Source organism: Clarias gariepinus, chromosome 8, assembly GCF_024256425.1.
Source record: "Clarias gariepinus isolate MV-2021 ecotype Netherlands chromosome 8, CGAR_prim_01v2, whole genome shotgun sequence".
In the NCBI taxonomy this organism is placed as follows: Eukaryota; Metazoa; Chordata; class Actinopteri; order Siluriformes; family Clariidae; genus Clarias; species Clarias gariepinus.
Window position 1 is genome coordinate 370,386 of NC_071107.1, and position 110,815 is coordinate 481,200.

General features: G+C 39.7%; 3 protein-coding genes across 4 annotated transcripts; 1 reads left to right on the top strand and 2 right to left on the bottom strand.

Annotated features, from left to right (window-relative positions):
- Nucleotides 1-25,763: 25,763 nt before the first annotated feature.
- On the bottom strand, nt 25,764-56,298 carry papss1 (3'-phosphoadenosine 5'-phosphosulfate synthase 1). 2 transcript variants are annotated; one of them, XM_053501371.1, is made up of 12 exons: nt 56,100-56,298; nt 52,105-52,219; nt 51,519-51,754; nt 50,562-50,700; nt 48,225-48,343; nt 46,744-46,857; nt 44,435-44,546; nt 41,084-41,289; nt 37,611-37,746; nt 36,915-37,183; nt 35,511-35,740; nt 25,764-27,408 (listed from the first exon to the last, which is right to left on the bottom strand). In XM_053501371.1, exons 1-12 carry the CDS (start codon nt 56,160-56,162, stop codon nt 27,270-27,272), a joined length of 1,878 nt encoding a protein of 625 aa, XP_053357346.1. In that variant the 5' UTR covers nt 56,163-56,298; the 3' UTR covers nt 25,764-27,269. The 2 variants fall into 2 exon arrangements, with proteins under 2 accessions (XP_053357346.1, XP_053357347.1); XM_053501372.1 differs by lacking the exon at nt 56,100-56,298 and adding an exon at nt 54,340-54,490.
- Nucleotides 56,299-59,495: 3,197 nt separating this feature from the next.
- On the top strand, nt 59,496-75,914 carry pkd2 (polycystic kidney disease 2). The gene is made up of 15 exons (XM_053501370.1): nt 59,496-60,618; nt 61,835-61,948; nt 63,546-63,679; nt 63,770-64,020; nt 65,038-65,262; nt 66,001-66,229; nt 66,546-66,716; nt 66,831-67,012; nt 67,926-68,046; nt 69,294-69,392; nt 69,510-69,631; nt 69,725-69,842; nt 71,996-72,159; nt 72,397-72,544; nt 73,177-75,914. Exons 1-15 carry the CDS (start codon nt 60,216-60,218, stop codon nt 73,402-73,404), a joined length of 2,709 nt encoding a protein of 902 aa, XP_053357345.1. The 5' UTR covers nt 59,496-60,215; the 3' UTR covers nt 73,405-75,914.
- A 1,787-nt stretch (nt 75,915-77,701) lies between these two features.
- On the bottom strand, nt 77,702-90,920 carry LOC128529009 (broad substrate specificity ATP-binding cassette transporter ABCG2-like). Its single transcript, XM_053502295.1, has 15 exons — nt 90,702-90,920; nt 89,933-89,992; nt 89,330-89,444; nt 88,974-89,126; nt 88,669-88,826; nt 87,859-88,010; nt 87,327-87,428; nt 85,350-85,600; nt 83,748-83,830; nt 81,948-82,037; nt 81,700-81,824; nt 81,401-81,555; nt 80,206-80,295; nt 79,088-79,173; nt 77,702-78,138 (listed from the first exon to the last, which is right to left on the bottom strand). Exons 1-15 carry the CDS (start codon nt 90,908-90,910, stop codon nt 77,988-77,990), a joined length of 1,980 nt encoding a protein of 659 aa, XP_053358270.1. The 5' UTR covers nt 90,911-90,920; the 3' UTR covers nt 77,702-77,987.
- Between the last annotated feature and the right edge of the window lie 19,895 nt (nt 90,921-110,815).

Below are 110,815 nucleotides of genomic sequence, written 5' to 3' on the forward strand. Positions count from 1 at the left end.
TCAGTCATTTGTCCCTTATGTCAAAACGATGATGTCATCCAGCATTTTGTTATCCAATATTTTGCTTAATACAAACATCGCCGTAGGTCAGCATTTGCATGTTACCCGTTATCTACAAGAAAAACTACTACACAGTGCCAGTGGAGCGGTGGTGTGAAGCACTAAACAAACAAACACCATGTGTCCCATCTGTTGGCATCAGTCGGAAAACGAGATGCCACGGACGCCCTCGAGGCGAGATTACGCACGCTTTCAAGCCTTTTTAAAGCCGTCGCTGTGGATTAAAAGTCTGCGAACTCTTTTAAGTAACTGTGCTCGTCGTCTTTGATGTGATCCGTGTTATTGCAAATCTTCTCACCCGTATTGGACCGAACTGGTTCTTGTTAATGGATCACAAAGTTTGACGGCAACTTTCTCCAAACAAGCCGGTCACACACACACACACACACACACACACACACACACACACACACACACACACACACAAACACACACTCAGCATCAGTGTGTGTGTCCAGAGAACAGCCAAGACTGGATTTTGAAGCACATACTACAGTCAGAGTGGGAATGGACCCCATGACAGACAAAGACAGGGATAAGCACTTGTGTATATTTGGGATTCTTCAGTACCGATACAGGTTTGGGAATGTCTCTGATACCTTATATATTGACTCTCATTGCTCCTAAACTACATGAAATACTTGATATATCAAGAATAGGAGCATTGCCCTACAGTACATGTAATCTATTAAAGCATCTTAAACAATAAATGTACAAGGAGTTTATCGCTAGCAAGCAAACACTGCAGGTGAGGAAAACATTTCGACACAACAGCTTTGATCTAGTATGTTGTTCAGTATGGTGTCGATCAGCCATGATCGACGATGTAGTGAATATTCTTACAGCTCTGGAGAAGCTTTTCTCCCCTCATCTCTTGTCCACGGCAGTATAATGTAGCGCGTTATGTAGCTAGCTTATGCTTCATTTAAAAACAACCAACTAACAATATAAAGAACAAGTTGCAGTGGAAGTGTGAGAACATGCATGTACGCGACATTTATGGCCATTTTTATTTAAACCAGTCGAAATACATGCATGCATACTGTACATACATATATAAATAGAACGGTCCATGGTGCAATGAGTAATATAAAGTAGGTTGCTCATTGTATCAGTACCAGTATCAACACGTACAAAAACAAACTATAAAAAAAATTACATTATCAGCCTAAAGTGTCTGGACAGATCTAATGTAACACAGATCTGGTTTTGTAGGGCTGTCTGAACACATCAATCTGACATTTTTCAGCTCAGATTGGAGTCACTTTCATACGCAGTCTTAGATCGGATATAATGTACTGTATAGCCAATACATGGTCATGTGACCCGAATGAGAACAGGCAGATCGGTACCGTATGCATGCGACTTTTTGCCTTTGTGCCTGCGTAGGGCTCTAACTGACGTCAGTCAGCACCGACAGCGCAGGGATTTCAAAGAAGTGCTATGAAGAAAACCTGCTAATGCAAGGTGTCTGGGTTTCATTCGTCTTCAGGATCTGAACAAATACAGCCAGCTAACTGCTTACTGCGCTCCAGAGCAGAAACCTAACCATGTTTTTGCTAAATATTTATCATACTTTTTATAGATATTTTGTGCTTTTGCATTTGTTTGAAATCAACGAGCGGTTAAACACATATATATATATATAAATTTAAAACAAGATGGGGCAAAGGAAAGATGTATTGAGGTGCGCCTGCGAGCCGTTTTGGAGTCAGATAAAAGTCACATGTAATTATGAACATGACCCATTACCCATACAATAAACAGTAGTAATATGGACCCAGCCTAAGCAAACCTACAGCCCATATTTACAATGATGTCTCATGCAAACCTGTCAGGAATTTTAACAAGTTACTTCACTGCAGTGTCATGGGAATAAAACCAGGACCCCTAACCCCACCCCTGATCCAGTCCTCACAATTCACTTTGTTACTGAAAAAAGTCAAAGGATGATGAGGAAGTGATTCAGAAAGTGACTTCTTCTTTTAAAGCCCTCATTCTCATCTCTCTGTCACCCTCCCCATCCTTCTTTCCTTCTTACACACACACACACACACACACACACACACACACACACAGAATCCCTTCATCTCTGAAGTCAGTTTTAGTCACGGGCTGACTTCCAGTTATTTCCAATAACGTATGCTTGGTGGTCCGTTGCCATGAACACACCCGTTGCTGACTTTGAAGTGACTCGAAGAAGCACACGCAGTTCAAAATACAACTTTACTTTTTTTCTTCTTTCACGATTTCCGTGGCCCGACATGTGCGACCCATTTCCACCCATATGAAGCAGGTGATTTGACACGTGTATCACAGCAGGCCATGAGACCAAGACGAGAAGACTCAGGAAACTGGCTGAAGCATTCTGAGTACTTCGCTTGAAATGAGTTCATGGTTCTGATTAAGCATGCTGGTCCGATTCCAAGGTTGATGACCAGTCCTGTAATTTATTTTCCACAAATGAGAGAAAACAGACTTGTGGCTAAACCTTTTGCTTGACTTCAGTAACTCATTTTTCCATAAAAGCCCTGATAAGAATCAATGGCATTTAGATATGGGCAAATGCAAAAGAGCATTGTTTTAACTCTTGCCAAGCATAAAATAATAGCTGAAATTCGGGGCGTTATTTGCAATTCATAAACAAAAACATACATGTTTCAAAGAGAAGGTTTGTATTATTAACATTTCCTGCTAAGCCATTTCCTCCATGAAATATTTTCTCTTTGTTTATTTCTCCTAAGCTACAAAAAAAAAAAAAAAATCCAACACCAGACAAGTGTAATGAATTCTGTGAATGATTTGAACTTAATGTGAAGCACTCTATAGAAAAGCGTAATCGAACCCAATGACAAAATCTGAAGTCGTGTCCCAGCGCACATGGACAGTGTGTGGCTCTTGGCTTTTATAAACCATCCCATTGACATGCCTTCGCACATAGGAAGTGGGAATGAAAAGACCATTGTTCTTTTGACATGTCAGAAACTACATACAATCTGGGGCGCAGCCATTGTGGTCTTCCATTGTTAGCGCATTAATTCGAGTACGCCAGCTGGCTGAGAAGGACTTTCTGGTCTCTGTTCACTGTACCTCAGAGACTGGACTGGGAGGAGAGGATGCGCCAGGAAAGGACTTGCACCTCATGGCCTTTAATTGGTCTTGCCCTCTCATTTCCTTGAGAGATGGATCACGTACAAGTCAAGCAGCAGTCGAGACATGAATGCCCCAAGTGACGAACCTTCTGAATGACTCAGATCATCTGAGCGATAACACTGACCTCTCTTGAGACAAGCAGTGACCACATGAAAGGAGGTTCGGGGGCCATCATAGTTCCCTGAAGGCGTTGTCTCGATCCAGACTCACACTCCCGGATGGATCTAGGCTTTGTTCCTGCACCTCCCATTCACTCAACAGAACTAAGATACAAGAGTGGGTGTTGGACATCTATTCATCATGGTTCAAGCAGCTTTGTGAGGTCGCTTATCCGTAAGGTGCGGTTTTCCATGGCAAATTTCTGCAGTCAGTCATCCTGGAAATGCTGTTTATTTTTCTTCATCACACATCATCGCATCATCACTTGAGAATCTTAATGAGATTACAGCTGGAAGGTCAATGGTGTTTCACCTGAAGAAAAACTTTGAATTCTTTAGAAGAATAAAAAAGGCTACCTTTTGCATTGCCTGTGGAATAACATTGCTATCACTAGTTTCAGAAGATGCTATCACTGCCTGTTTAGTGATGCAAATATTCATACATGTATCTACAGTATATCTAAATGTAAAGTGGCCTGAAGTGGGCTGTGACTAAACCTAACATTTAACCTCAAATTTAATATAAACCGTACCACTATACTGCTTGAAATACTGTGGTTATAATGTAGAGGTGGAAACACCAGCTTTGAATGCATGGTGTGTGAGTTCCTTCACTGGTTCCTCAAACAGTTCCTCAACCTCCGCTACATCACTCGGATGTCTAGGACAGTGATATTTTGTCTGCAAAGACTTACATTCGCTCACATGTCTATCCAAAGCTACGGCTGAGCTGTTGACCTTCACCACTTACCCACCCCCCAAAAAATCCCTACACGCATCTTAACTTGTTCAGCATTATAATACGTCTTGCTCTGACAGTCTGTTTGATTTATGCTTAAGCTCTCTTTTACTCTAATGATAAATGCGATTTTCACATAATAACTCCCCTGAACCCACCATGTTGTCGGTGATAAAGCATGGTAATGCATCCCCTGTGGTATGTTAATGGCATGTTTAAAATGTAACAGCATGCCATGCAGGGAAGTACAAGTGTATTTTTTGTTGTTGTGGGGGTATCATTTTAAATTGTTGATAGAGTTTGACAGTCATGAGATTTTAATAGGAGACAGGCCTTAAAGATGGATGAAGTTTTTAGTAAATGAATGTTCACACATCAGCGTTCACATCCACTTCACTACATTGTGCCTCTCCAGATGTTTGTACTTGAACTATGCTTCACATTTATTAAACACTTGGCCTTGGTATCTGGTCACTGATTTTGTTTTATCTCCTCAGGAATGGAGAAGAGCATCAGTGGTTTTGTTTGCAATCTCTCACGCTGCTACTCTCTACTTGATGACAAGTCACAGTTTAAACTATTCCAGTTGTGCTACAGTCAACCTCCAAGGGATTAAAACCACAAACAGGCTCTGGCCTTGATTCTTGGGAAATAAAATTAGTCTTCAAGAGCACTTTGGATGGCTAAGTCATCTTTGCTTCTCAAAGAGGTTCTTCTTGATACCTCATTACCATACTCTGTTTGAGGTTGTCGGGGCTCCACGTGGAAACTTCATGGCTTCCCTGAGATGGACCACCTTTAATTAAGAGCGTTTCTAGAAAATTCCTCATAGACAATGGGTTCTATGAGTTAACAGTATTGTTAGGAGCTTGCCATGATCTTCCTGTGTCTGCCTGGATTTCCTCTGGTTTTCCCATGAAAACATACTAGAAGGTTGATTGCATGCTATAAATTACCTCTTGGTATCTTATCCAGGGTGTATTCCTGCCTCATGCCTAGTGTTCCATTATAACCTGATATATATATTATTATCAAAATATTGCTTGATTAATTTTGAAGGAGACATAGTTACATAAGCATTATAATTATTTGTTTAAACTTGAGAAGCTTGAAGTAAAAACTGCAGGGTCATATATAGAACTTCCAAATACAATCGTATTGAGCACCAAAAGGTCTATCGATGTGCTGAAGCAATAAAGGCTACTCCATCTGGTCCAGAGATAACACAGGGAAATTTAAATGATGGTTTCAGGAGAAATGTGTCACAACACATCGTGCATCACACCCTGTTGCGTATAGAGTTGTGTAGCTGAAGACTGATCAGAGTGTCCATGTAGAGAATCCCTACAATGTCTTTAGGTTTGCTTTAAATGGACCTTGGAACAATGAAAGAATGTCACCTTTTACATCATACACAGAGCCAGATGGGAAAGTGGTCACACCAGGATGGAATGTGGGAAGCAGGCAAGCCGGTATAAGACGTGTGGTGCTCTGGCCAGTGTTCTTCTGGCAATCTCTCAATACAGACTACGGCAATCACTTACCATCTACCTAAACATTATTTCAGACCAAGTGCACCCTTGCATGGCAACAGCATTACCTCATGGCAGTGGGTTTTTGCATCAGGATAATGTGCTCTGCCACAAATCACACATAGTATAGTAATGGTTTTAAGGACAAGACAAGGAGCACAAACGGAGGATTTGGCCGGTAAAATAATTAATCAAATTGAGTATCTGTGTGATGTGTACAGCGGCTCCACCTAGCATCTTACAGGACTTAAAGGATCTGCTGCTAATGACTCAGTGGCAGATACCACAAGGCACCTTTAGAGGTCTTGTGGAGTTTATGCTTAGAGCTGTTCTATTCTTATATGGAGGACTAAAATTAATATTAAGAACAGTCTTATACAGTCATGTTCAAAGGTTAGAACCCGGGTTCTAACCGGGTCTGAGATGTAGCTCTTGTGTTTTTGTTTCCCTGAGCATTGCACAGTCTGATCTTGGGGGGAATGTGCTGGGAAGTCTATTTCTTGGATGACTTGAATGCTTTTCACTTGTCTTAATTGTTGTCTTAGGAGATAGAATGTTAAATTCCATAAAGTTTGGGAATGTTCTATATCTCTTTACAGATTGATGTGCAGTAACAGTTGCTTCTTTAAGACCATTGCTTTTTCCTCTTGGCATTGTGTTAACACACACTTTAAACCTGCAAATCTTCTGCTTTTATGGAGGTCTGCACACCTACTGATGATCAGTTAATTATGGGCTGATGATTAGAAGCACCTGGTTGCAACTTCTCCTTTTAAATCCTGTGGAAGCATTAAAGGGTACCCATATTTTTCGGGCTTCATACTTGTTAAATAAGCAATGCCACAGTGAAAATACTTACATTTTGTTGTTGTTTATCTGAGGTTAGATTTGCCTATTACTGAGAACTTAGGTTTAGATTATTTTTATTCATAAGAACACATCAAAAATAAAACTGAGGGTACTAACTTTTACACATGACTGTAAATTAACCAGAGAATTTTAGCTTTACAGCATTTGGCTGACAAACTTATCCAGAGTGACTTGATATGTTTACAATCTATACAACCTGAGCAGTTGAGGGTTAAGGAACTTGCCGAAGCATGAGCAGCAGGTTGGCAGAATTGAGATTTGAGCTCAGAACCTTTCAATCAGAAGTCCAGTGTTTTATGGCCTGAACTATTACTACTTAGTCGTTAAGTAACTTAATAATCTAAACTGTCTTTTAATACACATCGTAGGTTAACCACAACCGTAGGCCATTTAAATAACTTGGGACAATTTGCAGTCAGCCAACACCACAAAGAAGTCGCTTTTAGATCCCAGGACCCAAATCAAGCCATTGTATGAACATGATGTTATAAAAATAGAAATGATGGAGGTTAATTCAAACCCACAGTAAGGACTGTGATGAATGGCTGATAATTGAGTGTGCTGGAAGTTGAATATTCAAAAGAGTCTTAAACTTTCCTTATAGCCTATAATTTGGGTTAACCAAGCAGATTCTTCATAGTATAAATGATGTTTATATAAAACCTTCAGCTTTTTTTTTTTTTTTTTAAATTGGCAATTTTTGTCATTTTCATTGAACCCAAAACATACACCATTTACCTTGACAGAAAGCAAGGGTGCTACGTAAGCACATTTTTTTAAGAACCCCAAACGTGGGCCAGGATAAAATGTTAGATGTGGCGCTGCGAGTGTCAGTTAATATTGGAGAGCTCAAAACTTTTGTGCAAATGTTGATTGGTGAAGAATGAAGAGATAGAAGTTTCAGTATGCACAGTGCAGAGTTCCTACACAAAATATGTAAAGGCATGACAGGCCACCTCAGCTGCTCTGCCAGGATTTAAAAACCTTTCGCATCTAATAATAAAATCTAATAATATTAAATAAATTAACATGATTTTATTACTTCTTAATCACAATTTTTACATGAGCCACTGGTTGTAAATGCATAAATTTTATTAATGTAATGATAATTATTAATTCATCATTATGACAGCATTATCTGGAATTTTCTCCAGGAACAATAATCAATCAATCTATCTATCTATCTATCTATCTATCTATCTATCTATCTATCTATCTATCTATCTATCATTAGTTAATAAGAGTAACCATTAGACAGAACCTTTCACTTTAGTAAAGCCATGTGTTTTAAAAACCTTCCCTCATCTGGCCGTAAACGCTTTGCCGATCTTATTCGATCCAAGTCCCAGATCAGGTACTCCTTTGTTTAATCCTGGCTAAGCGGTTGCAGCAGTGACATCATTATTTTTATGTGATCACTCACTGTCAAAGCTGGTGTGCCACACTGGATTGAATAGCTACAACACAATGCCCCATTGTCCCCAAAGCTGTGATGTAGACACAGTGGGAAAAGCGCAGGGTGAGAGTCCCGTATATTGATTTCCAGTGTCGGTTTCAGCCACCGTCCCTTCACCTAGATGAAACCTCAAGACAATGGAGGCACTTCACAGATCGAATGTATGAAGCAGAAAGTGCAAAGAAAAGCAGTTTTAAAGAGAAAAAAAAACCATGAAAAACAAAGAGAGATGACCCATCTCAGACACATGGGTCAGAAGTTCACAGATTGTGTTCTCGGTGATGAGAGGCATTAGCAGATGCCTCAGGCTACATGTTGTTCAGAAATGGAGAAAGACGTCTAAGCTACAGCCAGCTTCTGCAAGGTGCTGACATGCTGTTTAGGTGATAGCTGAATCCAAAAAGACCTCTGGGTATTACTGGATGAACTGGCAATAAATTTCATATGTACCACGTTTCAGTGCACCATGGGCATTGCCCCAGTGTTTCATGATCTTCTGTAACCAGGTCAGGTATGAGTTTCCTTAGGAATGCTCAGTAAAGCTGGGAATATTTGAGGTTTGAAGGACTGGAAATATGTTCCAATCCGCCGTGCAATAACCTATCACAGGAGCATCAGTCACACGACCAGACACTTGCGTCTCGATGAGTAAGCCTGCATTCAAGAGGACCTGAATCTTTTAACAGACACTGAAACAATTATCTAGCTACTCACAGAACTTGGCAAGAGACGCATACAATGGAATCTGACTTTCCTACAGGGTGGATTTGTGTGTGCAGTACATGTAGTGATGAATAATTGCTTTAAATGTAATAAAAGAAAAAAAAAAAACGTTTGGTTGACTCATTTAACTAACACACACATGAATCAAAGTAAAAGTGGCGTTGTTTTTAAAGCATCTAAACAAACATCAAAGGCAACTTTTCCAGAAACAGGTTCTGGTTCGACGTAGAATAAATGCTCCATTACAGTGTTCTTTGGAAAGTCCATGAAAGTGTGAAGACTGGGCTTAATCTTTGTCCAGGAATGCAGCCTCGGAGATTCTGATGTGACTGATAACCAAACGCTTCAAGCAACTGCAGCTATATGTTGCATAAGAAACCGATGGAACACCTTCGGAATGATGTAATAATTTGTTCTCCACACAGTCATAATGAAAGTATCGATACCTTAGAGACATCCGAGTTTGTCGCAAGAACGCCGAAACACTTCAGGAATGCGGTATCACATGTTCCATCTAAAATCCGTGTAAAAAAAAAAAAAAAAAAAAGCAAGAAAGTGGCGCAACAGAGATTATTGCAAAAAATAAAAAACAGCCATGTTTTGACATTTCCATTCCTTTGTTATTGTGACTCCATAAGGTTTGAGGTGTTTAGTTAAACCTTGAAAAATCTAATTTGTCTCCATTCACTCAGAAAGCCGACTTTAAAGGACTTTCAAACTGCAGAGTGCACAGGCCCAGATATGTTTTCAATTTTGTCACAGATGAGTTGAAACCTAAGCAATTTGTCCGTCAGAACAGTGACAATGAAGATCAGAAGGCTGGGTTATGCATGTTTCTAGGGAAACTGTTTCTTTCTTCAAGATTTAACAGGCATCAGGGTTGATCCAGAGTGCAGTATAAATCATAAGTGGAGAAAATGAACAAAAATAAATAAATAAATAAATGCATGATGTCATGGCATGGTTACAAAGTTGTCTTAAACAGCTCCAGTTTAGATTGTCAGTGTTATTCATTTACAGTGTAAATTCCACATCCATAGACCAAAGCTGGTGGAAGCTCAGTTTGGTTACTGGATGGCATGTGAAGGATACAAATTGGCTGTTTTGGTGTGTAACCTCAGTTCATTGAAGAAATAAAAGAGACCACAAATCCCATGCTGCATTTCAGCTCTTCAGCTTGTTGCAGTCAAAGCCAATATGACAGAGCGGTGTGTGACCTTGATCTTTCACTGAGATGATATTTCACTTTGGGCATTTTTTTCAGACACAGGCCAAATAGGATCAAGTAGAGCTTTTAGGCAATGTATTAGTGTCTATATGCATCATTCATTCATTAATTCATTCACTTTTTATGGCGGAGGAGGGGGAAGGGGGTAAGAAAAGGGGGGCAGAGCCTAGCTTTGGGCATGAGGAGGGGTACAACCTGGACGAGTTTTTTAAAGAATAAGGCATTATCTATACCACTTAATCCTGTATACAGTGTCACAGGGGGCCTGGAGCCTATCCCAGGAGACTTAGGGCACAAGGTCGGGTACACCCTGAACAGGGTGCCAATTCATTGCAGGGATCACACAACCACACTCATTTACACACTGTAGGGGGGAGCATCTATTAGCCTAGTACTGCATGTCTTTGGACTGTGAGAGAAAACCAACCAAACACGGGAGGAACATGCAAACGCCATGCACCTGGACCCTGGAGGTGAGTGGTCACAGTGCTAACCACTAAGCCACTGTGCCGCCTTATATACAGAGTAATTGAACTTTATTTATCAACTTGCTCTGGTGTTTTGTATCAACGCCCACCGATGTCACGTGTCCCAGGGCGCCAATGCAACAATCTCCTTAGGGCCCCAACAAACCCAAAAGATCAACAAGTTGTCAAGAAGTTTTCTGTGTTTGCCTTTTGAATCATACTTTTTTTAAGCTGTAATTTCAGTCTGATTTTCAATTTACCTAGCTTTGTGCACTGGTGCGGTGTCATGTTGGAACAGGAAGAGGCCGTCCTCAAACTGTTCCAAAGATGGGGGCATGAAATTGTCCAAAATGTTTTGGTATGCTGAAGCATTAGGAGTTCCTTTCATTGGAAGAAAGGGGCCGAGACCCACTCCTGAAAACCAACCCCACACCAGTTCCAACATGACGCCGCACCAGTGCACAAAGCAAGGTCCATAAAGACATGGATGAGCCTGCACAAAGTCCTATTCATATCATATAAATTATAAACCCTATGCATTAAGAATTGGATGTTACTCAAGTTCCTATGCATGTGAAGGCAGGCAATCCAATACCTTTGGCTATATAGTGTAACTCCACCCTACTAAGTCTATTTGTTCTCCAGCCCATTTAAAGCCAAAACATAAACAGTTTCACAGCATAATGAGATAAAACATGTTTTTTTTTTTCATTCAAGTAATGTTAACATTTGTTCAACTGCTAATTTTGCTTTTACATGATCGTTTTTATTTGATGTTGGCCCTCTGCTTCGAGCAACCACATATGCTATAAAAGAATAAATCTCAAAGCTGCCACAACTTGGCAGGACATGTGACAAACTGGTACGAACCAGTACTTCCTTGGTTTTTCATTCTAATAATTAAATCTATGTCTAAGGTATGGGTTCGCAACCATGTTGGGCCACTTTAAATGCAGGTTGGGGTTGCAGGACGTTTTGAACAACTGTTCGATCTGAAAACGATTTAATATCAGATTTGCCATAAATCACTAATATTTTATAGGCCATAATTTCCCAGTAATAATTTTAGCTCTTAAATAGGTTCACTGACAAATAAAAAAAGAGTAAGATTTCCTGGTCTGAGATTGTGGTTTTTTTATAGAATTCTCAACAACACATACTTTTATTTTCTGCCTTCAGCACGTCTAAACTATTAACACCTCTGACCTCGTTGCGGGCACGAAAACGAAGAGAAAATAACAGTACAAAATGACATGAAAGACCGGCAATCTTAGCACAATTAAAACCATATGCACCAGAAGGTGCGCTATCACAGAGACGAGCGTTAGCAAGCTAACACACAGGGTTTATATTCACTCTAATGCGATCCATCTGGAGCCGCATCTCGGCTGGTTCTTCACACCGAAGACTGATTAGGTATAAATGGACACAGGTAGATCTGGAGCCTGACACAAACACATTCCTGCGGAGATCTCGCCCACGATGCTGGAGCTGCATACGCCCGGACTTAGCTCTCATTAATACCAGAACCACGAGCTTCTGGAGGGATAAAAAGCCTAGGCAAGGATTAAAAAAAAAATCGAAGAGATGTGTAAGACGGACGGATTTGCATAGCAGATGTTTCACTTCACGGAGGTCTGAAAGCATCTTCAGGAGATCGCTTAATTGCAGCGTCGACCCCACCAACAAACAAAGCAGCATTACCCAAACAACAGCTCTGGATCGGAACGAAGGTTTAGATAACGAATACCACACAGCGGTAGGAGATGTGAAAGTCAGCAAAGGCAGTTTGTCTTCGTCCACTTTTTTCTTCCTTCGGAGGCCTGGTTCTGATGCACGGCCACATTTGTTCTGGTGGTTTGCGTCTCAGACACATAGCGAAAGTCTTGGAAATGTCTCGGATGTCACGATGACCGCACGTCCCATCGGGGCCGTTAGAGGGGACACACGAAGCACAGGGACGATGTTCCTGCTGTGCACTCGCTCTGTCGGGAGACCTCGGCAGGAATTTCGCCAGCAGAAAGCGAACAAAGTGTCTGTGGTTAAGCAGGGAAGTCCAACATTCCCAGCTTCATAAAAGGCAGAGAAAGACAGAGAGGAGGCAAGAAACACAAAGACAGGGTGAAAATGAGAAAGAAAAAGACAGAGATTCCCCCGGGGCAGTGGCATCACTCATTCTTCGAACTTTCTAAAAGTTTTCCACAAATGAAACACTTCATTATAATCTTTGTGGTTAAGAAAAGTTTACCAGAAAGAAAAATCAAAGCAGGTACAGTACGCTCCAAGCCATGTAACACAAAATTAAAACAGTGAGGGGTGTACTTTTGGATTGTATAGATAACAAAAATTTTGTTTTTTATTATTATAATTATTCATTTAGAATTTTTGAAAAACTTTCTCCTGCTAGTGCACAGCCTCCGTCTGCTCTAGAGTCGCTCTGTTCGTGAGCAGTTACCTCCGTCTGTCTGTCAAGGTAGCACAGCCCGTAATGCATACGACAGCCGAACTCAACCGCAGACCAGACTCTGAGTGATACCGAGCGTCTGGACAGAGTGCCTTTGTTAGCAGAGGCCAGAGCTGTCTGGACGCGCGTCTCTCACCGTCCTGCACTCAACGCTCACTTCTTACACGCGCGCACACTCCACTGAAACAGAGTGCACTGTGGACGGATGTGCGAGCGCTTCACTTTTCCTTAATATATCACAGATTAATGCTAAAAGCTGTTTGTCGATGCCACATGAAGCGAATTACCAGATTTTATACAAATCATTTTCCTGGAGTTTGGGTTCCATTAAAATGAGCCAAGGTCAGCGTTTTAGGCTGAATCAAATCCCAGATCGACGTTCCCACCGGGAGTATCTTTTTAAAAAATGTAAAAATGTTATTTAAATCCTACTGTATTTCAAATTCTATTGTCTCACATAGACGTACTGATGGAAAAGCCAGATTGCGGAATAGAAAGTGAGCAACTTTTGGACGCGAGCAGAAACGTTCGGTTTTAGATCTCAGCATGTTTATCCATTTAAACCCCGGGGTTTAACCAGTTGAACCCAACGATTTATAAAAGATGCGAACGATTGTCTTAAAAGGTCTTTTGAGAAAGTAGAAAAGACGTCTTACATGTTGTGGTTATAGACCAGATGTCAAACTAAATATAGCTGAGAAAGGACGTGGATTAAGTGAACAGTGAAAGTCTTTTAATTGGAGAATTCATTCCCAGGCTCAGCTGATTCAATCATGTACAGTGGTGGGCAAAAATATTGGGACAAATATGAAATTCAATATTTTAATGGCATTCTGATTTTTTTTAATAACAATAATCAAGATAATAAGAATAGTATCTGGCTGGGCATAGAGTCAGAATAAAAAAAAAATTCAGCAGTACATTCACATTTTTCACATTTACGACACTTGGCAACTTATACTTTTATCTCATTATCCATCTGTGCAGCTGTGGGTTAAGGGCCTTACTCAAGGGCCCTACAGTGGCATTTAGTCGTGAGTTGTCCAATTCCTTAACCACTGAGCTACCCCTCGCTACCTGGTCTCTCCGCATCCTGCTGTATATTTGTTCCATCAATTAACTAAAGTGGATGATTGTAATTAGCACAACTTTTCATCCAGATAGGCTAATTAGTGACATCACCTGTTTTGTTCCTCGGATGGGATGCTAGTCCATCTTAAAGCACCATACACACATTCACACCTAGCCATTTAAAATCACTAATTTACCTTCCTGCATGTTTTTAAGGTGGAGGAACACAGAGAAACCTAAAACCAATTTCAGGATCGTAACTGGGACACTGGAGCTGTGAAGCCGCAGAACTTTTTCCTACATCTGGTACCAAGTCAAAGACAAGCACATGTCCACTTTAGCACCTTTATTCCCTAGAGTGCACAGCGAGGACACTTTGATTAAGAATTGGAGATTTTTAAAAAAGTTTTTACAACTTCCTTTAAAGAAGTAACCAGAGATTGAAAAATATCCGGTAAATGCACGTCAGGCATGGCCTTGAAATAATTATGTAATGAAACTATAGGTTCATGAGGCACCACTCGTCATGTACATGTGCTTTATCGAGAGCCTCAGAACGAGATGTGCCTCAGAGTGCGTGAGAAGAGCTGGTGTGCTTTTGAAAAGGCCGACTGCTGGTCCTCAGTATATACAGTATAAGTTTTCAATTATAGGATCTCATTAAAAAATGAATTATTCATGTCTGATTTTTGACTGTTCCATTTAAAACTGATGTGTAGCGTTCCTCCCGTGTTCCTGCCCTTTAAATCTTATTATATGACTTAAATACAACAACAGACGCGAGAATAAGCGCATGTATTTAAGGAAAAGGTTGAAACCTCAGTCAAAAGCGAATGTTCTATTACTAATAAATGGAAAATATTCTTGGCACATCTTTGATCATTTGAACAACAACAAATCCACGGCGCTGGCACCCGCACGCCTGATCATTAGGCCCTCGCTAAGAGCATGGGCATGTCGAGCACATCTGGAGTCGCCGTGTGAGAGTGAGAGTGGAACGTGATCATTTTATTGGGTTCTAATCAAGAGTAATTAAAACCCTGAGATATGGACCTTGCTTATTTGCTTTGCATAAAAAAAATGTCTCGGTTTGAAATTGAAAAGCTTTTTTTTTTTTTTTAAATAAAAACAACTGTGTAAACCCCACTGTAAGGCAGCACTGCTGAACTCCTGATTCTGATCCATTAGAAGGTGCTGATTAATTAGACATCAGACTTCAATAGAAATAACAGGAGGCCATATTAACGCACTCGTTCGGAAATGTCGTCATTCATACAGTAACTGCTTATTTACAGAGACTTGTATGGACTCTTTCTATAATCTAAAGCTAATACTGAACAGATTAAAAATGTGTTGTTTAAAAGGAAAAAAGGGGAAAGTGTTTAGACGGGGGAAGTTCTCTCTAAGGAGAGGTTTATTTAACATTCATGTAAGCAGCCTTCAGTTTTTTTGGCATTGGTGCTTTCTCAAAGCCTCGTGACTCCCACAGAACTATTCTCAATCAGTTTGCAAAACTTCTTGCTTCATTTGAGGGGGAAAAAAATTACTTGTTTTTCTTAAAAAAACAGCAAAATAGGAGTTATCTCATTCTGCTCCGAAACTGTTCCTACGTAATCTGCCTGTCCCGCGTGCTTGTCCGAGCTTGCTTACGTTTGTTTAACTTCTAATTTTTCTTCCTTGATGTTGGCCTTCTGGGACGAGCCAGGTCTTTTGTGTTAAATCTCCTGGAGTGAGAAAAAAAAAACAGGGATGTTCAACAAAACATTAAATGTAACTATAAATAGTTAAAAAAAAAAAAAAACATGACGTGTCATTTCTAAATAAATTCTTGTGGTGCAAGAGGAATAAAACACATTGCCTACACATTAGTAAGACTCTGGACTCGGTTTGGCCCTGAAGCTTGCGCGAAAGTATTTATTAGCGGTATATTAAGAGGGAAAGTGGCACTAAAAGCCACAGATCATCTTCTCGCCCAGAGAGTGCTCTTGGTTTAAATCCTGGATCACCTGCGAGAGCTTCGGGGTGGCTTTAAAAGGAAAGCAGAAAGAGGATCCTAATGCAATACTCATGGAAGAAAAATCTTTATGAGGAACCTGGAGAAGATCCAGTCTACCTCAGTCAAGATGTCAGTGATCTATGTGTGTGTGTGTGTGTGTGTGTGTGTGTGTGTGTGTGTGTGTGTGGCTTTAATAAAGATTTTAATTTACTAGATGACAAGTTTTTGAGGCCTTGTCATGTCTGTAGAAATGTTTTATGTCTTTCGAGTTCGCATGAGGCACTACACACACACACACACACACACACACACACACTGCTCTGTCCTCATTGTTAAAGAAAATAAGGAAAGGATTTATCGGTTATTGCTCACGTGTTAATTAACTCCTCAACTGAAATCAACAGAATACACACAAAAAAAGCCTTCACTACAAAAACTCCATTCATTCATTCATTCATTCATTCATTCATTCATTCCTTCTTTCAGGGAAGCGTTCACCCTGATTTAACAGAGCTAAATGAATCATACTTGTTTTAAATCCCTAATTGCTTCCGTTTTTTTTTCCCCCCTTGTGTGTAAAAATGAACAAATCCTCCTCATTCACCTCTCAGGTGTTCTCCGTCTGTTTATTTTTATTTATTTCAGGATGAAAGGACGGAGAAAGGAGGAGGGGGAAAGGAAAAAAAAGCACCCTGCTTCTATTTCACCCGATTCGTTTACACATCCGGCTTCATTCACCGAGCTGAAAGAGGGAAGTACAATGGCTGCAAAGTGCATTGTTGATGAAAACCATAAAGGAGGCATTTAATTGGGCTATTTATCCTGCGCTTAGCTCCTGTGCTGTGCCCTCTCTTGTTTGCGGAGTGTGTTTCACACACACACACACACACACACACACACACACACACACACACACACACACACACACACACACACACAAGCTTCTCTTGTTGCACTTGGTTGTCTCCTGTGCAGTGTACAGGCTCGTATAATTACCTCAATTCACCATCAAAGCCAGAACAATGTCCAAGACAAATACAATCAAGGCATCGAATAGCGCTCTGTCTGATGATGTATGGGAATTCGAGATCGCCAACCAGGTGCCAGCCAGGTGCTCTGCCAAGAACCAGGCCTAAAAAACATATCAGTAAATATTACTATGAATCACGTCATGCTAGGAGTGAAATGGAGACACCACAGCCATATTGTGTGTGTGTGTGTGTGTGTGTGTGTGTGTATACGTTTGTGAACGTTCACGCCAAGACAGAACATCAGCATGCGGCGTCAGGGTCAGTTTTGGAATTAAGAACAAAGTTGCACTTTTATTCTCGATGTCTCATCACTCGGAGGACATGGATTTGTCTCCCAGTGATGCGTTATTACATTCGTCAAACATGCAACACACTCCGTACACAATCCAGAGCCGAAACTTATTAACCCAGAGTGACTTTACTGTGTTCGTGTCGTGCTTCTTACTCTTTCTAGGCCTCTGTTTGATATAAGAAGCCAATTTCGAAACAGAATTCTGCATTTTCATTTCCTGAATGTCAGCAAAACTGGACACGCAATCATTTCCCACCACAATCTTCATATCTACCTGCAAAGAATTTCAGCTCTTTAACATGAGACGAGTGACTGCAGGATGCGAGCACAGATTGCATTTTTAATACTATAATAAGGTAAGATCACACAGCGGAGAGTGCTGTTGTGCTGAATATCAACTGCAGTCACAGGGGCGGCCTCACGAGGTTTACTTTATATTTCCACTTATTCACTTTACAATATCAGCTCCGTTAACTTACACGTTCCAGAGTTGAATCCCAACAAGCGTTAAATGGAGATCTAGTGCGCGATGTAGGGTGCACAATCCCTTTACCCAGACACAGAGTAGTGCCCTTAAACAGGGGTTAGAGAGGGATTTGGGATTCATCCTCGTGTAAGACGTTTGGTGGCATTGTAGCTCAAGTTAGCCGCGAACACGGACGGTTCAGATGCGAATCAGAAGGACTCGATTAGTGCGGAGACGGCGTGTTGTTTAAGACGCCATAACGTTATCAGATGTGTGTTCTTACTGAAAGTGCTTCTGTGACTGGGTGTGAATGTGGGTTTAGTCAGACAGCTGCTCTCTCCTCAGTACTGCGGACCGTACAGACCTACTCTCACCCACGCTGAGACACACAGTTAGTGTCATTAACCACTGGACAACACCTGGGACACGCCCACTCATACACAGAGTTACACCTCACAGTGCTGTTACTGTCTGTTATCAGCACTCGTGATATACTCAATGGGGGCAAGCCTTTGACAACATGTGGTTTAAACAGACTAATCAAGAACTTAACATGGAACAGGTGAACACATTAGATCAACACTGACAAAACAGAAACAAAATTAAAAAAAAAAGTAAATAAAGTCACATGATATGGAAGGCAGCACCTATTTTGTTGGGGATTTTACGACAAAAAAAGTAATATTATGAAGAACATTTAAGTTTATGCACTAAATTAGTTTTATGCACTAAAAAACTTCCTTCCCTTAAATATTTTGATGAATAAACTGTAGGTGTGTGTATTTCAGGGACTGGACTACTTTTAAAAGGCCAGAATAAGTGTTTATTTATAACGAGTGTATCCTCTAATTTAATTTAGTATTTGTCTTGCCTAATTGCATTAAAGGGGAGATATGATGCAAAATTCACATTTTTAGTTCTGGTTAGACATTCCAATGAGATTTTGGTCCATTTTACATTTTCTTATTAGCGTGTGAGATGAAGTTCGGGATAGGAAAATATGGATTGGGGGTATTTCAGAAACACTTTGGAGCTCTGAGAGCTTTGTTGACTTGTTAAGGGAATGGAACTAGTCATGTTTCAGGAAAAACAGTAAATAAAAATAATTAATCATGATCATATCTCTGTATTTTTTATGTACCTGAGAGTATGACCTTGGGGTCTGTGTGCATGGAGTTTGCATGTTCTCACTGTGCTTGGTGGGTTTCCTCTGGGTATCCTGGTTTCCTCCCACAGTCCAAACACATGTGGATTCCGCCGTAGTGTACAGTGTGAATGTTGACCAGAGGTTCTACCACAGTCACAAAAATGGGAGTAAATTCCATGGAAAGCACCTTTGGCCTCGACGGGCCTTAGTGGGGCTACAGGAGTTCCTTGTTGGATCAAATTGAGTTTATGAATTAATAGACTCTTATGCCTTTTTCATCCTGAAACACACGGACAGACAAAAATGGTTATAGTGAGCTGCTGCTCTCTTAATATTTTTTGCACTATTCTGTGTAAACTCTGCAGACTGATATGCCATATAAATAAATAAAGATAAAAATGATGGGATCCTTCAATTAACATTTAGTTGCACAACCCTTTGAGACAATCCCTGCATCGAGCAGCTTTCAATCACCTCCTGCACCTGTGTGTCAGCAGGTCGTCTGGGCCACTCATCCAGGGCGAACTGCTCCAGCTGCCGCAGGTTTGAAGGTTTCCTTCTCCAGCCTGCTTGTTTCACCATTTGGATCAGGGCTCATAGAAGGCAACTCGCCAAATGTCCACGGGAACGACTGCAGTGAGCGCCGAGACACCTCGGCTGGGATCACCATTCAGAGACGTACAGCCTTCTTTAAAACGTTTCTCTGTTCGAATGTTTTCCTGCCACTCAGAGTCGCATCACCGTACTGTGTGTGAAGTATTCTGTCAATCACTTTTACACTTTCATTCACCAGAAATTTCATCACAAGTCCCAGTTTGATTTGAACAGCCTGTCTACATTTAACTCTTCGATTATTTCTGTAAGCCTTGTGGTTTGTCTTTCTTTAATGGAAGGGGGACCAACTTATTCATCCATGTGTGTACTGCATAAAGACTTTAAACAGAGCTCAGGATTCAAAATGTAATAATATTCCTTTAAATCGAGCAGCCTGGAACCCTGCGTTACTTTGGCAAGGCTGGATTACACTAGAATGATATTCCTAAAAAATAAAATAAAATAAACACACACGGCACAGTGTGAACCCCATCTCCATTTCTCTCTTCATTTCCACTAAAGCTCACCGTAGCAAAGGGCTTATAAACTTTTCAAGCAAGGCTTCGGGTTTCAGTGCTCACAAACTCATTACATCCACTTAATAGGTAACAATATATCGAAAGAGTGCCTTACCGAATATTTCCTTTGGCTTCCGCACTACATAAACACCAGCTCTGCCAATAGCGCTCTTACTATCTGGCTAATTGTGCATTAAGTGTTTATGCGTTCACCACGGCATGATATGGTCACCATGTTTATAAGCCAGTGTGTGTGTGTGTGTGTGTGTGTGTGTGTGTGTTTATGTTTGAAGACTCTCCTTGAGGGTGGTCCACCATCACAGCCCCAGAGCAAATAAACTACAAGATTAGTGCATACTGTTTCTCCGCAGGCCTACAGATAGCATCACTGTTTCCCATTTCCGGGATAAGAAGATAAAAGGTGTGTTTGCTAACGCTGATGTAATGGTCACGGCCACGCACACTGCCAGATTTGAATTTGTCATTATGTCAATGTGCTACAGGGCTCCCTTTCGTCTTTCGAACTGGCTTATAGTGTCAGTGGTGTATTTGTCTTGTCATGATGGCTTGATATTCATCTGAGAAAGTGCTAACAGCTTTTAGTATGTGCGTGCATGTGTGTGTGTGTGTGTGTGTGTGTGTGTGTGTGTGTGCATAAGAGAGCATTAATTCCTATATTATTTTAGCTAGTGCATTAATCTAAGAGAGGATTCATTCATTCATTCATTCTTAGTAATCTTTTTATTCTGGTGGATCCAGAGTCTATCCCAGAAAAACTGAGAATGAGGCAGGAGTATGACGTTTGTCCATCGCAGAGAACCAAGCATACGCATTGATGGGTAGAATACGTCTTAAAGCTGTTCTACCCAACAACATGATTTGGGACGTGAGTGAAGTCTCGAGAACATGAGCAAAAACAAACAATCCTGGTACTCATTCACTCTCTATCTTGTACAGGGTTGTAGGGACGTCTCATATTATGGTCAATTTGGGAACTAGGAATTAGGAACAATTTGCCAAAGACTCAGCTGTATGGACATCTACATTTAGGCATTTGGCAGACGCTCTTATCCAAAAAATCTCATTATACATTTGAACAGTTTAGGGCCTTGCTCAAGGGCCCAACAGGGGCAACTTGGTGGTTGTGGGGTTTGAACCTGGAATCTTCCGAACCGTAGTCCAATGCCTTAAGCACTGAGCTACCCCTGGCATCTAGAGGAAGTTCATTCCACTCCTAGGAGCCAAAACAGAAAAAAGTCTAGATGCACTTATTCCTCGTTCTCTGAGAGATGGTGGGACCAGCCGAGCAGTGCTGGAGGATCGAAGGGAACATGGTGCGATTCTGGTAGAACACTGGACCTACAAGATGCACCAAGGTGTTGCCACAAAGCCCCTTCAAGTACGTACCGCACTTCCTGTGCACTTGCTGTGCCTTTTTCACCAACTATATCATAGCATCACACTCTATTTTAAAGATTAAATCTCAACCTTTGGTGTTTTATTTCTTCTTTTTCCTTCTAGAAAGTTCTACATAGAACCCTTTCTCTTTTCTCTTTTATAAACGTCCTAGTAGAAGCCCTGTAGGAACCCAGGACCCTTTACCAAGAAATGTACCACAATATCATGTAATCATATTGATGAGGGTTAATCGCTACCCATCATCCTCTCTTGTGATGCTCTCTACACCACCCACGCTCGTATGTCAAAAATAATAGATTTAATAATTTGACCTGTTGTTATTTCGAAAGGTAGAAATACGATCTTCCTGCTGACTGAATCCGATCCTTCGAGCTGAACAATTAAGGACGTTGCACAATAATTCTTTCTTGGTAAGTCTGTATATTCTGAAGGAGCTTGAGGCACTAAAACTTCAGTACCCTTGTCAGAGAAGATCACTCACTAAAACACCTCATTCCTTTGCCATCTAATATCATAAACATGCTTAAACCTTTCAAATGTATATCTACTCCTGAATATTAACGAAGCATCAAAATTAATTAACGTTCACTCAGACGATGAGTTCGAACCTGCAAATGAAACACTGCCTGAGCCATTGACGCAGAAGATGTCAAAAGCAATCCATACAAGACAAGACACATCCATCCAGCAATGGTTACGTAAGATTTTGTGACCAAGACTTGGCTGGACTAGCACATAATCACTTCATCTTGCTTCTAGAGTTTTCCTAACATGCCTACTTTCAGGCCTAGCATGCACCTACGTAATCCAGTTAATCAAGCCCATTAAGACTGTCAAAAGTGACAGGTGTAAAGATTGCATCTCAACTCTCCAGGGTAGAACATCCCCAGGAACAAGCAGAGCTGCAGAGGCAGAAAGATGCGCCAAGTAATCCCACCCTGTTTCAGGTTGGAACCTCACCCATCCCTAGCACAAATCCACAAAAGGGCCCTTGTGTCAGGCATCTAGGTAGGTGGCATTGTGCTGAAACACTGGCACCATGTGATGCCGCACAGAAAGTGAGCAACTACACCCTGAAGGACCAAATCAGGAGGGGGAAAGGGGTAATTGTCAGTTCTGCCAACCCTCGGGCTCAAGAGGAATCTTACGTCTTGAGTCCTGGGCTTGTCACAAACCAGATGGGACTCTTTGATGTGAGACGTCCTAGCTACTGCATTTGATGTATGATACCCTTATATCTGTGTGATCCCTTTATATCAGGCCTCTCTCTATCTATCTCTCTCGCTGGCGTCGCATCTCAGTCTGATATGCAACACCTATGAAAGTGACTAAAGACAAGGGCTGTACTTGTTGGGGATTATGACAATTTGGGAGGTCGGTCTCAAGTAACTCTCTCTTTTTTTGTTTTGGAGATGTATTGGGGCAAATTCTTACAAGACGAAGAGGGGGTGACATCAGGAATAGATACGATTTCTCAAGTGAAGAAGAAGAGGACAAAAACACTGCATGAGTAACCACTGAGCCAGCAAATCACAATATCCCAGCCTACCCTGCACCTACCCCAGTCGGCCAGGCGGTATGGGCTTAATTTAGGGCTGCAAAAAGATGACAGGTCACTCTGTCTTCTTTCAAAGCTTCGACTCTGCGTATAATTCGATGGACACCGCAGTATTGTCTTTTTACAGACGAGAGCCGCGTTTTAATGGAAGCCTTTGAATAAAAGTGAAACCAGATGGGAGAAATAGAAGTTAAAAGCAGATCAAGCAGGTCATGCACTTTTAAACTAAACCCATCACAGAGGCAGATGAGGTCATTCGATATACCACACAGGGTTTGTGGTCCATGTCGTGGCTGCACAGTGGAGACATGCTGACAATTCTTATTTAACACGGGCAACACCTAAACGATATGACGTTTTAAAACGGAAGGCATCTCACTTCTTGTGTATAGAAATGGCCTGTTTTGTCCCACAAGTGCAAAAGTGAGAGAGTGATATCGTCTTCCAAGCTCGATTAAATGATTAACTAGAAAATCTGAAAATCTAACAAAAATCCTGTCTTGAAGTCGACTGATAGAGTTACAGATGGTGTCTGTCTGGGCCGGCACGGGCGCGCTATCTGTAAACGTTGCAACAGCTCCTTAGGTTAATGCCCTGGCCTACTGATCAGAGGGATGAACTTGAGTGTAAGCTGCTCTGAATTCAAAAATAAAAAAGCAGATACATTTAGCAAATTGAAACGTTCAATCAAGATACAGGTAAGGTTAATGAAAATTAACGTAAGTGGTAATGAGGGGTCATTTCAATAAGAAGCATTACAGTATACTGATACTGATAACATGGGGCAGTGGCAGCTCAGAGAGTTACCCAGCAGGTGGTCAGCAGGTCGAGCTCCAGCTCCACCAGGTTGGGCCCTTGAACAAGGCCCTTAAGACTATCTGCTCCAAGGGAGCGGTACCATGGCTAAACCTGCACTCAGCTATGAAAGAATTTTACTGAGCAATTATGTATATGTGACAAATAAAGTCTTGTTACTTTAACTTTTAACTTATACTGACTCGGTCTCAGTGAAAAACGCAATTTCACTCCAAAAGACACCGGTGCTTTGAATATGACCTTTCTGCAGAATTCGATAAAACAAAACAAAAGAAAAATATTGTGCATTATTAGGGAAACAGATCCAAGGCGCATCCAGCGGCAAAACGATATCAGCTGTTATCTTCAAACCAAATATTTGCACAGCCATTAAATCCTTGTTATCATTTATTTAACAAATCCACATCAGACCAGGAAACACAGTCACATCCACTTCACCTTACTGCTTTTATTTTGCATTTTCAGAGCAGATGTGAGGACAGAGCGACGTGATTAAGCCTGACACGCGAGGAGCGCGAGAGATCAAAATGGATCATACAAATAAATCCGAACGCGTTTCAGGGTCAACAAAGCTGTGGCTAATAACCAGGAGAAGGTGAAACGTAGATCACATCAGAAACGATCAAGCGTGACAAGCAAGCTGTAGGTGGAGGTTCTTTATGGTGAACTGCTTCAGCACGAGCTTGTCCCGCTTCATTTCGAGTCTCCCTGTAAATGCAGCCACTTACATTTTTATTGCCGCATTTAAAATGCCTAGAGACAGAGAAGATCTGATTGAAGACAGACAGACACCAGGAGTGAACTTACTGCTCTTAAAGTTTTTTCCCATCCTAGATCGAAGCTATTAGACCCATAAAGAAGAGGAAAAACGAATCCTAGGATTAGTTCTGGATGCTACAACCTTCTGAGTATCTTATTTCACTGCTCTGTTTATGGAAGGCAAATGTATGATTGTGATTTAGGACTGAAAAATATCAGATTTTTATCAGAGAAACAAAAAAGAAGAAGAAAAATGTGCATTGCTCCTGGGTTTGGACGTTACATTGGAGAGCGATATTCAAAAGAAAGTCGAGTCATGAAAGGACAGGGAATGATCTCCATGCATTTCACTTTCACAAGGTTCGAGACCGCACCTGGGAACCATCTGCTTCAAAACGTGTGTGTGTGTGGCAGTGTTGTCTCTGTCTAATATAAAGTGCCGGACCTGTGCATCGACAGCTGCTGAACACAAGATTGGAAAGAAAAAAGTGTCACACGGATGAAGTGGTTTTCACAGCAGTGTACACGCTAGCTGTCACTCAAACTGAAGAGGTTTATATGAATAAATTACTGCTTACATGAAGGGAAAAAATAACCTAGGGCTAAACGAATAATAATGAAAAACAAATTGCAATAATTTTGACATTATGATTGTAGCATGGAATTTTTAAATGTACTATTTTGTTTTTTAAATGTTTTTATTGCTGAAGAGGTTACAGTTCGCCAAAGTACACATTGACTGGCCTAAAGAGAAATGGGGCAATGTTTTGTGGACTGATGAAAGCAAGACTTTTTGGGTCTAGAGGCCGCAGACAATTTGTCAGACCCCCAAACACTGAATTCAAGCCACAGTACACTGTTAAGACAGTGAAGCATGGAGGCACAAGCATCTAAGGTGTACAGTTATTACAATTAATACAGAGTGGGCCATAAGTTTCCATAAATAGGAAAAATAAATATTAAATATTCTATATAATTTAAATAATTTTTTAAAATGTCACAAATAAAATATTTTTAACTTTTTTTTGTTTCAAATACCCTAAAAAGATGAGTTTGACAAAAGTGCAACAAATTAAAATCATACTCATGGCCGGGTGAGGAAGCGGTCACATGGTTGCAACAAAATGTTAAAGAAAACACGCGTAGTATATATGAATAAATAGTTTTATTTAAAACATTTATTTTTCCCATGTATGAAAACTTATGGCCCACCCTGTAGATTATAATAAAAGTATTACATTACACCTGGCTTGGAATGCTTTATTAGAGATGATACTGTATAGTAACAAAAGACAATGCTGAAAAAAGTAAGAAATGTTAAAATCAACAGGTTATAAAGTAATGATTATGTCACGTACATACCGGATCGATTCAGGAAAAAAAAAAAAGACAAAAAAATATATAGGCTAAAACAGTAACAATAAAACGTTTATAGAAACCATTAATCTCAGTTAAAACATTGGACAATGTGTGTGTGTGCGCGTGTGTGCATGAGTGTATAAGTGTATGTGTGTGTGTGTGTGTGCAAATGATTAATTTTACATCACTACAATCAGTAATCAGTAGTTTGACTATCCTGACTGTTTTAAATCTGGAGAAACACAATATTTTTGTTTTTTCAAAATGTTTAAAAGATATTTTAAATAATTTTCCAAATTGTAGCTAAAACTTAATAAGCAAACAATTGTATAGCATGTCTGTAAGCTGTAGGTTTAAGTTTTGCCTTTGTTGGGATAAAAACACCCAAGCGTGAAGCTCCTTGGTGTGGAAGAAAAACAGAAAAAGCTTTAAACATTTTGACATTTTAAAATGTTAAGGAAACCGTTTTTTGACCTGATGCGTTTGATTGAGGACACGCCATCACCGATGCCATTCTCGTCTTCTTGTACAGCGCTGCAGTGCTACATGGCCTGATCTTAGTGTATGAGGTCACGCTAACGAGCAGAGGACAGGAAGTACTTTGGGACTGATTACGGCAAGTGAAGCGAAACAAGCTGCAAAAACTTCCAACGCAAATAGAAACAGCTCGACAAACTCATGATCTCATGGTGTTTAAACAGCATCACTGATCTGGAGTGTGAGGACGCAGAGGAGGGACGCACCGAGACGCTTGCTCTCTGGGGGTCTACACTGTGGTATCGATGCGTCCCTATCTCAGATAAAGAGTATTACATCACTAGAAGACGATTAATCCAAGATCATATCGTATCGTTCTTACATCTTGACCAGCTGAGAGAAAAAATCTGTTACTCGAATGGAACTAATAAACCTGTTAACGTGTGTTTTATGACGATATTAAATTATGGATGAGCCGTATGATTTGCAGCACAACATTTGCACTTTGATAAACAATACTTGTAACCGTTTAACAGTTTAATGTTAACTTAATGCATTATTTCCCCCAAAATTTGATGAAACCCTTCACATGAAACCATTTAAAACTCTTTTAAAAATGTGACAATTTTTTCATGGAGTTAATAAATTAGGCAAAAAAAAAACAAAAAAAAAACAACAACAACATACAATTCATCTAAGAACGGTAAAAAATAAAAGAAGAACAGTAACATATAGAACCAGAAATGTGTTTTATGAGCAAAAAAAAAAAATAATAATAATAATATTCAGTACACCACTTCCATATCTAAAGCTGGACGGGGTCGAGTGGTTCCCCCGCGGGTTACCGGCTTCTTTTTCCTTCTTCAGACTGTAACAGAACCACCGTCGGCCCTCGTCTCTGCTGCCAGGTGCTGACTTACGCCTTCTCCAGGGATTTATAATACTCTTTGAGGACAGTCCAGGCTTTAGGGGACATGAAGCCGTCCGGCGGGTTCTCGCCCTCCCGTGCCATCCTCCTCATGCGCGTGCCCGAAATGAAGTCGTAATCCTGGTGGCTGCAGGGAACGAGAGCTCGATTAGAAACACGGAGGAGAAACAGGAACAGCATGATGAAGACTGAACGAGACGACGAGGAAAATATTTTCATATTGAGTAAATGAATAACTGTCCTGACGCTGTGATTAAAATCTTTCTCCTTCAGCAAAATCATCCTCGGGAATGCTTTTTACATTAACGTTCCCTTGAAACATGCTGTTTTGTTGGGGGGGTGGGTGGGCAATAATAAGCAATCGGAGTGGAATGATGCAACCCAACATTAAAGTGGAGTTACTTTCATTCTTATTTTTGTTCTTTTTAAAACAGCAAATATCAGCATTTAAAGAAAAACTAAATAATTATATGTATATGTACGAGTTCTATTTTTCTACTCTGTTTATACTTTAATCTATAAATTAAGTTGCCTCGTGTTATCCTCTGCATTCTAAGCTGTCATCAGCTGCGTCTTTAGCCCCGCCTCTCTCTCTGATGTTAGAAAAGGCAAAAACGCACAAGAAAAACCCACGAGGCCTTTCGTTATCAGTTATCAGAACTTTCCTGCTGATAAAATGCTGACCCTGTAGACTCTCACAAACGGAAAAATCAAAGAGAACTCAATGAGTCACAACCAGACACGTGATGCTCATAATCCTCAAAAATAAGTAAATTATGGCAGGTTTATAAATAGAAATAAAATACTAAACTTCCCAGGTATAAATCTTAAATCCTGCTTCAGAAGGAAGTTCTGAGCTTAACCAGTTAATGACCAACTCCATGCATGCATGATGGAAGTTTATTAATCACTGCCTAATTCTGATACTGTGCATGTACAGTACTGTGCAAAAGTCATGACCCCAGGCTTACTGAAGGTCTCATCTCATGTTCAGTCCTCGTACCTGAGCAGATTCAGAGGAATGGTTTTGTTTGTTAAGCATCTAACTTAAGGCATGAACCGGTGAGAAACAGGTGCAGATGATCAGGGCGGTGATGCTGAATGCTGAGGGGTTGGAACAGACGAGAGGGGAAATGAGGTCGCTGCTCAAGACGAACAATTTTTAAATTGCATCTTTAGGCAGTTTGTAGACTTTGTCGCAGTACAACATTTGTTCACATTTATAAATTTAATCTACTTTAACATGAAAAAGATTTGGATTATTATATAAAGCAACACAATTCAAACCAGTTAGTTAATTACTACAGCGTATTAATGCTAAAATCCATACATTACACATTAATATACATTTCAATATCACTGAGGAATAAACATTATGATCAGGGACGCACTCGGTTTTTTTTATGCTTGATTTTGCTAGAAGGTTCTGCTCAATATCTCTTTTCCATACGTGAACGAACTTCACATCAGAGTCTCGCGCTAAATCGTTCCAGACTGGAAACCAGTTTTTCCCCCCTTAAAAAAAAAAAAAGATATCTAAACATTACTTTTATACACTTTCTCCATAAAAAAACAAAACACAAGCTACAGAAAAATAAATAGAGGTTCAGATGTCTGATAAACTCCCCTAACCCGTGTAAACAGGATCTCCTGTGGCATCAGCGGCGAATCGAAGGAACCGAACTCATGAGATGTATGTGACGGATTAGAGATTCTTGGTATTTACAGAACGATGTTAGGAACACAAACAGACTGTCCCGTGCGCTCCTTCTGTATCCGAGTTAGATCTAGGTTTTTCCTTCTGTAATCACGTTTGTAAAAAATGTGGTTTTGTTTCGCTGCGTGTCTGCTCGGATGTCATTTGTCCGTACAAGTGAAGCGTTTCATATGGCTTCGTAGTCGGTAAAAAAAAAAAAAAAAAAAAAAAGTCAAACATTCCGAGCCACCAAGGAGAGGAAACAAAACACAAAAAAAAAACCTGGGACCTGAACCAGTCTTGTGTAAACTCGCAGATTTATTTCATTTGCTTTTTACTGTTCCAAAACATTCAACAAGGTCATCTAGTCCTTTCATTTGCTTCTAATGTTTATGAACCTTCGTTGCAGATTAATTATGTTTGAAACAGGCACGACCTGCAGGCCATGCTGAATATTTCAGAACCGTAAAAAAAAATACTTAAAACTGATACAGTTACAAAGCTCTTGATCGCTTGAATGCGGGAATAGCTAAGAGCTATCGGCTCGTCCAAAAGAGTCACTTTACCAAGAACAAAGCCATAACGGATTAAAAAAAAAAAAAAAAAAAAAAAGAAAGGAACAAAGCGAGCACAGGTAGTCTAGCAGAATCTGCACTGGCGCTACAAAAAATAATTTTTAAAAAATACGAGCGGTATGAAATAACCCGTTTTGAATGAAGATGCAGACGGACTGGAATCTACAAGTCACATCAAATCCGTAATCAACAAGGGTGGGGGAGGGGGGTTTGGGAGAGGCGGTGTAGCCGGCGTAATCTCCGACGAGAAAGTTAACATACGGTAAAATGAGAAACAGCTTGGACCCGGACGACTCTTTAAAGGAGATCGCAGGCAATTAAGCATAGCATCCATAACTGGTCTCGGATTCGGGCCGGCCCAGCGTCGCCGTGCTTCAAGGACAGACGGAACGCCATCAATTTACGGAGGCGCCAAGCGCGCCCCCCCTTTGAAATTCAGACGGGGTGCTGCTCCACGATCACTCGCTCGCTCCGGGATGGAAGACAGAGCAGAGGAGGAGATAGAGGATGGAGGAAGGGAAGAAAGGAGGGAGAATCGGGGGGGGGGGGGGGGTGGGGGGGGCTGTGAAGGGAATGTCAAGCAGCATCCAGGGTGTGATAGATCTGGTGTTGGTGTGAAGCTCACAAGCCATCCCTCACAATCTGAACACACTTTAGAAGATTATGTTGCTTGGTTACTTTAAAAACATAAAAAAAAAAGTGTGTGTGTGTGTGTGGGGGGGGGGGGGGGGGGGGGGGGGGTTGGGGGCTTCCTTATCATTAAAAGAGTGTGTGTTACACGAAGAGAAAAAACAGAGTACAAGGAAGAGGAAGGGGCCTGTATCGTGGATGTATACCGGTGGATCGTACGGATATTATTTTCTTAATTAAAAAAAATGTAAAAAAGATAAAAATAAATAAATAAACAAATTAGGTCCGTCTTTAAAATGTCAAAAAAACGAAAACTACAAAACTCATTTGTGTGTCCAAGTTTGTGGCGACAGTTCACACGCTTGTAATGATCAGGGGTGCACAAACTTTTGCCCATACAATGTATTAAATTTAATTTTACATGAAAATGTCTTTTTTTTTTTTTCCCCCCCTGACTGATGGTATTTAAGTAGGAGATGAGATGACGCACAGGACAAAAACGGGCGCGATGGTGGCCCGGACATTAACGCACTGGATTAGAAGGTCATGGGTTCGAGCCCCATCACTGCCTTACTGTTACTACTATGGGTGACCCTGTGCTGCTCTGGCTACGGCTTTACAACAAGCCGAGTCGCCTGAAAAAAACAGACAGATCTCCTCATGATGTACTGCCATGTGACAAAGTGGGCGGGGCTTTATGTTTGTGGGACGACTGTACTTTTGCCATATGTTTGACTGATGACCAGTAACAATTAAAAAAAAAAAACTCCTTTGAAAAACAAATGTGTTTCCTCTTTGTAAATGCTTTGGCTCTTCTGTAAATATTGGCACCTCTGCAGTCTACAGCTGTACGGTCGTCGTGTCTTAAGTCCCGCCTTTCTAAACACAACCAACCAGATATTTCTTTTTATTGTTTTGTTTTTTTTGGGGGTGTATTTACACTAGCCTGGGATGGACAGCATCATGTGTTAGCTTGTCAGAACCTATACGTTTGAGGAGGATGACCTAGAATTCCCGAGCAGCGCTCGTCAAGCATCAAAGGCCGAGCGCTTTTTCAGATTGAGACATGTGACTGTTGTGTTTCCAAAAAACGCTCAGATGGGACAGGCGATTAAAGCTGCGCCTAATTTCTTTCAGTTGTGCCAAAACGGAATCAAACTAATTACGGTCAGAAACATCTTTCGGTGCACTTTGATCGGTAAACAATGCACCGTCCTCGATGCTCGTGCTGGCGTTCTCGACACGTTCTCAACACGATTCGGTCACAGCGTGGTATCTGGCTCAGAGACGCGCTTTATAGTGAAAGAACGCTATTAATTACACGGCGCAATTTCTCTGTTAGTCATCGTCCGCAGTCCCCGAACAGAGCACCGTAATTAGTGGCAGCTCTGATTCCTGGTGGACTTCAAAGCACCGGAGAGAAGTTTCCTGTTATTCTTGGCGCTACAGTTGGCCGTAAATAAATGAAGAGGCCGAACGCACATGGAAGTTACGCCGGGAATTAAAAGTAAGATCCAGTTTCGAACACCAAAGGAAACCACACAGATCCCCTTCTCCGGTTGGTTGAAGATCAGAGTTTTATAAACCTCTTACGATATCCCTTCCTGAGTAAATGCTTAAAGTGGACAATTACACCCATGTGCCGTGATGAAGCGACTTGAAGGAGCAGGTTGTCATGTTCGTGCTCTCTTTTGGCCTGCGACTGCGATGAAATCATCAACAAAACCTCCGAACTAGGGACGTCTCGCAGGGTGCCTTTAAAAGGAAGACAGAGGGATCGAGTTCGGTTTGATGTGGCGTGAACATCCGGGGAACAAACGACTGGAATTAGCGAGATCCTATTAGGATTATTAGAGATCCTGAACAAGACGAGGTCATGAAATTTAAGCATGTTCAATATTACAGATCTAAAAAAAAAACAAAAAAAAAAAAACACTGAAGTTTGTAGGAGAAACCCTTTTTTTACTCTCTTCTATCAAGAGCTGCTTTGAATACGATGTGAACCAGCCAGGGCAACTTATGACCCGGCCCCTCGTGCTGAATACACTCAGAAGGAAGCGCCATCTGCCATCTTCTACATACATGAGCTTACAAACGTTCCAATCAAGTCGTGTCGCTCGTACTGACTCGGGAGCGAGAGCAGATCTCTCCTCATGCAGTTGTGCTCGCTTTGCATCCTTTACAAACAGCTGTGGCATCATCATGTCCTCCAAACAATATGTCATTTAAAATAACCGTGTTATCAAGTTTAATGTTAAGTGACTAGCGTTTAGATTTTTTGGATGCCGACAGCATCATGAATTTTTTTTATTTTTAAGTTTGTGAGATATTGTAGCTAGAAAACATACTGATTAGGCTGACTAGATATATCACATCATATCAGGCACATACACACATACATGCATATGCACACACACACACACACGCAACGATCGCTGCTGTTTTTACTGATCATTTGGTATATTTTTAAATAAAGTTCATTTTATGTCACTTTATCTTAGGTTGTAGAACTAAATGTCTGTACTCTTCTATTGTATATAAATGTATTTATTATTACTCTTATTATACTATACTGCTTTTAATTCCCTTTATTTTTATTTATCCATTTTTTTTTTTTTTTTATTATCTACTGTTATTTATTACTGACTTATTTCTGGGCTTCGGCAATATGAATGTATATATTTATCATGCAAATAAAGCTCCTTTGAATCTTTATCATCTGGACATCTAGAACTACGTCATATTGTCAGATTATTTTTTTAAACTAATCTACGTCAATTAATCTTGATAAGAAGAATATAGTCTAAAGATAAATGTTTTTTTCCCCCTTCTTTTAATTTTTTTTATTGACTTATTCCTTTGTTGAAAGAATGAAGCATTAACACTTTTGTGCTCTTTAGGGCTTTATGAGACAACACATTTATATGTTTACTTGCCCGTAAAAAAAATATATATATATCGTTAATAAAAAATAAAATGCTATAAAAAGGTAAATAAGTCCTTCATCATAAATAAATCCTGTATTCCAACACTGCAAAGGGTTAAACTGTCCACTATACAGATGACCTGAAGCTTAGTATAATCTCACACAGTTGTCCACCTCATGTAGTTTTCAGACGCTCCCTAACGGACTCCATAACCTCAAAGCGCCGATGCTCTGAGATCATAAGAGATTATATTCTGAAGGTTTTTTAATGGGCGAAAATGTAAAGAAATATTCAGTTCTCTATCCTTAAGTTAATTAAGATTATGATTTATTTCTTTGTCACATGCACCTTCGGGCACAGTGAAATGATCTGTTCACATATCACAGTTAGGTAGCTGGGGTCAGAGGGCAGGGTCAGAGGGCAGGTCAGGCAGGATACAGCGCCCCCTGGAACAGACAGGGTTAAGGGCCTTGGCTAAATCGCTCGACAGTGGCATCTCTAGTGGTGCTGGGGCTCAAACCCGTGACCTCACCCCTGCCCCAAATCTCCAGTCTTAAATCTGCAGTAAATTATATTTATATAAAACTGTACATGATTTAATCTACACGTTTCACTTCCGTCTGTCTTTACAAGACAAAAAGTTCTGTCCTCTCTCTACTGCTGCTTGTTTAGCACACACCACTGCCGCCAGGACTGTGCTTAAAGAGTCCTATTAAGCAGATCAAACAAACATCCACATAGTAAAAGTATCAATTATTTCAAAATGCTGATACAGGGTGTGAGTTTCATGTCCCAGGAGGCATTGCAGTAATTGCCTTGAATGTTTTACAAATAACAGGAGCACCGAGGCATTTTTGAAGTTCTACGAGGGGCACCGAGGCAACTTGGTGGGAAGGCACCGAGGCACCTAAGGGCAGGAAGGCAACTTTTATTACAGCCTTCAGTGTAGCAGATCATTACATGACGAGGATTTAAAAAAAAGTTAAGACAGACTGGAGGCATCTTGTGACTTTATGACCTCACTTATCCTCATCTAGATTATGGAAAATAATATGGCATTCATCGTAAAGACACAGTGAGGGTGAATAACGAGTGTTTCATCAAGAATTAATTTTATTCAGTAAAGGTAAACAGAAATAAGACTACTTCAGGAAAAAAAAATCAGGAATAAAACAGTTCGTTTTGGCACAAGTAAAGCCTTCTTAGTCTTGGGGTTTTAGGCTTACAGATATTTATATTAGTGCTGTCAATCGATAAAAAAAAATTAACTAATTAATCGCACAATTTTTTTTCAATTAATCGAGATTAATCACAATTAAAAGACTGAAACTTTTTGGATATGTAAATGTAAATAATTAATGTAATTGTATGTCAATAATGTATGTCAAGACAATGAAACTATTTAAATTCAAATATGATTGTTTATTGGAATTTTTGTTTAACTTGTAACACAGATTTTCTCATGTAAACAACATACCTGCAATAAACCATCAATATCCTCCAAATTAACTGTTGGCTTAAAAGCCATATTTATTACAGAAATAAAAACACAGGTATGTGCCATTTGTGTCATTTGAATTTCAAAACAATCAATGCAATTTACATTGGCGAGGCCCTGTAGAGATTGTTTCGGTGGCGTGTTTTGCTTTTAAGTGATATGTCAAAGACGAATTACTTCTCTGGTATTTAAATTCGGCTTTGCAAAATGTACAGATTACTTTTGTTTTACCCACAGAACCATCCGGCAAAGTTTTATACTGAAACTTTCCGTCTAAAAGTCCTTCCTTGGTCTTATCCATACTTCTTTGCACGTTGAACACACGTCGGCCACAACAGGAAATAAAAAAACTGCAACCGCGTTAATTGCGTTAAATTTTTTTAATGCGTTAAATATTTCAAATTAATCGCATGCGTTAACGCACTAATTTTGACAGCACTAATATATATATATATAAAAAACTAAACACCATCTGTCAGGATTTGGGTGAGCTGCAAACCGCGTATTGCAAGCACAACAACTCGGCGTTTTGATGTATAAAATATTAAAAATATTCAAACGCTTTGTTTTTAGTACCGGTATACCGTGCAACACTTGTCAAGACTGCATGACAGGGTTAAAAAAAAAAAATGTAATTAAAAAAAAAAAACCTGCAACACTCATAGCTTTTCATTTATAGATTATTACAGGAGATGATATTAAAAGTTATACATTACGGTTTTATTAAGAGTCTATTGAAAAATGGCCTGAGTTTGTTTGTAACCAATAAAATAAATAAATAAATAAATACCTCAGGATTCTTCCAGTTCTTTTTACCTCGCCGATAAATTTAAGAGGCCTATTTAAAAAAAAAAAAAAAAAAAAAAACATCATCATAACATAAGTGTAAAAACATGCACTTACTCTTTGGGATCGTAAAAGTCCATGGCCTTCTTGACTTTGTTGTAGGCTGCCACTCTGAAGGGCACAATTTCCAAAGAGATGAGCCCGGGTGCCATCGTGAGGACCTTGGCGCCGTGGGTGGGGTCGTACAGGTCCTTGCCCGTGTCTGGGTGGGGCATGCCAGCAGGGTCACGACCTACGATATAGAAGTTGGCACCGGCTACCATTCGGGATCTGCAGTGCCACTGCACCTGAGAAGAGATGATCAAAGGGAAACGCGGTCAATAAATGTTTATTAAAACAAAAAACAAACAAACAACAAAAAAACAACAATGGGCATTAGACTAAAGTAACAAGAAAAATCCTAAAAAACAAACAAACAATTAAATAAGAATTAAATAAATAAATAAAAAGTAAAAAAAAAAAAAGCAAGCAAAAAGAGGGAAAGAACGTAGCAGTGAACAAAACAGCAATTTAAGGAAATAAATAAATAAATAAAAAAAACCACACACACACACACACACACACACACACACACACACACACACACAGGGAGACCACACTTCCACCAACTTAGTTTGTGTTGGATTACAAGACAGGTTTGTAAAATGTCATAAATTTGGTGTAAAAAGAATAAAAATGGAGGAATAAAAACAACATTTCATTTTAAGTAAAGAAAAAAAAAAGAAAAGATTTTGTTACCGAGTTAATTTTATTTGTAAAAGCAAAAACAAAAACAATTTTCAGGTGACACTGATATTTCTGTAGGTAAAAAATCATAAACACTTCAGCTACACTGTAAATGTTGGCACTTTTAAGTTAATGATTAAAAGAAGCAGATCAAAAGTAGCTGTGAGAAAGAACAGCAGAGACAGGAAGCCGCGCCAGTGATACAGACTGGGAGTGTGTGTGTGTGTGTGTGTGTGTGTGTGTGTGTGGAGGTTGGGGGGAGGGGTTATGTGCAGACACCTGCCAGACAGAACAGAGACAAATGATCGAGACTGCTCTGTATCACACGATACAGCGGGCAGATCCCTCGCTCGCGACTCGTAACTCATGCCGAGTGTAATGGCCGCTTCCTGTGGGCTTTTTCGGAGCTCCAGATCCCCGTCTGCTCCCAATAAAGCCTTAATGTCCCCAGCCGAATGATTAAAGGACAGCGCACTTAAAAACAGATAGACTACGCTCCATCATGGACAATTTGCGTCAGTGAGGAACGGGCTCTGGGAAAGCCGAGTGTGTTTAGAGTTAGCGCAGATGGGCATACAGCGTATACGGCTGATGAGCCGGGCTCTGCTGGGGCGCCGCACGCGTTAGGGATGATGTCGTACAGAAGAGCAGCGCGGTGCGCGGGCGAAGAATGTGTGTAGTTCAAGAAGAGACGCTTCACTGGTACATTAATGCTGGTCGTGTTGAGTTGCTCACCTCGGTGGGTCCGGCATACATCATGGGCGAGGGGAAGATGGCCACCACGGTGGAGGCGGGGTCGAGTAGGCCGTCCTCGAGCACGGCGGCGTGCTGCTTCATGCGCCACTGCAGGGGCACGTCGTCGTCTTTGGTCCAGCCGCCGAGCGGGTGCAGGAGCAGCACGGGACGGCGGTAGCCGCGTTCCATCAGGCGTCTGCGCGTGTCCTGCATCAGCAGCGCGTGTCCGTTATGGACCGGGTTCCTCAGCTGGAACGCGAATACGGCATCTGATCCGGGGGGGCAAAGGGGGGGGGGGGAAACGACACCATTATGTTCGTGTGCTTTATGATCAACTTTACATTTTAGATTTAATCATGATGGTATACAAATAAAAAGATGCTTTCAGTGATCAACAGTAAATCATTCTCTTCGACAGCCGATGTACAGTACGTTTATCAAATTAGGGCCAACGTTAACTAACTAGCCAACGTCATCAAAGCACATACGTAGCTGAAGAACTTGAAGAGATCAGGATGCTGCAAACAGGTCCATCTAACTTGAACTTAATGATGGGACCATCGCTTTATCCCTGTTTTTTTTTCCCCTGATATTAAGTTGCAATCAGATTAATCAACAGTGCATTACATCACCACCATAAGGCACTCTGCATATATAAAATGAACATCGTTACCGTGTGATCTCTTTGATCTCTACCTGCGTTCAGTTCTTTAAACTTCTGTTTGAGTTCATTGGGAGTGAGGCGGTAGGCGTCCAGGCCGTCGTTCCAGTAGATTCGGTCCAGCGCCTCCAGATCTCCTCCCACCAGCCAGTCTCCGCTCTCCATCACCATCTAAACCAACACAAACACAAACGCACGTCTATCAGCGGTGTCTAAGAACCGTGACTGTTTAAAGGATTTGCACACGAATGCACAGATGGATAGAAAGATAAGATTGCGGTGGACATTTTACTGAAGATGCAAATTACATCAAAACGAGCGTTCAGATTGTGCAATGTTTCAGCTACAGAAGGGTTTGTGTGACGAGCTTTTAAACGTGTGAACAGGACCGTCCATACTGGGGAGGAATAAAGCTCATTAAACCAAGTTTAATGAGCCAAGTTACATTAACACCATTTGATACGACTTCTGATATAAAAATGCGCTGCAGCATGGAACATGATCTCCTCCTCACCCTCCATTTGATACGCTGAGTGAGAAAGCCACACTCTCCCAAACAGTAGCCTGCGAAGCTCGCAAACTAGAATCTGGGACCCGACCAGAATCTGGGTTTCACCCACGTGACGATGTGGAAAAAACGTGACGTACAAACAAGAGATAAAAAACAGATTGTGCAAATGTCACCGTCTTTATTCTGTTATTTTTTTCTTCCCCTTTGCGTGTGCGCTGCCTTGGCAAGATGCCACCCTGCAAGGCTGCCCATGTCACCCGTATCTAAATCTGCCCCTCCGCATACGCTACATTCCACACAGCAGAGCCTGCTGATGACGAGAGCGGGAAACGTGTTAAAATCACAAGGAAGAGGAGTACGTGACTGTTTTTCATGGTGTGGTGGTGATTGCGAAACAAACGTCCGATTGATTGTTTTAAGTTTTCCTTTAGTGCAGCGGCAGAACATTTATTATAAAAAGTGATACCATTTAAAAAAATTAATAAAAAAGTTTAATACTCTGAACCGCGCCTTCTTATGGGCCGACTGTAATCGTTTCTTTAATATGACTTCTGTTGTGTCTTCGATGCTGAATGCTTCTTCTTTGCCTCTGCCTGTTAAGAAGCTGGTGGAGCTACTGCATCGTGTTTCATTGTGTATGTGAGAGCCTGAACTTCTCACACGGGGTTGGTCAAACCTTCGGCACGCTGCTGCCGCCTTTCCTGTGATGAGGTCCGTCACACAGGCGATGGGAATAAACAGGAAAAGTGGATTTACCGCATGCAATTGAAGCCAGGTTATCCAACCCTGGTACTGCTGACAGACACGCTTCAGCCGCGGGAATTCAACCCGTACACACACAAACACACACACAAAACACGCTCTCACAAACACGTTCACACGAGCGGTCCAATAACCATCACGCAGCGATGTCAAATAGATCCGAGGCGTGCCGAACACTGAGGCGTGTGCGCATTCCTCTGCCAGACCACAGAGCCGTGACACGGCTCCACCGCACATCGTTAAACACCCGGCCAAACCTTAGAACTACGATCGGCTCTAATTTAATTTTGAGATATTAACAAACGATCACGTTCATTTAAACAGGAGGAGAGGAGGAGTCGGTGCCAGGCCTGCCCTCGCCGTGCCAGGAGAGACTCGTTTTCTTCTCTGCTCCAGCACCTAAATCACGTCCCTGCGCTCGCCAGCACGGGCACGCCACGCCGCGCCAAAGAGAAGCTCTGGAACTGAAAACTCATTATAGTTCCACCAGTATGATATACTGGTCTCGCTGGTCTGATGAATTGAGCTGCTGCTCTTCTCCACTGCCTTCCTCGCTTTTTTTTTTTGTCTTGAAAATTATTCAACTCTACCTGGTGCTGGATCACAGATGGAAATGATCGCACGGTATTTGGCGAGATATATTTAGAGGAGGAAGGTGAGAGGGGACGAGCGAGGGATCAGGCTCAGTAGTGCTGTGTAAACAGAATGCCGAGGGAGATCTCCAAGCAAAACAGATGTGTGAAATAGAGGAAGGAAGGGGGTAAGAGGATTACGAGTGTAGGAGCTCTGAGCGAGGGCACGGCGGGTACGCCTGCTGACGGAATGAAAACGAGATTTACAGAAACGCGTCATTACCGGCTGCGGAGGATTTGTACGTACAAATAAATCCGACGAGGGAGCATAATTGAGAGGTCGTGACCCCAGACGTCAGATCCGGAGACGTTAGATAGAAACACTCGATGGTGAGGTGTTTAGAAAATAAAAATATTCCGTGACCAGGATTTTAGTTTTTTTTTTTTTAAGATTTTTTTCCAATAACTCCAAGTTTTAAAATGTTTTATTTCTCTTTAACTACAGCAATTTATCAGTGATTAGATTTTCACATCATTGAAGAACAATAATTTCTACATATACCCATTTACATTTATATTCTATAACCATTAAACAACCAAGATCCTGATTTCTTAAACAGTGCACCAGCTTGAACACAAGTCTCATCATCGTACTGCGCTTGGAGTCTTCTGTAAACGTCGATCGCTTTCACGCCTTCGTTCACAAGTCCTGGTTTGACTCGAACACTCCTGGTATATACCGGCCATTCGAATAGCAGCCAGAAAAATACCATCATAAAATGCCTTCTTCAGGAAACTTCTGCATCAGGGTGAAGCGTACAATAAGACCCGTCAATAACACCAGTCACATGGGGGATTAAACTAAAGCAAAAGTGGGCAGCTGAAGATGAGCGTGCAAATTCTACCATGATGGGGTTGACCAAAGAAATGTCTTTAGCAACTCTAACTTGGCCAACTTTAACTTAAAAATAATAAAAAAAACTTATTTAATCAGATAAGAGTCCACACTAATGACTAATGGTCGTCTGTTATTGTACCCCCTCCCCCAAGCTCATTTTCCGTTCCTCATGCTTGTAAAAAACAGTTAGCTAGTCAGTGATATGTTTTATTCGACTATTATTATATTAATGATATGACTCCTTTGAACCGTCTCACCAGGGAAGCCTTTTCACCTGCAGACCTGCTGCACCATTAAGTGTAAATTCCAGAGACTGGTGTGGTTAAAACAATCCCAGGACATAATCAGGAATAAAACCGACCCTTCTGATGCGGACAGCTACGGCACGGGGGAAAAAAAAAGTCACAAGATCGCATTTCTTTCTTTTATGTGAACATTAACTGAAGCTCTTGATCTGCATAATCTGCTGTCACATGACTGACTGCATGATTGCATGATTGCATAAATGAGCTCTGGTGCAGGTATCACTATCATAGTCGACACTATCACAACAGATATTTAACAGACACGCTAGTGTATCATCAGTACACTTATTTACCGCGGGACCCTTGGTACAGTTTAACTCCCTTATCCGTGTCTTGCACTTTGACGCCGACTGTGTGTTATTATAATTAGCTGACGAGGTTTCCTTCACCCTACAGACTGGATATGTTCTGTGTGTGCGATCTGAAGAGCAGCGGCTGATGCCGCGTGACCTTTCCTGACCTTGATATAGGGGTGGTCCTTGCAGGTGGTGCCCCACTGGCGGGCACAGCGCTCCTCCTTTCGGTGCTCGTAGAACTCGGGGTTGCGCAGGATGGCAACGCGCCGCCCGTTGTAGACCAGCGCGATCGCTGTGCAGCCGTCTAGACGCTCCTTGTCTGCGCCTGTGACGGGCAGGACCACCGGGACGGACAAGTTAATGACTCCTCCTGTGGAGAGAGGGGAAAGGTCAAGCTTTTTCCTCATACATCAGACGCAAACATGCGAGCTGAGCCGCAGAAAAGCCCCGTGAGGCACAGAGTAGGCATGGTTACAGATATTACATGGGAAGACAAGCAGGAGGGTGGTTGAGGTTCTATCTTTATTCAAGGATTGAATGTTGAAGCTTCTGTTAGTTTATGTGAAACAGCTGATTTATCGACATAAGCACTACGAATTAATCAACATAAAATGGGTTGTTTTTTTTTTCGTTTTTTTTAAACACACAGACCTCTGGAGCTAACTTTTGACTTATTGCTCCACAAAGTAGATAAATCAGCCTCTGAGCTCCCTGGATCTCACCAGCATCACACATACAAACACACACTTCTCCACTCATTCTGGCTTTTTCCACAAGCTCAGACTGAAATCATAAATACCAAGAAAAAAGGCAAAGAATCGTACGAATCTGGAAGGTTTCGGGAAAATCAGGAAAAGCGAATCAACAATTAAAAGTGGGAGAAAAGAGAGACGTGACAGTGTGATGAAAACCTAGCGCGAGAGGTCAAAGGTCACCTTAAGCTATTGTGCAACAGAGATGAAAAATTAAGTGTCTGGGTTCAAACGGAATTCATCGGAATAAGACGGAGGGAATGAGGGAAAACAAGAGGGGCACAAACTTAACAAAATAAACACGACTATATGAATAATATTAGTACTAATACTACATCGTGACTAAACTTACTCACATAAGAAGCACTCGAAAGGATTGTAAATATTTCCTCTTGTTTGTTATTGCCCGTATACTGTTTCACACTGCGGCGCTGTAAGACGGTGTGTGTGTGTGTGTGTGTGTGTGTGTGTGTGTGTGTGTGTGTGTGTGTGTGCACTTCAGATGGAACTAAAACATCATAATATCCACCATGTGTGCTCAAACCCTCAGTAACTATTCTAACACAACAGCTTTGCCATGTTGGAAAATTAGAAAGATTATACAATAAATTACACGATACTGTATTTAGATATCTAATAACATAACAAATGAAAGTTATTTTAATATATACTGCCCACCTCTAAATATTATGTTGTATTACACGGTGAAACAATATATGAACAACAGCAAACAAACTATATACATACAGGAGCAACTCAATGAATCAGAATACTATCGAAAAGTTGATTTATTTCAGTAATTTAATTGGAAAAAGTGAAACTCATTATATATATATATAGCTGTCAATATTGACACATGAGCACAACTTTTTTTTTTTTTTTCAGATCAATAGGCGAAGTGCTGGCTCAGGCAGCTAAGGCTCTAAGTTATTGATTTTTGGGTTCGCGCCCCCTAACCCCCACAACACTACCCAGCCAGCGCCGATCCCATAAACGTTAATGTTGGAGATTTTATAATCCGCTTCCTTTAACCTGTTTGTCATTTATTTCTTTATTCCAACACTGCACATTTCATAACACAATTGTAATAAGTTATAACATTATAAGTACTTATTAAAATATTTAATATTTAAAATTGATTCATTGTGATTAATTATGACTGTGATTGACTAGATCAAAATTATTTCATCTACTGAGAGCGCTCTCTCTCTCTCTTTCTCTCTCACACACACACACACACACACACACACACACACACACACACATACACACACAAACACACACACACGAGAAAATAAGATAAGAAATTTCGATCCCAAGGTAACTGTATCTGTATTAGTGGTGCATGTTGGAACACTTGGTAACCTGATTCGCAGCAAAAGGTCAACGTTTTTAAAGCAATAAAATTAAATTGACTCGTTTTTGGAAACTCAAACTCAATTGAGGGAAATTGTTGTAATTACGCAGCTTTAGAAATGAAAAAAGCAGATTACTCCTCTAAAAGCCCCTCAGCAGGTCGTCTCTTTCCATAAAGAAAAGAAGGGAAGGAAAGAAAAAAAAATCTCTACACAATGTCCCTTTTTTATTTCGGCTCGAATAAGTTTTGAGAACGCACACAAAGCTCCGGATGCAACAGATCGACGTGACTCAGGCCTGAAGGGAAAGAATGTGAGACTTGAGCTTCCAGTCCTAATTCACTTTTATACTGCGTTTAATGCAATTTGTTTCGAGTTGCTCGTTTCCTCGGCTCTGACCGCGCCGCACAACCGCTGTGGGGAGACGGACCGACTGCTGGTGTACTGCTTATCAACAGCGCCCTCTAGTGCAGAGCTTTGGTCATGGTGCGCTTGACACAAATTTGCTATTATAGTGTGTTAAAAAGAATATGATGATAACAGAAAACAGAACAAACAGAAAGTTTTGTTTATTTTTTGCGCGGCTAAAAACTGAACCCACAAAAGCTACACTCCTTAAAGCATGCTGAATATCTTTCTAGCTGGCTTATATTAATTTAAATATGATTTGTTCGAGTCAAACCGGGACTTGTGATGACATTTGCAGAAGCCTGATCCACCAACACCACTCGCACATTACAGGAACTCGGCTGGGAGTTACTGCCACGGCCCCCGTACAGTCCTGACCTCGCTCCGAAACATTTACACATGTTCGGGATCGCCATTAAAGGAATCCCTGGGAGGCCGGTGTTTCAGATGTGAATCAGACAGACAAGTCCGTTCATGGCTCTAGCGTACCGAGAAAACGTTACACCTTGGTGGTGTCCAAGCACTAGTGAGACACTAGGATAAGTGCATTAGTGTATCAGGGGATTATATAGAGACATAAAGGGAGTTTTTACTCTTAGAACTGTGTTCTGTTATTCTGTACAATCAAAAGTCCCGCTTTGACTCGAACACCCCCTTGTAAATTCCCTTTAAAAGATGGTTCTGATTAAAATGGTGCTTTTCATCTGATTAGCAAGCCTCTGTAACCCAAGTGTCCCATGGAAGACAGTAAAATGATAAAAGCATGATGTCATTCATTAATAAATACAAAATGGACAAAGAAATGTAGTACAGTTATTAGAATATAATTAACTTGTAATCCGTTAGGAGGCCGCATCACACCACCGTGTCATTGATTATTTTCCTAAACAACGCGCTCCGTGGTGTTTCGCTCTTCACTTACCGCAAACACTCACAGCTGCTACTGCAGCCTGAACCAAAGTCAGATGTGAGTAAACAGAAGTTCAGACGAAAGGCTTACCGTCCAGCAGGCAGTCAAAATGCAGGCACTGGAGGTACTCCCTCTCTCTCATGAAGCCGTTGAGCGGAGTGGCCCAGCCCTCGGCCAGCACCTGGACCCACTGCATGTCCACCTAAAGCATGACAGAGGGTACAACTGATCAAAACATCTGATTAAACTTCAAACCTCAGGTCTGACTCGCAGTGTCTCTCACTGTGGAAAGACGCTTCAGTGTCGCCACAAGTCAAATCACGTGACCACGTGAGAAAGTATTGACACTTACTCTATGTTTTAGATTATAAATAAGTGTCCCGAAACAAATCTAGATAACCAGATCAGTATTGTTCCTCCACCTTAGCTCTGCCTCCCAAGGTCTCACGAGGAACATTCCTGGAGGACAGAACGTTAAACTTTCCCAAGGGAATTCTCCTAGTATGCAAATTTGCACAATGATTAAATAGTTTAAAGATGTTGACTGAAACAATGATCTTAAGAGTTTTTTTTTTTTTTTTTTTTTTACACTAAATCACAAATCTTCAGTGCAAAGCAGAGATCTGAGGTCACGCACCAAATTTGATTAGAAACCTTCCAATTAAAATAAGCACGCATGAGAAATGGAAGACTGGTCACCTCAAAGAAAAAAAGAAAGACCACTTGCAGAAAAAGGATACTCTATAGATCAGATATCGTCCACTAGTGGACTCTACAATGTACTGCAAGGGATGAAACGGAGTTCTCAACTAATAAAAAATAAGAAATATTGCAGCGGTGAGCATAAAAAACGTTAATAAAAAAAAATAATAATGGCTTTACACTGGTGAAACCAGTCTTTTAAGCATATACAAAGGCAGCTCCTTTAACAAATCCTGTTGCAGATTATTCGATTACACACACACACACACACACACACACACACACACACACACACACACACACACACACACACACACACACACAGAGGGTCAGGGAGTGCAGGCTGTTTGTTGGTACCTCGTTTTAGGAAAGATAGAGATGGTAATAATCAAGGGCCACAGATATGATACGATCAAAATACACACCTACATGCCCATTTAATTTATTTTGTGATTCTGTTAGTCACATTTTTTATATATAAATATAAAAATCTAACATCAAAGATAAATATCAAAGATTCTGTCTCATCATTCCTTTTTTTTTTTTTTTTTTTTTTACACTTAGTTACAGTTCTAAACAAACCTAGCAAATACTTTGGTCCTACCACACAGGATACAGTGTTGTGTCTTAATGAGTGGATTATATTATATAGTGCTCCACCTGTAGGAATATAGAGGAACTGCAATGTTTTACCACCTCAAATGCAAACAAATAAGTTAACAAAATGTAGAGATTTCGGAGTCAAGTGACGTACATGGTATACGATTTATGGTGTACGATATTTATAAAAAAAAAAAAGATTTCCCCCATCTCTAATGAAAACTACATCAGGGGGCGGAGCCTTTTCTTACAAAGCCCCACAGTCATGAAATAACCGTCCAATTAATGTTCGGGACTCATGGACGTAGAGTATTACGGTGAACTGGTATGTTTAGATGCTGTCCTCGTCACTCTCATTGATCACTTTGAGGTTGTTGATGGCTCAGTTCCCCCTCATGTCTGTGTTTCCTTCTGGCTCCTCCCTTTTAAATTATGATGTCATAGTTAGTCCTGCCGGAGTCTCTGCTTGCACTCTAGACTAAATATACATTCACATTATACACTGGGTGACTGTTCTTTCCCCGAAACTCTCTCTCGCTTTACATGTCGCTCGTGACCTGCCAGTGACCCCGTCCCCCTCTGTCCTCTGGACCTGTAGGACTCATTGTTGTTCCCAGGTTCTGGTTGGAGATCTCGTCACATGGATCCATTTGTGTGTAACTTTTGAATGTCCTATCCTGTATCTTGTAAAGACGACTTGATATCAACGATTATTTGAAGAAATGCACGTTTTATTCCAACATCAGGCTTTATTTCATGTAGTTTAATGTTTAAACATCGATCCAAAAACAATTTTATTATATGCATAGATTATTGGATTGCATTATATTTTCTAATGCTTCATTAGAAAAGACATGATTTTAAGTTTGTTATTATTAAGAAATATTCTTTCTTATGAGGATTCAATGAACTTCAAAGCCATTAGCAGAGCATTTGCCTCTGCGGTAAAAATCCAACTTTGATCTTGGACGTGTAAATCCTGATGCAGCTGATGATTGGAACACGTTTGTACTTCGCTGTCCAAAGCCAACATTTTTATTGCAGGGACCAAACGAGGAAAGTGTGTGTGTACATGGTGTAGTGTGTGTGTGTGTTACCTTTCCAATCTCAACGGTAGGCAGCGTCTCTGCATCAGCCTTTGCCAAGTCCAGCTTGTTCTCGGGCACATAGAGCTCCTTCACCTCATAGGTGGCGTCCACAGGTACGATGTCCTGAAAGAAGACAATCGTGTATTGAAAAAGCTTGATGTGTATTTTCATTTCACTTTATGCTAACTTGGCTAAAAATACTTGGCACTAATTGAGGATTAGCATTCCTCTGTATTTGTGTAAAGCAAAATCAACATAATGATTAACGGTTGACCGGTTATCGCCCGAGCTGATCATCGAGCGTTTGGTGATTTAATGATTAGCCAATAAATCCTAAATCCTGCCACAGATGTACAAAGTTCTCCTTTAAACCTTGCGCTGGTCCAGCGTGTACCCCTTGGTAGCTTGGTATGAGCCAAGAATTCCAGTCTTAAAGGCGTTGCAGCAAAGTTGTGTGTTATTCTTTTATAAGTTTTTGCTGCAGATGCGTAACGGTTTCAAATATCAGATATCGTCTCCTTCGTTACTAATAATTTGTAGTAATATTCGCCCTAAAAATAATAATAATCATATCGGTTAACCTCTAATTAAATATGATCTTAAATAACCATGTGCTCCAAAAGTATAACAACACATTTGCATTCACCTCGAGGCATATGTATGCGTGAAGGTATGAACTTGCTCGTCAAGATTTTAAAATAGTTGTAATTACATCGTTACATAAACGAACAGCTGGGAAACATGATGTGAACCGACGTGTCTGATCGGTGTTCCGTACAGTACATTAGTATGACATTGGTATGCGTCATATCTCACACTTCTACAGCCATATTCCTGGTGAAAATCAGTTTTTGCTATTCAAAATTACAGCTAGATTAGATGTTTAAGATTTATCTACACACTTTAATACTTAATTTGGATTTACTTGGTTAAAAACCTTTTAAAAAGTCTTTACAGAGTTAAACAATTAAATATGCTTGACGGACGGAAGGTTTTTACATGATGATTCACATTTTGGTGAATTTTCTCCAGATACAGTACGTGTGTGTGACTTTTGATTGTCCCATTCCGCATCTTATATAAATGGTTTGTCCCCAATGGTTAATAAAAGTGAATGCATGTCTTGTTCTGGGATCTAACTACTACAATGAAATGCGATGGGAATTCAAATGTGTGCCTCGAAAACAGATTTCAGACTTTGCATGCAGCTCTCCCTCTAGAACTGCTGACTTCAAACAAACCTATCGGTTGTAACTTAATAAATCTTTTCATGTTTCATGGTGTGTGAGTATGAGAGAGAATTTGCTTTATTTAATCAGGTGTACGGGCTGTTCTTTTGCGAAGTCACTGACCCTAAAGAAAAGTCGTCCTGTTCCCATCAGCTAATTTAATGTGGCATTTATGACATTAATAAACAGAGGTCAGGACTGGAGTTTCAGATCCCTAAGACTCGTGGTTACATGGTGCATCGGTGTGCAGTATGAACTCACTCTCTCCTGCAGAAGATCAAGCAGCTGCTGGATACACTCGTTCACGTTGCACGAGTCGGTCTTCAGCACCAGCTCCGGAGCCTCGGGCTTCTCGTACTCCGAGTCGATTCCTGTGAATCCTACAACGGCAACGACAAGAGCGGATCTTAGAGCGGCCGGTGATTATAACGAATCGACGTGTGAATGATGTGAATGAGTCGGTGATGGAGATAATAAGGGATTAACCGGTTAATTTGCTTTGCACCATCGATCAGTTGATGGTGGATAAGATTTGATTGGTTGATGGCTCATTGACAGCCAGAAAACTGTTCATAACAACTTTCAACAAGTTGAATAACAATAAGAATCCATTGGTGGTGGAGATGAATCAATCAAACAAATTCATTGGTATCTGATGTCCATAAATTAACCAGTGATGAGGAGAAATCAAAGTGTCGGTCACGTTCGCACCAGTTTTGAAGACTCTTTTCCTACTCAGCTGATTCCCGTGAATCCTACAATCACAACATAAAAGCAAATCATCTCAGTCACATCCATGATGCAGTCACTCGTTCTGAGGAACGTCTATGAATTGATCAGGGACTGTTATAAATCGATCATTGATTGCTATAAGTCTCTCTTGAAGACCAGTTAAGGAGACTCAGGCTTCTGATACTCACAGTTAATTCCCATGAATTACACAATGATAAAAACACATGATGGTCAGTGATGGATGTGAGGTCTATAAAGGCTTTAAATGCCCGAGGTGGCCGCGTGTACGTCAGGTAGCCGATAATAACCTGCTTTGAGACAGTGAAAGAACAAGCCAAGAAAGTTTACATAATTTGTGTGGGTTTTTTTTTTTCTTGCATTTTGTGTAAGATTTAGTGAAGTCACAGCACCATGGGTCTTAGGAATGTTAGCAATGCCGCTAGCAAGAAGAAAAGGGAGCCTTTCAGTTTGGTTTTTGAAGCAGGCCAAAACGAATCATAAATTAATGTTAAATGAGATTTAATGTCTTTTCTAAATGATTTGATTGTTTTTAGATGCAAAAATATGATTCTAGTGTTTAAAATTGGTGATATTAGTTATATTTTTGTGTAACTGGAACGGATTATCCGCATTTACATAATCTCCTATGGGACAATGTGCTTTACAATATGACATTTCACCTTAAGACATCTCCTCCAGAACGGATTAAATTTGTATGCCGACGTACCGCTGTACTTTTAAAGACATGTTAAGCACATCTGGAATAAAAGCACCTTTCAGTTTAAAACATATGGCAGCAACGAGGGAGGCTCAAACCACTGCTAATGCACAAACTGCAAAAAAAAAAAAAAAAAAAAAAAAAAAGGTACTTCCTCTAACTTTGTAACGATAACATCTATACTTCACTTCCCTTTCTCTTAAAGTTACTACACAGCACTGTAATCTTTTACTTTTTTTCTTTTTTTTACACAATGCCTAAAAAAGCAGGACAGGAGTCATTAACAGTCTTGGGGGACTTTACTTTTTAAAGTAACTAATTACATTACAAAATTACGGTCATTAAAAAGTAATGTTACATTACAGTGTTACTTTCTGATAACAGTAACTAGTTTGAGTACTTTTCCACTGCAGAAAATGAAAACTCCTTTATCGTAATTTGTTAACTGCTAACAACAGGAATAACATGAGGGGGAGGGGGTATTGGGGGCGGAGCTTATAGGACGATTTTTCCATACACACACACATTAATGAAATGACTGTTGTCTGGCTCATGGATTACATAAATTGTCTACATAACGGATTACATTTTTGAAAATATAACTAAATAACTGGGAACTTAAATGGCGGACCTAAAGCGTTAGATCACTCGTTACATCAAAAAAGTCATCCAAGTACTGTAACGCTACTTTGTAATGCATTACACCCAATGATTCTGTTGGATACGGACTACAAAGTTTGACTTTTGTGCTCGAGTGGTCTCTTTCTCACACACACACACCAAATTGAGGTCACTATTATGCAACTCACCAAAAAGGACCCAAAATACTCCTGATATCAGCAATACGAAAACTGAATCCTTATGTTTTACATTTAGGCATTTGGCAGACGCTCTTATACAGAGCGACTTACAATTTTTTTTCTCATTACACATCTGAGCAGTTGAGGGTTAAGGGCCGCGCTCAAGGGCCCAACAGTGGCAACTTGGTGGTTGTGGGGTTTGAACCTGGGATCTTCCGAACCGTAGTCCAACGCCTTAACCACTGAGCTACCCCTGGGCCCTGTTTATAAACGTTACGCTACAAGCTGATACATAATGTTCTTAAGTTCACACAATTTAGACTCGATGGTGGAGGAGCGGTGTTTCACCTCTGATCTCTCCAGCTCTGGCTCTCTTGTAAAGGCCCTTCACGTCTCTTTGCTCGCACACATCCAGCGGTGCATCCACAAAAACTTCAAAGAACGGGAGGCCTGCTGTATCGTGAATCGTTCTTGCGTTCAGGCGGTCCTGCACAGGAAGACCACAAAAGTACAACAAAGAAATGTGAACAAAAAAAACAAAAAACAACTGTTTCGATTCTAAATCGAAAAGCGATTCTTTTGACTTCTTTTTTAACATTTATAATAGAGATGAACCGGTCGGTCGGCCAGTGACCAGAATTGACTAGTTTTCAGTTTGACTGGTCGTGATCGGGCTCGGATATAAATGATTCTGATGCATTTTTATGGCGTTACAATATCAAAATCACACGTTAAATGCCTCTGATCTGCCTTTTTCTTCAAAATCTGTGAGCGAATTAGTCTCGAACCAACTCATTACACACACTCTCACCTACAATCTTGTAGGATAACAAAGAAACAGTGACGTTTTACCGCCTCGAACACCTCCAAAGTCTCAAACCTCAACTAGCTGGTGAGCGCTGTTTCGAGACTTTGGAGGTGCTCGAGGCGGTAAAGCGTTGCTGTTTCTTCATAATCCTACAGGTGGCGCAATCTGAACTATTCATCCCGTGTGGTAGGAGTAAGAATTATTCGTTCGAAAGTTTGTTTAGAAATAATAATTATGGTGGATGATGCTCAGTAACAGTGTAACTTTGTGTTTAATTTAGTGTTTAAACGCTGCGCTTAAGAAAACTAATGTTACAAGTAACAGGCTACATTTAATTACTCATAAAACATTTTTTTTATATTTATAAAATCATGGTACCTATAGAATCACTATTTTAATTGAACCGAGTCATTGTGATAATATCGTATCGGGAGGTGACTGCTGAGTGTATAGTAAAGATAACAGGATATCCCGGAATCATGGAAGCGGTGCAGTACCCTGCTATACGGCGAGATGAAGCTGGCGATGCACACGAGCCCGGCGTCGGCGAACAGCTTGGCCACCTCGGCTATGCGCCGGATGTTCTCCTCTCGGTCTTCGGGGCTGAAGCCCAGGTTTTTGTTCAGGCCCTGTCTGATGTTGTCGCCGTCCAGAGTGTAACAGGGGATCCCGTGGCACACCAGGTGCTCCTCTAGAGCCATGCTCACCGTCGTCTTGCCCGCTCCAGACAGGCCTTCGGATGGACAGGGAGAGAGAGAGAGAGAATAAACTTAGTGCTGACATCATTAGAGCTTCTGAATAAACACAGGAAAGCAAACAGCCCATGTGGAGCCAAAAACCGGGAGGGAAAAAAAAAAAAAAAAAAAAAGTCCCACTGCTTGTCCACTTGTTGCAAAAATGCATCTTGAAAGGGACTAGGGCGTGCCTGATCTTGTTCTTTATATTTTGCCAGGACTAATGAAGGCCTTCTCTTCAATGGCTGCAGTTGCTTAACTTTAGTTTATGAATTGAACTAAATGTCTGAAACCCTTTCGTTTTTGGACACACGGTTGACGTGTCACAGCTGCTCATTCCCTGTAATACCTGTGAGCCACACGGTGCATCCCCGGAAGCCTCCTCTTGTCCCGACGGCTTGTCCACGTTTGTTCCGGCTCACGTGATGAGCCTGGTAGGTGACGTTAGTGGCTCGCTGCATCCCCTGAAAGAGACGCGATCACATTTTCTCACACAGCTTTAGATTAAATATACAAAGCTAACAGACATAAATCATGTAGGAAGGAAGAAAGGACAAATGGACAGACGGACAGACAGACAGAGGACAGACTTCACGCAATATGTATTATAAATTTACAATTAGGCCATTACAACGTAGCTTTGTGTTTTATTTAATTTGAAGTTTATAAGTGAGAAAACTAATGTTATCAGAAACGGGCTGAACTACTGAGTAAACTTTTTTCTTTAAGAAAAAAACCCTGAAAAAAGTTACATCAAATTGGGATATTTATAAAATTGTAAAACTTAAGGAATCGCTATTTTAATCGAATCAGCACATTCAACGTGCATTTGGTCAGGTTTCATCAAAACATGCTGTGTTAGTGGTTTAAAGACAGACAGACAAGTTACTTCCTGTTTCGATCTTACCTGACAAACTTTTTTTTTTGACTAAGGTTGTTTGTAAATGTTTTTAAAACATACTAAAAATTCATATTTTCATAAACAGTTAGCTTCATAAGTATAGGTCTGAATATGCTATATGTATGTAATAAAATCCAATCACTAGAACAATAATAATAATAATAAAAAAAATACAAATAATAAAAATAATACATGTATAATAATAAGAAAAAGAAGAAAAAGAAGAAAAATAACTTCTGTCAGTTGAGTTTTATTTTTGTTCCTTACTTGTTCTCGGCTTACAGACAGATTAGTCCTGTTTTTTTTTGTCCTAAATGAGTGATTAGTGCTAATTGTTTTATATAAAAGGACTTGCTTATTTTACTTTTATGTTTGTTTATTCAAGGCGGTGAAGTTGTGTTTAAATAAGTGTCTGATTAGTAAATTAACGTAAAATAAATTAAATTTAAAACAAAGGTACTGTTTAACATTAACATCAAACATTATGTAGGCTAATTAGGCATAAATTTACACACCCCGAAGCACAAACCTTTTCTTCCCCCTTCTACCATGTAAATACCAAATTTCTCATCTACATGCATGTTCCTCATAAATTAGTTTGTATCCAGCTTTTAAAAAAAATTAAATAAAAAAAAGGCACCATGGATTTCAACGTTTGTCTCTTATAAGTTTTCACGTGTCGAGTGTGCCGATAATACATCATACTGCAGACTAATAGATCACGTGACCTACTCAACATGCAAAATACACAAAGGCCAGTGTAAGCAAGTACTTATTATATCCCAGTCTACTTCCTTCTAACTTTTCCGATAAAGACTTAAATGACGTGAAACTCTTAAAGATTAAAGACTCGCTGTTGCTCGGCTCTACTGCTCTGGAGATGGTTTGAATTCAGCTCTTCATGTCCGGGTGGAAAAACACCACCTCAGCTAACATGCCCCCCCCCCAAACACACACACACACACGGACACACACACCCTAACACAAGACACACTGACGTCTATTTGAGCTCCAGGTCGACTACAGAGCCGTCTTTGTGACGTGTAAACCTCGGTGGGTTTAGCTCCGGCGTACACCGCTGAAGTTCTTTAAGCTCTACAGTTTCGCACAGAGTTTGAGGAGACTTTCACAATGTTCTTATTCTCTAACATCCGAGCTCATATTAACGGTTTTACACACATCCCACACACACACACGCCGCACAGACTCATATAATCCTGAGAAGTCAGCGGAGTGCTTACTCAGCCGGAACGACAGGTTTCGCTACACAATGAAAGATAAAAGATAAAACACAGCACTCGTGAAGTTTGTGCTCTAAAACACGACTAATCCCTCAACTAATATTCTAATATTGTGTTCCCTCAATGAAACACAGGCATAGCGTGTCCCCCAATGTCCTCCTCATTATCTCGTCTTGTATAATGTTTTGTTTATTGATTCTAACTCGTAACCCAGCTTATTTATATGCTGAAAATGTAACAACCACAACACAAACACACACAATATATTAAACTAGAGTTAGTACTGGTCTTTAATTAGAACATAAATAGTTTTGTAGCAATAATTAAAAGGTTAAAGCTAAAAAATAATCAGCACCTGGTACATAACTGTTCATACCTTCCCTGCTGCTCAACATTTTAATTTAATTTATGGCGCAAGGTTCAGTTTTCATAGTGTACGTACCATTTCTGTGAAGTAAGACATGACGAGTCGCTCTGTCCTGTGGGTGTAATGAGGATTTGTGTGGCTTGTAGCTGTGTTACGGTCGTTCTGTAAACTTATACTCTGTATTCACAGTAAACTTTCACGCTGACTGGCTCTGTTTTATGACACATATGACCACGCCCACCTTGAGGAGAAAAAGCGCAATAAGTGCTCGAAGCTGTGACGTAATCTGGCACATAACTGCTTATAACTTCACTTCTTCTCAACATTTTTATTTCATTTATGGCGCAAGTTTAATCGGCAAAGATCCATTAAATTCTGTCCAGGGGTTTATATAGAGAAGTAAAGGGAGTTTTATAACACTCAGAACTGTGTTCTGTTAATCTGCTTTCCCACCATGCACAATACAAAGCTTGTAGAGCAAACTCCACTTTATTAGCCTATGAGAATTTGCATTTTAACATCTAACATCCAGAAAGCAACAGAAATCAGTATAATTATTCAGGTTGAAGTAATGCTGGCCAGTATTTTAGGGAGAATTTACATCTGATATTTTTCTAAAACAGAAACTGTGGTGCAAATGACTAATTAGCTGAAAGTATTGTACTTGATGTTCCCTGATGCAATGCGGTTAGGGAGTTACAGCAGCGACTCGACCCGGCTAGTGAGTGACCTAAAGGATGATGATGATGGATTAATGTGAAAGCTAAAAACTATTTAAGAGAAGTGTACAGATGAGAAATTAAAACAGCTGGACAGACTAAAGAACTAAAGCATTGGAAAGGGAGGAATTGGGATTAATAACTCTCATGCCAACGCTTCAGTATCAACAGGCACGCTTGAGGGTTACAAGTTTTTGGAAAGTCTTGGTTTGCTTTAGCATTACAAACATGTTTCCAGCACGACAATGTTTCTGTGCACAAAGCGATCTCCATGAAGACACGGTTCGTCAAGGCTTCGTTATGTCGTGTTGTTTAAACATCTGCATGTGCATGTTACGTTGTCTTTGGTATAGTTCTTAGATAGACAGTTTTGTTAAATTACAATATTAATTTGTTTCGTCTTAGCTAGTCAGCTTAGGTGTCTCAGCTAGAAGGTTAGTTTTGTTCATTTATATTGCACGAAGCACCTTGGTCCTGGAGGAACGTTGTTTCTTGTTAATGTGTACTGAAGTGTATAAAAGCCTCCCTGACTTAACTTGAAAGTTTGGTTGGAAGAACTCAAAGCCCTGACCTCTGAACGCCTTTGGGGTGAACGGGGACACCCCGGACCCTCACTAATGCTTCCCTAAATTCCCCACCCACAATCACACTGCACTAGGGTCCACTAGAGGAAAGCTTTACAAGAAAAGTGGAGTTTATTATTAGATAGAATAAAGCAGGAGTGAGATCATGAGTGTCGTGACAAAAATCCAGGTAATCCACTGTCTCTAAAACATACAGGTATACAAAGATATATTCTCCTTCTCGCATTCTCAAAAAGGTAAATGTAGCTTAGAGGAACAGAAAATGGATCTGAATTAATTGTATTTTTAAAAAATTCCTGCCAGTATTTTAAACCTCTCTTTGATTTATTTATTTATTAAGAAACTGAATTAAAACTGGAATAGAATTAGTCTGTGTTAATGAATCGACCAGAAAACACTTCTGTCCATCCCTCCAGTATTCTACTCTAATGCCTTCCACTGTATCCATTACATCACTGGAATCTTATTTAAATGTATCCGTTACTGTTACTATGTATCCAGGCTGTGGGTCCGGTCCAGCCGCCTGACTCACCCAGTTCTCAATGGTGTTACTCAGTTTCTGTTTCTTGTGCGAAGCTGAAGCTGAACTCTCCATTTCCGCCACTTTATCAGGTTTCACACAAATAAAAAACAAAACAAACAAAAAGAAAAAAAACGACACGTCTCTCCCGGACTCGGCTCGGTTTAATGGACGCCCGGACACAGCGCGAGCTCCAGCAGGCGGTACACCAACTGCGCCACGTCACAGGAAGTGACGTTTCTAAACCTCGTCAGGTGTCTCAGCGCCATCTCGCGACCGGAAACACTTCTTAAATCTTTTAATGTTATACTTTAATGACTGCAATCCGTCACTTAAACTGTTAAACTGACTGTTGTTATGTAAATAATAATAATAATAATATTAAAATACTTTACACCCTGGGGCTGATAGCGCGCATTTTATTAAACTGAGTTCTGCAGGACAATCAGTGATGTGTTAATAATCATAATAATAATAATAATAATAATCATAATAATGATGCTGTTGAACATAATGTGGAGAATCACAACTAAACTTCAAACAGTGAGTGAGCCGTTACTAGAGAAATAACAACAATAATAATAATAATGATGATAATAATAATAAAAATAATAATGATGATGATGATGATAATAATAATAATAATAATAATAATAATAATGCTGTTGAACATAATGTGGAGAATCACAACTAAACTCCAAACGGTGAGTGAGCCGTTACTAGAGAAATAATAATAACAACAACAACAACAATAAAAATTCAAATTCAAATTTTATTTGTCACATACAGAAGTCATACACAGTACGAGATGTAGTGAAATGCTTATACGACTGCCCGTGACCCTAAACGAGAATTAAAGCTTATAATCAGAAATAAATATGAATAAAAGAAACAAGATAGAAAAATTAAATAGAAAAAAAAAATTAAACTAGGAAAAAATAGAACTAAAAATAAAAATAGAAATAGAAATATGCTGTACATGAAAAATAGAAATATACTGTACAAATTGAAATATACTGTACTGGTCAAGAGCATTTAGGAAATTGAGAAAAATTTGATATTTTGTAAGAAAGATGGTGTGCAAATATGCGTAGAACAAAGGTATAATAATAATAATAATAGTATAATAATAATAATAGAACAACAACAAATTTAAATTTTATTTGTTACATATACAGTCATACACAGTACGATATGCAGGAAAACGCTTACAACAACAACAATGATAATAATAATAATAATAATAGAACAACATAAATAATAATAATAATTAATAAATAAATAAAACATGTGTGTAGAATGTGTGTGTGTGTGTGTGTGTGTGTAGAGTGTGTAGTGTGTCCATTGTGTGCGTTTTGCAAATGATCCAAAATATCTGACCTCGTGTTGGGTTGAGCCCACAACATGCACAGTGAAAATTGTTCAGGTCAATGAGATCCAGAGGTGCACTGAGTTTGACATGTTTGTATATGTGTATAAGTGTGAAGCCACGCTCAGAGCCCAGACTCACGGCGTCCTAATGGCAGCAGGTTAAGACCCCCAGAAGGGCCTGGATAAGTGAAAAAAATAGTTTGAAAAACGAGAGGAGACTCGAGATGGAAATCAAATCGGGATACTGGAGATGTGAGGTGACGGTGCCAACCAGTAAGCCTTCCTTCCGCCCCAATTTCACTAATTCCAAATAATAATTAATAGCAGTTTTCATTATTTTATTATAATTTGTGACCCTTTAAAAAATATTTTTTTAACCTGGTAATCAAAAGTTTGGATACCACTTCTAATTCCATGGTCTTTCTCCTTTGAACAGTTGATATTGAGATGTGTTGCTGCATATGCTCTGTAAAGCTTCATAACGCCTCTAGTCTGAGGTGCCCCTATACCTCCCAAAATCACTAAACTGTCCATGTCCATGTAATGTGCTTTGTGATGGAATGGCATCCCAGTCCCTAACATAAGCTATTAAAATATATTAACTTACATACTAAAATAATTTTATGGTCTTTCAACACTACATGGCCAAAATGTTATGGACACCGAACCATCACACGCTTTTTGAACAGTCTAGATTTTAAGGGCTCCCTGAGCTGATAGCATATCCTCCACTCTTCTGGGAAGCCTGTCCTTGTGGATTGTGGATGTGGGAATTTGTGACTACATCCCAAAGATTCTCAATTGGGTTAAGGTCTGAACTGTGGTGAACAATCAATTTGTGAAAATAATGTCCTATGCTTCCTAAACCACTATTTTACAGTTTAAATACTAACATCATCATCTTGGAACATCCCCATGCCATCAGACAAGAAAAAAAAAAAATCTATTGGTGACCTCATTTTACTAACCCAACACTAGACCTGACCAACTGAAGCAACCCCAGATCATAACACTGCCCTCACCCCCCACCCCCACGCCCCCTTCTACTTTTTTTAATGATTTGATTTCACTAAGCATTTGAATAATCGTTTAAATTTAAATGACAGTGGGGTTGAGGTCAGGGCTCTGTGTAGAACACTTGTGCCTTCATGGAGCTCGCTTTGTGCACAGGGACACTGTCATGCTGGAACAGGTACGGGCCTCTTAGTTAGAGTTATAACCCTTAAAACCCAAGCGGCACAGATTCTTGCACAACATAGGTCAATGACAATTTAAAAATAAAAAAATGGTTATATGGGAGCCTTGCTGTTGTGTGTTAATGGGGAGGCTTCAGACATCGAAGTGTGTATTTGGGCGTTTAGGATTTGTTAGGTAGAACAAACGTTATTATTATTATTATTATTATTATTATTATTATTATTATTTTGTATAAAGGATCAATTTTACAGCTATCAGAATATAGGAATGAAATCCTAGCATACTGTAAGTCTCCCTATACAGTGTTGTTGTGTGTAACAGTTTGGGAAGGAACCATATGATTAGTGTAATGGTTATAAGTGTATGTATAAACATTTATCCATACAGTGTAAAGTATAAACACTTTTTGAGGATTTTCAAAATAAAAACATAAAAAAAATATGGTCGCCCTATATCATATAGCCTAATTAAACTTTTTATTTTATTTTTTTTAGAGAAGTTGAAGGCTTATTGGCTGTTGCAGCTGTCACTCATCATTTCTGTTCAGTCAACTTACTGTAATGGGGATGGGTGGAATAATGTCTGTTGCCTAGCAACAACGAAGCCAAACAAACTTAGATTATGCAGTCTATTGATGGTGGAATATCAAATTCTACTAAAAGTGCATTGAGATAAATGTTTTTATCCCACTATATATAGGTACTCAGATATGTTGTTAAATAATTTCTATAAATGTGTTGTTTTCTAATCTAACGTCTTATATTTTAACATAAAGTCTGTGATATATGGGACACATTCCAAACCCTTCACGATGAAGCGAGCACAAGATGTTCCCAGATGTTCGCAAGCAGACGCCATGAGGTAGTTACGCGGTCGAATCCGATTCCCAGCCCGAGCGGGACCCGGGCCGCGTCCCAAACGCGCTGTGTTCTACTGCGTAGTCATGGAAACAGCGCGTGAGGTCTCACGGGCGCCATGCTGACTACTAAGTGAGGAGGTAAGCTATTTGGGACAGAGCCTTAAGGAATTTTGGGGGAAAGAGCAAGATGGCTGGTGCTGGAGGAGAAGAGAGTTTCACTCCTTTTTGACAAAATAACGGAGGATTTGGGCATCGAACATATGCTGGAGTTTATCCTTGGAGCTGTAGTTAAGTGTTTTTTTTTTTAAACACTTTTTTTTTTTCTTTTTCTTAAACATCTGTTATGTAAAGGCTGTGTTCATGTCTGAGTGAAGCCTTTTGGACAAAGTTTTCCACTCTGATGGTTGTTGTTGTTGTTGTTATTGTTGTTGCGTGTTTACTGTACAGCAGGTAAAGGAGGTTATTTCTAAACTCTTTTTTTTTTGAAGTGATTTATCCGGACTTATCCGGTTTCCTGCTGGATACTTTGTGACACTTTGTTACTTTGTTTCTAGACGCAGATGCGATGTTCTCTAACGCTACTTTAGTTTCTGTTCAAACCTGACATTATACATCACAGACTGTTTTTTTTTCTTTTGAAAGTTCCACCAATACAATTTATATTAATTAACCTAATTAGAGAGAGAGAGAAACTAAACTAAATGAGCTCTAGTCGGACCCGTTGTCAAGCAGCCAGAGCCCCGAGCTCTGCGCATGCGCACAAGCCCCCTCAGACTGAAGGTTTGGAGATGGAGATGGAGAGGATGGAGCCTCAGGGAGAAGTGGGGCTCGGGGTCCCCGAGGAGGAACAGCCCTCACCGTCCAGACAGGCGTGGAGCCGGGACAACCCGGGGTTCGAGCCTGAAGAGGGCCTGGAGGCGAGCTGGAGCCCGGGACGGAGGTCCTTATCTGACACCTCCAGCAGCAGCGGCAGCAGCGGACTCGGGAGCTTCACCGGCGGGAGCACCGCGCGCATCCACCGGGGCCTGTACCCCACTCCTCCCGCCGATGGGCTTCAACACGAGCCGCCAAGCTGGGGAGCCAGGATCCTGGAGAAAATCAGACGTAATGCATGCATGCCTTCTTCTGGACTACTCATCATCATCATCTCATTTACATCAGTACTTACTAGTTTTTTTGTGCTCAACATGGTTTACCATTATTATTATTATTATTATTATTATTATTATTCCATAAATAAATGCATTTATCCCCAAATCTGGAAATTCCAAACATGTTTAAAAAAAGTTTATGCATATGTAGTGTTTACATCTGGTATTAAGATACATCTTGAGTGATCCTGTAACAAGTGGACACCCCAGACCAGGAGTACTGAATTAAAATGTTTGAGGGAATAACTTTTCCTTGACCAGACGTCAAAATGTCAAGTTCGTGCTGGGATTCAGATCAGTGTGTATGCAGTAACTTTATGTTCTGTACTGTATCGTAGGTGCTGGAATGAACTTCCTTTAGATGTCTGTACAGCTAAGTCTCTGACAATCTCGGCTTAAGACTAAAGACATATCTGTTTCTTAGATATTTGGGTCAATTCCACCGCAAGGAAAATGTGCTAGATTACTGCTATAGTGATTATTCTCATTTATCAGAAAAAGCGCCAGGGTTCGGATAGAACTGTCACTCGGTTGAGATTCAGACCATGGTCCGCTATTTAGTGACACCTGTTTTAGACACATAGCCATTTATATCTGACGTCATCTGTAGCAGGGCATGACCCAGGTAGAGACAGATTCGCACTTTCAGTTAGTTAACTGTAGCCAGTCCACTTATAGTGTGTGCATGTTTCTGAGGGGTTGTAGGACATGCAATAGCCTGGTGTGAACCACCGTGAACATGAGAATATGAGAATCTCAGCGATCACATGTGATTGGATGTTGCGGTTGGGCCTGTGTTAATGCTAAGTAGCTAGAAGATCTAATGTTGCATGGATGCCTTGGTGTCCACACAATATAAATGTTATGTTAGTGTTCCTGACTGCTTACGCAAGTGATGCTTAAAGCACACCTTACACGTCTGATTAAATCACCTGGAATGAATTTTAATACCGTGTGCGAATAGGACTTATTATTGGAATTCTTTTAATAATGAAAGCATAAGAATCCTGGTTCTGTGCACTCATTAGATCTCAAAGTGCGCTGCCAGATACAGAGTACTCACGTACCAAAGCTTTGAGAAAGTAAAGCACCATTCCAGACATTAGATTTGGCAGTATTGTAGGTGTAATATTGCAGGTTGATGTTGAAACTCTTTTCAATCATTTCAGTTCTGTGGGGCACACGCCTCCTGGAGGAGAGGGACAGCAGCAGAGAGATGTACCTGAAGAACGTCCTCAGAGAGATGATCACCTACGCCCTTTTCCTTCTCACCTTATGCATCTGTAAGTGAAACACGTTGATATTTTATAAACATATCCTAACTGGTTACCTTTATATTAAAGAATTACTGCCATAATACTTTCTAAACTATAACCAGGAAATTCATTACAGTTTAAGTTTAGTTTCTTACATTGTACATAAACGGCTTATTAGAAGCAAATTTTCAAAAAACACACAGTAATGATGGGTGACGTACGGATTAGCTCACTTGGATAGGGGTCTGTTTCAGAAAAGTAATCAACAAAATGGTTGTGGCAGGTGCGTGAGTGTGAAGCAGAATTACTAATACCGGTTTTACCCTCGTCTCCCAATAACAACACTAAAAGCAATTCGTCAACACTAACGATTTTTAATAATAAGAAACTAGTGCCACATAATTCTTATGTTATATTTATTCATAGTTACAGTTTATGTGGTTACTTCCTGATATCACGCACTGTGTGCATTAGCAAATATAACATCATTCACTCTTTTTTTTTCCTTTTGACATTTATAAGATAAAAAGTTTTCCATGTTTATTTAAAAAACATAACTTATAGAAACCTTGTTAGAAAATTAAATTGCGCATGTTTTCTTGAAATTAATTTTTGTTTATCATACAAGTCCATATTACAGGTGAAGTGAAACTTAATGTATACAGTACTGTGCAAAAGTCTTGAGACCCACCTTAATTCTTCATATTGTATTAAATTATGTAGATTCAATTAAAGAAATAAGAACAAATGTTTTACTGTGACAGGCTGCGAAGGGCCTAAAGATACAACTTAAAAACTGGTTACTGTATTTATGTACCGGCCTGAGCAGCGACCTCGTTTCCCCTCTCCTTCAGGGAGCCTGGAGAGCTGTTTCTATAGACTGCATTTAAATAACAAGGAAGTCTGGAGGCAAAATATGAAGAAATGAGGATTGGCTCCAGTCTTTTGCACAGTACTGTACTGTAAACTGTAACATGTGATTTGTCTTGCGGCCATAACTGCTTATTTAAGAACTATGATTAGCTATTAATTCGCACCTTTTGATCAATCAGATTTAAGAATTCAACAGGAGTCTCTTTTAATTTCATTTGTTGTTAATGAAGGAGGTCATGATTCAGTCTTTGGCTCAGTGTTTGTCTCCGTGTGGTTATAACAGGACTCTACTTCATCATTACTTCATGGAAAATTAAAGGGCCATGTTTTTATGGTAACAGCATTACAGAAGCACGATCCCGTCTGTAGAAAACAAGAGGTAGACATACACAGAGTTAAAGAGCAGCAGTATGACTCACAGTCGCATTTTTCAGTTGATTTCCTGCAATCAGAAACGTAATATGCAGTCGGAGTTGGGAATTAGGATAACATATGGTTCTGGTTTTTGCCTACTGGTGCAGAAATCTGGCTTCGGCTGAATCGTTATACAATTTCCTGGCAGAACCATTTTAGTATACGAGTCTTTGAGCAAAAAAAAAAAAAACAGCCTTTTTAGAAAAGCAGACTGAAGAAAGTAAAAAATTCCCATGAATTTCACAACACTCTGTGTCTAAGCGAAAAGAATACAAATCAATAAATACATTTATCTATCTTTTTTTTTTTATATCCACTTTGTCCGAATGTGTTTCAGTAACATACGGCATGGTGAGCACCAACATGTACTACTACACCAAAGTCATGTCTCAGCTCTTCCTGGACGCGCCGCTCACCAGCGCAGATGCCACCACTTTTAGGAGCCTCTCCACCATGGAAGACTTCTGGAAAGTAAAGAGTCTTTTGTATTGCATTTCACTTAAATATCCTTGATTTTTATTTTTTATGTGATCATTAAGCGAACTAAGCACTTTATTCCAGTACACAGAGGGGCCTTTTCTAAACGGGATGTACTGGGAAATGTGGTACAACAACAAGAGCCTGCCGGAGAACCAGAGCCTCATCTTTTACGAGAACCTGCTTTTGGGAGTCCCTCGTCTGCGTCAGGTCAAAGTTCTTAACAAGTCCTGTCCTGTTCATGAGGAGCTGAAGGACGAGGTGTACGACTGCTACGGTGTCTATGCGGCCGCCTACGAGGACAAGAAATCGTTTGGACTGAAAAACGGCACTGCGTAAGAGAGAGAAAACGATGAGAATTAGAATTGAAAATGTACACAGTGTGAACATATACGCAAACCAATATTTTGTTATGAATGGTATTTAGTATAAGCATCTTCTAATGTATAGATTATTTACCATAATATAAATATAAATAACTAGCAACATGGTTTTATATGGGAAGTCTTTGGGATTTGTGCTTTATTAAGTCTTTACCAGTGTGAATAAATTATCTCCAGCAATGGACTAATTATAACTAATAGCTGCAAAAAGGATCAGGAATGTGGGCGTGTCAGATCACATGATTGACAATAGTGACGTCAGAATCAGAAAGAGCTTCATTGGCAAGTACGTTTGCACATACAAGGAATTCGTCAACAACACACCACGAAGGAAAAAAATACATAAAGAAGTTAAATGTATATGTATAAACATATATGTATAAATGTGTGTGTGTGTGTATATATATATATATAGAGAGAGAGAGAGATATAGGAAATCTTATTACAAAACACTGACTGTGAATAATCAGAGAGAACGCATAGACTACACACAAACACAATAATACAGTAAATTTTATTTCCTAGAAGGTTTTCCCATCATCAAACCGTCTGTTTTGTTGGATGTTGCTCTTGCTGATGCGATGCTCTCAAAGTGGGTTCCAAGGGCATTTAGGGTCCTTTATTATCAAAGCTTCATCGAAATAATGCTTATTGAGTTCTTCTAGCTATTAGTCTAAGTTGAATCGCTTTAATTCAAACCTCAGTAACTATAAAGAATATCAACTTATTTGTTCTTTTGATGAAAGATTCAGGAATAAATCAAGCTCAGAGTATAACTAGATATATTTGTTTAATTTGACTGATATTTAAATTAATCTGTGTTGATGGGTTTTCTGAAAATCATTTAAAATGTATAAGTAGTTGGCTCTAAAATCTTAATAAACGATGATGACGAGGACAATGGCACTTAACCCTCGCACTTAGGCTAAGATAAAGTGTTCTCCGATCCTCTGTGTGTGTTCGTCCCAGGTGGGTGTACTCTGAGGAGAGCAGCCTCGGGGAAAGCAGCTACTCGGGTGAAGTGGGGACGTACAGAGGAGGAGGGTTCTATCAGGATCTGTCCCGCACCAGAGACGAGTCAAACAGACAGCTGCAGGAGCTGAAGGCCAACCTGTGGCTGGATCGAGGCACCAGGGCCGTGTTCATCGACTTCTCCGTCTACAACGGCAACATCAACCTCTTCTGCATCGTCAGGTACACGCAGACCCACGGGGAAAAGCGCTTCGGATTTAATTTGGAACAGAAATGACTACTGACCTGGATGTCTAAATATACATGCACATGTGTGCACATTATTCTAATTATTCAACCTTGAGGAAAAAAAACATTATTTGGTCCCTGGGATTGGAAGATTTATTATTTAATATTAGTGTAATATTAATGGGTATTCTCAAATGTATTATATTCAGCTTTAGCCCTGCCTGAATGGTCTAAAAAAAGTATATATACTCATCATTTATAAATATCCATGGCTGATGATTTGAGATTACATTACCATAGCAACCAAGGCAAAGACATCATTGTCTTTAGGAGTGCGAGATAGATAATATCATCACAACATTTAAATACATTTCTACAATATGTAATATAACAGCAGAATAAAAAACAAACACAGAAAAGCAACGGGGAAAATCTGTACAAATACAATACAATAAAAAAAAAATCAGGTCCCGTTAATTTGGCTTAGAATAAAAATGTATAGGAAGCTATGGTTATATCTGAGTAAATTCTCCTGTGAAATACTTTATCATGATGTTCTAGTGAGCTGGAACTCGAGTGCCCAATGTCCTGTTCAGCTCGTGTCAGCTCGAGTAAAAAAGTAAAAGCATTTTTAACATTTAAATGTGTGGGTTTTTATTTTCCCTTGCAAATAATATGCAAACCCATGTCATCATCCAGTGAGTGTAATTCCCTCTTTTACAACATTTCCAGGCTGCTGGTGGAGTTTCCAGCCACAGGGGGCGCTGTGTCCTCGTGGCAGTTCCAGACTGTACGTCTGGTGCGCTATGTGTCCAGCTGGGACCACTTTGTGGGGCTGTGCGAGGTCATCTTCTGCTTCTTCGTGATCTACTACCTGGTGGAGGAGGTGCTGGAGATCCGCCTGCACCGCCTGCGCTACTTCAAAAGCTTGTGGAACTGCCTGGACGTGCTCATAGTAACGGTACTGCGGCCGGCATTTTGTTAAGATGTACTGAGACAGGATTGTTTTGGTGTCGGTTCTAGTGACAGTACCTTTTGGAACATACTGATGTTATAAAGATATAAATCAGAGAAAAGGTGTACTTCAACACGGTATAAAACTAACCAAGTGTATATATGAATGAGTAACTTTTTAAATCCAGTGTGGCCACATTTCATCACTTCCTGTAAAATGACCATGATTGATATAAACAACTTTACGACGTTGATCAGAACACTGAATATATTCCAGCCTGTCTTATATTCATGCGATTCCTCTCTCTCTACTCCTCCCTTAGCTGAGCGTCCCTGCCATCATAATGAACATCTACAGGACATCAGCGGTCAACAACAGGCTGAAGTTCCTGCTAGAGAACCACAAGACGTACCCGAACTTCATCCCACTGGCTCGGCTGCAGGTTCAGTTCAACAGTCTGGCTGCCATCATCGTATTCCTGGCCTGGGTCAAAGTGAGCCCCTGAATCTATTCACTGATTAACGGCTGTGTGTTTAACATTGAGTTGATCAGTTCTAAACACGACTAAGAAAATATGTTTCATTAAAATCTATCGATTTCCCTACAGCTATTTAAGTTCATCAATTTTAATAAGACCATGAGCCAGCTATCCAGCACTGTGTCCCGGTGCGCTAAAGACCTGCTGGGGTTTGCCATCATGTTCTTCATCGTCTTCCTGGCATACGCGCAGCTGGCATACCTGGTGTTCGGCACACAGCTTAACGACTTCAGCACCTTCCAGGCCTGCATGTGAGTCCCAGAGCACCTTACTCTGTCCGTCTGTTTCATTTAGGAGTTTGGAATAAAACACTTCTTTAGGAGTTCCTGTTACCGCCCCGAAGGTAATTATCTTCCCATAGCAACACATACCAAAGTCTTTTATCCATTAAAGAAGGACGCACCATGTGGCGTTTAATGATGTGGGAGGTTCATATTATTTAAGCAACGAGGGGTGTTCAAGTCAAACCGGGACTTGTGATGGATATTTACAGAAGACTTCAATTAGTAAAGACTTATTGCTACATCCAGCGTAAAGTCCTGACCTCACTCCCAGACATTTCCACATGTTTGTACCATTAAAGGAGTTCCTGGGAGGCTGGTGTTTCAGACATGAGGGAGACATTCCGATCACGGCTCCGGCGTACTGAGAGAACTAGTGAGACACTGGGATAAGTGCATTAGTGTATCAGGGGATTATATAGAGACATAAAGGGAGTTTTTACGCTCAGAACCGTGTTCTGTTATTCTGTACAATCAAAAGTCTGAGTTTGTAGTTTTTTTCACTATCATTTGCATTATAGCAGCTATAAACAGTTGGTCCCTTACCTGCTTCTTTTTTCCTTTCACTTCTAGTTAAAACACCTTAAGAATGGACTTAATCCACCCAAATAAAAACATCTGATCAATCAGAATCCTCAATTTATGTTTAATAACTTTTGATAAATAAAGGTGACCTTGGATTAGAAAGTCACTCTGAAAAAAACTTTAACAAACTTTAAAGAATTAAAGAAATAGTTTAAGGAACTTTAAAGAACTTAAAAAAAAAACTTTTGCATTGCTTTAAGTGTTTTTGTTTATAACAATGTTTATTGTAATATAGCATTATCATTAACAGAAAAAGTGTGTTCTAACGCGTACTGTCGCTCATCCTCACCCTGTGCAGCTTCACACAGTTCCGGATCATTCTAGGAGACTTTGACTTCTCAGAGATCGAAGAGGCCGACAGAGTCCTGGGGCCGATTTACTTCACCACCTTTGTGTTCTTCATGTTCATGATTCTGTTGGTAAGGGACTTTTTTATAAAAAAAATTAAGAAACCGGAGTCCACTGGACTTCAAGAGTGAGCTGAGAATTCATACATGGATCTGTTGATGGTTAAGTTATGGTGCGTGTTGGAGCATGGGGATTCATGTGCATTCACAGCTGAGGAGGCCCGGGGGTGCGATGTTGTTGCAGTTGTCTTCAAGGGTGTGCAGTGGGGTTAAAACCAGGACTATTGACAGGACACTCGAGCTCTAAAACATTAAACTTGGCAAAACATTCGGCCAAAACACGGTAATGGTGCTTAAGTTCAGACAGGATTATAACACCATCTTTCATAACACTCCATGTTTCTTATCTCCTGATCCATGTTTAGTTTTTTTTGTAAATACGCATGCACATTTATATTTTTATCAGATAAAACGAAACATATTTGCTAAATACAGTTTCACGCCCTTTTATGTCCGGAGTGTCCGTTACTTTTTTGAATTCAAATCTTTCAACGATCTTAACTGTCATTCAGATGAAACTTGGCCGATTTAGATTTCACATGAAAAGACATAAACCTAAAAAAGTTATTTTGGAATTATTCAAAAACATTTTTAAGATATTGCAACATGAATTTGACATGGTTACGGACACTACGGATTTTTTCTTTGAAAATAAATCCTTAATTTTGCATGTAATGCTTTAAATTAAGAAGATACTTTTTACAGGTCATATATTTCTAGGAGCTTACAACAATTTCAAAGAAATATAAATAATTTGCATTTTAAATAATTATTGTTTGAAGTGAGACAGTATAACGCTGAAAAATGGCCATTTTCGGGGCCACATATTAAAATCATCTCTCCAAAACGGCTGGAGTTACAGTAGCAACATTTTTAGGGAAGCGAGATCGGTCACTTCCATGTTGCATAAACTTCTGTAGGAGCTGCTTTGGCCGCACACATTTTTCTGTATTATATGTATAAAAAAAATAAATTTTGACCGATTAGAGCTCGCTGTGTGCAGAACATTATTGTGCTGGATAAGAGTTTGGGCGTTTTAGTTCCAGTACGGGTAAATTGTGATGTCCCACCATACAACGACATTCTGTACAATTCTGTGTTTTCAAATGTGTAGCAACAGTTTGTTGAAAGAAACACACACACGTGTGATGACTGCATGCAGTAATTCCGTAGGAGTAACTGGCTGCTGTACTGATGACCGCGAGTGGTCCACATTTTGTTAATTATTATTGCTAATTATTCCCTCCGTCTTCCTTCAGAACATGTTCTTAGCCATCATCAATGACACGTACGCAGAGGTGAAGGCTGACATGGCACAGCAGAGATCCGAAATGGAGATAACGGACCTCATTAAAAAGGTGTGCAAGTCATGTGATCACAAACAAATCTAAAAATCAAAAACAACGTTAGCTAATAATCTAGAGCGACAAAAGGAACAGAGAAATATACCTCTCAAAGGTGGTGTGTTTTCTCAGGGCTACCACAAGGCCATGGTGAAACTCAGGCTGAGGAAGACGGCGGTGGATGACATCTCTGATAGCCTTCGTCAGGCAGGAGGGAAACTCAACTTCGACGAGCTCCGACAGGACCTGCGAGGGTCAGCAAGACCTGATTAATATCCGTGAAGATGATGAAAGCACAAGATTGATCTGCGTGCACGTATTCTGACTGTATCCTGGTGTGTTCGCAGGAAGGGACACTCCGACGCTGAGATCGAAGCCATTTTCGCCAAGTACGATCTGGATGGAGACCAGGAGCTCACTGAGCACGAGCACCAGCAGATGAGGGATGACCTGGAGAAAGAGAGAGTGAGTAAATAGAAAGTTAATGGACCTGATTCATGAATTTTTGTATGATCGTAAATGATTCACAGGAACATTACTTACCAGAAAAGTGAAAAAAATTGTTTATTTTGGATCCTGATAATTTTTTTTCACTAATGTATTAAAATCCATAAGCCAAATAAGAATAGTTATTTATTTATTTAGAAATCACAGCTTATAAAAGCAGGAAGAGTTAGTGTGTATTTGTGATTGCTGATGTGTGTAGTGACTGATGCTTACGTACAACACACCCTTTCACAGTTTAGTTTTACCGTGTGTACTGTGGAAATTGTGCATGGAAACTTATGACAGATTGGCTTTTATCAACATGTGGTGCTTTTTAAATGTAAATATAAATAATGACTAGAAAGCACAGACGCTGTGACATATCACTTTGCGAAGTTTGAATGCCAAATAATATATATTTAGTAGTTAAATATTGTAGTTCACAATATATATCCAAATAATCATTGTGTAAATTTCTAATAGATATAATGTATAACTACCCATTAAGCAATACACAAACTGTGTCTAAATCAACATACTGACTTCAAACCACATTGAGTTGTAGTTTTTGTTTTTTTTTAAATCACAATTTCTTTCGACACTCTATGACTTACTATTGACTGTTAAAAAGTTCACATGATTGAACAGTCCTACTGTAGCAGCTATTTTAATGCTAAAGTTGATCACTTTCTTACTTCACACAAAGCATGAGCAGGTATGTTAGAAGTAATTAAATTAGGTTATTGTATTTTGTTTAATCCTGACTTTTATATTATTTTTATTAAATGGTTTGAGGCAAATGTGTGACTTTGCTCAGAAGTGCCGAAGTCGTATTTATAATCTATTATTCCCTATGAACTATATCTATACACTGGAACCTCGGATTATGAGTAACGCGGTTTGCAAGTGTTCCACAAGACGAGCAATGATTTTTAATAAATTTTGACTTGGAAAACAAACAAGTCTTAGTTTACGAGTAACGAGTATCATGTATCACGCCTGTGCTTTTTGTTTTGATGCCGAATGTCACCTGATCACAACTGAGCCTATGGTTTTTTTCTTGCTGCGGAATTGTGGGTAATCGTCTCCCCTGCTGGGTCTCAGTGCGCGTCTCTTACTGGTATAATCAACATCCGTGCACGCTTGTACTGTTACTATAACACTGTGACCACGTTTGTGTGTGTGTGTAAAACATCTTTGATTTTGTGTCTGTATATATGTGTGTGTGTGTGTGTGTGTGTACAGCGCGCGTGCATCAGAAGCATCAAAGCATCGAGCACAAGGGGACGTGAAGTAGAGGCTTGTGCACTCTTCAGTTAATTTTCAGAGATGTTGATTTTGTGCATACACATTTCCTTGAACAGTGCAGCTACATATACAGTACATATTAATTGTGCTGCTTTTGATGTTATGATCTAGTTGCTACACAAAATGTGTTCACTAGATTGCAGTAGAATGAGCCCTTGAAATGAACCTATTGGCTGGGAGAAGCCTCGGCACATAAATAAAGCTTCATCTGGCCATCACTAATTAATATTCAGTAGAACTTTGGATTACGAGCATGATTCGTTCCGGAAGCAGGCTCGCGTGTAAAGCAAAAGCAAGTCTGATTAGAGAGGTTAAAGATCCATTTTCTCTCTCTGCTTAAGGCTCAGTCTGCTCTATGTGTCTGTGCGCACGCACGTCATTGGACACCGTGTGTTATGTATTTATTTTTTTGGGGCTGTGGAACGAATAATTTAAGTCTTATGGTAAAGTAAGTGTTTTGAAATACGAGCTTGCTTCCGGAACGAATCATGCTCGTAATCCAAGGTTCTACTGAATATTAATTAGTGATGGCCAGGTAAGGCCTCATTTATGTGTCGAGGCTGTTCAAGGAAATGTGTATGCACAAATTCAACATCTCTGAAAATTAACTGAAGAGTGCACAAGCCTCTACTTCACGTGCCCTTGTGCTCGATGCTTTGATGCTTCTGTGTCATAGTACATCACATCATACTTCTACTTTATATATGACAAACTGAATTGTTGTATAAAAATATAATCCTTGTCATTAAATCAGATGAATACTCCGCACACACACACACACACACACTTGTATAGATGCTCAATGTCTCTCACACACTCGCTAGGAGGACTTGGATTTAGAACGCAGTTCGCTGCCCAGGCCTATGAGTGGCCGGAGCTTCTCCCGTAGCCAGGACGACTCTGAGGAGGACGACGATGAGGACAGTGGACACAGTTCCCGTCGCCGTGGAAGCAGTTCTGGGGGTGTGTCTTACGAGGAGTTCCAAGTGTAAGCTTCTCATTTAGGTTCTCTAACGAATATGTTAAAGCAATATCTAAATCATATGAAATATACTAAATGTTCTGGATACTGGATATACTGGATAAATATCTGTTATATCTATTGTCTGTTATGTATAGCTTTCCAAATCAATGTTTAAGAATCACAGGTACAACAAGCCAAATATGAAGGCTTGGTCTTTGTTGTGGAATGTACTGTACAGTGAGAAGTGTGATGTGTTCCCAGCCTGGTGAGAAGGGTGGACCGTATGGAGCACTCCATTGGCAGTATCGTGTCCAAGATCGATGCGGTCATTGTGAAGCTGGAGGCCATGGAAAGGGCCAAGCTGAAGAGGAGAGAGGTCCTGAGCAGACTGCTGGATGGGGTCATGGAGGTGAGGGCTTCACCATAAAGACAACTGAAAGCGTTCACAAAGCCACTGGCCAAGTCCATCATAGTTAAAAATCTTATTTGGTTTATTTTAAGCTACAGCCAATATAAAAATGAAAAAAGCTACAAAAAAGTTTCCCCCACATTTTTTGTTTATAGGTTTGAACAAACAAACAAAATAACCATCTCTAAACATGATTCAAAATAAAAATAGAAGTTATAATAATAGGTCATCAATAAATACAATCATATGCATTGTAAACACCCAGGAACCCGGAGATTGTGGAGGCCAGTGGTGATTAACGTTGTATTTATTATCGTTTTGTACAGCTGTGGTAGGACCTCCGGTCAACACTTACACACGCTCACTCACATGGAAATTTAAGAAAGCCAGTTAGCCTAATATAAGCATGACTTTGGACTGTGGAAGGAAACCGGAGTTCCCAAATAAAACCCACCAAGCACAGGGAGAACATGTAAACTCCATGCACGCAGGTGGGAATCGAACCCGGACCCTGGTGGTGCAAGGCGACAGTGCTAACCACTAAGATGTCAAAACTAGCCCCCTTTCCCCATTTTCTGTGAATTTTGAGCATTTTTCTCCGTATTCCCCCTCTCTCTCTCTCTTTCTCTCAGGATGAAAGAATGGGAAAGGATACAGAGGCTCACAGGGAGCAGATGGAGCGACTGGTGCGAGAGGAGCTTGAGCGCTGGGAGTCAGATGACGCCATCTCTCAGGTCAGCCATCAGCAGGCTACTCCTGCTGGTCCAGGAGCTCATCCTCGCCCACGCAGCACCCGCCCCTCCTCCTCACTGTCCACGGAGGGTCCGGACACCGGAAACAATGGAGGTGGACAGGTGTAAGACCTTTTCTACTGCTCCCGTAGTCTTATTAACTTTTCCAACACTAAATGCTCACCTTACAGTACATCAGTATTTCTTTTGTTGTTGTTTTATTGCAATTTATTCACAGAGCACATATCTATATAATGATTCATCAGTTATTAACCAGGAGTGTATACTGAATATATATTAAGGTACACTGGCACAAACTTTAATCAGCTTAAGAAATGGTACTGAGCAAAATAGGTCTAGATTTAGGCATAAAGGTCATTTTTTTTGACAAAATAGTGCAAGGTACATGACTTTCTTTACATACTCACACACACACACACACACACACACATATATATATATATATATAGTGGTACCTCGGCAAACGAACCGCCTTGAGAAGTTTCGCCTTTAGAACTACATTTTTGCAAGCATACGAGGGGCTGAGCTGGTTGTGCGTACTTCTGGTTATCGACCTTGTTAATTGTTTGCGTCAATGGAAAGCCAAGCGAAGTGAGTTTACATATTTTTTATTTGATAACATAAATGTTGTCAACAAGGGAAGCAAGAAGAAAAGGTTTTCAGTTTGGTTTTTAAAGCAGCCGGTGCCAAGAGGAATCATAAATTAAGGTTAAGTGAGGTTTAATGTCTATTTATTTCATATCGTTTCTAAATGTTTTGATTGCTTTTATTTTATTTTTTTTATTTTTTAAGAACTCGCCTCCAGAATGGATTAAACTCGTATGTCGAGGTACCGCTGTAAGTAGTAAATAATGTGTAAATAATAAGAGGTCATTGTGAAATTAAAGGCTTCTAATGAAATTATTTAATAGCAGGCTGTATCTTTTGCCAATTAAGTTAGCATGAGTCTTTTTAATAACCATAAACTATTTCATATTCAAATGTTTTTGCATATTTATGAGACTATAAGTCTGTACTGCCAGAGACAGAATGAGAAACAGCATCAGAGATACACTGTAAATTTATAACGCATTGCTGCGTTCTTAAAAATGTGTAAAATTAGAAAATCACAAACAAATAATATCACCAAACTTTAATGTTTGGAAAGAATTTGTTAGATCAAATGCCTTTTTATTCACTTTATATTATTTCCTATTGTATCATTTATTTTCACTACATAGAGTATAATACAATGGATCTGTTGGAATGCCATTTGAAAAGCCAGTCAGTGCCTGTTGGAAGTAAACTTTAAATGTAATATTTTATTTGTTACATTTTCTTTGAAAATTTTATACAATGACAAAAAAAAATTATATAAAAATTACATGTCATGAATATTTAGTTTTCTTCCAAAACGCTTGTTCTACACAGAGTTAGCCAAAATGTTTTGGGGACAGATGGCGATCATCATAAATTAACTTTGTTTTGTTTCTGTAAATGTAAAAATCTAACTGTGTTCATTCAGACAGTTAAAAAACAAAAAAAATGAAGGATTTTCTAACACTTACTGTATTTATCATTTTCCCCATTTAATTACCAATTTAAGCTAAGACATATTACAATGAAGATCCCTTTTCTTCAATACCAGTATTATGTACAGACTCATATACATCTCACAAAGCATTAAAGGATCTTTCTTAGCTTTCGAAGCTTGACCTAATTCGACCATGTGAATTTTGTCACACATTCGAAAGGTTTGTTTGCATAAACAGATTGATGCGATTCTTCACAAAACTGACTGCCGTGTATTATGCGTGTCACATTAGGAATCCTAGATATTTTTTGTACTTAAGTAAAACCCCCACACTAATTTGATCTATACTTCCTGGCGTGTGTAACAAAAACAACTATGATTTGTGACATCTGTTTTTGCAAATGAACCCATAATTTCTAGTTGCTTTCAGTTAATATAGTTGTGTGAACAGAATGCTTTGTCATGTAAACCTAAGCAGGTAATGTATTCCTTATTAATGCCTTAAAATTGTTTTTTAATACCTATTGTAACTTAAAACAAACTTCGATTCGGAGTGCATCTGCTTTCTTGGGAAGCTTATTGTGTGCTGGTTTGCATCGTATAGCTGAAGTTTCGTAGTTTTTCGCTGACATAAGTTTTGCATCAACATAAATTCAACATAGAAATTAATGTTCTTGACTCGGGCTGAGTAGTCTGATGATATGATTGAAATAAGATCAGCGTTGAGATGAGTACACACAATTATTGGTACTGTATCCTCAGAACTTTTATAATACTAAACTCTTATGTTACTATTTTTGTACCAATTTCTGTACCGATACCAACATCATTATTTAGATTTGTGTATGTGTGTGTCTCCAAATGCATATCCTTTTTTCCTACGCTGCTTTTGGATATATTTTATTTTATATTCCTTTATTAAGGCTGATATTCAGTATGATTGCTTTTTTTTTGACAACATATAGTTATATTGCAAACTCATTCCACTGAAAACAAACCCTCTATCAGCACACAGTCCTGGAGATTTGGCTCTGTTTCTCTGAATGTTTTGATCAGTATTACTGTTTTAATATCTGCATTTTTTACAATAAAATATTTGCACAATTCCAACAGCGCTGGGTGTTTTTCCAGAGGGGCAGAAAACTGCCTGTGTTGCTCCTAGAGGCCTGGAGAGCTATTTCTTAAGACTACATTAAACATACAACAAGTTTGGATCTTTGGAAGCAAAATATGAATAATTAGGGGGGGGGGTGCTCAAAAGACTTTTGCACAATACTGTACAGTATATGTGAGTGATTTTATTAATTTAGAAAAGTAATATTGAAGGAGATGTTAAACCACATATCAATTACTTTATCATTTTGCTCTATTTTAGTATTACACACATTGGAACCCTGGATTGTGAGTAACTTGTTTTGCAAGCGATTTGCAAGATGAGCAAAATATTAAAATAAATTTTAACTTCATAAATGAATACAGTCTCGTATGTTAAACTTGTAAAATACGAGTTGTACGCATGTGCTTTGTCTGTAGAGCATCACATGATCACAACTGAGCCAAAGTTTCGTCTCTCTCGCGCTGTGGGATTGTGGGTAATAGGCTTAATGCTCAGTGCGTGTGCGTCACTTGTATAGTCAACATCCGTGCACGCATGTCCGTGCATGCAAGATTAAAAAGTTTTGGAGATTGCTGGTTCGAACCCCGGGTGATGCTGTTTTCCTCTCACAGCCGGAGGCACAGAGAGAGCTGATTGGCTGAGCTCTCTCAGGGGGGAGGGATGAAAGGTACTTGCGCTCCCACATTAATCACGGCTCTACAGCCATCAGGGGTGTCTGTGAGCTTGCGCACGCGGAAGGAGTGGCTAGCGCTTTCCTCCGAGTGTGTTACTCCGCCCCTAACGGTGCGTGAGCAAGCAGTTCGAAAAGATGCGGTTGGCTGACGTCACGCGGTTCGGAGGAAACACATGATAGTCTTCGCCCTCCCGGCTGAATGGTAGTAGTAGCCTTAATGTGGGAGCCCCCTAGTGACGGGGAGGAATTGGCCACGACTAAATTAGGGAGAAAATTATATAAAAAATATATTTAATTAAAAATATATATATATATATAAAAAAAAGTCTATAGCAATGAAGGGGATAAATCTGTCTAACGACAATGCAACGTTACATTTCTATAAAATTCCTTAAAAGGACGCAAAAGTAAGTGACATTAAAGAGGTTCCATGGTAAAGACGTTTCCAGACAGGGCAGTGTTTCCATTAGTGTGTGTGTCTGTAAGAAAGTTGTCCTACACAGTAGCCCCCTCCCTCCTCCTCACCTCTTGTCTTACTTCAGCCAAGATTCTTTTCAAACGTAAAGCGCACGTTAATACGTTTTATCTTTTCTTTATATTTTGTATGAATTTTTTTTATATGAATATTTTAGTTGAATCGTCCAAGTTTCAATTATTTCCTATAATTATACAAGTGCTTTGATATACAAGCATGCTTCTGAAACAAATTATGCTCGCAATCCAAGATTTAACTATCTTAAAATGGCTCCAAAAGGAACCGGAACTGAGAACGTGCTGCATGAAACGTCAGGTTCATCAACAAAGCCCTGCTTATATCCTAATGACTGGATTGTTCATTTGTTAGGGTGATAAAGCAATGGCTGGAGGTTTCAGTCAAATACACACTTTTACACTCCACATAAACAAATCTAAAAGGGATGGTCACATTAAAACAAAGGAACATTTAAAAAAATGCCTCCCATGAGTCTCAAGTCAAGTGTCTTTTTATTGCCATTTCCACCATATAGACATTTGCATCATAATAAAGGCATTTATAATTATATCATTGCAAATAAAAAAAGACTTGCTCAGTATAAAATAACACTTCCTTTTATCAGACCATTAAAGATTACAGAAATTGAGGTGCAACCAAATGTGGAACTGGAGCGAAGCTCTATTGTGTGTTTATGACAAAAGCTTTAATTAAATACTCTAAAGAAAGCTCTAATCTCTCTCTAAATGCTTCATGTTGTCACTTAGATGTAAAGATTGGGAATTTATCTTCCAAATGTACTTCTTAAACAACTGGCCTTAAGATATCATAATTCTTCATACAGTAATTACAAGTATTTTTTGGCAATGAAAACAAATGCAGGAAGGAATATTCAAAGGAACAGGTGTCTCAGGATTCAGGAGAACTTGCGCATGAACCTGAGCTTGATGTAGGCGATGAGGAGTAATATGATGGTCATAATTATCAGGGCCATGTGATTCTGCCATAATCCCCATTTAGAGTAGTCGATTCCTTGGGACCGGAGATGTTGCTCACCTGTGCAGCTGCTATAACGAAAGTTTACTTTAATTCACTTTTAATATTTTTGGCTTAGGATAGCATTAAAAATGTATAGAACATTTAAGCAGTATTGGTGTTCAATTATTTGATTAGGGAATAGCAATGGATTTATAAATGTGGGAAAGATTCCATGCTAGATTAAAAACTAATCACATTATGGGGGGAAAAAAAATCGAAAAATGCATCAAAGAGACGGTGTTGCTTTTCATTTGTGTCACAATGAAAACATAATTTGTTACATTATGCTTTGCATTAAGCAAATTTAAAAAATCATTATAAAAACATTCATATTTTGCAATGCAATGCGGTGAAATGCAGTCACTGTCCAGTCACAGCCGTACGGTCAGCCGTACATGGGGGTTTGGCTGTAATCATAGAATGGAGAAGCATATTTCTCCAGAGCTTATTACTAAAATGGAAGCAGGAGGTAGTTCAGTGGTTAAGGTTAAAGGCGACTGATCGGAAGGTCTCAGGTTCAAACCCTGGCACCACCAAGTTGTCCCTGTTGAGCCCTTGAGCAACGCCCTTAACCTTTAACTGCTCAGATGTATAATGAGATAAAAATGTAAGTTTCTTTGGATAATGGTGTCTCCCAAATTCCAAAAAAATTAATTAAATAAAAGTGTCACTTCTGTAATACTTGATCCTGGGATGTAAACGTGTCAGTGTTCTGCATGGGCGTGAAGGCCAGCCAGCCAATAGTCTGATCACAAAATTATAATGATCTAGGTGCACAAACTATTGATTCTGTAAACTAAAGCAGTGCAACTTGGTATGTGTAAATCCTTTTTTTTTGTTACAAACTAACATACTGTATCTCAGTCAATGAGTGGTGCTGCATTCACATTTTAAAAGCTATAGCAGCAAACCAAAACTGATTTTAATTACTGTGTAAGTATGTGTTCAAGGTGTAGTGTGTGTGTGCGGTGTACATACATGATCCCTTGAGTGGTGTTGGGTATTAGTCCGTCAGTGAGATTCCCACAAAACGTCAGTCCTACAAACTCATTGATCTCCAAAGCCTGTTGAAACACATCAACATCGTGCTGCATGTCTTGATGTTTGAGTTTTCTCCACACAAGAAGACTACGATAATGTGAGCCATCCCTCACTAAAAAAGAGCTTTCAGAGGATCTATGATCAAGAATTGAAAAGATTTACAAAGCGATTTCAAAGACATACAGTTAGGCCAGTGTACAGTACGGAGACACAGCAAATGGAGACACTTTAGGACTGTGTCTACTCTACCGAGAAGTGGACGCCCAGTGACCCGAAGAGCACAACGAGGTCTTATCAAGGAGGTAAAGAAACAACACAGAGTGACAGCCAAAGATTTGAAGGCATTATTGGAACTGGATAGCATCTGTGTTCATGAGTCTACAGTATGATAAACATCAGTAGCTGATGTACATCCTGTACAGCTTCACACAAAAACAAAGAATTCTTTGAACTTTTTAAAAATCCCGTAAATATCCAATGGCTCTATTGTGTCAAGGTTAGAGTGGAGACAAGTACCCAAATTCTTTAAGAAAAAAAGGTTTGTCTGCAGTCAGTGTGTCGTCTGGGAGAATTGAAATTACAGGTTTTTTTTTAAAACAGATTTGAGTAGAAAAATATAAACACTTAACTGGTGATATATTTGTGCCACTTTCACCTCTGAACCAATAAATGTAGAAAACATTAGCAAATCTGACTAACAACAGGTTTATTCCTAGTTCCTCAAATGTTGTCTAGCATAACTCCAAGATACTCCTGCAAACTGTCAGTATAAACAACTACGAAAAGTACAAAGCCTTGTTTGATTTTTTTTTAAACAATAGACTTCTTTAAAAGGATTTAGACCAATTTGAAACTGTCTAATGTTAAAAGTTCTCATCTCATTACAACAAATACAATATACCGTATGATTGTAGAGAAATGTAGTGTATGAAAATATACCGGATAGAAAGTAGGTTTGGTGGGAAGGTCAGTGTGTAAAAGTAAAGAATATTACATAGCAAAACATTTATGCTCTTTGCAGCGCTCTGTGTATGTTAGCTGAGAGTGACTGTTACCGTGAGACCGTAATGAGGGATGCTCAGGTACTTAAGCCAGGCGAGCCAGGCCATGACACTTTCCAGATTCACCAGCAGACCAGAGAAGATCTACAATAAACAGTTTCTTACAGTTAGACAACTACTCTTTATGAAAAGCTCTTACCCAAGGAAAAGACCAGTAAAAGATTTGATACACAGTTTTATATGTCTGTAGTAAGGTAAATATCTGACATGTACAGTGGTACCTCTGTATATGAACTAAAATTTTTGCAGTAATTTTGCTTCAGCATATAAGAATTTCCGACATACGAGCATCCGAGTCAGTCGCACGTACATCCAGTTGTTTTTGCATCCGTTTTTTTTTTTTTTTGGCATTTTTAGTGAAGACAGAGGTACACCATGGGTCCGAGGAATGTTTGCAAGGATGGTAAGAAGAAAAGGGAGTCAGTTTATAAGAGAATTATTTATATATAAGTACTCATACTCTCTTGCTCTCTTTCTCATAGGCCTGATGTTAACGTGTTAAATCTTCCCTGCTGCTATCTTCCTGTCTTCTCTTGCACATCTGTTCTTGTACTGAAGGTGCTAACGCCCCCACACTCACCTTCTTATTCTCTCTCTCTCTCTCTCTATCTCTCTCTCTCTCTCCCCCTAACTTCCTAGACCAACACCTCCTGATTCGTCCCTGGACCGACACCTACAGTATTTAACTTCCGCTTCTTTGTTCTTCAGGATCTCAACATGGCCTTTTTACAATGGTTTATGTTCTTTGTAGTAACAGATGTCTATGGCACAGGTGTTTGGTCAAACATATAAAACCCCCATGTTAATAAACAGAGACCTCTCCTGGAGCCAGAAAAGCTTATCGAAGCGCAGCGGACAGACCAAGCGGCTCGCTTCTACTACGCTACTTTAAAACTTTACACTCTTTCAGTTTGGTTATGATTGTGATTATGATTATGATGAGTATGATTTTTAAAAATATATTTATAATGTTGGAAATTGGTAATATTGGTAATATTTTTTCAGGTGGCTGGAACAGATTATCTCTATCTACATGATTTCCTATGGGACAGTGCGTTTCACAATACGAACTTTCACCTTAAGAACTCACCGGAATGGATTAAATGCGTAGCCGAGGTTCGACTGAATGTTTTGACTTTGACACTTTAACACTTCTTACATTTTTATAGGTTTTACACATCCCACTTACCATCATAAAGACAAAGGCAATGGTTATGAAGATGTTTGCGACAGCCACAACAGACTGACCAGCAGAGATGGCCATGGTCATAGCTGTAGCTGTGTATGCCACTAGGATCACCGTGAACATGAAGATGAAGAATGCTTCTGCTGTGTGCTTATATCCTACACACACACACACACACACACACACACACACACACACACACAGCTGTGAGAAAGCATATAATAAAATGTGTCCTGCATTTAATCCTGCAAAACTGGTCAACATCAAATCTTACACCATCATGTCCCGGGTCTCTTTCTTACCAATCATGAAGTAGCTGATACACGTAAAGACTACAGCAGGAATCGTGCGCAGAGTGATTACATCAGACAGGATCTTAGACAGGAAGTACACGGAAACTCTGTAGTAGCCGCTGGTGTATTCATGTCTGAAGGAAGGAATGTGAACATGGCAGGATTGTATCTTAGTTAGATACCTGATAACTGAAACATGCAAACACAGAAGTAGATGCAGAAATGCTCTGTCAAAGATTAATGAACGTCAAACGTACATGAAGAGCTTCCTCTCGGTGATGAAAAGCTCAGCTGCTGACAGTGTAGTGAAACACTGATTGGTTGTAATGAAGAACAGAGCTCCAAATCTGAAAGCAAAAACTCACATAATTACTCTTATGACTGGCTCCTGCATATACAGAACCAGGAAAAAAGGTTTTTGCAAGAACAGTATTTTCAACTGCATTTGCAAAACCCATCGAGCAGAGGAGAGGAGAAGTTCATTTAGAGTCACCAGCCTCAGAAATCACCACTTAACAACCAGCACCTCAGATTAGAGCCGTTATGAAGCTTTACAGAGCAGAAGGAGCAGATAAACATCTCAATATACCCTTTAAAAGGAATAAATAAACATCAGGAATGACCATCGAGTTAGAAGGGACATTTATCCTGAGTAGAATTTCACTGTTACTGCAACACTGGTGGTGAAACCAGGAGCTACGAGACCACAACAGATGAGAAATGGAGCAGAGCTGTTTCACATAAATAGTCCAATGATTCTTCAAGAAGAAGGAGCAGCAACTTTAGGCTCTTTTGCAGCAAAATCAACAAGATTTCTTTTTCCCACAGGACTGTTGTTAAGCTTCTTCGCCTCTAGATGATGCCAAGACATAACGGGGAATGTTTGAGGGCACTGAAGAGACCTGAGGCTGATGGGAGATGCCCAGCCAACAGTACACAATCTGCTGCCCAAGTGCCAGCTAGACTAATTGGTAGTTTGAAGACTGGTACTTAAGTGGGTCTCTGTGGGGACACCTAGTGCTTCTGCTCTAAGATACCACGCCTTTACCTTTACCCAGAGACTCCAACTGGACAAAGCCCACTACAAAAAGGCTCACAGTACTGTATGTACAGTAGGATGCCAATGCATGTTAAGTTCACTGTGGTTTTATAAGCTTTGGATTCCTGAGTAGCAAACCTTTGTTTTTGCTTTATATAACAAAAAAAAAATTAGTACTCCTAATACTAGGTTAAAAAGTTGTACACCGCCTTGCAAAAGCATTCATACCCCCTGAACTTTTCCACATTTTGTCATGTTACAATCCAAAACATAAATGTATTTTATTGGGATTTTATGTGGATCTTGGGAAAAAAAAAAACTGTTAGAGCCAGCAAAAGACTTGTTCGGATCGGGCAGGACCGTAACACCTACTGTAGGTGGACTCTAGTTACTTATTAGGTGACTTCTGAAGGCAGTTGTCTCCCCTGGATTTTAGTTAGGGGTGTCAGAGTAAAAGGACAAAAAGCTGAATATAAATGCATGCCACACAAATATTCATTTGTAAAAAAAAATTTAAAGCCATTAACTATTTTCCTTTAATTTCACAATTATTTGGCACTTTGTGTCTGTCTATTACAGAAATCCCAATAAAATACATTTACATTTGTGGTTGTAACGTAACAAAATGTGGAAAAGTTCAAGGGGTGCAAATACTTCTGCAAAGCAATGTATATATGGTAATGGTTATAAGCTACGTGGATTTGAATGGGCAGCATATACCATTTAATATGTTTTCTAGACAGGTAACAGTTCCAAAATATCGCCAAGTTATGAATGCCACCGTTATTATTATTGTATGTAACACCATTTCTCCATTAAACTATCAATACGAGACTTTGACCCCCACTATAAACAATTTTCTAATGTACAGTTTGTATTTAGCAGGCTCTCCTGGGGCTTCCAGTCCACACTGGGCTTTTAGAATCTTAGCCCATTCATCATCTTAGAATCATTGTTGCTTTAGGATGCTAGTGTAGTGAGTGAGAGTGATTGCAGGAGACAGCATGACCTCTCTTACCTGTTCTGTATGCCGCTCTGGTTGTCTTTCACTCCAAAGAAAATGGCACCAACAATGAGTGCCAAGAAGGTGGTCACTGCCAGCTGCAGGGTGTGCACAGAGTCAATGTCAAGCCTCATTATTCAATTCACAGGCATGCCAATCATGACAGAAGGTGTACAGTACAGTAGATATTTGGTGGTACAGTAGAATTCTGCATGTGTTTTATAATGTGAGAATAATGAACTCGTTGCACATTAGGACTAGCATATAAAATGACAATGTTAGAACGATGCAAAGAGACCTTCTGGGTTTGGTGCAGTAATCTCCTAAATGAGTGTAGATGCTGACAGGTGACTAGGAGGCACCCAAGCATTCATAGGGTGAAAGGCTGAGCTACTTGGACAAATTCAACCAAAGCGTTTTTTATGTGAAAGTCACACAGATCGGCTCGTTGTAGCATTGTTTCAGCTTTTCTTCCTTTCACTGGCACATTTTTAAAATACTTTAGACAATCCGCTTAGCTTAGCTGGCATCAAAGCTTGCAGTATTAGCCTCAATTTGGTGGGACAGGTTAAGTATCAATAATTCTTAACATAAGGTTCCTGTGGCTAATGAGCGTTTAATGTCCCTGTAGGGACGACAGCTTACTGTATGTAGACTGGGAAGATCGGGTTTAAGATGCTAAAAATGCCTTTGTTCCTCTACCAGGAACTGGCGAAAATTTTGAAATTTGTAATACAGTACCAGTCTAAAGTATATTACCATAACTTTGGAATTATTTTTAATACTGGATTTATACAACAACAAAAACAGTCAGTTGTTATATTTAGCCATGAAGGTCGGCTGTTCTAGAGCAGTTCTTTCAAGAACAGTATTGTCGAGTGCATTTGCAAAACCCATCAAGCACCAGGATAAGACTAAGTTAGAAGGGGTGTACAAACTTTTAACTGGTTCCTGAATAAAAAAAAAGTTATTTTGTTGTTTTAATTACTTGATGCAGGCCAATAATGATCACATTAATGACCTACATCATGTAATGAACAAATGGTGGTGTAGTGGATAGCACTGTCGCCTTGCACGTCCGGGTTCAATTCCCGTCTCTGTGTGCATGGAGTTTGCATGTTCTCCCCGTGCTTGGTGGGGTTCCTTTGGGTACTCCGGTTTCCTCTAACATACCAAAGACATGTAGGTTAGGTTAATTGACGTTCCCAAATTGCCCGTAGTGTGTGAATGAGTGTGTGTGTGTGCCCTGTGATGGATTGGCACCCTGTCCAGGGTGTACCCTGCCTTGTGCCCTAAGTCTCCTGGGATAGGCTCCAGGCTCTGAGTGTTAAGAAACCTTCTACAGCAGGGTTCAAACCTGGAACCCTTCAATTTTGTGGAGGAAATGTGGTCAGGGGGAAAAAAAAATCGGAGGTCACTTAAATGCTTGCTAAAGAGGCATTTTTAAAACTTGGGAAGCAACTTGAGATAATAAATAGCATAGTTTTGTACCATCTGAATAAGACGCCCAGAAAAATCCCCTTAGCCATACAGTAAGTACCCAATACAGAGACAAAATTCCTGTAAATGTTGAATCACTTTGGCAGCTCTAAATATGGCTCCTAGTGTTCAACAAACCTGTGCAATGGAAGTCTGAGGATTCAGCATCAGGTTCCGGAAAGTCCTCTTAGTGACCCAGTGTAGCTGATGGAAGAAACTGCAGTTGTAGGTGATGGTGCGGGACTTGGGTTTGGTGCCGTACTCTTTGCCCCTCATGATTCGCTCCAGTTCAGCCTTGGTTTCCTGAGCATCTTTGCTTTTCCTGTATTCCTCCACCAGATGCTCTTCAATGCTCTGCCGTGTGCCTCCAGACTCTTCAAACTCTAGATCTGCATCACAGGATCATGCAGGAGTATGAGAAGACCTCTGCATCAGAATTTCCTGCATCAGTGACTTACTAAGAGGATCACATTTATTTAAAGATATGAAGTGAGAGATCGAGATGCACACAGCCTCAGATGCTGATTTATTTTGTAGAGAAATCAGCCAAGGTGTTCTTTAAAGTTACTTTTTCTTTAAAGTCTCCTGATAATGGTATTGCATACTCATTGAATTTTTGTGATTATTTTAATATCGAAATATCAGAAAAAAGATTTTCCGCCTTGAGATAGAATGAAAAAAAAATGGGATTAATAAAAATAACAGACATTTTTATACTCTGTCTATAATTATAATCATCTTTCCTGTTATTTTACTATATCTTTGTAATATATTTTTATACTTTTCATACTTTACACTTTTTATAGTGTAATTAAAATTTATATTAAAACGTTATTTTGACTGTAAAATAATTTGTAAACTTTATTTTATTGCAGATTTTCTCTATAGAATAACATTGTATAATTTTATTTTTAATGTAAGTTTTTATTTTTAGGTCACAGATAGTCATAAAAACACATTTGACTGTACAGTAGATCGTACTGTTTGAATGATGGTTTTTGTATGAGGTACATTTTTTACTTGAAGTTATAAAGAACACTCAACACCTCCTGCACATTACAGGAACTCAGCGGGGAGTTATTGCCACGCCCCCATATAGTCCTGACCTCGCGCCAAAACATTTCCACATGTTTGGGCCATTAAAGGAGTTCAAGTCAATTAAACTTTATTTATATAGTGCTTTTAACAATTATCATTCTCACAAAGCAGCTTTACACAATAAAAAAAAAAATATGGAAGTTTATAAGAAATGTGAATGTATGTTCCTGGAAGGCCGGCGTTTCAGACATGAAGCAGGCAGTTCGGTCACTAGTAAAATACTGGGATAAGTGCATTAGTGTAGCAGTTTTTACTTCCAGAAATGTGTTCTGTTATTCTGCACAATCAAAGGTCCCAGTTTGACTTCATTATTGTACAATAAATAAAATAGAAATTAATAGATTGTAAAACACAGAATAACAAGCTACTGTATTTGTCATGACACAAAAAAGTAAATATTGAGCCATCAATAGCACCAACAAGTTGTTTAAAAAGAATCCGTGGGTTTGGAACAAACTTTTGTTTGTGTGCTATTTTGATTGTTTCATATAAAAAAAAAAAATGATGCTGTGAATCAAATAACATCAAGAAAAAAAACACATACCCAATCGGTGCGTAATCAGCCATGTTTTACATTAGCCTAAGTGCGCTCAAAAGTAACCAGCTCTGTTGCTAGACAAAATATGGATGCTAAAGGGGTTTAAATATTCATCACATGGTTAAAGTCTAATCCATGTGCAAGCACTGGCCCACCACTACAAACTGTCAAGATCGGTACAGTACACTATTTTATACCGTAATTCAAAAGCTCTAAGACTCTTAACTGTGGCTAGGCTTTTCAAAGTAATCAATAATCCAATTATTCATGCATTTTGGATTAATTCTGTCTTTGAGCGTTTCCCAAGAATTCCAAAACTGGACATTAGAGCAGCAGAGTGTGAAGCTTAAAGCATTGGTGGTAGACCACAGGCAGAGAGTTGGCTAGGATTCAAGATGTCATGGTGCGCTGTGGCCCTGAACATGCTAGCGTGACTTTCTGCAGTCAAAGGTTAGTATCTGAAAAGTGTAAATAAATACCTTCTGCAGTCTGCAGTCTGGCCATAGTCACAGCTATGGAGTCTCCATTAATGACATCTAGGAAGAAATCTGCTGGGTTGTTATGTTCCTCACACACATAACCTGGAACACCATATCAGAATCAAAGATCGTAAAATGAGAGAATCCAAATACAAATGTATTCCGTACACGAAAGGTATCATTTGCTCCACATCTTCCACCACTGATGTAAAATCAAACATGTGTACATGGAACATGGTACTATGTTTATGTCGGATTGGACAGTCAGAATGAAATATTTAAAAGGTGCAAAGATTAAGATTGTGCAGTTTTCTCCTATTTCAATTCAACTTTAAATTTTCTAAACTGTGCATGATAGAAAATGTAAAACATTTACCCTATGAATGGGTTTTCCAGGCTGCCACATAGTTATGATATTGTATCTCTTGCTAATGCAAGATAAATTGACCCTTTAATTTATTTATTGAATGAAATGTATTGATTTATTTTACTACACATATGTTTTGCGGTTCATGTGTATTTCTGAGTGTACCAATATTGGCGAAGTAGTTTAGTGCATCATCGGCCGGGCCATGGTAGACTTGTTTGCCACTGACCAGCAGCGTGAGGTTGTCAAAGAGCTGGAAGATGGAGTAGCGCGGCTGGTGGATGGACATGATAATGGTTCGTCCATTGTTGCCCATTCTGGAGACAAGAAAACATAACACTACCTGCATAACTAAACAAACAACACAGTTTATCACATTCGACAGCAATTGGTCAATATTCTTCTAACAATGCTTTTATGCAAATTACAAATTAGACAAAATACACCTAAGCAGTTAAGGGGGTTTTACAGTTATACGTACATTTGAATCTTTTTAAACATTTCAGCTAAGCTTTTTGTACATATGGGACCTCGCTCAAAGAGCCTCCACCAACAGGGGAAACTTGGTGGTGCTGGGGTTCTAATCAGTAATCGGAAGACTTAACCACTAAGCTAGCTTTGCCAAATTTCCTTAAGGGCTCAACACTGGCACTTTGGTGGTGCTAGGATTTGAAATCATAACCTTCCAACAGTTAGTAGTCCAGCTGTCTTAACCAATGTGCATAATGTACCACTCCACTTTTATTCATTTCTACATTCTATTCACTTCTACATTAATTGTCTATACCTCTATACAATCGTCACTTAACTTTATCCTGTATACAGGGTCATGGGAGGCCTGGACAGTGTGCCAATCCATCAAAGGGCACACACATATACTCACTTTTTCATGCACTGCGGGAAATTTGGGAACGTCAATAAGCCAATTGGGCAGTTTTTCTCTTAACAGTGAGCCGCAGCAGCATGGCCACTGACCGTTTGAGCAGCAGTAGGACAGAGTTGGCGGTGCTGGCATCTAGGCCTGTGGTGGGTTCATCCAGGAACAGTACAGCGGGGTCAATGATCATCTCCATGCCAATGCTGGTCCTCTTTCGTTCACCTCCAGAGATGCCACGAATCAGCTGAGTGCCCACCTGATCAACCAAAAGCATGACATTTGTAAATCAAAAGTTCTTTGTATTATGGTCACATGTCTTTGTAAATTTTCCCTCATTGCCAGTCACTGTTGAGTGTGGGTGGACGAACAGTGCAGTTGTATTTCTGCACATGCATGTCAGTACCTTTCTGTCTGCCACTTTACTGAGTCCCAACTCTGAAATGAGACGATTAACTCTGGCCTCCTTTTCTTTCTGTTTTATGGAGGATGAAAGACGAAGTGCAGCTGAGAAGCACAGATTCTCCCGTACAGTCAGAGTGCCCATCACGATGTCATCCTATTCACACAAATATCAAAGCTTATATTCTTATACAGTAATAATAAAGTTGTGAAAATAAGGCTTAAACATGGAATAGAGATATAATTATTATAAATTCCCAGATCTGATTGGTCTGAAGGAATTCACAAACTTTCTGTAAATGCAGTAGGTATCTCAATTTAAGCTATTTACCCAATTTCACGAATAGTGTTTGGTTGTACCTGTACTACATAACCAGAGAGGCATTTGTAATTGGATGGCTGTGGAGCTCCATCAATCAGGACTTCACCAGAGAGACCTGCGGGATCCTTCCTTGCCGCAAGCACATCCAAAAACCTAAAAATGATATGAGAAGAACGGAGGAACATAGAATACAGTGGAACAATTTTTTTTAAACAATGGCAACAATGTGTATATGAAAATGGCTTTAATTCCTGAATGTCACACTTTTATCAAACTTTTGTTGAATTAAAGCTGAAAGTCTTGACTTTAATCATATAGTCAATAAGGTTATACGGTTATATAATAGTCATGACGTGTTTTATTTCAAATTTAACATGGTGGTGTACAAAGGACAAAAAAAATGTACCTATGTTCCGAAATTTATGAGCCTGGCTGTAAATATCTTCCTATGACCTACGACGACACTGTTTAACTAAAAGTCATTAATTTGGAGGATTTTAGAGATAAAAAATAAGTTTCTAATTAAAAAATATTAGAATGTAAATGTTTAACTTTAAGTCTCATTAAGACTTCTTGGGGAAATATTTCCATCCCAATCATATATGAAAGTGAAAGAGAGAGAAATATATAGTTGTACTCACGAAGATTTTCCACTTCCTGTAGGGCCCAAAATGGCATTTAAACCAGGTTTCATAATCCCACTGTGGAGAGGCAGATCAACACAAATGACTCTATTAGTAGTGAATTTTGTTTCATCTCTGTGTGGTTTTGCAGTTGCATTGTTTTATTCCGTTGGTCTCTGAGCCCACTTTGTGTGTCTCACTACGTGCCTATGAGAATCTGCATTATACGGCCTAAAGTTTGTGGACCCATAAGCATCATTTCTGTTTGTGGTTGCCACAAGGTTTAACAGTTGTATGTAAAGCACACACTTGTGTATAAAGTCTTTGTACTGTATGCTGTACAGTTGCTGAAACTAAGGGGCCCAGACATGTTCTAGCATGACAACGCTGCTGTCTGGACGAGTCTGACCTCAACCCCACGGTACACTTTTGAGATGGACTGGAACCCCAATTGCATAGCAGCCCTCATTAATGATATTTTCATCTAAAAATCTAAAAGTAAAAACTTCCCAGAGAAATGGAGGTTAGAATTGATCCAATCAGATAAAAAATCAAACAGAAATGAAATCAAATGCATGACAAGCTTTTACCTCTGGCTTCTGGTGTTATCTAACATGTTACCTAACTCCTGCATGAAGGCAGAGCAGGTGTGGCATGACAGTAAACTATTGTGTTAACATTATTGCGTGCGGTGTAATGAATTCTTATTCACACCTTTAATTGGATATAATTTTTAACATTCTGATGCCTTAGCATGCAATAAAGATGAGCATGAGATTAGACTCACTTCAGGTCTACCAAGACGTCTTTAGTGATGCTCTTCCTCTTACAGCACCCACTCTTCAATGTTACTGTGTACCGGATGTTGTGGAAGCTCACAGTGGCTCCGTGCTGCCGTGTGAGCGGATCTTTGGTGATGACTTTCGGTTCAGACGTCCCGTTCTGGTGCACGTTCTCGATCATGTGAATTGTGATGTGATTGTCTTGACCTTCCATCTCATGAGGCTTTTTCTCTGCATAGTTATATAATAAATATAAAGGTTAATGGATATGATAATTATGCATGATAATAGAGACAGGGTTTCTTTTAATTAAATGCAGCAATCGACTTAAAACATTATTTTTCATTGATGTTCTATCATTATCACAGGTACTGTAACAATGTCCAAAACCACATGGACTGTTCTTTAAAAATGTTACATCACAAGACATAATCCCCTTTTTTTAACTTTTATACCTGCTCGGGCTTTTACATGTAATGTAATCCTATGAGAAGTTTTTTTTTTTTTTGGCACTTTTTACCTCCTGACAAATTTATTTACAATTATTCTTACTAGTGGGAAAAAACGCACAGAAATTTTATGACATCATAAATTAATTTCTTTTATTGTCAGTATTTTAAAGCTAGATTACAATTAAAAATAACAATGTCCACTAGTACATGATGTAAGATCTCACTTGAACTGTTGCGTGCTAAAATTTACTTTAGCGTAAATTCTCCTTAACCTTTGTGCCGCCAAAAAAAAAAAAAAGTGCGATAGAACCCTTAGTCTGTAACATTCCAGAAATAGCATTCCTGCCAGGCGTGCCAAAAGATATGCTGCAATACCGGTTTGATATACCAGTTTTGATATTAGGATGTTATTTAGGTTAATTGGGTTAACACGGTTAAAGGTAAAAATGTTGAAGCAATGTTGCAGGAAGAAAATTTACAGATGATTAAAAAATTCTTGGAAGGCAGTTCCAGTGTTATGGATGTGATATTTGGTGTCATATTGGTTAAAAAAAAAGCCTGGACATGCTTAGTATCTGTGAATTAAATTGCATAAAATTGAACATAAGAATAGATAACAATCTCTTCAGCTATAAATGAACAACTAAAAATTTAAAGAATGATTTACGTTCTGAAAATATCTAGGATTTAATCCGCGTTATGGATGTTACATTAAACAGCAAAACATTTAAAAGAGTGCAGGTTTACTAACGGCAGAAAGTGTTATACTTGTGCCATGAAAGACAGTAGAACGAATGCAAAAAGCTAAAATGTTTTTTACAATAGATGATTTAGGATAAACTGGCGTCATGTCACATTGGTGTCTGGGGGTCCAATCACATTTCTGGTGCTTAATCATGCTGTTGGAAGTTTATCCTGATTTAGAGTCTTTATTTAGTATTATATTGTGTCTTAGAAGGCAAATAAGTAGCCTAGAAATGCTACGGAAACGCGCTCTAGAGATTCAATAAAGAACACACCTAAATAGTGGATTTTAACATAAAAAATTATTAGTGAAAGTGATTATTAAAAGTAAAAAATAAAATAAATCAGCTATAATAAGAGATTTTTTGACACATTTTTTTTTTTTTGGCCCTTTACTTTTTTATAGCGCTATATAAATAGAATTTAATTGAATTGAATAGTTATTATCATTTTCTGTCTGTGTTTTTTGATGCTTGGAATTGGATTTACGGTTTAATTTACAAATAAATGATTTTTCAGTACGTTGTGTTTTAAGCCTATGATTCTGGTTTGGTAAGAACCCAAAAATTCTATGCTCAATTTTTCACATGATTAGGTTGACCTTTGCACTGTATTGCTTTAGAATTTAAGCAAAAAAGTTTTTGAAAAAACACTTTATAGCCTGCTACATGAAGAAATGAAATAATTGAATTTTATTATTTATTAAATGTAGCTGTTTTTATTTAGGATGTGCACTTGGATACAGTGTGTCTGAAAGGTATTCAAAGCTGTTACCACGGAATGGAGTAATATTTACTGTATAAGAGTCTTTACAAGGGGCTTCTGCTGTGAAGTATACTTTCCATGTTAAGTGTAATTCCAAACCGCAGGGAGCCAAAATGTTCCTTTCAGAGGGAACTGGAAACATAGGGAACAAGTGAACATCAGGTCTTTACTTCACCAGAAAAGGGAATGAAAAATGTCCCATAAGTCATTGCGTCTCACTGGAGCGTGAAAATAAAAAATATATAAAAAAGCTAAAAAAAAAAAGATTTACTGTATATATTTATTATTATTATTATTATTATTATTATTATTATTATTGAGGACAGAACAATTTAATTGGTAAATAATCTGTGAAAAAAAAAGAATGAATCTCCATACATCTTAAATCAATTTTTATTATTTATAAATAATTTATTTTATACACGTTTCGTAATGTATCAGTTTTTATTTTAAAAAATATTTAATATTTAATGCGCGCAGTGTGTTTCCACAGCAGCAGCGAAGGGGATCAGGCTAATTTGTTCAAAATTAACAAATCTTTCAATAACGACTCATCACTACCTGTCATTACAACAACACTTCACTTTTCCCACATTTTATGTTGCAGCCTTATTCCCGAATGAATATTTTTCCCAAAATTCTACAAACAATACCCCATAATGACAACATGTAAGAGACATAACTAAATGTGGGAAAAGTGAAGCACTGTGAATACTGTACTTTCCAGACGCACTGTCGCTACAGAGTGCATTTTTCCATGCTTTACATATTAATAAAAGGATTCATGGCATGGTCCAGAAAAAGGGAGATCATCAACAGGAAGGTCATTCTTCAATGGGTCAGTAAATTAAAATGTCTATCATGATACTTTGAAACCCGAAACCGCTTCGCTCCTCTCCGTGAGACGGCACACGACGCGCTGGTCATCGGAGACTCCATTGTCCGGCACGTGCGTGCTACCACAGCTAAAGGTAAGGCGTACACGCGCTGTTTACCTGGTGCACGTGTTCTTGATGTTGCTGCACAGGTGCCTGCGGCCCTGAGGAAGAACATTCGAGCTGTGGTTCTCCATGCTGGCACCAACGACATCAGGCTGAGGCAGACGGAGATCCTAAAGAAGGACTTCAGGAGCCTGGTTGAGAAGGTCCGCAGCACATCACCCACGACAAAGATCGTCGTATCTGGACCACTTCCGACATTTCAGAGAGGAATCGAGAGGTTCAGTAGATTATTTGCCTTCAATGAATGGTTACAATCTTGGTGTCAACAACAGAGATTACCCTTTGTTGATAACTGGAATGTTTTCTGGGAGCGTCCTAGGCTCTACCGCACAGATGGCCTGCACCCTAGCAGAGCTGGAGCAGCGGTCCTCTCTGACAACATCTCCAGGACATTACGAACCATCTGACTTGCGGTAAGTCATACCTCAGATTCTTTAGATATCAGCCACAATACAACCCACCATACTAATAGACGCACACACATAGCTTGTACTATAGAAACTGTGTCTATTCCCCGATTAGTGAGAAAAAAGAATAAATTCGTTAAATCCAGCCGAAACAATCTGGTAACCATTAAACCAGAAAAAGCCCAAATAAGTAATCGAAGTCTACCTCTAAAGTTTGGACTTCTCAACATTAGATCCCTTACGCTAAACCAACCGTCTGCTAGCTGCATAGAGTCGTCACTCAGGGTTCACTCTATTGAGACTGTGTCTGTTCCCCGAGCTAAAAACAAATTTAGAAAGACTCAGAAAGTCTGTTTTAGTAATTTAATTAGCATAAAGACCACAAACTTGGATCAGACTGAATGCGCAGCCGGCACCTCTGATCTGAAGCTAGGACTGTTAAATATTAGATCTCTCGCATCTAAAGCAGTTATAGTTAATGAAATTATCACAGATCAGGAGTTTGATATACTCTGTTTAACAGAAACCTGGATTAAACAGGACGAGTATGTAGCTCTAAATGAAGCTAGTCCTCCTGGATACAGCTACATACACCAGCCTCGGTTAACTGGTAGAGGAGGAGGCGTCGCAGTTATTCACAATGATAATTTGACTATTGTACAAAAACACGGACACAAATTTAATTCATTTGAAATTCTTTATAGTAACATAAGTGTATTTAACTATATTAAGTCAGCTCAGTCGATCCCGCTAATTGTCATTTACAGACCTCCAGGGCCGTACTCGGAATTTCTTAGTGAATTTGCAGATTTCCTCTCAAACCTAGTCATTTCTGTAGACAAAGTGTTAATTGCTGGAGATTTTAATATTCATTTTGAAAACCCAGAAGACCCTCTGAGAACTGCATTTATGTCTATACTGGACTCGGTAGGAGTAAATCAGTGTGTAGTAGGACCCACTCATAAAGCAGGTCACACTTTAGATTTAATAATATTATTTGGATTAAGTATAAGAAATTTATTCACAATACCACTATCTGAAGTTATCTCAGATCACTATCTTGTCTCATTGCAAGTGTGTCACAATAATAATGTACACACAGCGCCGCGCTACCGTATGAAACGTACATTCACATCAACTACCAAACAGAGTTTTATCAGTAATCTCCCAGAGTTCCCAACTTCGATTAGATCACCGTCTGACCCCACACAACTCGATCAGGCGACTGAATATTTAGAGTCGACATTTCGCTATACCTTAGATAATGTAGCTCCAGTCAAAAGAAAAATTATTAGAGATAAAAAACTTGCTCCCTGGTATAACGATCACACGCGCACTTTAAAACAGACCGCTCGGAAATTAGAACGTAAATGGCGTCAAACTAAATTACTAGTATTTCAAATAGCATGGAAGGAGAGCATCCTGAACTATAGAAAAGCTCTTAGTGTAGCTAGATCAACATATCTCTCCACTCTTATAGAAGAAAATAAAAATAATCCTAGATTCTTATTTAATGCTGTAGCCAAATTAACCAGAAATAAGACCACTGCAGAAATCTCCACAACAACATCATGCAATAGTGAGGACTTCATGAACTTTTTTAATAATAAAATTGTAAATATTAGGCATAAAATTGAGGTTTTGAAACCGAACAATGTAATTGATGCAGATGTTAATCTAGCCATGTCAGACCAGAACCTAGAATACTTTACTCCCCTTGAAGAGAATGAACTAATTTCACTCATCTCTTCTTCAAATTCATCAACCTGTATATTAGATCCTGTACCGACACATTTTCTTAAACAGATAGTACCAGCAATAATAGAACCCCTGTTGAGAATAATTAATTCTTCACTCAGCATTGGATATGTTCCAAAATCTTTTAAATTAGCAGTTATCAAACCAATAATTAAGAAACCTGACCTCGACCCCTGTCAGCTGTCCAGTTACAGACCAATATCAAAACTCCCCTTTATCTCTAAGATCCTGGAAAAGATAGTAGCGGAGCAGCTATGCTCATATATACATAGGAATGGCATACATGAACTGTATCAGTCAGGATTTAGGCCTCATCACAGTACAGAGACGGCGCTCGTTAAAGTAGTAAATGACATTCTATTGGCCTCTGATCAGGGTTGTGTAACTATGCTTGTATTACTTGACCTCAGTGCAGCTTTTGACACTGTTGATCACGCTATTCTTCTTCACAGATTAGAAAATGTAGTGGGAATTAAGGGTACAGCCCTCTCCTGGCTCAGATCCTATCTGACCCATCGTTATCAGTATGTAGACTTAAATGGTGATTATTCTGCATGTTCTCTAGTGGAGTTTGGCGTTCCGCAGGGTTCAGTTTTAGGTCCACTGCTTTTTTCCCTTTACATGCTTCCTCTGGGCAACATAATCCGTAAGCATGGTATAAGTTTTCATTGTTATGCTGATGATACACAGTTATATGTCTCAGCAAAACCTGATGAGAAAAAACAGCTTACTAAAATTGAGCAATGTGTGCAGGACATAAGAAATTGGATGCTAACTAACTTCCTTCTGCTAAACCCGGATAAGACAGAAGTTCTAGTCATAGGACCGCATACAGCTAGGAGTAAAATTTTAGATCATACCGTAACTTTAGATGGCCTTACTGTTCCATCAAATGCAACAGTGAAAGACCTTGGTGTGATTATTGATTCCAGCCTTTCATTTGAAGCACATGTAGATAATATTACCAGGATAGCATTCTTTCACCTCAGAAATATTGCCAGAATAAGAAATTTATTGTCGCTAAACGACGCAGAAAAACTAGTTCATGCTTTTATCACCTCTAGGTTGGACTATTGTAATGCCTTACTGTCTGGTTGTTCAGCTAGATGCATAAATAAGCTTCAGCTAGTCCAAAATGCAGCAGCGAGAGTCCTCACCAGAACCAGAAGATATGAGCACATCACCCCTATCTTATCTTCACTCCATTGGCTCCCTGTGAAATTTCGCATTGATTTTAAAATACTACTCTTGACATATAAAGCATTAAATGGTCTCGCGCCGCAGTACCTGAGCGAACTGCTAGTGTCTTACGATCCGCCACGCCTACTTCGATCAAAGGATGCAGGCTGCTTGTCAGTACCGCGTATTATTAAAACTACAGCTGGGGGCAGAGCTTTTTCTTACAAAGCCCCAAAATTATGGAATAGTCTTCCAAATAGTGTTCGGGACTCAGACACAGTCTCAGTGTTTAAGTCCAGGCTAAAAACCTATTTATTTAGCCGAGCATTTTTATAAATAGATTTGCCATAGGTAAAGGAGCAGATCTGGGGGACTCATGGACGTAGAGTATTATGGTAAACTGGTATGTTTGGATGCTGTCTTCCTCACTCTCATTGATCACTCAGGTTTGCTGACGGTGAGGTGATTGTTTGCTTTACATGTCAGGAAGCCCTCATGTTTGTGTTTCCTTCTGGCTCTCCCTTTTAGTTATGCTGTCATAGTTAGTCCTGCCGGAGTCTCTGCTTGCACGCTACATTTAATATACATTCATATTATACATTGTGTGACTGTGACCATACCTAACTGCCATCTCTCCTCTTCTTCTTTTTCCCCCCCTCTTTCTTTTTCCTCTCTCCTCCTGTCCCCCCCTTTCACTCTTTCTCTCTCTCTCTGTCGAGCTACACATGTCGTTCCTGAGCTGCCAGTGATCCAGACTCCCTCTGCCCTCCGGACCTGTCTGACCCATCCTGGTGCCCCGCTTCTGGCTGAAGATCTCGTCACATGGATGCCCCGTGTGTCTCTCTGGGATGCGTCTGGTGTCTGGGAATGATTCTCTCTACCTAGAAAATGGTTCTGGCCTTGACTGGTGTTGGCAACTGTTTCTCTGGGGACTTGACAGTTCGATAGTTCATGACTGGAACTTCTTACAAGTCTACCTGGGTCTTCAATAACTACCTGGACTCCATATTAACATCAATTAACATCAGCTATTATAGCTGAACTGCCTCCCACCCTACACACTGTATAAATGCAGATCATTTACTGCTTTTTGTTTCACCCAAATGAGGATGGGTTCCCTGTTGAGTCTGGTTCCTCTCAAGGTTTCTTCCTCTTACCATCTCAGGGAGTTTTTCCTTGCCACTGTCGCCCTCGGCTTGCTCACCAGGGACAAGCTGACCATTTTGATTCATACAAATTCACATTTCATACAAACCTAAATAATTCTTTTGACTATGTAAAGCTGCTTTGCGGCAATGAAAATTGCTAAAAGCGCTATACAAATAAAATTGAATTGAATTGAATTGAATACTTTGACTGTTTTAAAGCTTTTTAAAGTTGTTTGTTATGGTGCTTTTTTTATTACAAGAAATTTCTTATCAGTGAACACATTAGGTCTAAGTTTTACTATTGCAAAATAAAATAATTAAAATAATATAAACATAAAAGTAAATATAATGCATGTGTAAATGTAGCCTGGAGGTCCTACTATTGTTGTAAAAATGTGAATAAAGACAGTGGTCACCATTGGCTATGCTGGTTATGTTGGAAAGTTGTCAGCATACACCAAGATGCAGAGTGATATGTTGCTGACCCCTGTGAGGAAAGCACCTGTTCAATAGACATTTGAGCATCAAAACTGGCATAATGGAAGAAAGTGGCCTGGTCTGATGAATCACATTGTCATTCATACTTGTGGATGCTTAACTGGGGTGAGAGGTGGCACCAGGATGCACAATGGAAATAAGGCAAATGTTCTGCTGGGAAATCATGTGGAAGTTATTTTGATACATACCACCTCCTAAGCACTGTTGTGGACCAAATACACCCCTTCATGCCAACGGTAATCCATAACAACAGTAGGACTTAAAAGATCTGCTGCTAATATCTTAATACCAGATACCACAGCACATCTTAAATGTTATGGGACATCGATGCCATCAATATCACCGAGATCTGCCATTCTGATGGTTGATATAATTGATAACCAAAGCAGCTGGCTGGTATTTGTATTATTTTGTGCATTGTACTGCTGGCATTAATAGTTGCTGAACTAATTGCATGAATCTGTAGGTGCACTGACAGAAGAAATAACTGCCAGAAACTTCTAAATATCCTTATCAAAAATATCTGGTAATACCAATTCAAGAAATCATGACACCAGTTCTAAGCAACACAATGACTGAACCTGCCACGAAAACACTAATAGTGTATTTACTAATGAGAACTGAGGATATCTTGTTAACAACCGTACCATCACTCTGACACCAGTGTGACACCAAACCAACCTGTCTGGGTGAGTTTTCAGGTCTCTTATGAAGTTTGAAGTAGTAGATTCTCACATTCTTTACATATTGCAATCCTTCTCCCGATGCTTCTGCTGAACCATGACACCCTGCTCTCTTTACACCGGCGCAAGAAGGCGTATTTTGTTATGTACTGTTAAATAAACAAAATCAAAACTACATGCATATGAATAAATATATATTTCTGTAACTTTCTGGGTAACCATGGAATAACTTGTTGCTCGTGTCAGGTCAGGAGACATAAAGGACATCGTCTGGACTCTAGTTTTATAGAAACTTAAGTGCATATCTCTGCACTAGACCTACACAGCACATGATTTAGAAGATAAATTGGCAGGTACTAAGAGTTGTGTGAGGGCTTTGTTAGTAACTAGAAATAAAAGTTTGTAAAACTAATAAACTAAACTGAAAAAAATAATAACATATTATAACATATACTATAACAAATAATAAATAAAACGTATCAAAGAAAATATATTTCTAAGACATCACAGATGCCACTGATATAAATTAACCACATATTACATATCACACGTATACAAAGAAAACAAAGGTTAAAGCTCCAGAAATCATTATTGTATTCTCTATAACAAACAGATTTTATGAGAAGAATAATTCATGCTCACCTCGTTTTGGAGTTCCTTGCTATGATCTTTAAACACTTGAGCTAACCCTGAGCCAATTGCAGTCTGATAGCTGTTGGAATCAACTCCAGCAGCTCTGACACCGAACAGAAGCACTTACATAGAGGTATCCTGCAGGGGAAGACAAAAGGCGACTCATGAACAGCATTCCACATTAGAGACATTAAAGTCAGTCAGTTCGATATCACCAGACACATGGGATGGAACTGACTGTCCGTCTCACCAATCACCTCTACTGCGTTGGTGGACTACAGCAAATCACAGCACACTTATTTCAGACACTTTTAAATGTAATTTGTATAATTGTAAAATAATGTAGTAATAGACATTCTCCTTCTATTATTATTATTATTATTATTATTATTATTATTATAGGTGTGGCAATGATAGCTTAGTTAGTTTCCATGCAGATATACACTAATTATAAAGATTTTACAAGTTATGTTTATATAATGAATATAGTAAAAATCTAAATTCACAAAGTATCAGTAACAGAAACAAGCCTGCGGGATTATCAGGTTTTAATCCCCCATTAAAATTCTCTAAAATGAATCTCTATGGAACCATTAAGACAAAAAAGAATAAGATGTACTCACCTGGAGCGTGTCAGTGCAGTTTCTTTTTCACGTCTCCTAGAGAGTTAATCACAGCTGACAGCTTAAGGATGTGTTGGAATGTTGGAAGACACCTCTTGTGCGTGCGAATGTGTGTTGTTGGTGTGGTCCAGTTCTGGTTTAGTCAACACACAAATTACAAGAGGTCAATTGAGTTTAAGTAGAGTTCATAAGAAAGAAACCATGTGATCTTGACTTTCTTGCCTCCCTCACAGAAACTTATGAAACGGATTAAATAACCTGTGATGTTGAATTTCAGTAAATTGCACTTTCTTTTAAAGATGGAGATGATAAAAGTTTCAAAATGTAGAAACTTTGGTTACTTCTTTAGTTTAAATAAACATTTATTTTCTCCATTTAGAGAAAAATTCATATAATATTACAGAGACAAGCACACTTTCTAAAAATGTGCTACACTACGGAAAATCAATGTGCAATCAGTTCTACAAAAATGCAATTTTTAGCTCTTGTTGTCCTACAATCAATCAATCAACAAAAAACCCAAACAATAAATAATTTTACACAACTCATGTATCAAAGATCCCAGTGTGATTGAGCATGTGATCCAACAGACAGACATGTCTGATCCACAAATGCCCCAGTCTGCACTCTACAACACCCAAATCATCCGCTGAGCACATCCTGGTGCCAAACAACACTGTACACCCCCAGAGGTCCTGCAGATGATGACCAAGGGGTCAGAGCCACGCCAGTGACACAAGCTTTTAATGCTGATAGTTTTAATGTTATGGCACATATTCACAGTTTTCTGTTTGACGGTGCATACAGTATGTACAATGTGAGCTCATTTCAATATGTTTCAGAGTTTGGGAAACAGAGTTGTAAACAAACTACTCAAGTAACTAAACAAATCTATAATAATAAAAAAAACAACAATATAACAAATGAACAATGAATGAAAGGATAGAATGCATCAAATCAAACTTCAATTAACAGCTACACCCAAGCTTACAAATTACATTTCCAACTTCACACCTAATGAAGAATGATGAAAATAAATATTATTAAAGGGGCAAAAAATAACATCTGGTATAATCTTTAAATGCACTTAAATATCCTTAAACATTTAAAGATGGTGCAGAACACCATGACTACCATCTCAGGGTTTTCTAGTCTTTTTAACTGATTTTTTGTCACTGTCACATCAGCAACTAGTCTGATATTTTAACTACACACACCCATAACAGTGCAGGCAGCCAAATAGATCAGTACAGACAAGCTAGGATTACAGTGCCAAGTCATAAATTATACCCATAATCAATAATCAAGTGTCAAAGATTACATCAAGAGATCTGATTTGTGCACCCTAGTCACAGCGCACACAGCAGGTTTAAGCAGCTATTCTTAATGGATTTGTGTAACACGTCTGTGTGAAGTTGATCTCTGGTGTGACTGACGTGTACTGAGGGATTAGGCTACATTAAAACAGATTAGTCTTCTTTGAAGTGCAAGAATAATTTCGTTTGTTCTGGACTGTGCAATCAAGTTTGCAAATCTCATGTGAAGTATTTAAAATATAGAGTGGTGTTTTTCTGAAGGCATCAGCGTAATATTTGTGTAAAACTTTAAATAATTATCATCTTTAATCTAAGGGCGGCTTATTGATGCTGCTTCTTTTACATCAGTTTGGCCTCACAGTTTCTCCATGTTAATGAAAGCATTAATGATTGTATTATTGTGAATCAAAAACAACTGAGTCAACAATAATCTTCTGTTTATAGCCAGAAAGTCTAAAGAGAGATGCAGTAGAGTTTCTTATTACTGACTAGAATTTAGAGAAGTTGGTCATTCAGTGTTAATATTGGCCTTGTTCAATATGAAGTAACACTCAGACCTTTCAAAACGCAGAGGAGCACAAAATGAGGAATTAAACAGAACCTTTTAAAACTTTTTTATGTGTGCAAAAGTTGAATAATGCTTTATTTAGCATACGTTTTTTTTTATAGATTATTAATTAAACATTAAATTCAGAGAATAAAACATAGAAAACGTTATGATAACTTTATGAAAAGATATTTTTTACTATTTAAAAATTTTAATTAGACCAAAATCAAAATATACTATAGCGTCGACCCGATGGCAAAAGTTCAAATAGAAGGTGGCTTGGGTGTGAGGGGTCCAAAGAGATATTTTGAGCATTAGGACATCATTGAGATTCCCACAAAAAGTCAGTCCCACAAATTCAATGATCTGCAAAGCCTGTTGAAACACATTACCAACATCATGCTGCATGTCTTAGTGCACAGGTCCAACATTTCTAGCTGTACATAATTTAATAATAATTTAAAACAACATTCTGGTCAATGAAGATTAGAAAATAGGGTCCAAAGTTTGTAAAAATGCAGCAGCTACCATAAGAATAGCTTCACTAAACAGTCTGGTATGTTTTATAAATAAAGGCGTCCCTACTTTCACAGAAAGTGGCAGTTTGATTGACAGGGTTGTTGACTATCCACAGACTTTGTTGTAGCTTCTGTGCATTGTGTACTGATAAAACACAGTGAACCTTCTTCAAACCAAAGACTAAAGTATGTTGCTCCATTATGTGATGGTTAGTATTGATAAAAGAACCTACTGTGGCAAATATGTGAACCTTTTGGAATTTCATGTATTCATCATAAATTTTCTGCATTCATCATAAATTGTGAAGTCAAGGGTATTGACAAATATAATGCACATTTATTGAACACACTCATTTAACATTTAATATGGTAAAGGAAAAAGTAAGGGAACCCTTGAAATTAATAACTGGTTGTACAGACTTTTTTACAATATCCTGAAGAATTTTTTGGTACGCTTGAGAATTCATCGTCCCCTTTATGACTGCAAGCTGGTCAGGCCCTGATGCAGCAAAGCAGGTCCAAATCATGATGTTTCCAAGTCCCCGTAACAATGGAATAATGTTCTCACGATGACGCTGTGCCCTATTTATGCCAGATTTAGTGTTGCGTGTTCTTTCCAAATATTTAAATCTTAGTTTCATCAAAGCACAAAACATCTTATACAGTAGGTAGACAAGCGGTATTCTACTTTTACCGTCGTGGTGCACGGCAACAGCATTTGGGTTTGTGCGTTTGCTGGCTTTTACCGCTGAGTGGTGCTATATAACTATAGACTGGGGCGAAGCATACTAGTATCGGGTCCTTCCATTTGGCCTAGCTCTGTCACCCGCACATATACAAAATGCATGGATGCAGTCCTGGCTCCTTTACGACTCCAGGGCATCCGAATTTTGAATTACATAGACAACTGGCTGATCCTGGCTCAGTCTCAGAAGCTAGCGCTTCGACATCGGCATGTCGTCCTAGCTCATCTCGGTTCTTTAGGATTAAGACTCAACGCCACAAAAAACGTTCTCTTTCCTGCTCAGAACGCAACATATTTGGGTGACACATGACGCATTTTGAATCCATTTTCAACACCCTGAAGGAAATCAAGCTAGACCAGAAAGTGATTGTTCATCACTTTTAGGAATCTTTAGGTCTCATGGCAGCTGCGTACACGGTGATACCTTTGGGCCTACTGCACATGAGATTGTTTCAGTTGTGGCTAAAAGCCAGAGAATTCCACTCAAGGGCCAATCCCTGGAGGTAAATAAGAGTTACGCGCCAGGGGCTTCGTACACTTTCTATGTGGTTCAGACCCTCGTCCTTGACTCTGGGACCCACTCTAGGTCCGTGTTGTCATTGCAAGCTGCTAACGACAGACGCTTCCCTCACAGGCTGGGGTGCGGTCTTAGATGGGTTAGGGTTGGGGTTAGGGTTAGCACTAACCATAACCCTAACCCTGTTATTCTCGTTCCCATAGTGTTTTCACTCAGCATCGAGTGTAGCTTTTGAAAGGGAACGTCTCGGGTTACTATGCTGTAACCCTGTTCCCTGAAAAAGTGGGAACGAGATGCTGCGCTCTAAGGCTGCACTGCGGGCATGACTAGACGTCCTTTTAGACAAAATTGACCTAGGGATTTTTCCGGTTCATGCCTATTTATAACCTCCAGGTGCACCTAATCAAATGACCTGACTGAGGTTATATATGCCAATATCTTTGGCGTGTTTGACACACATGCTTCAACAACCAGTCACGCGGAGAGCGTTCCCATAGTGTTTTCACACAGCATCTCGTTCCGGCTTTTTCAGGGAACAGGGTTACAGCAAAGTAACCCGAGACGTTGTTCATTATTGTAAGATATACTGTACATAATAAGGGTTGTGCGTTTAAAAAGTGGCTAAAAGCGAAATCTAACACAATCATGCATCAGCTTTATTTCTTACCAATTATAAAGTACACAATACATGTGAGGACTACAGCTGGAATCATGGGCAGAGTGAACATGTCAGACAGGATCTTAGACTGGACTCTGTAGTAGCCGCTGATGTATTCATGTCTAAAAGGAGGAGTGGAAAAATGGCAGGATTGTATTTTAGTGATAACTGAAACGTGCAACCACAAGTACAGAAACGAAAGGTGTAGTAAATGTTACACATACATAAAAAGCTTCCTTCCAGTGATAAAAAGCTGAACAGCTGTCAGTGGATTAAAACACTGACTGTTTGTAAGAAAGAACAGAGCTCCTGTTCCCTGAATCTGAAAGTATATATATATATATATATATATATATATATATATATATATATATATATATATAAAGGTGCTTGAGCTTCATGAGTATACATGCTTCCCTTGGGTAACATCATTAGAAGACATGGGATTAGTTTCCATTGTTATGTTGATAATACCCAATTATATATCTCAACAAAACCAGACAAAATACCCAAGTTGTCTAAAGGATTGGATGACCAATAACTTTCTCCTACTGAATTCAGATAAGACAGAGATATTACTCATCGGCCCAAAAACCAGCACACAACAGCTTTCACAATTCAGCCTGCGTTTAGAAGGATGTACTGTTACTACCAGCTCGACCTGGGCGTAATATTAGACAGTAACTTGTCCTTTAAAAATCATATTTCCAATATCACAAAAACAGCCTTTTTCCATCTTAGAAATATTCCCAAGCTTAGGAGCATCTTATCCATATCTGATGCAGAAAAGCTAGTTCATGCATTCATGACCTCCAGACTGTACTATTGTAATGCATTACTAGGCGGTTGTCCTGCATCCCCTATAAACAAGCTTCAGTTAGTCCACAATGCAGCCGCCAGGGTTCTCACTAGATCCAGAAAATATGATCATATAACCCCAATATTATCATTTCTGCACTGGCTACCTGTTTAGTTTAGAACTTCTGGTACTTCCCAGAATTTCAAGATCTACAAAAGGGGGCAGGGCTTTTTCATATTTAGCTCCAAAGCTTTGGAATAGTCTTCCAGACAGTGTTTAAAAGTAGACACATCTCTTTAATCTGGCATACGCATAACTCATCCCATAATTTCATACTCCAGTATCTATCCTGAAGGGCAACTATGCTTATTCTCTCCATCTGTTCTGTATTTTTCTACCCATCTCGAGGCATCTGGAGATTGTGCCAGCTTCAGTAGACAAAGGCCAACCCTGCACGTTTCCTGAGGCATCCAGAGAAAGACCAGCTTCAGCTGGATTCTGCTTTATGATGGTTGGAGCTACACATGCTGCTCCTGAGCTCCCAGTGATCCAGACCCCATCTGCCCTCTGCACCTACTGACTCGTCCCTGTGCTGAACTGGACTTCATGTTAATTTAAAGAACTTCTGCTATATTGAACTTTCAGGTGCACAACACACATGATGTTAAATAATTTCTATCTGTTATCACCCAAATAAGGATGGGTTCCCTGATTGAGTCTGGTTCCTCTCAAGGTTTCTTCCTATTGCCTCCCTATTACTCAGGGAGTTTTTCTTGCTTATCAGAGATTTTTTTTCATCATTCATCTCATTATTATCTAGACACATTTTTCTCACACATACACACTTGCAAAAATTTTCTTTTTAAAATTTTTCTTTCATTGTTGTGAAGCTGCTTTGAGACAATTTTAAAAGCGCTATATAAATAAAATTGAATTGAATTGAATATATACACTCACCTAAAGGATTATTAGGAACGGCATACTAAAACGGTGTTTGACCCCCTTTCGCCTTCAGAACTGCCTTAATTCTACGTGGCATTGATTCAACAAGGTGCTGAAAGCATTCGTTAGAAATGTTGGCCCATATTGATAGGATAGCATGTTGCAGTTGATGCAGGTTTGTGGGATGCACATCCAGGGCATGAAGCTCCCGTTCCACCACATCCCAAAGATGCTCTATTGGGTTGAGATCTGGTGACTGTGGGGGCCATTTTAGTACAGTGAACTCATTGAGTCTTGTCATGTTCAAGAAACAAATTTAAAATGATTCAAGCTTTGTGACATGGTGCATTATCCTGCTGGAAGTAGCCATCAGAGGATGGGTACATGGTGGTCATAAAGGGATGGACATGGTCAGAAACAATGCTCAGGTAGCCTGTGGCATTTAAACAATGCCCAATTGGCACTAAGGGGCCTAAAGTGTGCCAAGAAAACATCTCCCACACCATTACACCACCACCACCAGCCTGCACAGTGGTAACAAGGCATGATGGATCCATGTTTTCATTTTGTTTACGCCAAATTCTGACTCTACCATTTGAATGTCTCAACAGAAATCAAGACTCATCAGACCAGGCAACATTTTTCCAGTCTTCAACTGTCCAATTTTGATGAGTTCGTGCAAAACTCTTTTTCCTATTTGTAGTGGAGATTAATGGTACCTGGTGGGGTCTTCTGCTGTTGTAGCCCATCCGCGTCAAGGTTGTGCGTGTTGTGGCTTCACAAATGCTTTGCTGCATACCTCGGTGTTCCGAGTGATTATTTCAGTCAAAGTTGCTCTTCTATCAGCTTGAATCAGTCGGCCCATTCTCCTCTGACCTCTAGCATCAACAAGGCATTTTCGCCCACAGGACTGCCGCATACTGGATGTTTTTCCCTTTTCACACCATTCTTCGTAAACCCTAGAAATGGTTGTGCGTGAAAATCCCAGTAACTGAGCAGATTGTGAAATACTCAGACCGGCCCGTCTGGCACCAACAACCATGCCACGCTCAAAATTGCTTAAATCACCTTTCTTTCCCATTCTGACATTCAGTTTGGAGTTCAGGAGATTGTCTTGACCAGGACCACACCCCTAAATGCACTGAAGCAACAGCCATGTGATTGGTTGATTAGATAATTGCATTAATGAGAAATTGAACAGGTGTTCCTAATAATCCTTTAGGTGAGTGTATACTACTAATAGTTAACATTTCTTTTCAAGTCCATTTTAAATTAACACATTTTTGCAATATTACAGTCTAATCAGGCCAGCGTAGGGAGTGAGGGTGATTTTAGGTGTCAGCATGACCTCACTTACCTTTTCTGGAAGCTGCTCTGTTGTTGCAAACTGTAGGATGTGCACAGAATCAACATCAAGACTAACTCACAGAAAAATCAGCTACAGTATGATAACTGTGATACAGCACCTAAATTTCTGTAAATTAAAATATTGACACAGCTTTTGGAATTACATTGACAACTCTGAATATAGCTCCTCATGTACAACATAATAAGCATACTTTTTGCAATTAGCCACACTATAATATATAACCACAGTAATGCCCAAACCTGTACAATGTGGGGTCTGAAGGTTTGAAACCAGGCTCCGGAAAGATCTCTTAATGACCCAGTGTAGCTGGTGGAAGAAACCGGTGTTGTAGGTGATGGTGTGCAACTTGGGTTTGGTGCTGTATTCTTTGTCCCTCATGATATATTCTAGTTCAGCCTTGGTTTCCTGGGCATATTTGCTTTTTCTGTATTCCTCAACCAGACGCTTTTCAATGCCCTGGTTTGTGTCTTCAGACTCTTCAAGATCTATAGCACAGTAGTATCATGCAGGAGTGCGATAAGTCATGTTTGATAATAGGGTCATTAATTTAGTCTGACATGTTAAGAGAGTTACAGTAATTCAAAAATTTCTAGACATGAACTCAGAAATCAAGATACATATGACATGCCTATCATATGCTTATTTCTTTATGCTTCTTCCAAGTTAGTGATGTCATCTGATGATTGTCATTGGTCATCGTCATTAAAATATTAATATAAAATACCACCCACCTAATTCTGAGCAGGGCTGTGTTCTGACACGTTTCTTATGGAGCCAGCATTTACCTTTTTAGCTTTTCTTTTGGATTGGACTACACGGGCCAACCTGCACTCTCCAAATGCATTTATAGGCCTTGGCCACTCGTGACTCTTGTCTTTGGTTTCACTTTTGTTAGATCCTGATCACTGCGCATGAGGGACATCCCACAAGAGCTGCAGTTTTGGAGTTGCTCACATCACATCACCCATCACAATTTTCTCTTGTGCCACAAGTTACAATATCTCATTACAGTGGCATCTGGAAGTGAGTGGTATATATTTGTCATGCACACTCAATCGGCGACCGGCACTAGGACCCGGAAGTAAAGCGGTCGCGAACCAGGAAGTATAAGAGGAGTAAACAAACCATGATTCAACGCTAAGTCATTGAGTTCGGCCCATGTCGGTTCTGGTGGTTCATCCATCGATTCGTGAGTACTCACTTTATTGGGTTTCGCTTTCTGATATTGAGTGTGTGTTTATAGGACGCGGGTTAAATTTGTGTTTTTCCCTTGCTCCCCTTTTGTGAGAGTCCTTGAACTAAAACGCGTGGTAATCCTACCTACTCGTTTTCTTCAGCGTTTGGGTTCAACATCCACGCTACATCGCTAAAGCTAAGTCATCTGGTCGCCTAGGTTAGTTCATCCTGACAGAATGACTGAGCCTAAAGCGGTAAACCCAGCGGATTACGCGCATCTCTGTGACGTGGTTGACCAGCATGCCGAGCTAATCAATAAGCTAACCGGGGAGATCGCTACTCTGCGCCAGGGCGTCCAAGACGTCGCGGCCTTGCGCCGCGAGGTTGCGAAGCTCAGGCAGGAGAATGCGGATCTCCGGGCGGCTGTTGCTAGCGCGGCGAGCCTTCTGATGTTTTTCTCTCATTACCAGAGAAATGGAATGGCACGGACGGGAAGTGTAGTGTGTTCCTAACAGCGCTCGATCTGGTGTTTGAGTTTAATTCCACCAAATACTCCACCGATCAGCTACGCATTGCTCTCCTCGTCTCATTGCTAACTGGGCAGGCAGCAGAGTGGGCCACGGCAGTTCTTAAATCAGACTCGGACACCGCCCATTCATACAATGAATTTACACACCAGCTTTGACTCACCTTCGAACACTCTGCGGGCGAGGTGGAGACCGACACCAAGCTCTATCACCTGCGGCAGGGTGGATTGTCCGTGAGTCGCTACACCGCGGAATTCAGAACCCTCGCCGTGCAGACATCTTGGGGAGACGCCGCGCTGTGGACATCCTACTATGAGGGGCTGGCGTCACGCATAAAGGACGAGCTTGCCGGACGAGAGCTTTCAGCCACGCTGGAGGGATTAATCCAGCTGGCTCTCCGCATCGACCAGCGCCTTCTCTTTCGTGCGAAGCCAGCCCCGAGGACCCCGAAGACTCCCTTACCACAGCAGAACGCGCACGCCGGTATCGAGAGGGGTTGTCTGCTTACTGTGGGTCTGCGGCACACCACCGGGCGATTTGCCCTCTTCGTCCGGGAAACGCGCAGCTCCCTCCAAATCTCCAGCACGACCGACACCACCACCTCTCGTCTTACTATTCAGGTAATCCTCCAATTTGGCCACAAACGAGTCAGAAGTGCAGCGTTCATCGACTCCGGTGCCGCCGGCAACTTCATTGACTCCACTTATGCCAAAGAAATGGGGGTAAAAATCAAGGCGTTATCCCAGCCAGTGCAAATCACTTCTGTCGACGGTCGGCCCCTGTCATCCAGCCCCATCACCTACCAAACTCAGACCATCACCCTCATCATAAATCAACACCACGAACCCATTTAATTCCACCTCACATCCATTTCCTCACCTCCCATCATCCTCGGATACCCCTGGCTGCTACAGCATGACCCTCTCATCTCCTGGACCAGAAATAGAATCCTCCAGTGGGGGCCGACCCGCACTGAGCTGTGCCTACGGGACCCAGCTAAGACGTGTTCCACGGAGTCCGAGGCCCCCGATCTCGACACCAACGCCATTCCTTCTGCCTACCGTGACCTGGCTGCAGTTTTTTGTAAACGGAGAGCCACTCACCTTCCACCACA

Excerpts from the sequence above, each read along its gene's own strand:
- papss1 (XM_053501371.1), bottom strand. The coding sequence starts at position 56,162 with ATGGAGAGTTCAGCTTCAGCTTCGCACAAGAAACAGAAACTGAGTAAC. Across the intron at positions 51,755-52,104 it reads ATGCACCGTGTGGCTCACAG|GCCTGTCTGGAGCGGGCAAG; the intron begins GTATTACAGGGA and ends GTCCATCCGAAG. Across the intron at positions 37,747-41,083 it reads AGGACCACCCCTATATCAAG|ATGGTGATGGAGAGCGGAGA; the intron begins GTCAGGAAAGGT and ends GTGTTGGTTTAG.
- pkd2 (XM_053501370.1), top strand. The coding sequence starts at position 60,216 with ATGAGCTCTAGTCGGACCCGTTGTCAAGCAGCCAGAGCCCCGAGCTCT. Across the intron at positions 64,021-65,037 it reads GGACTGAAAAACGGCACTGC|GTGGGTGTACTCTGAGGAGA; the intron begins GTAAGAGAGAGA and ends TGTTCGTCCCAG. Across the intron at positions 67,013-67,925 it reads AGCACCTTCCAGGCCTGCAT|CTTCACACAGTTCCGGATCA; the intron begins GTGAGTCCCAGA and ends CACCCTGTGCAG.
- LOC128529009 (XM_053502295.1), bottom strand. The coding sequence starts at position 90,910 with ATGGAAGGTCAAGACAATCACATCACAATTCACATGATCGAGAACGTG. Across the intron at positions 87,429-87,858 it reads AAACTACTTCGCCAATATTG|GTTATGTGTGTGAGGAACAT; the intron begins GTACACTCAGAA and ends ATGGTGTTCCAG. Across the intron at positions 83,831-85,349 it reads CTCAGACTTCCATTGCACAG|CTGGCAGTGACCACCTTCTT; the intron begins GTTTGTTGAACA and ends CACACCCTGCAG.